General features: G+C 32.4%; 9 protein-coding genes, 2 long non-coding RNA genes, 3 other non-coding genes and 1 pseudogene across 23 annotated transcripts; 5 read left to right on the top strand and 10 right to left on the bottom strand.

Moving 5' to 3' along the window:
- Positions 1-18,850: 18,850 nt before the first annotated feature.
- Positions 18,851-26,800, top strand: LOC110669479 (transcription factor bHLH155). Of its 5 annotated transcripts, none has more exons than XM_021831168.2 (11): positions 18,855-19,940; positions 20,525-20,695; positions 20,952-21,036; positions 21,188-21,229; positions 21,657-21,716; positions 23,098-23,217; positions 23,353-24,579; positions 24,680-24,781; positions 25,135-25,257; positions 25,564-25,689; positions 26,542-26,800. In XM_021831168.2, the coding sequence occupies exons 1-11, from the start codon at positions 19,846-19,848 to the stop codon at positions 26,620-26,622; spliced, it is 2,232 nt and encodes a 743-aa protein (XP_021686860.2). In that variant the 5' UTR covers positions 18,855-19,845; the 3' UTR covers positions 26,623-26,800. The 5 variants fall into 5 exon arrangements, 3 of the variants coding, with proteins under 3 accessions (XP_058005745.1, XP_021686860.2, XP_021686859.2); XM_021831167.2 differs by having other exon boundaries at positions 18,856-19,940; positions 25,126-25,257; XR_002497713.2 differs by lacking the exon at positions 26,542-26,800 and having other exon boundaries at positions 18,852-19,940; positions 25,079-25,257; positions 25,564-25,586.
- Positions 26,452-28,678, bottom strand: LOC110669480 (uncharacterized). Its single transcript, XR_002497716.2, has 2 exons — positions 27,931-28,678; positions 26,452-27,107 (listed from the first exon to the last, which is right to left on the bottom strand). It is a non-coding gene; the product is annotated as an uncharacterized LOC110669480 (long non-coding RNA).
- Positions 28,679-29,767: 1,089 nt separating this feature from the next.
- Positions 29,768-33,779, bottom strand: LOC110669530 (uncharacterized). The gene is made up of 5 exons (XM_058149763.1): positions 33,539-33,779; positions 31,321-31,435; positions 30,454-30,543; positions 30,238-30,336; positions 29,768-30,138 (listed from the first exon to the last, which is right to left on the bottom strand). The coding sequence occupies exons 1-5, from the start codon at positions 33,604-33,606 to the stop codon at positions 30,037-30,039; spliced, it is 474 nt and encodes a 157-aa protein (XP_058005746.1). The 5' UTR covers positions 33,607-33,779; the 3' UTR covers positions 29,768-30,036.
- Positions 33,780-35,642: 1,863 nt separating this feature from the next.
- LOC131181479 (uncharacterized) lies at positions 35,643-37,641 on the bottom strand. 2 transcript variants are annotated; one of them, XR_009149990.1, is made up of 2 exons: positions 37,223-37,641; positions 35,643-35,842 (listed from the first exon to the last, which is right to left on the bottom strand). It is a non-coding gene; the product is annotated as an uncharacterized LOC131181479 (long non-coding RNA). The 2 variants fall into 2 exon arrangements; XR_009149991.1 differs by lacking the exon at positions 37,223-37,641 and adding an exon at positions 36,423-37,189.
- Positions 37,642-45,049: 7,408 nt separating this feature from the next.
- Positions 45,050-45,133, bottom strand: LOC131181917 (small nucleolar RNA Z102/R77). The gene has a single exon (XR_009150391.1). It is a non-coding gene; the product is annotated as a small nucleolar RNA Z102/R77 (small nucleolar RNA).
- Positions 45,134-45,231: 98 nt separating this feature from the next.
- LOC131181916 (small nucleolar RNA Z102/R77) lies at positions 45,232-45,321 on the bottom strand. Its single transcript, XR_009150390.1, has one exon. It is a non-coding gene; the product is annotated as a small nucleolar RNA Z102/R77 (small nucleolar RNA).
- Positions 45,322-45,393: 72 nt separating this feature from the next.
- LOC131181915 (small nucleolar RNA Z102/R77) lies at positions 45,394-45,482 on the bottom strand. Its single transcript, XR_009150389.1, has one exon. It is a non-coding gene; the product is annotated as a small nucleolar RNA Z102/R77 (small nucleolar RNA).
- Positions 45,483-45,916: 434 nt separating this feature from the next.
- LOC110669506 (uncharacterized) lies at positions 45,917-51,143 on the top strand. The gene is made up of 8 exons (XM_021831202.2): positions 45,917-46,167; positions 47,019-47,300; positions 47,711-47,910; positions 48,086-48,436; positions 48,588-48,788; positions 48,953-49,023; positions 50,286-50,425; positions 50,608-51,143. Exons 1-8 carry the CDS (start codon positions 46,128-46,130, stop codon positions 50,964-50,966), a joined length of 1,644 nt encoding a protein of 547 aa, XP_021686894.2. The 5' UTR covers positions 45,917-46,127; the 3' UTR covers positions 50,967-51,143.
- A 15,352-nt stretch (positions 51,144-66,495) lies between these two features.
- LOC110669531 (LOB domain-containing protein 29) lies at positions 66,496-69,132 on the top strand. Of its 2 annotated transcripts, XR_009149989.1 has the most exons (3): positions 66,496-66,962; positions 67,070-67,524; positions 68,904-69,132. XR_009149989.1 is itself a non-coding variant. In XM_021831235.2 (2 exons), the coding sequence occupies exons 1-2, from the start codon at positions 66,684-66,686 to the stop codon at positions 67,469-67,471; spliced, it is 681 nt and encodes a 226-aa protein (XP_021686927.2). In that variant the 5' UTR covers positions 66,496-66,683; the 3' UTR covers positions 67,472-67,836. The 2 variants fall into 2 exon arrangements, 1 of the variants encoding a protein (XP_021686927.2); XM_021831235.2 differs by lacking the exon at positions 68,904-69,132 and having other exon boundaries at positions 67,070-67,836.
- A 1,554-nt stretch (positions 69,133-70,686) lies between these two features.
- On the bottom strand, positions 70,687-77,160 carry LOC110669512 (potassium transporter 6). The gene is made up of 8 exons (XM_021831214.2): positions 76,648-77,160; positions 75,924-76,413; positions 75,757-75,810; positions 74,330-74,590; positions 74,197-74,249; positions 73,021-73,144; positions 72,676-72,930; positions 70,687-71,856 (listed from the first exon to the last, which is right to left on the bottom strand). Exons 1-8 carry the CDS (start codon positions 76,684-76,686, stop codon positions 70,796-70,798), a joined length of 2,337 nt encoding a protein of 778 aa, XP_021686906.2. The 5' UTR covers positions 76,687-77,160; the 3' UTR covers positions 70,687-70,795.
- Positions 77,161-92,509: 15,349 nt separating this feature from the next.
- Positions 92,510-94,275, bottom strand: LOC110669505 (putative potassium transporter 12; annotated as a pseudogene).
- LOC131181478 (putative potassium transporter 12) lies at positions 92,510-103,541 on the bottom strand. Its single transcript, XM_058149760.1, has 5 exons — positions 103,125-103,541; positions 101,795-102,000; positions 98,384-98,438; positions 94,344-94,459; positions 92,510-94,250 (listed from the first exon to the last, which is right to left on the bottom strand). The coding sequence occupies exons 1-4, from the start codon at positions 103,169-103,171 to the stop codon at positions 94,414-94,416; spliced, it is 354 nt and encodes a 117-aa protein (XP_058005743.1). The 5' UTR covers positions 103,172-103,541; the 3' UTR covers positions 92,510-94,250; positions 94,344-94,413.
- Positions 103,542-105,604: 2,063 nt separating this feature from the next.
- Positions 105,605-110,037, top strand: LOC110635349 (serine/arginine-rich splicing factor RSZ21A). Of its 4 annotated transcripts, XR_009149988.1 has the most exons (8): positions 105,605-105,729; positions 106,035-106,148; positions 106,816-106,904; positions 107,232-107,454; positions 107,589-107,615; positions 108,176-108,298; positions 108,629-109,345; positions 109,549-110,037. XR_009149988.1 is itself a non-coding variant. In XM_058149757.1 (7 exons), the coding sequence occupies exons 2-7, from the start codon at positions 106,060-106,062 to the stop codon at positions 108,633-108,635; spliced, it is 558 nt and encodes a 185-aa protein (XP_058005740.1). In that variant the 5' UTR covers positions 105,605-105,729; positions 106,035-106,059; the 3' UTR covers positions 108,636-110,037. The 4 variants fall into 4 exon arrangements, 3 of the variants coding, with proteins under 3 accessions (XP_058005740.1, XP_058005742.1, XP_058005741.1); XM_058149757.1 differs by having other exon boundaries at positions 108,629-110,037; XM_058149759.1 differs by lacking the exon at positions 107,589-107,615 and having other exon boundaries at positions 107,232-107,442; positions 108,629-110,037.
- Positions 110,038-123,521: 13,484 nt separating this feature from the next.
- On the top strand, positions 123,522-124,655 carry LOC110652030 (uncharacterized). The gene has a single exon (XM_058149756.1). It carries the CDS (start codon positions 123,605-123,607, stop codon positions 124,553-124,555), a length of 951 nt encoding a protein of 316 aa, XP_058005739.1. The 5' UTR covers positions 123,522-123,604; the 3' UTR covers positions 124,556-124,655.
- A 140-nt stretch (positions 124,656-124,795) lies between these two features.
- On the bottom strand, positions 124,796-129,176 carry LOC110652029 (spermidine synthase 2). The gene is made up of 9 exons (XM_021807519.2): positions 128,532-129,176; positions 127,135-127,211; positions 126,918-127,040; positions 126,343-126,447; positions 126,013-126,085; positions 125,850-125,921; positions 125,571-125,766; positions 125,207-125,330; positions 124,796-125,127 (listed from the first exon to the last, which is right to left on the bottom strand). The coding sequence occupies exons 1-9, from the start codon at positions 128,722-128,724 to the stop codon at positions 125,065-125,067; spliced, it is 1,026 nt and encodes a 341-aa protein (XP_021663211.2). The 5' UTR covers positions 128,725-129,176; the 3' UTR covers positions 124,796-125,064.
- Between the last annotated feature and the right edge of the window lie 11,131 nt (positions 129,177-140,307).

Here is a 140,307-nt window from a genome sequence, read left to right as displayed (position 1 = left end):
CCGATGAGCATATCCACTATTAATATAATCCAAATAACTCCTGAAATCCATAGAATAAATTTTAACTAAATTAACAGAGTAATTTTATGACTAGTCCCATGATAGGTGAGCTCATAATCACAAAAGTGTTTACCATAATCAGAATTTTTATGAACAACATGTTATGAACATAGTAACAATGTTACTACTCATAAATATGTTCTCAATATGGCTGGACATAATTAGTCCAACAAAACCAACAACTATTAATAAACACATAATATTATCATAATTAATAAACACATTACTAAATAGAATTGTAAATATTTTATACTCTTGACTTTTGTTAAATTAATTACATGTGACAGTATGTAGGTTTTATATGGGTTACGAAATTTAATCATAATCACTATACGAATATGTTATGTACTATTTCAAAAACCAACATATAACCATGCGAATTTTGAAATTCAATATATATATATATATATATTTAAGTATTTAACGAAAAAAATATTTACCAAATCATGAAATTAAATTCAATATTTATTTGTATAGACTAATATTCAAACATCCAATAACGAAATTAACAAGAAAAAAATATAATCTCTAACCATGGCTCTGATACCAATTGTTAGAAATAAATTAAATCATTATAGATTATATGATTAGAGAATATGTGTACCTGGAAATACGTTTATATTAATGATTTTCTGTGAACAATCAAGAACGGAAGCAAAAGGATAGGTTCACAACTCCCAATATCCACATGGCTAATAAAGAAAATGAGAATGGAAAATATTTTCTTGATTAAAAGAAAAATTAAATTATTTTGAAAAATATTTTCTTGATTAAAAGAAAAATTAAATCATTTTTGAGAAAAATAACTCTTTTTTGAAAAAAAAGAAGTTATTTTTTTAACTTTAATGATCTTATTAAAATGTGAAAATATTTACATATGTATAATTAAACAATATCAATAATTTCACACTGCAATCAAATAATATAAAATATTTTCATGAAAAAAATTTTCTACATATAAATTATTTTCCACGAAACAAACAAAGCCTAAATGGCCATGTAAATTATATGTAAATAAATAAAAATAATTCAATAAGCTCATATAGCATAGTACATAGAAGTTATAAATTATTTGAATGGGTTCAAATTATTATAGAATATAAATCATTTAGATTTAATCGGATCAAGACATTTTTAAATTGTGAGTTAATTAGAATTATTCAGTTAATTTTAAGTTCATCATTTAAATTATTAGATTGAATTTTAATTAAACTTTTTATTTATACAAAACATTTAAATTCAAATTATTTTAATGGAAATGGATATAATTGCTTTAAGCTATATGAATTAAATCAAATTAATGGATAGAATCAAATTAAAGGGCTTCCTCGATGCGAGTAGGATTAAGTCTAATTCAGTAAACTAAGAGATATCTGTGATTTACTAAAAAAAAATTGATCACCTTTAATAGGTTGTAGGTATGGTGCACACAATCTCAATGAATTATACCCCTAGAAAGCAAAATGTTTACAACATTCCCTTTTTTACAGTTTGCGGTATTACATAACTCTTACTTCATATGGATGAGACAATGGAATGGACTTTTTTTTTAATTGAGAAATTGAAAAAAAAAATTCTCTCATTTTCTTTTTACACTTTCCTTCTTCACTATTTCCTTAGGTTGATGGTAGTTTTCACCATTAATCTCCATCTCTCCTTCCTTTTCTCTTAAAATTTTTATAAATAAGTATTTTTTTACATAAATCTAAGCTTTATGGGAGTTTTTTTTTTTTCCCCTTTGTGAAGCTTTTCTTGGGTGCAATATTTTCCGTGGATTAACTTTGTCTTCCTTTTAAGGAGTAAGGCTGGAACTTACATGTCAGAAGAAAACCTCTTTGACAGGAAATCCGAGTCACAACTTATCAGTGTTGTAACACCCTTACATGCATAGTCCTGTGCAAATCACTATTCCAGTGACCAGTGTCGGTCAGGACAATTAAGAGGATTAGAATCATATTTAAGTCACCTAGAAAAGCTCTGAACAAAAATTAATAGTGATTACCAGAAGGATAAATACAGATCAGAAAAATAGAATATAAAAGGTTAAATGAGCCAAAGGTCACAGTGATGGGTGACCGCACCGAGAAGTGACTGCGAGATCAGTCAAAACCCTAATTTCGTACGGGGCATTGTGACACCACAGTCTTAGGAAAAATTGCGAAGCTAGGGGAAATGTGAAAATCACAGAAAAAGGTAGAGAACCAAATCAAATAATTAGGTCATGATTCTGGAAGAAATACTGAATTATTGGCAAACCGGATCAGATTGGCGAGGGGCAAATTGGTCAATTCACCCCTAGAGGTGACTCATGACCTAACTGTCCAATAAAATGTGAGAAATTAAAATTGTGAAATATATAATTAAATTAAAGAAGTGAGGAAAAAGAAAGAAAAAGAAAAGAAAAGAAAATAAGGATTATGACATCATCATAGTGACATCATGCATGACTTCATAATTAATTTTAATTTAATTACTTAATTTGACTAAGTCAAATCGAGAGATAAATACACATAAAAAGAAAATAAATTTGTTGTCTTCAACCTCTCATTAGTCGTCCACTCTCTCTCCTCTTTCTCTTTCATTTTTTTTCCTCTTCTTTCACCATGGAAGCTCACCCAAGCTTTTCAAAATCCTAAAATTAACCATCAATTTTAGACTTTCCTTAAATAAAAATTATCCTTGAGTCTTGATTTGAAGATTGAAAATGAAAAAGAAAAGGAAATTTGAAGAATTTGAGAAGATAGAAAAGCTTCATTTGAGGTAAGTAATCTAAGCTTTCTTTTGTTAAAAAGAGTGAATTAATGTTGAGTATGATGAATTATTATTGAAGAAACTTGAAAGAAATTGCATGATTAGGAAGAATGAAATTTCAGTCACCATTAGATCAATTAGGGTTTGATGGTGTTTATTTGAATTGAACATAAAATTGAGGCTATATGGAGTAGTAGACATGATTAATGAAGAGAAATTGCATGAATTGAAGAAATTGAGAAATTAGGGTTCTTAACCCTTAGGTAAATTGGAGGGGAAAATTAGGGCTTTTTGAAATTGAACTAAAGTGACCAAATTGAGACTCAAAATGGTCAAGTGGGACCAATTAGGGTGTGTTGGAATGGTGAGGAGTGAAACCAAATTCGGATTGGTAAGGGTCCAAATCTGGACAGCCTGACCTTGGTCCACTTCAAAGACCAAAACTGTAATTCTGCCACTCCAATTAGTGTGAGGTCAATTGGAGATGAAAGTAGACACATAATACCACAATTTTTGTATGGAAACCCTGCCCTGAAAATGACTATAAGTTAGTGAACAATTAGGTCAAACCCGAAATTGGCACACTGCCACTATACAAAAATAACCAAATGAATAATATTTGTTCATTTGGCCATAACTTGGTCTAGGAAGGTCCAAATTACCTGATTTTTGTGGCATTGAAAAGCTATGACATAGCACTATAACTTTCATGAAGAACACCAATCCAAATTCTGCTCATAACCAAGTCGAATTATCACTCAAATTTGGGTCACCAAAACTGTCAGAACCAAGAATTTGCCCAGAATTCTGGATTATAACCAATCTTGCCAGCCTTAGAAAAATGGGCATAACTTGAGCTAAAAAACTCCAAATGGAGTGATTCAAAAAGGAAATTAAAGCTAAGACAATAAGAAACAACTTTGATGAAGGATATTTAGCCAAATTCCTATAGTAACCAGACTAATAGAACAGTAGAAAACAATGACTCAAAACTAAAAATTTATAATGTCTCTTAGGAAGCTTAGAAATTGAAATGGCAATCAATGCCAACCAATTTGACACTCAAAATGTGATATGTGGGTGTCATTAGAATTAACATAACCCTTAAGTATGAAAAAGTTAATATTTTGACTTGAATAGTGCCACGAATAGTATCACCATACACAAAAATGTAAAGGACCGAATTTAAGAACCGTAATGAGTAGGATAAGTCTACAAAGAAATTATTGAAATTAATTATTAGAAATGGATTGAATGGATACTGAAGCACTTCAAACTTATGTATTTCAGTTAGAAGGGGATCTTCGAAGGAAAAATGAAAATTGGAGTAAATTGAGTCAACAAAAGAGATTTGTGCACAACTAGTTTTCCATTTATAATGTTTTACATATTTCCTTTGATGAAATGAGTTTATTTTCTTTATGCATTATGAATGAGTTTAGTTTTGGGAAATGGTTAAATTATGATTTTATTGTTATTATGGATTGAAAAGAATTTTGCTTTGGAAAATTATGATTGGAACATGATTACATGGGAAATGGATAAAATAAGTTTTGAATTGTGATGGGTATAAAAATTATTGGATATTGGAATTGATATTTGCACGGGTCACAGTAGTATAGTTTTAAAAATGATATCGATCCCACAGGGAATTGTGCTTAAATTAGAAATAAAAGTATAAGCTAATTAGAATGACAAAAATTAAAGATGTAAAATGAAATTTGGAATTAAAATTGGTATTTGAGGAATTAAAACTAAATCAAACAATTAACTAAAATTAATTAAACTAGATTACCAAAAATTAATTTGAAATTTCTATTTATAAATTTTGGAGGAATTAAATCTAAATTCAATAAAAATTAAAATGATTCTAGAGATTGGATTTTCAATATTGTTTGCATGTGGTTTATCCCTAATTTAGCCAAACACATGAGAATTGCAATTTTGAGGGAAATCAATTTTTAAATTTTTGAAACCTTTTTCAAGCATCTCAAAGTTGGTTTTCATTAAATCAAACCCTATTTTTACGGTATTTCAAACCTAACAAAAACCCAATTAAAGCTCTAATTGATTTTGGAAAGTTCCCCTTAATCCTCTTAGTTTATCTCTAACACCAAGAAAATAAAGTTTATTGCAAGATTATCTATCCCTAATATTCACTTTTCAGTCCATCTATTAAGGATTAAAGCTTAACTTAATGAGGGCCCATTCATCAAGCAAGGCAACAAGCTCACAAGCAATAAATCAAAATGTAACAATACTCATTTAAATGGCTAAATCAGTTCAAAACAACAATACAAAATAATATTTACAAACCCATCTCTAGAATCTCAAATAACTACTCACTAATCATAGTTTCAAGACAAACCCAAATGTATAAATAAAGAAATAATGGAAATGTAAGCTAAGGAGTAGAAAAACCCAGAAATATGCAGCAGAATCTGCTGCAGAAAAGTGCAGAAAACGGGTTCTGCAGCTGCTGGAAAAAAATGGAACCCGTGCTCCCTCTTTCTCTCTTTCTTTTCTTGCCAAAAATGCCTCCCTTGCTCCTTATGGAAAGAAAATGATAAAGGAGACTTTATATAGGTGAGGGGACTGCCCTAGAATGGGTAAAAGGGGGAAGGTTCCAGAGAAAGTGAGGTAAAAAGCCAGAGTAACGGAAATGCCACGTCAACTATTTCCAGTAAAAATGACATAAGCTGGATCGGTTATGTCGCGGGTTGTGTCGCGGGTTGTGTAGCTCTCGGCCTGAATATCTGACGATCGACACAACTTGCGACATAAGCTAACTTCGGTTGTCTTTGCAGTTGTGTCGCTCTACCATTTTACTCAACTTCAAAATTTTTGCAATTCAACTCTAATCTCCTCCAAATGGCTACTCTGATCAAAATACATCAAATTTCTCCAAATTTAACCTACAAAACAAATAAATTCCAAAAATTAAACTAAGAAATGTGAAAATTATAAAATTGGCTAAATATATGCTAATATCTATAATAATAGCTATGAACAAGGGTAAATTATATGCAAAAATTACATCTAAATGATGATCTAAAATGCATGCATCAAATTCCCCCATACTCAAACTCTTGCTTGTCCCCAAGCAAAATTTCATTAAAACTCATTTGGAAGGGAATAGACTCAGTCTTTGAAAACACAAAAATCACTAATCCAAACCACCAACTTACCCCTAGCCACCAACATTCCAATTTCCCACCAGCGAAACACAAAGAATGAAGCAATCACTCTCAACAATTACAAAATAGCTAAGAATTAACCAATCAACCCAAGCAACAAATACTAACCAGCTACAAGAGTCAATTGTGCCAAAACAAACCTAAATGAAATAGTTAGCCAATGTGTCTCAAATAGATGGTGAGTAATGTATGGAAGATTATATTGCCAAACCCATATGCAAGCATAAAAGATCTAACTCTACTAATGTAACAAGCATTTTTCAAAGAATCATTAGGTCTTTTTAAGGGTTGTAATGTAACGGTTTGGCCCACTAGTGATATTGTCCGCTCTGGGCCGAAGCCCTCACGGTTTTAAAACGCGTCAATAGGGGTTAGGAACCTCCATCTTATGAACCCAGCATCTCTCCCGTGTTTTGTCGATGTGGGATTTGCCTAGGGTGTTACAATCCACCCCCCTTATGGGACTCAGCGTCCTCACTGAGGTTTGCCCCACCATCGTTCAAGGTTGCACGCGAAGTAGCTCTGATACCACAAATGTAATGGCCCAGCCCACTAGTGATATTATCCGCTCTGGGCTGAAGCCCTCACGGTTTTCAAAAGCGTCAATATGGGTTACGAACTATCAACTTATAAACCCAGCATTTCTCCCGTGTTTTGTCGATGTGGGATTTGCCTAGGGTGTTACAATCCACCCCCCTTATGGGACTCAGCGTCCTCGCTGAGGTTTGCCCCACCATCATTCAAGATTGCACGCGGAGCGGCTCTGATACCATAAATGTAACGACCCGGCCCACTAGTGATATTGTCCGCTCTGGGCCGAAGCCCTCACGGTTTTAAAACGCGTCAATAGGGGTTACGAACTATCAACTTATGAACCCAGCATCTCTCCCGTGTTTTGTCGATGTGGGATTTGCCTAGGGTGTTACAATTCACCCCCCTTATGGGACTCAGCGTCCTCGCTGAGGTTTGCCCCACCATCGTTCAAGGTTGCACGCGGAGCGGCTCTGATACCACAAATGTAATGGCCCAGCCCACTAGTGATATTGTCCGCTCTGGCCTATCCCATACTAGGCCTCACGGTTTTATCCCATAGGTGGAATGGAGAACTTCCCAGGAGGTCACCCATCCTAGGATTTCTCTCAAACGAGCACGTTTAACCCTGGAGTTCTTCCAACTCTCCAGGCCATTCCACCAAAAGGCGCCTCTGGTGATTAGTTCCACCATCTTATATATCATTAAGCGAACAATACTAACTGGAGAAGGATCGGGCTGTTATAATTTGGTATCAGAGCTGGACTCCCTCTAGTACGGTGTGTGGTGCGAGGACGCACCAGGCGGAAGCTGGTGGGCTTGTCACGACCCAGGGATGGGGTTGGGACGTGCTTGTTCAACCAGCTACGCACTGGGGTGGAAACTTCGTGTCCCACATCGGAAACGGGAAGAAAAGATTTGGGCCATATATGTGGGAGTCTTCCTCACCTGGTCAGCGCGCTTTTGGGAATGAAACCTCCCAAGGGACAAATCCGTGAGGCCCATGGGCCAAAGCGGACAATACTAACTGGAGAAGGATCGGGCTGTTACATGTAATGGGGTCAAATAGAGTAAAATTGTGGTTAACAAAGAAAGAGAATAAGGTAAACAAAATATGAGAATAATATTAATCATGAAACTCAAAGTGCATCCATATATATATATATATATATATATATATATATATATATATATATATATATATATATTTTATCAAGAGGAAAGAAATTCACAATGAATCTCAAGTGCTATCACAATAAAGGGACTACTTTTATTTTTTTTATTTTGTATGCGTCCCTATTTCACGTCACACCCAAAATTACCTTCGGGATATTTTGGTGACCATTTTTTTTTATTTTTTTTATTTTTTATTTTTTTTATATCATTATTTTTTTTTTTTTTATGCACTTAATTGCTAAAATATTATTCTCATAATAGGTGGTAGTGTTTAGGTTTTATGGCTAGGTAAATGATTTGGGTTCCAAACACTACAAGAAAAGTTAAAAATAACTACGAAAATTACCGACTACAAAATTTCGTGGGTAATTTACCGACTAATTACCGACGCTTTACCGACGAAAAGAGAAATAAAATTTAAACTAATTTTTACCGACGAAATTACCGACTAATTACCGACTAAAACTTTACCGACGATGTAATTTCGTAGGTAAAAGTGGTGCCTAACATTAGCGGCAAAAGTAGCGACCAAATAATAAAAATAACGATCAAATGTTTCGTCGGTAATTACCAACGAAACGCTTTTTATAAGTAATAATAAGAAAAAAATAGAAAATAAAATTTTAAAAACAATACCTACGAAAAATTTTTCGTCGGTAATTACCAACGAAAAGTTTTTCGTAGGTAATATTAAGAAAAAAATAGAGAAGAAAATTTCTAAAAAGCTAAAAAATTTTACCTACGAATTTTTTTCGTCGGTAATTACCAACGAAATGTTTTTCGTAGGTAATATTAAGGAGAAAATAGAGAAGAAAAAATCTAAAAAGCTTGAAAAAATTTTAGCGACGAATTTTTTTCGTCGGTAATTACCAACGAAACGCTTTTCGTAGGTAATATTAAGGGGAAAATAAAAAATAATTTTTTTAAAAAAAATACCTACGAAAAATTTGTCGTCGGTAATTACCAACGAAAAATTTTTCGTAGGTAATATTAAGACAAAATAGAGAAGAAAATTTCTTAAAAACTAAAAAAAATACCTACGAAAAATTTTTCGTCGGTAATTATCAACGAAAAGCTTTTTGTAGGTAATATTAAGGAGAAAATAGAGGGAAAAAAATCTAAAAAACTAAAAAAATTTTACCTACGAAAAAATTTTAGTCGGTAATTACCAACGAAAAACTTTTCGTAGGTAATATTTAGAAGAAAATAGAGAAAAAAAATTCTAAAAAACTTAAAAAATTTTAGCTACGAATTGTTTTCGTCGGTAATTACCAACGAAATGATTTTCGTAGGTAATATTAAGGAGAAATTGAAAATAAAATTTTAAAAAAATACCTACGAAATATATTTAGTCGGTAATTCGTCGGTAAATCACAAAAAATATGAAATTCCCACATCGTTTGAGAATAGATTTGAGGGTAGTGAGTTTGTCTATAAAAGGAGAACTAACCTCCAACATAGAGCAATTGTGGCATAATCACATATATGGGGTCTACATTGGGCTCCACTAGTAATTTTTTTTAAGTCAATTAAATCTTAAAAAATTATAAATTAAAATAATTAATATTTAATATTTAATTTAAAAATTAAAAAATTAAAAAATTAATTTTAAATTAAATTAAATTAAAATTAAAATTTTATTTTAAATTAAATTAAATTTAAAAGTTAATTTAAATTAAAAAAATAAAAATTAAATTAAATTAAAAATTAATGATTAAATTAAAAAATATTAAATAAAAATTAGCTACGAAAATTTGTTTTCGTCGGTAATTACCAACGAAAAATTTTGTCGGTAAATAGTCGGTAATTTATAAGAGCAAAATCTCCTACGAAATTACCTACAAAAAAATTTAAATTTACCTACAAAATAATTTATCGGTAAATTTAGCGACAACATTTTTTTCGTCGGTAAAAATTACCTACGCTAGTATTTGTGGACGAAAAAATTTCGTCGGTAATTCGTTGGTAATCACTGATTACCTACGAAATTTCAGTATATTTGGTCGGTAATTTTTGTAGCTATTTTTTTAATTTCTTGTAGTGAAAGAAATTAGGGAATTAAGGTTCAAGGGGTTTTGCAAGGGTTGAAATGAAATTAAGGTAGGTTAAGGCTAAATGTGAGGTTTAAAATATGAAGGAATGCCTAAATCAAATTCTTATCAAATGCAAGTTAAAAATTTTGCTTTGAAAGATCTAGGATGCTTGTTCTAGGAATGGTGAGACGACAATGACCATTTTCTTCCTTAAAGGCTTATTCAGACACTCAAAACTCAAAATAACTAATCAGAATCTGCATACCTAGATGAATGTATTAATTTTCAGCTATATATTAAGTAAGAGAAAGAATAATGCTTAAAACTTTGTACCCAGCTGGAACTTTCATTCCACTAACGATCTAAAGGCAAGTTGGATTGCTTGAATAAGCAACTTATGGAATTCAAAGACTGGTTTAAAAATTCAAAAATTTTAAATGAATAAATGAAATGCATGAGTGTAAATGTATAGTCAACCTATATGTAACTAAGTATGCATAACTAAGTGTATGAAGCTATATGCAAGTGTATGTATGTGAATATGTACAAGTATGAAGTAATGAATGAGTATGTCACTATATGCAAGTAAAAAGGAAAAATAATTTTTGCAAAAAATTTACCCTCTCCCCCATACTCAGAATGAACATTGTCCTCAATGTTAAAAGATTGCAAGGAATGGGATAATTTGACGATATGTGCATAAAGAATTGTTACCCTGTTGCATAAGCGATAGCACAACTTGTGTTGAAAGTGACACAAGCTGAGATGAGAATTGTTACCTTATTGAAGCGCAGCCAATTTAATTAAGTAAAAGTTGGACAACTGCTGCACTCATTGCAAAAGAAATAGTGCAATGGAATCCATTAAATCAATTAATCTCAAAAAGTTGAAATAGGGAAGTTAAGCTCAAAAATATAACCATCAAGTGTAAATCCGAAGTAGCACATAAAAGCAAGTGAGCAATGTACTAAAGATATAAAAGAAAAATGTATTTTATGAGGAACTAAAAAAAACTGAATAAGTAAATGGTTCAAGTAAAGGAAAAACAACACAAGCAAAATATTAACTAAATAAGTTCAAAATACTAATTAATTAAGTAACGAAATTAAAGACATGAAATGTAAATGGAGAATAAAAGCTGGTCAATCAGGTATGAGAACTCCTTTGCCCTTGCCATCTTGTGGAGGTGGTGGTGCTTTTGGTGGTTGCTGTGGAGAGATGATGCTCAAAATCAGTGCCTGGTTTGTTTCGATCTGCTCCAGCTTAGCTCGCATGACTTTCAACTCGTCTTGCATTTCAGCACTTCTATCCAAATATATATCAGCTAAATCCCTTAATGTTTGAAAAGAGGCATCCGTCATTTGCCGAAAAGAATAGATCTCATCACTGAGATTCTCCATGTTTTCAATTGTCTCCTTTTGCTCAAATCTTTGTTGTTCTTCTTTTTCTGCTTCTTTTCTTCTTTTGTGTTCCTTTTTCTTGGCTCGACAGAATTTTTCAATTTCAGGATTGAACAACAATTCGGTATCACTTGTGCTTTTCGATCGTCTCATAAACAATTAAAGTACCTGAAAAACACAAGGAATAATAGTGAAAATAAAAGAAAATAAAAATTCTAATTAGCTTAAAACAATTAAAATCCAACTTAAAAACAAACAATTCCCCGGTAACGGCGCCAAAAACTTGATACGGTGTGTCTGCAAGTGCACGGGTCACAGTAGTATAGTTTTAAAAATGATATCGATCCCACAGGGAATTGTGCTTAAATTGGAAATAAAAGTATAAGCTAATTAGAATGACAAAAATTAAAGATGTAAAATGAAATTTGGAATTAAAATTGGTATTTGAGGAATTAAAACTAAATCAAACAATTAACTAAAATTAATTAAATTAGATTACCAAAAATTAATTTAAAATTTCTATTTATAAATTTTGGAGGAATTAAATCTAAATTCAATAAAAATTAAAATGATTCTAGAGATTGGATTTTCAATAGTGTTTGCATGTGGTTTATCCCTAATTTAGCCAAACACATGAGAATTTCAATTTTGAGGGAAATCAATTCTTAAATTTTTGAAACCTTTTTCAAGCATCTCAAAGTTGGTTTTCATTAAATCAAACCATATTTTCACGGTATTTCAAACCTAACAAAAACCCAATTAAAGCTCTAATTGATTTTGGAAAGTTCCCCTTAATCCTCTTAGCTTATCTCTAATACCAAGAAAATAAAGTTCATTGCAAGATTATCTATCCCTAATATTCACTTTTCAGTCCATCTATTAAGGATTAAAGCTTAACTTAATGAGGGCTCATTCATCAAGCAAGGCAACAAGCTCACAAGCAATAAATCAAAATGTAACAATACTCATTTAAATGGCTAAATCAGTTCAAAACCACAATACAAAATAAAATTTACAAACCCATCTCTAGAATCTCAAATAACTACTCACTAATTATAGTTTCAAGATAAACCCAAATGTATAAATGAATAAATAATGGAAATGTAAGCTAAGGAGTAGAAAAACCCAGAAATATGCAGCAGAATCTACTGCAGAAAAGTGTAGAAAATGAGTTCTGCAGCTGCTGGAAAAAAATGGAACCCGTGCTCCCTCTTTCTCTCTTTCTTTTCTTGCCAAAAATGCCTCCCTTGCTCCTTATGGAAAGAAAATGATAAAGGGGACTTTATATAGGTGAGGGGACTGCCTTAGAATGGGTAAAAGGGGGAAGGTTCCAGAGAAAGTGAGGTAAAAAGCCAGAGTAACGGAAATGCCACGTCAACTATTTCCAGTAAAAATGACATAAGCTGGATCGGTTATGTCGCGGGTTGTGTCGCTGGTTGTGTAGCTCTCGGCCTGAATATCTGACGATCGACACAACTTGCGACATAAGCTAACTCGGTTGTGCTGCAGGTTGTGTCGCTCTCGGCCATTTTTACTCAACTTCAAAAATTTTTGCAATTCAACTCTAATCTCCTCCAAATGGCTACTCTGATCAAAATACATCAAATTTCTCCAAATTTAACCTACAAAACAAATAAATTCCAAAAATTAAACTAAGAAATGTGAAAATTATAAAATTGACTAAATATATGCTAATATCTATAATAATAGCTATGAAAAAGGGTAAATTATATGCAAAAATTACATCTAAATGATGATCTAAAATGCATGCATCAATATTGAATTGTATTGTATTGTGAATTTTATGCTCACAAAAAGAATAATGAAATTTATGAGATTATTTTATATCTCACTATAGATACTTAACTTGGTTATTATCCATCCCTCATTTGTTGAGGAGACACTAGAGTTAACTTTATTTTGATTACAATGATACATGCACATGCTTAGATCCTCCTCTTATCAGAGATTAGATCTAAGTTTAACTTTGCCCTTTTCGAAAGTAATTTGTTATGTAGATGTAATGTGCACAACGATTTGATCTCCCCGACCATAGGAAGTTAGAATCACTTTGAAGATGGCTCTTACGGATTAGTCCTTCATAGTTAGTGAGATAAAGAATGGTTTTTGAATAGTAAGAAATGGTGATTTTAAAATGAGATTTGTGCATAATTGATTTTAGTGATATTAATATTTATTTCCATAAAGTGATGAAAATATTTTAAATGTCCAATTATAATTTGATAAATTGAATTTATTGATCAAAATCATTTAAATAAATGATTTATATTATTTGCAACGAATATTTTGATTTTTAGAATTTTGATGAATTTTCAAGATGTCCAAATTCTTTGCTATAATTTTGTCAATGCATAGTGTATTACGTTTTAAATTATAGTTGTGCACTACTGAGTTCACCACTCAGTGATAGCTTTGTATGCTGTCGCAGGTTAAAGGAATATAGAGCAGCTGAGTAAGATTCCTTGAAGACACATTGGGACTAGCTCCGGGTATATCATAAATATACTCTTGTACATTAGATTTTGATGTATTCATGTAATAATATATATATATATATATATATATATATATATATATATATATATATATATATATATATATAAATTATTTGAGCAGTTGTACAAAAACTCTTGTAAAATATTTTGATATGTAAATAAATACAAATTATTATAACGTAAATTTGAAATTTTATTTACCTGTATAGTTTGGCAATATTAATTTTATTACCTTAATGATTGTAATATTCAGAATTCTTTCTGATTTTGGTAATGAATGAATTGTTTCCTTTATGAAGAGTTTGACTTGAAAATTGAATTGAGTTGCTTGTATTGAATTGGGAGATGAAATTGAGTTTATTGGAGTTGTGGTTGAGAAAACATATTGGAAGTGTTTTTCTTTTCAGGTTTTGAAAGAACTGTTTTCTCAAAATACAGTCGGCACTCTGTTGAAATTTTGAAAAAAATTTTTATAACACCAGATTTTAATCGAGAATTTGATCCATGATTAAAATTTCAATTAAAGGCTTTTCAATAAATATTCAATGTTCCTACCACTATAAAAATGATCGGAAATTGTTTTTAAATCCCTTGTAATATATTTAATGAGTTATCGATAGGCAAAGTACGGTAATTCATTAGGGGTACTATCGAAAGCGTGTTATACCTTACGGAGGGGTAAGGTGTTACATGTGTTTCAAAAAGCGAGTTGAGATCTAGTGATATTATCCCTTCTGTGAGTATTTATGAGTAAAACTGTGTTCTGACTGAGTACTCTCCTATTTACATGTTATTGTTCTTTGAGTGTACTCACTTTCTAGCTTTGATTGAGTTGTTGTAATTTTGTATTTTTTTTTATTATTTTTAAATTTGAATTGTGTTTCATATTTATCTATTGTATTTGTTGTAATTTTCTTTAATATCAATGAAATTCTATCTAAATAAAAAGAAAAAGCAAAATTTTCATTAGAAAACAGGAAAAGAAATCATTCTTCTTTGTCCCTTAGCATTCATGATCCTACTCATTTCTTTCACTATTCTATATACATGGGAAAATGACTTATCATTTATATCACTAACTCTTGCTTATTCATGCACAATCTAGTTGACTTTATTCCCTAAGCATCTAAAATAGCATCACTGCCCATTAATCTCTTATTGAGATCAACCTTATTAATAATAATTAAACCAAAAAAAAAAAATTAATAACCGTCCAAAATATTTCAATCTTTTCACTATCAAATTAAAAAAGAAAATTGTCAAAAACTTATATAATGATCTTGATAAGTTGATGTTTTGACCTAACTATAAAATCTTACCTTTTTGATGATAACAATGAGGACAATTGAAGAACAAATTAACCCCATCTTTTTTACTAGGATTTTAAAAAAAAAATAAATATTAATTAATTGTAAGAAAAAAAATAGGGTTTTTTCATATTATGGTAAAACGATATCAAGATTTTTTTTTTGCAATTATATTAAATTTATCTTATTAATATGGTTAAAGATAAATTATCAATTTTTTTTTCAATTATTATATTTAGAAATCCAACAGCATCCTTTGAAATAAATCATATGCAAGAATGCAATTGAATTCCCAAGCAATCATATAATTTTTGGCTTGATTTCTATTTCTTTTAAAGTGAATTCTTTCACTTATTATCTTTCCAATTATGAGAATTGAAAAAAAAAATCAATTAAATTAAATTAAATTAATTAATTCTTTCAAATTTATAGTTTTCAAATAGACTGAAAAGGTGAAAAAAATAATAAAAAAAATCATTCAAAAAATAAATAAATCATGCCAATTATATAAAAATTGAATTAAATTATTCTCTTACAAATAATTTATTTTTTCTCAAATGGAGGCTTATATTATAATCTCAAAATTCAACTCTTTTATTTTGGCCTTTTTAATTTCACACTTAAGACAAATTTAAAGTTAATTACAACTAGCAGTTAAAAAAAATATATACACAATTGAGCAAATCATGATTATGCCTAATAGAATTTTGTAATGAAAGTAATTAAGGTTAACCCCATCTTGATTTACTTCCGACAAATTGAATCTTTCTGGACCAAAGCAAACATGTCCAATAGGTGGTTGTTTTCGAGGATTGATCATGTGATGGATCGTTTTCACTGTCTGCTTCTAACACCTTTTATTAATTTCTTATTTTTCTTGTCATGTTGTTCTTAATGATCAATAAAATCTAGCTTAATTAATTAATAGTATATCTAATTACTCTCTTAATAAAGGGATAAAATGATTAGAAATCAATGGTAATAATAATCACTCAAGATCGATCCCCACTGTTAAAACAAGAATCATGGGATTCGGACAATGATGCTGAGTTGGTGTGGTGCAAGAAACATTAGTCTATTAATATGTCATAAGATCATAATTCACATGTAAACCTGATTTGTTGGCAATTTGTCCTTTTATATAGCTTGAATTTTGAATATGTCTTCATATTTCAAACTGTGGTCAATTTAAAAATTTCACATTACGATTCGATTGAAATAAAAATGAGGTTAACAGTGATTGGACTGACTTTGATTAAAGTGGAATCAAAGGAAAATTGAATTTTCTTGAAACATTGAGTATGGTTTATATAATGATTAGAAGAGATAAAAATTTTAGTCTTTGAGTAATGTTTTAAATTATAAGTTATTTTTTGTTTTTTGATAAGAATTAATTTTTATTTTGAGATTTGAGTATGTTAATATAATAATTTAGTTAATTTTTTTTCACTCTCTTTTTCAATTTGAAACAGTTACATATCTTAAAATTTATTTTATTGACAAAATTGATTCTTTATTTAAATTTTATATTTAAGTATTTATTTATTTATTTTATATTTAAATAATTATATATTTTTAATATTATATTTTGTTATAATATATAATTACCTAAATATAACATGTTATTTAGATATTTAATTGCTATTTATAATATATAATTATTTATTAAAAAATATATTTATATAGTCATTTAATATATCTTTTATTAAATGAAAAATAATAATAATAATAATAATGCTTATTTATTAATTATATTAACAAATGTAAAATACCGATTTAATTGCAGTTTATATATTTATATAATTATAATAAAAATTAATTTAAAATATAATTTTGTGGAGAATATTTATAAATCATAAATAAATGATAACTTTAAAAGATATAATTATGCATTGTCAAAATAAATTGTATTAAATCACATAAAAAAATTGAATACACAGATACAATCACAATGTAGAGAATTGATATAAAATTTACTTGGTTCAACTATAAAACTCATATTAACAAATGAAATACGAAAAAAAAAAATTTATTATAATGAAAAAAAATATAATTACATAAAATTATTAAAATTATATTTCAGTGTATTTTTCAAAAATTTCATAATATTATCATAATAGATAAAAAAATATAATATTTATATTGATTCGAAATAATTTTATATTTAAAAGAAAAGAGAAAATTAAGATATAAGGAAGGATCTCTTATCCTGCATAATGCACTTTTAGACTTTAAATAAAGGGTTTAAAAGACAAATCCCTAAAGCTTAGGAGGCCAACGGGAACAATATCATCCGGTGGGCCTGTTCCATTACATTCCCTTTGGCAGAGACCTCGTCCCATAGCAAAAGCATCAAATATGACTGCTACCACCGCCATCTTTCATCATCCTTCCAAATGCTCCTATTTACAGCAACACAATTCTATCTTTTTTTTTTTTTTTTTTCTCCTTCGTTCTCAACCTTTCCCAACATACACTGATTTCAAGCTATTTACAACTTACTTGGCACTGAGTTTTAAAGGCTAAAACTGTTTTTTTTTTATAAAAATATTATTTTAAATATTATTAAAAAATAATTTAAAGAAAATTATTTTATTATTTTATTATTTTTATAATTAAAATTTATTAAATTTAATTTTTAATTTTTTTATTATTTTTTTATTAATATATTTAAAAAGGTAATTTTGTCAACAGTAATTTAATTAATGGAATACTATGTTTTTGACAAAACTTTTATATCAGATTGATTTCCGTAAGCATTTGAAGAATTCCTTTACTGTGTGGTGCAATGGGCAATTTTACAGAAGGGCTCAAAAGTGTTCTGATTATTTTTGACAATTTTTAGGTACTTGTGGTCCTCTTTATAGGGAATTTGCTTAGCTCACTTATACTTTAAAGATACTTCATTTGATCGTCGTATTATCTAAAAAAAATTTAGATTTTTAAGGGTGTTCTTCACAATCCATATTCACTTGGTTATAGTTACTAAGAAGGTGCTTAGATTACTTCAAATTTCAAGAACACGTCTGAATTTGATTCACTGAGAAACAGTAATAGGGAGAGGAGACAGAGAGAAGGGAGAGCAGAGTAAAGTATTGACAGAAGCAAAATTGATAAGACTTTTTTAATATGCTTTTTAAAATAAAAGGATAAAGAAGTTAATAATGTTAAAATACAAGAATTAAATAATAATTTCTCATTTTCATCCTATAAATATTTTTGTCTTGAGAAGTTTATAAATTTAATTATTATTTATGGTAAATATTTTTTTATTTTATATCATGTCAATAAAAGAAAAAAAAAATTCAAAATACAAGCCATGGGTTATGATAAAATGCTATTACCTATTTTTTTTCTTGCTAATTGGTAATTGCTAATATATGTCAATAGTTAAAAAAATGGATCTATATGTCTAAATTAATGGGAAGGAAGTAACCATACAAGGCACAATCATCGCTCTCAAATACCACTCAATGAGGCTAGTAGTGGGAAGAGGAAAAAAATAACAATAACAATAGCAATGTTTCGATTCTTCCCCTTTATTTTTCATAGAAATTTTGGCTATGTAGAGTGTGAATGGCAGCAAATTGGCAACGGAGGGTGTAGGTGTCACAACTTTTTTGGCAATAAAATGATTGTTGGAAAGGGCCATGAGAAGGGTAAATTCACTGGGTTAAAAAGGGTGATTAGAAATGCATGAAAAAAAAAAAAAGAGAGAAAGCAAGAAAGAAAGGAGATAATGAGAGGGGGAAAAGCAAAATATTGTGTATGGAGAGATAAGAAGCATTTTCTTCACTTGGTTATCATTTTGTTGGCCATAAAATGACACTTGTTGGAAAATGTACTCATAACCCATAAACCATGTTGGTGTTTCCATATGTATACATCCCCAAAAATCCAAAACCCCAAAACCCAACTCAAGAAGAAGATGCCCAAGGTGCCACTAGCACTTTTGTCAAAAAAGCTAAAATGAACAGGGTGCGCCAAGTAGCGGCTGTCTATAAAATGCCCCATTAATCAGTTAAACCGGAAATCTTCTCGTTGTTTGCTTGAGAAAAAACATTCCTCTTTCCCTTTCTCTTTCTCCTTCTGATAGCTCAGCCAAAAGCCACTGCAGCTTCTCTTTTTCCCTCTCTAAAACCAGTGAAGAAAAGCTCCCTTTCTTTCCTTTTTCTTTTCTTTGATTGAATTCTAAGTTATGGCAATGAATGAAGTTGAAAGCTTCAAACTTCACTTCAATTTTCGTTACTCTTAGTAAAAAGCTTTAATCTTTATTTTTTCTTTCTCCTTTTTGAAGAAGCTTTGTGATCTCTTGATCGCTTGTTTCTAGTGTTTCGGCTTCAATATCTCTGGTGACAAAATAACGAAATCTTTTTAACTTTTTGCGTTGATTTCTTTCTTTGCTGGCAAAATTGAGCTTAGAAATTGAGTGATACATGTCGTCCGATATAAGCTAGAGGCTTTACTGTAACTTTGTAGTTCTAAATTGGTTTTGCTGAGCAAAATTTTTTAACAAAATTCATGGCTAAATGCAGTACGTATTGGTGCTCTGGAATCTTTGTTATGGATCTTGCAAGTTTAATTTTTTATTTCAAATTGTGAGATTTGTGAGAGGTAGTAGAGTTTAGTGGAGCAGGGGTTTTATAGCCTGGTTGTTGGGGGTGGTGTGAGGAATGGGTAGGGATCGTCTGCTTTTGACTACAGTAGGACCACCGATAAAAGCACGCGCGGGGTTACTGAGAAAACAAGCAGGAAGAGGCTCTTACAGGGGAAGCTAGCTTGGGTGCATGAAATTAGGGTTTTGTTTTGGTGGAGGTTTTATTTAACTGACAAAGTTGGTTTTTGGGGGGGAAGTTAGGAATTTTTGAGGGAGGATGGGTACTGACTTGCATAATATACTGAGGAGCCTCTGCTTCAACACAGAGTGGAAGTACGCAGTGTTTTGGAAGCTCAAGCATCGAACTCGCATGTAAGTTATTAAAACTTGTTCATTGGTGTTTTTAATTATGAGCATATATAATTAATGATTTTGTAGCTCTTGTTCATGGATGTCTTGATGCTTATTGTTATAGTCAAATTTGGAATTTTAGAACGTAAAGGCATATGTAATGCATTTTAAGTGTCTGGGTCAATTTTGAGTTGATGATCAGGAGATTGGTTATCTTGTGGTCCAGTTTGTTTTAAAAGAATCATTTGGGGGGCTATGATGGTGTATAGCATGCTGGGTTTAACTTAGTTTGGGAGGGTTCGGAGCAAGCCATTCTACTATTTTACTGGTCCCAACCATTGAATTTTAGATGCTGATTTTTTTTTCCTATCAGCTTATTTTTTGGCTTTTATAACTAAGAGATTAAAACAAAATAGGAGGGTTTTACCAACTACTTACGTGTACTAATTTTGGAAATAATGTTTATGTCAAAATATTTTGTCTGAAACTGAGTAGCAGTTTACTACTGCCCTCGGTGAAGGCAGTACACCTTGTTGAGGTTTAAACACTGTGACATGTTCCTTCAACTCTATTCTAATTTTGTTTAATATTTTAATGTTCAACAGGGTGTTAACTTGGGAAGATGCTTACTGTGACAATTTTGAGCAACATAATCCTTTAGAGAATAAGTGCTTCAGGGAGACACTGGAAAACTTGTGTGGTGGGCCTTTTTCACATGATCCGCTTGGATTAGCTGTGGCAAAGATGTCATATCATGTATATTCTCTTGGGGAAGGGTATGGCTCTATTCATGAATGAATATGATACTTCTTTCCTTTTTCCCCCATCTATCATGCAATTCTGAGGGAACTGTAAAAAGGAGATGTTGAATTTTCAAGTGTGCCTTATATTCCTATTTGTTTAGGCCTAACATGTTTTTCCATTAATACATCAATTAAACATTTCTTTTGAATTTCAGAAACATATATCAGTCACTTTCAGAATTGTTATGCTGATTAGCATTTGAGGTCAGACTCTTCCTTTGTTTTACAGGATTGTTGGACAGGTGGCAGTTACTGGAAAACATCGATGGATCATTGCAGATAAGCTTGTAACCAGTTCCATCTCGTCATTTGAGGTGAGGGTTATTCTTGGAATGCAATAGTTTGAGATAAAATTTTTCACATTCCTAATGAAAAATGTTAAAAATAAATGAGTATTGAAATACTGTAGAAATTTTTGTTTTATTTCTCCCTAATCCTCGAATTTTCTTGGGGTTTATTTTTCAGTTCTCAGATGGCTGGCAAAGTCAGTTTTCAGCTGGGATCAGGGTATGCGCGCTTTCATTTTGATGTTAATATTATTTCACACAATTTCCTTGCAACCTTACTAGTATTTAATGTTCTTATTTTTAATTATCACTCTTGGATATAATGGTAAATGTACTGCTTTATATTGCTTTTAAAATTATGATTTTAAGATATTTACTTCTTTTTCGGTTATGGCTTTGTACTCCAAATATTATTTTAGCTTGTTTTCACTCTTTACTGTTATCTGGCTTGGTGCATCAAATTAGCTATAGGGTAGCCCACACAATCCATAATTGTCTCAAGTTCTGTACTGGTGAGATCTGAAATAAGAAAAAAAAAATTTCTTGCTTTGTGCTGAACTGCTGATGGTAGTTTACCTTCTCTTAGTTTATTTTTACTCATTGATGAGATATTATATGGATGAATATATCTTTTGTTTGTTTTTCAGACCATTGTTGTTGTAGCTGTTGTTCCATTTGGAGTTGTACAGCTCGGCTCTTTGAATAAAGTAAGCCAATTGCTAACTTAACTTTTTGGTGCCCTGTCAAATCCATGCTTGGTTATTGATCTTTGAACTCTAAAATGAGTTTTGCATTGTTCTCAAATCTCAACGGGATTCATTCAGAATGCATATGGTGCAATTTTGGTATTCCAATTGTCAATAAATTGGTTTGGCAGTATGGCACATTACAAGAAAAGTGGACTCTAAAAAATTAGGCTGCAAACACAAGAAGCTCTTAAAGGTTTTTTAACTTGACAAAGGGTAAGAGGAGTCTCAATAGTGCCTATTCCAGATAGTTATTCATTTTGGATCTATAAGTCATATTCCTCAATCTGAGACTGATGTCATACGCATACTCATCTCTATTCTAGGTGTCAAATTTGTCTTTGACACAGATATGAAATGTTAGGCTAAGGTAAAGAGTTTGGGTAACATTAGTTGATAATTGATATCTTACTGGTTTTTAAATTGTCTTTTACAAGGATAAGTTAGGTTAAAAGTGAGCAAAAATGTAAAATAGGTTGGGGCTACTATTTCGGCCCTATTTGGCATTGAGGTTCTGGGCCAGAAAAACGCTTTTTAGGAAAAAACAACAATTTAGATGCTGAATTGTCGTTGGAAAAAGTAGTTTGGAAAAAACTATTTTTTTATTTTGGAGTTGTAGTTCTTATGACCGTATCAAATTTAATTTTACATCAAATTTTAATACCCTCTGAATAACATATTTAAAAAGTGTTTTTCTTAGCAGCAGTTTTAACAGCAATACGAAATAGGCCCTTCATGTCTTTCCCTCTTTTGCTTTTTCTTCTCTCTCTCTCTCTCTCTCTCTCTCTCTCTCTCTCTTTTAAATCCTCATTTGTTATTTTTGATCCTTCCATCAAGTTGTGCCTTAAGAGCAGTAGATCATAACAGTGTGAAAAAACCCTGTGGAAGTGGTATTTTAACATAACAAAGAAGGGCAGCATGTATTCCCATGGAGCACTAGCAAACAGTGTAAACTTGAAATATCACTGAAATTTTTACCTATTGAGTCTCATGTTGTACATTAATGACCCTTGGACTCTTGGCCCAAGAGGTATATATATATATATATATATATATATATATATATATATATATATATATATATATATTATCATAATTTCATGTAACCTACAGTCCAAAATCTTTTGTGTTTCAGGTATCTAATTTTATAACAGTATCTTTTCTGATTTATTTGGGTTAATATCTCAATGTATTGAATCTCTGAGATTCAGTTTTTATCACAACAGATTTAGTGTATTGTTTGGGTTAGTTCCTAGCAAAACATGTGAAATACATTACATATCATAATCTATAAGTTATTAAATTATGGGTTTTATTTTCTGTTTACATTTGAGTGGACCAGGTTGCTGAGGATATGAAGCTGGTAACCCATATAAAAGATGTCTTTTTATCCCTTCAAGATTCCTCAGTTGGGCATGTTACTGGTCCACTGCAATATAGTATGAAGAATTCTTTGTATATGGTACCATCTTACCTCTTCTCATTCTTTCTGTGTAACTGCAAATGTGTGCGCTAAAAGTTTATTAATTTTCTGTTTATACAATGACATGGAAATGTGAGATATTGTGGTAATATTTGAGTGCCTTCCTCTTTTCAGCCAGATTTACCTACTAAAGGATTGGATTCAGAATCAGAGGTTATTCCTGGTAGTCTATGCAATCTAGATAAAGCTACAGACAAGGAAGGGCAGCCTATGTTTCCTTATTTACAGAAAAAATGCGATAATTCTTATTTTTGTTCCCTTCCTGGTATACATCAGAATACAACAGATGAAGTGGTAAATAAACCTGGAGGGCATGTACTATCCACACTGATGAATGATAAGAGTGTCAAATCACCTCAGCTTATATCTTATAATTCCTATTTGGAGCAGCAAAATCAAGTAGGAATAGATTTTGTAGATGACCACAAATGTGGAGGGGGGACTAGTGCTTGGAAAGATCCAGGCGAGCCATCAAAACTCGATGTAATTCCACATTTAAATAATTCTGTTAAGGATAATATAAGGTTATGTGATGTTATACTTCCTAATGAAAAGTTTGAAGCTGATCCTGTGAACTACCTGGTCAATCTCCTTGGCTCTACCGTTTGTGATCGATCTAAGTCAGATGGCATAGATGTTCATCTACATGGGATGTTGGGCATGCCTGAATTTTCAGATATGAGCATGAAAAATGAGTTGGAGAAGAAGCTAGAGTATCAAGCTGGGACAAGTCACTTAGACACCTCAAACACATTTTTAAAGTTCTCTGCTGGCTGTGAGCTACATGAAGCTCTAGGACCAGCTTTTTCAAAAGGGTATCTCTATTTTGATTGTGAAACAGAGAATACTGAAGCCAGGAACATTGTTGAGGTGCCAGAGGGGTTAAGTATTAGCCAGATGACATTTGACACAGGTCCAGATAATCTTCTAGAAGCAGTTGTAGGTAAAGTTTGCTATAGCAGCAGTGATGTGAAAAGTGAGAAATCAATCTGTAAATCTGTGCAATCTCAGTTAACAACTGAGAAAATTTCAGAGCCTTCTAGCCGGCCCAAACATATTATCCATTCAGCTGGTTATTCAATTAATCAGCAGTCTGTTGTTGAAGAGTATACACAGAATTGCTCAAGCTCAACAGGGGTCTGTGCTACAATGTCTCCTAGAGGATTTTCATCAACTTGTCCAAGTACCTGTAGTGAACATTTAGATAGGCGCTCAGTACCAGCTAAGAATAACAAAAAGAGGGCAAGACCTGGTGAAAACTGTAGGCCTAGGCCAAGGGATAGACAACTGATTCAAGATCGTATTAAGGAGCTGAGAGAGCTTGTGCCCAATGGTGCAAAGGTAACTTTCCTGTGGTCTAGTTGAATTTGGTAATGTGGTAGGTATAGTTCCTATTGTTGTAAATCCATGCAAGACTGAACATTTCAATAAAATTGCACAGTGCAGTATTGATTCCTTGCTGGAGCGCACGATCAAACACATGCTCTTTTTAGAAAGTATCACAAAGCATGCTGACAAGATCAATAAATGTGCTGAATCAAAGGTAAAAGCTATGATGCTTTTAAAGGACTTGTTTCTGTAAACAATGAATTCATTCAATCTCCATATGTTAAATAGAGGGAATTTAAATTTGTTGACATGATATGTGCATTATATTTATTTGCTTCTGGAGTTATGGTTTCTGCAAAGCCCCTACCCCTATTATTGCTGATTTGCTAATTCTTCTCGGTAAATTCATGCATACTACAAATACCTGTTTTACCAAGCTGCCATTGAATGACATGCGATGTTTTGAAGTCTCTGTTAACACACAATTTTTATGGAGTTAATGCTATTTCAGCTGTGATTGTTCTTCTGCCTGTGTACGTCCTATTGCTGAATTTGCAGATGTATCAGAAGCGAACAGACGCCTCTAACTATGAAAAGGGTTCAAGCTGGGCAGTGGAGGTGGGAGGCCACCTAAAAGTTTCTTCAATAGTAGTAGAGAACCTAAACAAAAATGGGCAGATGCTTGTAGAGGTAAGTTTCATGTCAAATATATAAATTTTGCTGTTTGTTTCATTATTTTATTGAAGCATGAGGTCTGAAAATGTAAAGTTAATCTGCTTCAGTATTTTTCTCACTCGTTATCTCTTTGTCACATTTAACAATTAATAAAAGAAAAACAAATAAACTGAGAAAGTTAAGAATGAAAGGCATCAAAAAAGCAGAAAGAAAAAGCAAGAGAAAAAAGAGGCACAGCAATCTAAGTGTCTCTTGGGATGATGTCCCTTGATTCTGTGCTTTAGTTCTTAATATTTTGAAATATTTTGGTTGACTATGCAGATGCTATGTGAGGAATGCAGTCATTTTCTTGAGATAGCAGAAGCTATCAGAAGCTTGGGTCTGACCATCTTGAAAGGGATTACAGAAGTGCATGGTGAGAAGTTATGGATATGTTTCATGGTTGAGGTAGGTTCAGAATTCTGCTGTATCAATTATCCAGCACAGTGGAGAATAAGAATTGCATTTTCTCTCTTCATCTATTTGAAGTTCATGGCTAATTTAAAACCTGTTTAATAATATTGTTTAAATGTCTTATATGTAAGCATATGCACAGGCATCTACAGAATTGTCTTCAATACTATTGTTAGAACATTTGCTGCTGTTACTCTATTTATTCCCTCATGTTGAATGATAGGAATCAGTGCTTAATTGCTTATTTTGTCCTGTTAATTGCATATGCTAATGGGAGAAGCACTAATTGTTTACCTAGAAGATTAAAATGTTGCATCTCTTTGTGTTTTAATACCATTGATGCGTAAGCCTATGATTTCTACCTAAACTCTCAATAAAGCACAGCTCTTCCACAGCCACCTGGCCTGGGGGTAGATTGCTTTACATAGAGATTTTGATCTACATGCAAAGTCATATTAATTTTTAGTTTTCAGTTGCAATTATCATTTGCTTGTTTATTGGATTGTGGGAGTTGCTTTAGTTGGGTTATGGTTAAAACATGACTCCCATCTTGCTAACAAAACAAGTTGAGATACAAACTGTATAAGCGTCCTCGACGTACATATTGCATAGAATGGAATATCAGAATATGCTAACAGTAAAATGTGTTAAGAGGACTTAAAAAGTATACCAGATACGATTTTGGCCTTTGTTGTATCTAGATTCTCAATGAAGATGAGTAGAAATATACATGATATGCAATTGCAAGATGTGAGCTGGAAAAATGTATGATATGCTACCATTCTTTATTTAACACTCTGGAATGCTGTTTACAGAATTTCTTAATTGTATCATGAAACATTTCAGGGTCAAAACAACAGAGTCATTCATAGAATGGATATCCTATGGTCACTCGTGCAGATATTGCAACCTAAGACTTTAAACTAGCAACAAAGACCAGTCAGCTCATGGAGATTGTCGTGTTGCTCCTCTGTAAAATAGTGAGTCATTCACTCATTTGTGATCTTTGATTGGCATTTTTTTTAGTCGTGATTCTTGTTTTGTATTCTCCTTTTCCTGAAATAAAAAGGAAATGAAAAGAAATGAAGACCAGCATTTATGTGAAGAGCTTCTTTATTTTTTACTTGACAATGTGCGATTTGCATCTCTTTTCCCTCAGATTTTTAAAACCCATATCCGTTTGAAAGTTTAATTATGAAATAATGTATCGAGCCATCATTCAATATTACAGTATCTTTCTTGCCTAATTTCAGCCTTCATTGGTCTCTTCGCTAATTAAAAGTTTGCTACTAGCTCTACATTGACAGTCATTTCTTCTTTCCAATGTACCAAAAAAATTTTCTTTCTTGCTTAATTTTGGCTCTCATTTGTTTCTTTGCATTGAAAATTACTGGTATCATGTTGTCTTGAAACTGCAAAAGAACAGAAGAATGTCTCAGGGAGTAAATAACTTTATTACAGATATGATTCGGACAGATTATTTTAGTTTCCAATAAAAGTTATTTCCACCAGAAATTGTGCACCAAGAACAAGGGTTCAGACTAGTTCAAAATGAGGGAGGTTTGAGTTACTATCAAATTCTCTAGACTTGAAGTAGGCCATAAACTCGCAACCTGTAGGTGGGTGGGTTGACAGATAGAAGTTCCCTACTTCCCTTGCTGCTCCGTAGTGTTTAAATTTATTTTTGCGTGCTTGGATAGAAAAAAGCATGCTACTGATGTCCTGGGTCCGACCCCTCGAACGGGTACTTTGCTCCACATTTCTGAACTTGTTATTAGTGATGAGTTACAGAAATGGAGAAATAGAAAAAAGATGGGAAAGTGTAGGTCATGATACCAGGAAATAATTTAATTTTGTTTTTTTATTACAATTTTTCAACGTTGACTCCTAATGTTAATGTGGATGGATAAGTTGGCGGTAGTACCCTATGATTATTTTACATTTCACGTGGCAGGTCTCATTTATGATTCAGTTGTGTCCAATTTCTCAGAAAATATATGCTCAATAAATCATAAGAAAATTTCGAAAGAATTATAATCCTGGCTGATTCGATTTTAAAACTTTAAAACATAAACATAAACATAATAATAATAATAATAATAATAATAATAATAATAATAATAATAATAATAATAAAAAGAAACGGAATGCGATTCTAATATGCTAAAAGAAAGTTAGTTAATTAAATTAATCAAAAGTAGCCATGTCATATAGTGATTAAAAATTGAAGTTTACCTGCATGAAGTCCCCTATGTTTACACGGGCATGAATTACCTGTTGAGGAGGCACATCAACGGTCAACCCACTGATTTTGATCAGCAACTTGAAGGCCACCTAAGTTGTCTTGCATCAGTATGGTCGGAAAAGAAGGGTCTGTTGTATGCTTGGTGCTGCCCAGCGTCAAGTCCGGGTCAGAGCAAATTGGTTAGTAGCGGCTCTTAAAGGTCCAGTACCCATTCATTTCAATGGAACAAGGCATTTCGAATCTCATTAACCACCATAACCCGCCGTCTACAAGCTTTCAATGCATTCCAAGTCTATCACTGGGACCTGCAGGAGGCTGCTGCTGATATCACTGGTTTCAGATGATGATCTCTGCAGGTTCTCTGTTGGGTGGACAAAAAACCTAGGGATCTTGGTCACACTAGAGTCGACTAATCCTTTTAACACCAGCTTTGGTCTCTTCACTTGCTCAGCTTTGTTGTATGTGGACCCATTATCTTGATCAGGAACTGAATCTGCAGCAGTGGAAATGATCACTTCCATGCCTTCAAATGATGGGCAGTGGTGTATGGGCGAGAGAGACCTGCGTCTAAATATAAAGCAATTAATGGTGGCCATTAATTCAAACATGAGGGAGAAAAAAAAAAAAAGAAATCGGATGCTAAGTTGAAATGTATATTAGATGCATGATCAATAAATTTTTAATAATATTTTGCACTTTTTACCAAAAAAAGGTGTTAAAAATAATAATTAAAATTAAAACTTGTAACTTATGGTATATTCTCACTTCTCCAAATAAAAAAAAAAAAAAAATTGCTATGTTGGATAAAATGGTATAACTTTATTTTTGCATTTATTTCAAAAAACATGAATTTGTTTAGCTTGATTCAAAAAATAAACAAGTTAATTTTAATCAATAAAATAATTTTTTAGTATAAAATTTCAATTAAAAATAAATATAAAATATTTATTATATAATAAATAAAAAATATTTAAATATAAAATTTAAATTAATAAATTATTTTATTAATTAAATAAAATTTTAAGAATAATATTGTATTTTATCATTAACTTTCTTAAATTTGATTTAGATATTTAAATATAATTATGACAAAATTTAAAAATTAGACTATAATAAAAAAAATTAAAAAATTAACTATAATTGTAAATTCGCGCAAACATTGAGGCACAAATAATGATAAAAAAATGATTTGTTTGGATGTACAATTGATCAGCAAAAGAGAGAGGAATTGTGCTATCCAATTTTGGGTTTTCTACAACCATTCCTTCAACTGTTTTGCCACTACAATGGCCCAAAGAGAGGTATTTTTCTTGAAATCTTGGCCTTGTTAGATCCCTAGTTGCAGACAAAAATAAGCCCAAAATTAGTTTGCCTTCCCTCTGAACAAGAAGCCCCAAATCTTTTTGAAGGATCATTGTGCTTCTTTCCTGTATGCAGGTACTGCATTTTTCAGGATCAAGAAAACGGCTAAATACCCGAGTCTTGAGACTTCTTCAGTTCTGCTTCAAAATTCTGATATGTTGTGACAAGTTCATTGAATAGCAGTTAGTTTTATCTCTTCTAGCAATGCATAAGGGCAGTTTGAGATGATGAGACCCTACTAAACGTAGAAATTTCTTATCCATGGCAGCTGCAAATTCCCCACGAGGAGTCGACCAAACCAAGCTCTTCACAAGTCTTTAGTAAGTTTATCATGTAAACTTTTCATAAAATTAACACTGATTAGTTAAAATTGAGTTGAGTTGGAAGATATTTCTTTGCTCAACGCTCATGTTTTTGTCATATGCCAGTGATACCATTGTTGCCAAACACTAACGCTCCAGCAAGTCAGCTAAATGTCCAAATCTTATATTAAGAAGACAAAAAACGGTTAAGATTCATAAATATGAATACATCCCCATTGAATACAAGCAATACACTAAATGAGGGTAATTTTTTTTTTTTTCGTGTAAAACGATAAATAAAAAAGCACTTATCCATACACATTGGATCCTAGAATATCATGAAAATAAGTTTCGAGAACCCCAAAAAAAGGACATCACCCCAAGAACCTCCTAATGAAGAAAGATCCCTACCAATTGATAGCCCTCTTTTTTCTAATAAGTTTTTGTTTTGGTAACCTTCTTTTTGTGCTGTCTCCTGGGAATTGAGTTCTTCATCCCCATGAAAAACAGTAGAGCCCCAAAAAGTGCCATATTCTGCATAGATTTTAATATTTCGTGTAAACAGTACAAAAGACAATGATCGAGGATATAATCCAACACAAAGAAACAACAAAGAGAAATAGGAACACTAACCTGTGTGAATTTGATAAAAAGTTGATTAAATTCTTTCTCTTCACTGTCATAATTGTAGAAATCATATAATATTGGAGTAGCAATTATCTGATGCAGAAGCTGTACCAAGAGAGGATGAATACATTAAACTGAATTCACATCTTAATACATCAATATTCATATACAATATTTATGAGAGGACCAAAGTCAACTACATAGCATAATCCCTATACTAACCAGGAGACAGGCTCCAAAAGAACTGCCAAAAATGAAAAGGATGCCTCCAATGCCCTTGACAACTATAGCTGTAGTGATTAACTGTTTGATCTGTGCATTATCAATCAAAATCATCATCGACAACAACAAAAAATAATACAATTTATGGTTTGCTTATGAATAAGATTCTTAGCTGTATGTGTGTGCATGCTCTGTCCACATAAGTTCAACCCTTAGTCTCCCATATATAAGATTTAGTCTAAGTATCAAATGTATATTTACTAGAGTGCAAATCAGCTCAACCCTCAAAATCCCAATTTAAAAAAGCAATTTAAGCTATTACAATTATTGTCTTGAACAAATAAAGTCAATTAAATACGTGCAGGGAAATAAACAGGAGGCATACCAAGACTTGATACATAGAAGAAGCATGCTAAGAATCCAACTTTTCAACACTTGAATATTTGATGTTCTGATAGTTGCTATTCAACTTTAGTTTTTAGTCACTGGTTTCATTATGTGCATTAGATCATCAGAACAATCTGATGGAGGCTGTAGAGTTTGTCCCATGGTGTGTCACATGATGATAAAGTCAGATTTGCGATACAGCTTAAACAGAACATTTCCACCTTCAAATTCTAGATGCAAAATGCCCTAAGGACATTGAAAGTAGAACGCTTTATGAAGGATGGAAAAACAATATCTAAACCACTAATTTTAATGGCAAATTTCAGCCTTCTGAGTTAAAAACCTTTTCACCTTTAAATTATCTTTTTCTGTTTTTAGTAAGATGAACTTTATGCTTCTCTCAATCATACAAAAATGTTTGTGTGTGTGTGTGTGTGTGTGTGTGTTTTGAGAGAGAAACAGAGAGAGAGAGATCCTCACTTCAATTTCTGGTACATGTACGCCCGCATGAGAGTGGACATGGCTTGTAAACACATCAAGCTTTGGTTTGAGAGTCTTCGCTGCTGGTCCCCCATCAACCCCAAATTCATTAAACCTAAAACAAAGGAAATAATATATAAAATGATGAAATATGAACAGGAGAGTCCATGGTGATTTCCTTATATGTCCCTCGCTTTGTCCATGTATTTCCAGTGTAGGATATTTCTTCTCAATCTAACATCTCAAGCTTGTAAGCAAGGATTAAAGAATGGATTTTAAAATCATTAATAGAATGCAATATAAAAATAGTAACTTTTTTTTTTTTGGTCACAATACACATGCAAAGCTTTTAGTTATTCTCTAGGCATCATTTCTATGGTATAGTAGTCTTATTTTTTGTGTTTACTGATGAGATGATAGTTTATGTGAATTTCATAGCATGGATTATGTTAAATCTATATAAAGATATAATATAGAGCCATTATGAACATAGCATAATTTTAATTTTCCTTATTCAGCATGTTTAGTTTGAGGGGAAAAAATACCAATACAAAAATAATACCATGTCTGCAATCTGGACAGTTGCTTTGAGTGGAATTGTATATTTCTATCCACTCAACATTTGAGAAATACATGTAAAAATATAAGAGGGTGAACCTTGGTGCAAAAATAAAGTTGCTCCATTGCAACATGGAGGTTACAAGTTCAAACTTCAAAACACAGAAAAAACCCCTTTTTCTGACCATTCCTAAAGCCCCAATTCAGCCTTCTGCATTCGAACACTGCCATTTCTTGTATCAATTATAGATTACCAATATTCTCAGATTTAATAGAACTATTATCCATCTGCAAAAATTTATACATTTTTTGTTCATCTTCTGAGATACACTCTTATATATCAATTTACAAACTATGAATATTATTATATATCTATCATTATCTACAAACTGTAGAGAGAATATAAACTTTTGTTCAGCCACTGTCAATTTATAGTACCAACAAACAAAAAAACCAAGTTAATCCAAACATTTTTTACCAAGCAAATAAAATAACAATGAGTAAGGCAGTGAGCCAAATAAATATCTTAAGCCCTCTACCCTAGACAACATCAACAATATGGTTTAGCTACATATCTTTCATCTTAGAATTTTGAAAGTAGAATTCATCTAATCTGAAAACAAAACTGGGCATAGCAATCCTCAACGGAAGCAAGTAGATAGATGTACCCCAAATTTGATGAACAACATAAGAAATGTCATGAGAATTTTTGTACCTAAATCCTTTCTGTAAAATGTTGCTACTTGAATGATTTGATGCCGAACCAACAGCACTTACATTGATTTTCCAAACTATTTATTCTCTCAAGAACAGTTGAATTAAGGGGTATGCTTATGTGCACAAAATACATTTCTAGTTTTATTTTTAGTTCATCTCTACAGAAAAATGTAGAACAAGTGTTTCAGTGCTGAAAATAGTAAACTGTCATCCAACTCTGAAGTTGCGAAGTTTCAAATTTTGTCAACTCAACTTGTTTTATATTAGTGGAAAGTGGAAACCTCTTAATGGTGAGTTTCCACATCAAACCGCATATGAGCTTCTCACGCAGCAATCTACCATACTAAAAACCTACTAAAGTTCCATATATGCCTTGTAAATAAAAAATAAGTTCTAAACCAAGTTAAGTTTTCTTCACTATCCTAACCTTCCCATCCATCGAACAACCTATAAAAGAGGTAGTAAGACTTGATCCCAGGTGTCTTGAAAGGACATCAAGTGTCACGCCCAACAAGTTTTCTTAATCCATCACATTGAGCCAGCATCCCCCATCCGCCCTCTCTCTCTCTCTCTCTCTCTCTCTCTCCTCTGAACTAAAAAAACGCTAAAAGCAAAGTGTTTATAGACACTGAGCATAAAGACTAACACTTTGACTAAATTATTAACAGAAATTAGTTAGCTTAACAACTACCAAAATGACAAAAAGTTTCAAGACTGTATTATCCATGTAATGCAGAAGTTTCCTGATGGACCAAAAAAGAATGTAAAATGTTGGATTATAAACCTGAAACGAAACAGATCGAGAAAATCCACAACGCATAAGAGACCAAACCCATAAAAGAAACAAAAAAGATTGTCCATAAACACAGGTAGAGAAAATGGTGAAAGGAACCAAAAGCTTACAGAGAAGCATATATAAATACAAATTACAACATGAACTTACTCTTGGTAAGCAGAAAGTATGAAAACTGAGGCAAAGAGGAGTCGCCCAAGAAACGAAGTAAAATCCATCGATGATTTCTCTTTCTAGTTTTAGACAGCAAGAGAGATAGAGAGAAAGAGGGGAGCGGGGGAGACGGGCACTGAATCCCTCCTTTGTTTGCTTCAGGACACGGACAGATCGCTGTTGAGGGTTTTACTAAGCGAAATTTATTTTTTAGTCCTTAGGTTATATTATAATTAACATTTGATTCCTATTTTTTCAAAAATTTTAATCTTTAATTATGTTAATAAATACTGCCTATCCATTTTAAAGGAACTAATTTTACTTGTAATTTCTCAATTTAAATTACTATGTAAGTTATATAAGTATAGTCTCTTAATTTTAATCTGTATTATAAAAATTTTTAAACTTAACTTTAATTGAAGTATTATTAAAACTCATATAACTTATTTATTGTTGATCTTTAGATTAACTTATGAGTAAGTTTTAATTCATTATTCATTAATTTAAATAAATTTATCATCATAGATATCCAACTTTATTGTCAATGTAAATTTATAAATCTTCATTTATTTGAAATAAAATCATATTTTTAATTCAACTTTAGATTAATATTTAAAATATTAATGTCTAATTTATTTTAATTTCTTTAATTTATTTTAGTGTAGAAAAAAAGTTCATAATTTATAATTATTTTACTTAATTAAGTATGAATATTGTTTTATATGGGTTGAATTGCATATATCCAAAAAAAAAAAATTGCATATAGCTATATTCAATCTTATTATTATTTAGTATATTTTATATTAAAATTATTTATATAAACTAACCCATTTTAAAGTCAATTTATTGTTAATTTAATGTAAAGGACTAAAATACCCTTTCAGGGCCATACGGTATTCACTGCCGTTGGATCCTTATCCCTAATCTGAGCTTCGCACAGAAGAAATTATAACACACATTATATACAATTTTTTTTTTTTTTTTGAGAACTACAATTTTTTTTTATTATTATTTGTAGGAGAGTGAAATCCATAAATTTATAGAGAGCATAGCTCTGTACACCGGGAGAAGCTGGCGGAACAACCTCAATTCAAAGGCGAAAATTGCAGCATACAAGATTTGTTGGTTGGAGTCTGGATCACTTTGATTCCAACATTCTTGTAGTTATGGATCAAGCCATTGCAACTCCTTATTTTTATTGAAGAAAAAATAGTAAAGAAAGTCCTCTCTAAAACTCCTAAACTCAATCCATCACTATCAACACCTTTACCCCAACTTCTGCAATCGATGAAGAATCCATGATAAAAACTCCACCATCAATAAACCAATAAAAAGAAAAGGCAATTGCTCTATTTTGCAATGTTTTCTTGATACCTCATATTAACGATTTACGCTTCCTTTGTTTGCAGCCCTTCCCTTTGATTTTTTTATTTAAAAAAAAAAAGAAGATTTTACAATTAAAAAAAAAATCTCTTTGATACCAACTTTATTGTGCGAGAAGGATGCCCAGATGACGGCGAGGAAGTGAAGCAATAAGTAAAGAATCTTCGGTAGCAAAATTTATTCTCCTCATTTCTTCTCCTTGTTTGCCGGTCTCGAATTTTATTAAATTTTTTCAACCCATTTGGATTGACCTCAACGTTATATCAGGCAAAAAGAACCGTCTAATCTTCTTCAATAAATAAATTTATATTCTACAATTAAAAAAAAAAAAAGAAATGTCTCAACAGGAAATCTGCCCTATCCTCTCTCTACGAAAAAGTTCCCGCCCCAATCCTGAACTGTTGTTGAGCAGGAACTAACCCCATTGCCATTCAGAATTGATGGAATATATTGAATGAAGAAATGGAATATATTGAATATATTGAACCAGGCAGCAACTTCAAAAGAAAAATGAAGAAATGGGCTAGATTAGGACCTTAGTTTGGGCTAAGTAGAAGTAAACATAACTATTCCTCAAATCCATAATCAGGCCCAATATACATATAAAATAATTTAAATTAAATTGTTCTAATTATATTTTGAGCCAACTTAACCCAGAAATTTTCAAAAATTAAGATTCGGGGGAGCCCAGCTCAACCCTGTTACCTCATTTATAAACTGTTTAAATACCATACAAATCTTTATTTATTAATTTCAAAAATTTAAATTAACACAATTTCCATCAAGGTCCACACTATTACTAACACATGCGGAGTTCTAGATTTTAAATTTTGAAAAGATAGTAAAATAATTAAATAATCTACGTTAAACCTGCGAGGAAGAAAACAGGTTGCTCTGTAAAATAACTCCTCCTGTGGCCTGGAAAAAATATTGAACAGGAGTGAGCGTTCGACTCAGAGAGTAAAATATCAATTTTAACCATAATCTCTATAACTATCTAAAACTAATACACCCTGTGGAGTGTGAAATGCAACATTAACAATATTTTCACATCATAACAGCAAAAAGGTAATTTGGAGCACTCACACACCCAGTAATATCAATAATAATATATGGGAGCTGATCCCTTGTACAGCTCTCTTAAATCCAACCTGGTGCCAGCGAAGAACTCAAGCCGGACTTTCGCTTAATAAACCAAATCGGGGGTCCCAGCGAAGAACTCAAGCAGTGACTACCCCCAAAGGATCGGGTCCTAGCGAAGAACTCAAGCCGTGACTACCCGTCCTATCCATAGTCCACACCACATCACACGCACGCCAACGCACGCACACTGCTCCAAATTACCACAACAACATCCATGGCACTTTTAACAGTTATGAATGCAATATAAATCGTGCCTAGAGTTTAACTATATAAATATATGCATATAAGTGATGCATGGGCATGCTTGGACATATAATAATATCGAAATTACAATTAAAATTAATATTTTACTCACAGTACACCGATGACTATTGTGGCTGTTGGATGCAGAAAAATAGCTGACCTCGATCACCTAATAATTAAATTATAAATTTATTAGTACTAAATTAAGATAAAACTCTAAAGAGGCAATAGACAGCCTAATTCATGCCGAAAATCCGACAGAGTTTTCCCTATACCTAGGGCCTACCCAACCTCCAAAAAGGCTCAAATAACACTTCTAAATTCTCAATTTCAACAATCACATCTCATCAATATCACATGGCCCCTCCTGGGCCCTCCAAATCAGACAATACTCAAAATCTTAAAAATTACGTTTTAGTCCCTATAATTGACATTTTTCAAAAATCCACTCAAACATGCTCTAAAAATTTTAAAATTTTGCCCCGCGGTCCTTAATAATATTATAAGGCTATTGCAAAATGAATTGAAATTTTCTAGTCACCCATGAATATTTTATTCAAGAATTTTACTCGATTCCATAAGTTTCCAACAGCTAACATATTTTTAATTCAACCCAATTCAATATTCACATACTTAGACCTCCATCCTCAAGCTTCAATCAATTATATAAAATTTAATTATCTTAATTTCAAATAATTTTATATGCTCATATGCTAAAAATCTAACTAAAATCCATCTATATTTTTCAAAAATATTCTACAATCACTTAAAAATTCAACAAACACCATAAAATATCTCCAAATAATTTTACTTTCATCATATATTTTTCTTAGAATTTTTCTCCAATTTTTCCTGTTTAAGAAACACTATATTTATACTCCACAGACAAAGAAATAATAGAAATTGTCTTACCCGAAGTTTATCTGTCTCAAAAATTCCAAAAATTTATGACGAAGCCTCTGGAAGTTGAATCACCTCCATAGCCCACCGGAGCCACCGCCGGTGACATTTGCCGGATCTGATCATACCACCATATTCCTCTCCTCTTCCTCAGTCCATAGGTGGTCTCGGATCGTCGATCCAACGGTCGGATCGTCGTAGATCTGACGAAAAAGCTTGAAAAACCCGAAACTTATCACCTCCATATCTCACTCATCCGATCTCCATTTGCTGCAAAATTGGTATCAAAAGAAAGCTCTCGGAACAAGCTTTCCAACGCCACCTGAATCGCCTCGATCGGACGTCGGATGAAACCGGAATCGCGCCGGAAAGCCGCTGCCCACTGTGCTCGCGTTTTCTCTCTCCTCTCCCTCTCTTGCCGCCGTTTCTGGTGTCTGAGGGTCGTCGACCTGGTGGGAAGCTGCTTGGGAGGTCGCCGGCCGGTCACCGGAGAAAGAAAGAAGAAGAAGAGAGGGAAGGAGAGGGAAAGAAGAGAAATGGGGGGGGGGGGGGTCCTCCCGTTTTTCTTTTGAATTTTTTTTTTTTTTTTTTTAATAAAAAGTTGGCAGTGTGACAGTGGAAATCCACTGTCACACGCCAAAGTCAATTCATTTTTTTTTTTTTTTGTGGTTGTTACATTCTTCCCCCCTTAAGAAAAATTCGTCCTCGAATTTTCGAATAACAAAGAAATAAGGAAAAGAAGATTATTAGAACAAGTGCAATCATTACTCCTTCAGCTATGCAGAGATTGGTAAAACATTTATTCTTCAAACTCTTCGTATATTATATATGATATTCTACCGCTCTCTGATTCTGCTATAGTATCCTATTTGTCATCATCTCTTTCTAGAGATGCTCTTATCTCTTGGCTATTCACTGATCACTCTTCTAACATCTCAGGTATTCATTATAACTCTATTACTCTCGACTTAATCTCTTATAACTTTAATTAACTTTGGCGCTTACCTCACTTTTATTACGCTCTATCGTGTCTCTTAGTGACTTTAGTCCTCATCCTTTTGTTTCAATAATCTCTGTTTCCCCAAAACATGACTTATGTTCATTATCTTAAGGCATCCTATGAGTAGCTTTCCTGTAGCACCTAATCTAGGCATCTTGTTCGAGATCTTCACTCTCCTTATGACCTCAGTGGTCAATACCTATAAATCTTCTCACTCCCATGATACTTCAAAATTTTTAATCTCTTTTGTGTCATTACTAAGGTACTTAGACCAACCTCTATCCATCTTATGTAACTAGTCAGGTAGAGTCTCCTCCAAGGGCCAAGTGTATCATTTATCAACATTGGAAAGTGAACTAGGTCTCTCCTTCTAAGTAACAAAGTGTTTATATTCCCTGACAACTCAATCCATGCAACTTTATCAATTCTCACTCCTCCTTTGGAATGAGAATATCTGGACTTCTTCCTAAAACTTCTTAGTATGTGACCTACTTCTGACACATTGGCACTTAGATCGAGGCTCTACTACTCCTTTAATCTATCACCTCATAATAACTTGTTTAAAACATCTCTTGGTGTGTTCCTAGCATACATATTCCTTCTTATCCTTATTATTATAACTAGCTTCACCGAGCTTTCTTCCTGTCCTTTGGATCTTATCCACTTCCTTTTCCTGTTTCTACTATTGTTGATATCTTTTCAACCTACTGTACTTATTCTTTAACCTTTGTTTTCTCTCATTCTTATACTTTATCCTTCAAGGATGTCCATCCCATCATCAACTTTAACTTTCATCTTATTTCTGAGTCTTATCTTGATTACTAGTTCTATTACTCCGAGAATTCTAACCTTACGATTTACTCCTACCAGCACATTCTTCACCTTATGTAACACTTGTAGTTAACCATAGAAAATTTTTCTTGTATCCCCTTTTTCCAACTTAACTATCAGAACATTATTATTCCCTACCAGCCTTAGTAGGAAATTGCTTATCCTGGATGAATAGGAGCCCCATAAACTATAAGTTCCATCTGAACTAATATGGCTGTGGGAAATATGTGTCATGCCTTAATTTCAAACAAGATACTTCACGTGTTCATTCTCCTTAATATAACCACATATACTGCTCATAGCTTTCTAAACTTCAACCTCAGCTTTTCTCATTAGAAACAATTTCATCTATTGAAACTCATCCATAAATAGTACTTCCTCTAGCTCATAATTTAAAACGGTTGCAAACCTTGGTAGCTAACTCCATTTAACTCCTGTCACTATTCTGATCGTCCTTTCATACTTAACACTAGGTACGTATTTACTGTCATTCTCATATCAGGAAATTATATATGAATTGGTGCCTACCAAACTCTCAAATAACTAGGTCTCCTTGACTCATTCTCTGTTCCTTATATAATCTTGTAGAACCAAAAGCACAAGCTAAACTTGAAAAAAAAGAAAAATATCCTCTTATATTCAACTACGCCGATTGTCCATATAATAACGTTTAACCTATGTTTTTTTGGTCTTTCTCTTCAAATTTCATCATTTCTTAGCATAATTATGCTCTACCTATAAGGTATCATCTGCATGAACCCTTTACCGTACCATTGTCCTTCCTGATATAATATTTTATAATTTATTAACTTTACTTATACTCGACCTATGATTCATATCTATCATCGTTTATATTGTGCCCTTAACTTTTGTTGATTCCTAAAAGATTTCTCTTACTAATAGATTTTTCCAACACTAATTCCACCCTTATCTATGATCATTAATTTGATCCTTGAACTTTATAGTGATTTATAACCACCCAGACTTGTCACTTCTCGTTCTACCGCTACTGTTGTTCTGTCGTTATTGCTTCATTGCAAAGTGATTCTGTTTGTCACACTAAATTTTTTTTTTTTGCCTATCATTCATAACGAACCCCTAACTACCTTCTCACTATCTCAAAGGTCTAACCTAAAGCCTATGTGTCATTGTCTATCATTCTTTTCCTCTCATAATACCTATTTGATCCCTTAGATTGACTTTTATTCAGCTTACTACTTACTAACTCTTTTGTCTCTGCCTAATTAGATAATCCGCAATACCACTGCACACATTCTAGCTTTTGCTCATTATTATTGTATTCATAGCCTAATCTTCTTGATACTGTTAACAAATTAAAAGAATCTTGCTCCATTGCTATCCACTTCACTTTAGAAAATAGGGAATAAATAAAGTATGATCCAATCATGTAACTCCAAGCTCTATGTTTTAACCCTTGTCACAATCTCAGCTACATTATGCTATGAGTATCACATTCCTAGATTCCATACCTCCATCACTATTCTCACTAATATGGTCCCATTTCGGGTTCTCCATCATTGTCATTTACCTTGACAAAAATAACACTTAGCCTACCTTATATCTTAACTTTGTTCCTTTTATTATGCGCCCTTCAGGTTGTCATTTCATTTATTTCCTTTGTCTTACCCAAAATAGAACTTGACTATTCTATTCCCGGTTCCATTCTTCTTCCTAACATGACAGCTGTACTTGCTAACTATATCTTTCAGGGTCTCTATCGCGTTATCATATGTCTGTGCCACTCAGATTTGGTCCTTTGACCACTCTAGCTAGTACTCCCACTGACATTTAGATTATATTGCATCTGCAATCAATTGTCCAGACTTTCATTCTGCACTTTCTTTATCCATTGGCCTTCTATGATTTATCTTTGCTAATTTATTACTCTTAATACTGTTATAATTAAATTATACTATTGTTTTGAACAATATGAAGTTAGAAAGGAATTTAGGAAATTACAGTCATACTTTTATTGTATGATTTCTATTCTTATCCTTTAGCTTACATAATACCCCTTACTACCTCAAAAACTGATTCTGCAGTAATTTTATTTATTTGTTGTTATTATTATTACTATTATTATTTTCCATGTTTACTCAATTAGCCAAAACTTAAGATTCCGGGTACCCAAACCCGTCATCCAATTCAAAGGATTTACATCCATCGTGATTTGATTATATATGATTTCTATAATGGAACTTGTATCCTCTCCAGAATACTCGAGCTAACTACTCTCTACCACACTCTACAGTCCCATTTAGGGCACTATTTTGTTGATCACCATTATTAGTAATAACTTTCGATCCCTTCTGAAAATATAGGACTATACCCTAACTTGCTGCAACAAAGGTACTACATTTACCACCTTGCCCAAAACCATGTCAAATTAATGTCTCTCTTATCATATTATAGCTCTGTAAATCATCAATTCATAGTTTCGACCTTCTCTAGGTAGTAGGGTTGTACTTTATTCTATACTGATACACACAAGGTATTCTATTCTCACTAAGTTCTAAGCAAAACGTCTATCGTTTTGCAAAAGCCATCCAAAATTCCATACCTAAGACTAGATGGTCTCACTCATTAGGTATCACCTTTACTTTGCAACTAGTCCAAAACCTCTGGTCTGATGGCAACTCTTACTGTAACTCTAGCTCATGCTAGGGTAACTGAGTCACTGACTCTAGTTACCACCCAACTGTGACCTTTCAATATTCTAACTCTAGACTCCTAACTAGAAGTTCCCAACTCCTCTGCAGATATAAAACTCTGTTCTGGCATAACTATACCAAAACAGAAGCCATCCGCAAACACCCTCATTATGGAGCACCACGGGGATGCACGCAGCTCTACACAATAATCTCATGTCGGTAGAATCTGCGACTACAGAGCAGACATCGAGAACATTGTATAGTTACTACGATACGTCCCGACAGACTAGGTCTCTCAATTTCTTATCTCTCTTGAATCTTCTATTATCAAAAACTTATTCTGACTGGGTTATCTACTGATGATTGCCAGCAGTGGTATCCTCATCCTTATCTAGGCCAACTGTACTTTCAAGACTCATTATTATGTACTCGTGCCTTGCACGAAATGGGCACACCATTTAAACCCATACAGACAAAAATATAGAATTTATTGGAGTACATATCCTCATAATAGACCTCAACATGTCTGCTAACTCTATTTCACCTTTCTATGTACTCCACGAAAATCAAGAACTAACTGAGGCACTTTTATAGTTCCCGAGGTATAACGTAGAATCTAGAAACAAGTAATTACAGAAAAAGACGAAACAGAATCCTATACTCCGCATGTAACATCCTAACAAGACTCCTTTTACACTCCCAATTATATTATTTCCCATGAATCTAGAGCCTAAGCTCTGATACCAAATTTGTCACGACCCAACCTATGGGCCGGACCGGTACTAGGACCTGAGCCAGCTTAAAGCCCCCGAGGCCCGTAGTAAGCCTAACTATTCCTCAAATCCATAATCAGGCCCAATATGTATATAAAATAATTTAAATTAAACTGTTCTAATTATATTTTGAGCCAACTTAACCCAGAAATTTTCAAAAACTAAGATTCAGGGGAGCCCAGCTCAACCCTGTTACCTCATTTACAAACTGTTTAAATACCATACAAATCTTTATTTATTAATTTCAAAAATTTAAATTAACACAATTTCTATCAAGGTCCACACTATTACTAACACATGCGGAGTTCTAGATTTTAAAATTTGAAAAGATAGTAAAATCATTAAATAATTTACGTTAAACCTGCGAGAAAGAAAACAGGTTGCTCTGTAAAATAACTCCTCCTGTGGCCTGAAAAAAATATTGAACAGGAGTAAGCGTTCGACTCAGAGAGTAAAATATCAATTTTAACCATAATCTCTATAACTATCTAAAACTAATGCACCCTGTGGAGTGAAATGCAACATCAACAATATTTTCATATCATAACAGCAAAAAGGTAATTTTGAGCACTCACACACCCAGTAATATCAATAATAATATATGGAAGCTGATCTCCTGTACAGCTCTCTTAAATCCAACCTGGTGCCAGTGAAGAACTCAAGCCGAACTTTCGCTTAATAAACCAAATCAGGGGTCCCAGCGAAGAACTCAAGCCGTGACTACTCCCGAAGGATCGGGTCCAGCGAAGAACTCAAGCCGTGACTACCCGTCCTATCCATAGTCCACACCATATCACACGCACGCCAACGCACGCACACTGCTCCAAATTACCACAACAACATCCATGATACTTTTAACAGTTATGAATGCAACATAAATCGTGCCTAGAGTTTAAATATATAAATATATGCATATAAGTGATGCATGGACATGCTTGGACATATAATAATATCGAAATTACAATTAAAATTAATATTTTACTCACAGTAGACCGATGACTATTGTGGCTGCTGGATGCAGAAAAATAGCTGATATCGATCACCTAATAATTAAATTATAAATTTATTAGTACTAAGTTAAGATAAAACTCTAATTTATGCCAAAAATCCGACAGAGTTTTCCCTATACCTAGGGCCTACCCAACCTGCAAAAAGGCTCAAATAACACTTTTAAATTCTCAATTTCCACAATCACATCTCATCAATATCACATGGCCCCTCCTGGGCCCTCCAAATCAGACAATACTCAAAATCTTAAAAATTACGTTTTAATCCCTATAATTGACATTTTTTAAAAATTCACTTAAACATGATCTAAAAATTCTAAAATTTTGCCACGCGATCCTTAATAATATTATAAAGCTATTGCAAAATGAATTGAAATTTTCTAGTCACCCATAAATATTTTATTCAAGAATTTTACTCGATTCCATAAGTTTCCAACAACTAACATATTTTTAATTCAACCCAATTCAATATTCACATATTTAGACCTCCATCCTCAAGCTTCAACCAATTATATAAAATTTAATTATCTTAATTTCAAATAATCTTATATGCCCATATACTAAAAATCTAACTAAAATCCATCTATATTTTTCAAAAATATTCTACAATCACTCAAAAATTCAACAAACACCATAGAATATCTCCAAATCATTTTACTATCTTTCGGAGTTAGTAATAATTTGGATCTTGATAGAAATTGTGTTAATTTAAATTTTTAAAATTAATAAATAAATATTTGTATGGTATTTAAACAATTTGTAAATGAAGTAACAGGGTTGAGCTAGACAACCCCGAATCTTAGTTTTTGAAAATTTTTAGGTTAAATTGACCCAAAATATAATTAGAACAATTTAATTTAAATTATTTTATATGCATATTGGGCCTAGTTATGGATATTTGAGGAATAGTTAGTCTTACTACAGGCACTGGGGACTTTAAACTGGCCCAGGTCCTAGTGCCGATCCGTGACATTTCTCCTCGCCAATGTTAACCGAACGCCAGAAAACCTTAACTGAGATTACTCGTTTTTCAAGTTAAAGCATTGCTTTAAGGTAAATTTTCTCTTCTAGATCCATTTGACTGTGTGGTGCCCATCAAAGCCTAGGAGCTAAATCGCAGCTCCTCAAGGACTCCTAAAGAAGACTAATAAGGAAAATTGGCTTGTGTACAGGAAGAGCCCCAGACATCCAAATGCTTGTAGCATTTAAACAAAGAATAATGGCAAGCACAAGCAAATCAAGGGAAATGAGGAAATAGTCAGATAGAACATAATCATTTAGAAAATTAAATCAAAAGGGGTCAGAAATCAGAATGCACTTAAAAACTATAAATGATCAAAACACCGTAAACATTTATAACAAAAACAATGACAGATAACAAAAAAAAAAAGTAAAAAAGATCTATAATATGTAAAATTCAAATCTGATTTCAAATAGCTTTGCCCCCATTTTATCAAAAAAGGAAGATGATACTCTAGCGTAGTTATGTAAAACCCACAAAACCACATCTTTGAAACAAATCTACAACCACCATTGCATACATACAACGGAAAGAAGATTGATCAGATAGAGCTAATATGTTTGCCATCATTGCGGCGATCAAACCAATAGGGAAACATATTATAATCATCATTTCACCCTCAATAATTAAAAACCAAAGATAACTAACATATAGTTCAGAACTCTCAAATCTAAGTCAAAAGTTTAAGCAGTCAAGGGATCAAGTCATAAAACAAGAGAATGATCAGATAGAGCTAATACATTGGAAGATGCCATCATCACGGCTATCAAACCAATAGGGAAACAAACATAAATCATCATCTCATTCTCACAAAATCTTGACAAATCAATGACATGACATGATTTAGGGTTTAAAACAAAGTTAGTATAATGTGAAATGGAATGATCAGATAGAGCTAATACAGAATCTTTGCCATCATTTCGGCAATCAAACCAATAGGGAAACATATCATAATCATCATCTCATTCTCATCACACATTTTCACTTTACAAAAAAAAAATGGTAACAATAATAAATAAAGAACTACTAGCAAAAGTTAATTAACCAGTTACGCAAAATTGATAATTAGACGTTGATAGTAAGCCAGTTGCCGGCCTAGAGCAGATGAACAACGGCGGAATTTATTGGGGAGAGTGACAACTTACAAAGTATCCTGAAAGTGAGAAATGAAAACCCTAGGTGAAGGTAAAGTTATTTATAGGGAAAAAAAGACTGAATATTGAAAAGAGATTCAAACGCCGTCGTTTCTGTCTGATCAATTTTGGATTTGTCGCCCTAGAAGATAAAGACCGCAAGCAATCCAAGCCCGATCACCCGAACCAATCTCGGCCCATTTGAGTAACTAACATGTTGAGTGACGGTAATGCCCTTTTATCTATAACATAATGTCGAAATTAGCCTTCTCTCCTTTACTTCTTCCTCCGCATCCTCTCTGCGCCTGCTACATCACCGCCACGGCAGCCGCCAATCACGATCGATAAGCCGAGACAAATAAACGCGCCTCGCGTCATTGTTCAGCCTATGTCGAGCTCTGACAACCGCCGCATATCGGTATCCTTATCGTCATCCAATAATATACGTAGTCCTTCGCGTCTGCCATTCTGTATCTCGAAATGGCTAATAGATTCATAAAGCGCCTCTTCCACGACTTATGTAAGTGTATTCTTTGGCGCTCTGTCTTCTATCTTCCTTGAGTTGAATTCAGTTGCAAATGTTCTTTGGTTACTTTCTTCTCGCTTAGATTCAGATTTTTTGAGCTTTGATCCTATGCTTCCATTTGGGAAAAAATTTCATAAAAATCTGTTCACTTTGATACTTACGTGGATATTCCCGCGCTTTGATGCTTTGCGTTCCAAGTAAAACAACCGGAGAGAAAGCAAACTAAGAAACCTGCTGCTCCTAGCAAAAATGGATAAATAATATGTAATGTTTTGTAATGGGATTTCATAAAGTTCAGTGATCGTCTTGAAAAGCAAGCAGCTTTTTTGTTTATGTTTGGAAGCATATTACTTGTTTTTGGCATTTGGAAATGTCTTATAAACATGCAATGGGTCTATCAGGCTAAGCAGAAAACAATCTCTTAGATTATAGATACTGAAAGGAAGGGCAAAAATGACATATGCTGGCTCCGATTTTACACTTTGGGTCATGAATAATGGACTAATTTGATGGCCATTTGTTGAGCAGAGCCTCAAAGGTGCAACAGTTGTAAGATAAATGTGTTTGTCTTTCTAAGTGAATAACGGACAGTATTTGTAGCTAGTGAGAAATACAATTAGTTTCATGAATGAAATCCATCAGAGAAGTAAAGTGTTATGATCTAACTATAAAATCTAATGCCAATATGATTTCCAGTGGATGGTGTGTTTTGACATTGAAGTAATATTTGGGGGATGTTCATGGATAATGAACGATTTTAGAGTTTTATTTGTTCATAACAGTTGGATATAATTGTTAATTTGTATGCTTATGTGGGATTTTTGTTTCTTTCTGTTGCTATCCAGATTACACAAATTTGATCAAGAGACAAGAAACATACAGAAGGTTTGTCTATGGATTTCTGAGTCGACGTCAATCACAAATATCAAAACCGGATATGGAAGAAGCAGATGCACTGAAAGAAACAAAAAATGCAGCCCAAGTTTCTTCAAAGCCTCAACTTAAGAAAAAGACGGACAGTAAGTCTGGACTTGGCAAATACTGTTCTAGTGATGATCTGAGTGATAATAAGTGGAGGTTAGAGCTTGCTTGGCTTACAAAAGCTCTTGAACCAGCTCTGCAATTGTGTAAGTGAGCTCTGCTGACTGGTTAGATGCTATGAAACTATGCTTCTCCAAAAATACAGCTCTTCTTTGCTACATGAGATGATTTTGACATGGTATCATTGTTGTAATGAACTTGGTCTTGTTTAAAAGTTGATAATCTTCATGTAAACATCTATGTCCCTGTTGACTTGTGTCATTGCTGAAGTTCTAATCCATATCATTTTGCATCAAATTATCTATCCTCCCTGCCATTTTACCTTTTTGATTCCACATGTGGCTGAAGTCTTTTTCTTATAAATAATTTGGTATTCCCTCTTTCAGCAATAATATCATTAGAGTGTTCCAATGTTTTCTAAAGTAAAACAATTCCTTATACAGTTTTCAAGTTTGCCTTGTGATCATGGAGGGTCATTTGATGTTCCGATTTGCAGGGAATGGACTTGGAAGCAAAACCCCTCCTAGTGGTCGATCTCTTACAGAGATCATCGCAAGCATTCAGCGGAGCAAGAGTGGGATTGAGGGTTGGAGCTTGAGTGATCTTACAATCGGCCTATTTCTTATTTATCTTCGACAGTCATCCTTAAGTCCAAATGAGGATTTTAAGGGTGTTCAAGTCTCTTCAGAATTAATAGTAATTACTTAATTTTTTTTAGTACTAATGAAACGAATTGCATCTTCATCTTGAAACACATTTTTTTTTAAATCTGTACCTTTTGTGTATATTAGCTGCTTATTGGGTAAATATTTTATTAGCTGCTTTATTCTAGAATGCAGAGCTTACATAAAATAATTACGTTCTGATTTAGGTCCAAGATCTCATTTACCACATTGAGTTAGCAAAAGGTTCTTATAAGGATGGTGCTTTTTGGCTTGCAAGGAACAGCATGCTTCGTGAAAGCAATATTCTTAAATTTGTAAAACATTCCAGTGTGATGAGGCCTGGTTATTACATAGGGATTGATCCTCGCAAGAAACTCATAATTCTGGGAATTCGTGGAACTCATACTGTCTATGACCTTATTACTGACATTGTTTCTACAAGTGATGGAGAAGTCACTTTTGAAGGCTATTCAACCCACTTTGGCACAGCCGAAGCTGCTCGTTGGTTTCTTAATCACGAGATAGGAACCATAAGGAAGTGCTTGGAGAAATATGAGGTAGTGAAGCACTTTATTCTCATCTCCCCTCTTTTATTTACTCTATTTGTATATCGGGCTTCTTTCTTTACCCTAGTGCTATCCTCTTCTTTTTATTTTTCTTAAATGTTTGTTTATGATAAAATTTTTAGTGAGCCTAATTCATCTACAGGGATTTAGATTAAGGTTAGTGGGTCACTCTCTTGGAGCTGCTATAGCTTCTTTGCTAGCGATCATGCTTCGGAAAAGGTCATATGAGGAACTTGGATTTAGCCCTGATATTGTTTCTGCCATTGGATTTGCAACTCCTCCGTGTGTCTCCAGAGAACTCGCTGAAAGCTGTGCTGATTTTGTTACAACTGTTGTAATGCAGGTGGGCAGATGTACTTGATTAACTAATGGTTGTGTTGGTTAGTGAAGCTTTTTTAACTCCCCTTCTTCAAATAGAAAGTGAAAATTTTCGCACTATATTTGTTCTTCCTCAGTTTGATTGTTGTCTCTTCTTTCTTAATGCCTATGGCTTTTTCATGTTTTTAGGATGATATTGTACCCAGGCTAAGTGTGGCTTCTCTAGCAAGGCTGAGGAATGAAATTCTTCAAACTGATTGGTGAGTGTGTAAATGCAAAGGCAATTTTACTCATTTTATGTTGACAACAAAGACCTGCTTGAACCAAACAAACAGGTTTGAGGACAAAGCATTTTAAATGCCAGATGAAATATGATCAACTGTTGTTGGTTTACAAGGTGTAACCCAAGCATAAAGTATGGTGTAAATTTGACACGTTTAGACTATCAATTCAGGGATATTGCAAACTTTAGAAGGGACTTCTCATGTTGTAGAAAAAATTCTGCTTCTTCTTCTTCTTTTCCCTCTCTGTCTCTCTATGGTGGATATATATGTGTATTGACACATGCATGCATGCACAATATGAGCTACTGTTTGCTCTTCTCATGGATTTGTAGAACTTCATTAGAAGCATGTTGTCCCTGTTTGCCTTTTTTCCCTCTTAAGGGAAAATCATTTATCTAATCATGATTTTGGGGGAAAAGATAAAAGGAAAAAAAGATTGAATGATTGCTTAAATTTTTACTTCACAGACTTATACAGGATTTATCATATGGGGACTGTTAATTATTGCCTGTGGAAGTGGAATCCAAAATCCCTACTTATGGAAGTTAATTCCTTTTGTACCCTACCAAAAATCCAATTCTTAGCAATGCTGAGAAATGAGAATATGAAATTGTTTGTCTAGATTCCGAATAATTGGAAGTATATTGCAAGACATGATCTTTTGAAGTTGATTTTACATGAACGCTCTAAATTGATGTTTCACAAAAACAGGAGTACAAATAAATCATAGCAGGCTTGGACATGTAGCCATAAGGATGCAGTTTTGAGTCTTCAAGGCTGCCATTTTAGTATAACACTGAAGGCTACAGCTGTGTCCAAATTTTCCTTCAAAGACTCCACTTTATAGGCCACAATTGGAGAATAATTTATTTTCCCCCTTTTTGTGGCCCATTTTCCTGGTTGGCAACTTGATATAATTTCTTAATTACTGTGCTTGTTGGCTTGTAATTGCATCTCAGCGTGAGAAGTATATTGCCTTACAGATGAGGGGATTCATATCTCTGCCTGCCTGCCCCCATTTTCTCCATATGATATGTCATTGAGTATTTTATTTAAAATTTGTAAATGATTCATTGAGGAGCTGTGTGGAAGAATGGGGACTTATATGAAGGCACCCTTTTTTAGTTTCTCATCAAGGACTTGTGGAGAACTATCTTTATCAATTGTTAAACATTGAAGCTAGTTTCCATTTTGGGCATCAATTTTTTCATCTTCATGATCCTTTGCTATCTGTACAGGATGAGTGTCATTGAGAAGGAAGACTGGAGAAGTGTCATAGGTTTGGTCACAAATGCAAAGCAGGTTGTATCTTCTGTACAAGATGTAGCTTGGAAACTCGCCGATTATGCGAAGTTCAGGAGCAACAAGAATTCTTCCGGTAAGTTCATCTTGCTGGGTCCCAGGTGTTTTGCCAAAATGTTATTTTCTTGAAGGTGTTCTAATGGAATGTCTATCTTCAGAGTATATTATGTATTACTCTTTACAGTTATTTTTTAAAAAACTAAATTGTCGAATTTTGCTTCTCTTTTGTTGCCAAATGCTGTTTTGGTCTTTTGACAGACGGTCCCATCTATAAGCAGTCACTAGCAGCTTCCGGAGCCAATTCAACTTCCAAAGCTACAATAGTCAATAATTCTGTCCTCAAAAAGGAAGGAGCTGCTTGTATGGTGTCAGAGGAGTTATTTGTTCCAGGTACTGTTTACTATCTAAAGAGGAACATCGACACTAATGCTTCCAGCAGAAATGGCAGAGAGGTAGAATTTTTCACACTATGGAAAAGGCATCCAGGTGAACATTTCCAGAGTATAGTACTCTCTAGCAACATAATCTCAGACCACAAGTGTGATGGCCATTACTACGCTCTACGAGATGTACTCAAAGCTTTGCCAGTGACCCGTGACGAAGACATCTTTAAATGATTAAAAACCAATAGTCACTCAATTTTCGCTATAATATGTGAAATGTTTATAAATTTCAATTTTGCTTGTACAATGTCAGTGTATAACTTGCAAGCAATTTGGTGAATTCTTGCTGAAACTTGTACAGTAGTTTGCTATTCGAAATTTTCTATGAGATCTTTTGTTGTTCACTGAAAATTGAATAAGCTAAAATTTTGATTTTAAGTATTCCGACCTGGGAAATGATATTTAAATAAAACCCTTTCAATAGTGATGATTGTATGACTGGAATCAGGATTTAAAGCTGACCTTGCAAGTAAAGTTTGTCTAATAATCAGCTCATGCCATTGATCTAATTGTTAACAGATTAATCCAAATTAAATTGAATCCAATCTATTCAATTTGATTTAATTTGAGTTTCAATTTGTTGGAATTATTTTAAACTTATTTTAGATTTAATTTTAATAATAATTCATTGAAAAATTATATCAAAACAAATTTCTTAAAATTAAAATTGAAGTAAATTAAAATTTTGAATTAAATCAATTGGACTAATTTTTTACTCATATCCTTTTCATTTTTTATTCATTCCTAAATTTAAAAGAAGGTTTTTTTTAATTTTTTAAACGATAAAAAAAATTAAATATTAAGTGTCAAATTATTATATTTAAAAATTATTTTTAATGTTATGAGAATTTTTTTTCTCATTTTAATAAAAAATGAAATTTAAATAGATAATTTATCCCTCAATAATATTTCTTTTCTCACTTCATAAAATTCCAAATGCACTTATCTTCTTCTTTCCTATCTCTCCTTCTAAACAAAGTGTAACACCCCTAATTTTTAAATTAATTATTTTATGAGTAGATATTAATATTTTATGTTATTTAAATTTAAGAAAAGTATTTGAAATTTTTTTTTATTTTAGAAATCGGATTCGATTTTCTAAAAATATAAAACTTTGATGATTTTTAAAAATTAATTTAAAGAGTACATGGCAAAACTAAAAATATATTTGAATTCTACGAATTTTTCTAAGTTTCATAGAATTTTTTAGGAATTTTTGGGCCTCGTTTTTTGTTCCAAAGCAGAGTAAAAATTCAATTTCGGATATCTTGAATCGAACTGACTGAATCGAATTGGACCGGATTGGACCGGTCAAATCGGACTTGCCCATTTTCTTTTTCTTCTTCTCCTTCGCGCGCCACCGACACCCTCCCTCTCTCTCTCATTTTCTCTCTCCTCTCTCCTCCTCTCGCCACCCCAGCTCGTCGGAACACCACCTCAGCCCTTCTCCCTCACCGGCCGCCGCTTGTAGCGCCAGAAAAACTCTCCCAATTTCATCTTCTCGGCCAAAATTCAGCCTATCCAGCCACCGATTGGACCAGGTCTTGTACCAAAACCCATTTACACCTCAAGAGCTTTTCATAGACATCAAGAATACAAAAATTCATCTAGTGGTTTATTCAATTTTTGCCTGGGAAGTAGGGGTGGCCATGGTCCGGTTTTGAACCGGAACCGGTTAGGTCAAAACCGGACTAAAATCGATCAAAACCGAACCGGCTTTGAGCCGAACCGAAATTGTCCTTCTGCGGTTTGGTTCAGGTTCATATTTTTTAAGAACTGTGAACCGGCTGTTCCGAACCGGATTGAACCGACTATTTCAAACCGAATTAAACCAGCGATTTAAATATAAAAAAATTCAATAAATATGTTACCTCACTCCTAATTCATTTATATATATCATTAATTCTCTACACAATTATTCTCTATATTTTCTTCAATTCTTACTATTTTTTCAAATTTTCTCAAATTCTCTAAATAATTATTTTCTACACTCATTTTAATTTCCAATACTCTCTTAATTTTCCTACTTTATTATTTTATATACTTACTAAAATTTTCAATACTATCTCAATTACTTTGTTATTACTTTAAATCCTTAATAAAATTTCCAATACCCTCTATTTTAATTTGTTTTCTCTTTTATACTTTTTAATTATCAATTATTATATAATTTTTAAAAAAAGGCAAGTGATAGAACTAGAAATTTTTATTTCTCTAAATCCTAAAGGGATATTTAGGCAAAATTAAGTTCATACACTTTGTGCTAATTTCTTAAAAAAAAATTAATTTCATCTCTAATTTTTTTAATCAGGTTCAAATCTTTATTTATTAAATTTTTCTTAAAGATAAATTATTTTCTTTCTTTTTTTTTCTTATTTTATTTTGATTGAAAGATTTCTAAGAAAAATTAAAATATTTTTACAAATATAACTTAAATTTTGAATTAATAAATTTTTTCTCTAATTTTTTTTGTCTAAGCTATCCTTAAACCACTTCCAAACCGTCCTCCAAACTGTCTTAAACCGTTCTTTTTCGAACCGCCCTTCAAACAGTTTTAAACCGGAGCTCAAACCGGAACCGGCTGTTTAGGAACCGTCTTCCAAACCATTCCCTGGCGGTTTGGTTCAGGTTCATGATTTCATTGAACCTAAACCGACGGTTCAGGAACCGTAACCGGTGGTTCCTGAACCGTGGCCACCCCTACTGGGAAGTTTTAGCCCATTTTGATTTTCGGGCTAGATTTCTCAAAAATCGTAACCCCCACCAAAAATCTGAGAGTACCGGAGTACTCCACTCATCGAGAGCTTCGCGACAATACCCATTTCAGATTTTTTCGACACCGTGCGTTTTTCGATGGGTCCCACGAGACTTCATAGTATTTTTTCCGAGCATTAAATGAGCTTAGAAAATTTCGTAAAAATTATATACTAACTCCCGTATTGTGGGCTTTGCGTAGGCACTTTCAATTCTTGAAAATTCAACAGTTGCTCAGGTCTGCAATTTTGGGCCGAGCAGACATGCTATCGAAAAAGTCTCCGAATTAGGTCAAGGCTATAGGCTACTCCACTATTTTCAGACGTCCCAGACGCGTCTTCAGGGTCGAAATTGGTATAGGTAAACCCGAACCCTCATTTTTCTTAATTATCTAGTGCTGGATTTCGATTAAAAATCTATAAAATATTTGTGGTAGGTTAGAAAAATATACTTTCTTTTGCGTTAGCTCTATAATATTTCTAAGGACCGCAGGGCAAAGTTTTAGAATTTTTAGAGCTCATTTGGATAGTTTTTGCAAAAGGGGTAAATGTAGGGACTAAATTGTAATTTTTTAAATTGTGGTTGTTGACTGTTTGGATGGGCCCAGGAGGGGCCATGTGATGTGATTGAGTTGTTGATGTGTGGCTTGTGAATATAGAAGTGCAATTTGAACCCTTTTTCAGGTTGGGTAGGTCCTAGGTATAGGGGAGACTCTGCCGGATTTTTGGCACGACCTAGGATGTCTTTAATCTTTTCCAAGCTTGTATCGAGTCAAATATATTAAATATTTATAATGAAATTTATCAGGTGAGCCGAGACAGCATTCCTCCTCCTCCCAGCCGCCGTAGTGACCACGGTTAAGTCTGTGAGTAAAATATTAATTTTAATTATAATTTCGATATTATTATATGTTCAAGCATACCTGTGCATCACTTATAAATATGTATCCATGTAGTTAAATACTAGGCACGTTTTATATTGCATTCATAATTGATGAAATGCCATGGATGTTGTTTGTGGTAATTTGGAGCAGTGTGCGTGTGTTGGCGTGTGTGTGGTATGGTATTGGATATGGACAGGACGGGTAGATACAGCTTGAGAGACACTCGCTGGGACCTGGTCTTTTAGGGATAAGTCAGGGTACACACGGCTTGAGAGACACTCGCTGGGACCCCGCACTTGGTTTATTAAGCGAAAGTCCGGCTTGAGAGACACTCGCTAGCAGAGGTTGGATTAAGAGAGCTGTATAGGAGATCAGCTCCCATATATGTACTGTTTGTACAGTGTTGGGTGGGTGAGTGCTCCAAATTATCTTTTTACTGCTATGATGTGGTTTGTATGAAAATTAATGTTGATGTTGCATTTTCACTCCTTATGATGCATTAGCTTTAGTTAGCTATAGAAATTGTGATTAAAATTACTATTTTACTCTCTGAGTCAAACGTTCACTTCTATTCATCTATTTTTTCAGGTTACAGGAGGATTATTTATTGTGGCTAACATGCTCTTCTTATTCGCAGGTCCATTAATAGTATTTAATGTATTTTATTCAATTGAGTTAAATTTTAGACTTCGCATGTGTTAGAAGTACTTATTTTTATTTTTGGGTCTATATTATAAAAGTTATGTCGGACCTATAAAATTATTAACTGTATGTATGACTAGATTGGATGAGGGAGCTGAGCTCCCATTGGATTTTTGATATTATAAGTATGTGAAGGGTGAGCTGAGCTCCCCAATTTATTTTATATTATATTTACAGGTCGAGCAAGTCAAAAACTCCCCGTTGAATGATCCATTTTATGGCCAGACTATGTCCAATTGAATTCTTGAAATTGAGCCCAAATGGGCCTTAGGATTGAGTTGAGGAATAGTTAGGCTTATTACGGGTCTCGGAGGTTTTAATCTGGCCTAGGTCCTAATGCCGGTCCGACCCATAGGTTGAGTCGTGACAAATGTGGTATCAGACCTTAGGCCCATAAGTTGGGTTGTGACAAACGTAAGATAAATTCTATTAAGTTATCTTATTTTTCATAATAAAGTAAAATATTTTATAATAAAACCAAATAATAGCAAAATATAAGAATTTTATGTGTAAATATTAAATTAAGCAATCCTTTCTCCAGTTATTTTTCTTAAGATTTATGAAGTGGGTGGCAATGGCACATGAAAACGACTACGTACCATCTTCCTAAAGTAATTTTCTTCCCCAGTTTTTCTAATTCATTCCTGAAATTTAAAGGAACTTTTGAATGGAATTATATTATTACTCTCTCTTCATATTAACCCTTTTATCTCTCATTCTAAATATAAATTTGATTAAAAATTAAATTAATTTTTGCCAATCCTGCAATCAAGCTTCTGAAGTTGAAAATTGCCATGTTCTAAATTTTAATTTTAATTTAATTTTAATTCTGAATTAAACTAATTTAATTCAATTCTGATAGTAACTCAACCATGACCTATCTCCTACCCTATCTTCTATAATGTGAACAAATTAAGGTGGAGCATTCCCCACCATTGCCTACCCATGAAATGGTGGGGTCTAAGTAAAATATTGGGCTAGTCCTAGGCCACCCTATGGCCTCATAGCATCCTAGATAAAAAGTAGAAGACCAAAGCTCTACACCCATATCTTTACTCACTTATAACGCTTAATCCAATAAATAATTTTTTGCTTTCCTCAATTTTTAATTTGCATTTTGATCCACTTATATCATATTTTCTTCCACCTAGTTTGAGTCTATATTTTTTCAATTTTTTAAAAAAATTACATATATGTCATATTTTGAAATAATTTTTTTTTTAGATTATATAAGTTGGTATGTGAGAAGTGAAGGTAAATTGGGCTGAAAATAGTTCAAGCAAGCCCAACATTAAAAGGCTTAATGCCTGTTTGCTATTAAAACTTAAGGATCACAAATTGACTTTTTAAATAAAAATATTACTTTAGATATTATTAAAAAAATAATTTAAAAAAAATTATTTCATTGTTTTAATATTTTTATTACTAAAATTTATCAAATTTAATTTTAAATTATTTTTTAATACTCTCTACTTAATATATTTAAAAAAATAATTTTTTTAATAATAATTCTAACAATAATACCAAATAAGCTTTTAATTTATTATTAAGATTGAAGGCAGAAAGAGCAGATTTAGGAAGATTTTGTTTAGGCCAAAGCTCCTGAAAAGAGGTAATGAAGATATAAGTTGAAGTGGTCACACATTAATCTTGAATAGAAAACAGGTGTAATGGGTCCTCACTTAATTAATGTATGACCTTCAACACACAATAACACATTTATGATGCACTGCACTACACAGCACATAATCCTTTTAAAGTTTATTTCACTCATTATCCTTTTGTTTTTAGGGTTATTTCAATGTTGTCCTTTAATTTTAATTTATATTATAAAAATTAAATCACCCAATTTCAATATGATATTATTCAAAATCCTTCTAATCCAATTTCATTAGGAGTCCCGGCCAAAAGTTGATCTAGAAATGTTACTTTATATTTTACAAATTGAAATTGAATAATGATGCTAAAAAAAATCTTATAAATTGAGGGACGATAAGTGAAATTAAACTAAACATTTTGGTGATATTATTTAGCATGTGCCTTGCACATGCTAGTTTTCTCAACTAATTAGAAAAATATGACAAAATATGTAAGAAGATAACATTATTATTACAGGTACAGGGTTATTCCTGTTGGTCAAATGAGTCCTAGAAAAATGAAGATAAATTGTGTCTGAAACTCTCTCATGGTTTCTCCAAGGTTGTCTCCACCATGTGATTTAGATTTCTTAGATATAAAGTTTTAATACAACTTGGTGCAATCCAAAGTCTTCTTCTGCTTCTACATAGAAAAACAAAAACCCATCTCATTATAACAAATTAATCTTCCATTGATTCAAATTGAAATGACAAGCTCAGTTGTCTTCAAAGTGCATTTCTAATACTCCATGCTTATATCATCCCCCCATATATTATGGTTTAGACTTTGAATTATTGCCCCCTATTCAAAATACATGCCAAATTTTATTTAATTATATCTCAATTTCTTGCAACATTTTAATATTTGATCTTGAAAATGAAGGTTTCTTCTCATGTTTCTCAATCATAAAGCAATGCCATTTTCATCATCATTTCTGTGTTGGCCTCTGAATTGATGTTTGAACGTCTCTCTCTCTCTCTCTCTTCAAGATGATATCAAATCATATTATAAAATTCAATTTAACTCAATAAGAAATTATATGTACATGTGTGCATTTGAAGAAGCCAATATCTGATCTCAAATCTCGTTTTAACTAAGAATTTATCAAATTAGTAGATTTGCTCTCTATTTTATTAATTAAGATTCACATTTTATGATTAAATCACATATTGAAAAGATATTTTTCTCATTTACCAATTATCTAATTTTAATATGATTTGGCTAAGGAGATAAATTTAATATGCTTTACAAAATCTCTAATTCTGACATGAATAATTGATCTTGTTTCTAGATTTTTCTTGCAAGTCTGATCTTGCAAGACAAGATAGAATATTAAGTGGGTTGACTTGACAATCTCTCCGATATTTAAATCAATTTGAGAGCTAAGTAAAATATAAAATTGATCAGAAAGAATATTTTAAAGAAATTTCATTTAGAGTGAAACTCGAAATTTGGATAATATGGGATGCTGAATTGTATTTGCTTTGTCACTAAGCCTAACAAATATCTCAATGTCCGAATCATGTGTTCAAATATTTTGGGATGATATTATATCAATAATATTGATGTTGCTGTGAGTTTCAAGGGTCCAGTTCTATTGCCACGTAAACCTGTAAAATAGAGAAAAGTGAGGTCAGTGACCTTCTAGTGAACCACTCCGATTAAAAAAACAGTAATATGGAAAAGAGAGATTAAAAGAATAATTCAGTATTGATTTTAGACAATAAATACGTACCTGATTCCTCCTTAATTCTAGTATTTATAGGTTATTTTAAAGAAAATAGTCGTTGCCTCAATCTCAAGAATTAGGTTGACATCCGAGATTGTCTCCTAAAAATCCAACTTGATTCGTGATTAGTGTTGCTATTACTAGGTATAGATTTTGCTCAGCTTATTGGGCGAGCGATAGCATTGTTCCTTATTTGCTCTATGATCTAGGCCTAGACCAACAATCTTTTGTTGGACTCGATCCTGTTCAAGTTAGGTGGTTGAGCAGCCTCTGGCTCGGTCTTTGACTCTCTCAATGAGTATTGTCATTTTGACTGCCACGTTAGATATTTTGTTTTTAGTGTTTAATATATCAAATACATAATTAGCTTAAGGAGATAAATCTAATACAAAGCGTAAAATTTAATTCATAATAAAGAAAAAGTTTCTCAAAATATATCTTGAAAGCAATGTTTCCTTCCCAAGGCAAAGAATGGAAGGAATATACAGAGTGAAAGAGCCCTAATTACAATAACTTAGTTATTTATCTTTTCTTATACGTTTATAACTCTTTTATTTTTATTTTTTTAATTTTTGTCCTTTTTCATTACTATGGAAGACGTTACAATTTTGATTAATACATATCTTAGTAAATTAATTGACACAAAACAATCAAAATTAATTTATTAATTAAAAATTATTCCTGACCGCGCTAACCCTTAATTAGATTAATTGGCACACGTATGTATTACCTCACTTGAATAAACATAGTTTAACAACAAAAATTTTGAAGCATATTATATGTTTTATGATGTTGAAGATGGATGAGATTAAGAGAATTGGGTGGTTCTTATAGATTGATCAAATAATTAAGAAAGGTTAATTAATTGATTAATATGATGAGTTGCAATTAATAATCCCACACACACGTGCAATGGACCCATATGAAACAATGGTGTCGGCTTGACTGGCCTTTAGAGAGGCAATAATATTAAAGCATGAATGTCCAGCTCCCATCGATCCATCTTTGTACATGAATTAAGATGTATATATATATATATATATATATATATATATATATATATATATATATATGTATGTATGCCAATTCCTTCATCACCTCTGCAAGCTGACAATTTATTATGTGTTTTTAATATCTTCAACACTTGTGGCTTCTCCACTCTCCTTCATTCCTTGTTTTGGATTTCTTTTGTTTTCTTGCTTGCTTATTCCATGCACCTACCTAGCTATTCCCTTGTTAATATAATTTTAAATAATATAAAAAAAAAATGTTAAAAAGTAGAGAAAGAATAAGACAATAATTTAAAGATTTATACTATTTTATTACGATAAAATAAGGTCTTGTTTGGTTTAATATTTATTTCTTGAAAAATACAATTACACGCAAATTATTTTTCAAGAAGTATGATCTGAATCTATTGATGTGTAAAATTCGTAAAAAATAATAATGAAATGGATATTTACGGTGAAAATGATATAAATATCCCTATTCTAAATATAAGCATAATAATTAAAATATTTCTTGAATAAAAATAGGATAAACCTGTCATCAATTCATATTATATGCTGCCCAACAATAAACTCACGTAATAATCAACATATTATCTTTTATGACATAATAATAAAAAAATATTATCATAAATTTAACATCCAAAACACATATAAGAAGTTGACTACTATTTCACCTGCACATTATCATAATTTTATTAGCATCCAAAATATACATAAATATAACTTCACTTGCGTATTATCATATTTAGGGGAAAAAAAAAATCTTACTTATATACAGAAAACTCAATAATATACTTACTGTATGATCAAGTAAGTAGAAATATTAACTTTTTGTGCAATTATGAATCAAATGACTTAAATTCTTACACTTTTCAGAAACTTAAAACTTTTCAACCAAACAAAGCCTAAACATATAATATAACACCCATAAATTAAGAATTTTGCATATGGTATACGTTGAATGTCTAGGGCCAGATCAAGCAATAATCATGAAAAGTTTTATAAGTTAATTTTATATTTAACATTAAATTAGTCAGCTACGAATTATGCTAATCAAATGACGTATAGAACCTTCCTATCCTATTGTTCAAGCCATATTCTTTTTTTTTTTTTTTAAGAAGGACATTGGTAAAGTAACATTTATGCAAATAAAGATTAATTTGACCATTATCTTGTAAGTATTTATGCAGTTTGTCAGTCCAAGAAAATAATAATAATAATAATAATAATAATAATAATAATAATAATAATAATAATAGTACCAAACTTTCGAGTTAATTGACCCTTAATTTATCGTATTGTTGACCTCTACCTGGTGATGGCGTGGCATTCGATTAAAGGTAGGGCCCGCATGCCAGTTTAAAGAGGGCACTCGTGCGGCGTGTCACATCAGGATCAAGCGTGACTGTGAGTGCCTTTTTTTTTTTATTGGCACGTGCACCGCAATCCGGAGGAATAATAACGATCTATTTTTTCTATTTTATATATATTAAAATTGATAATATTTTTTTAAAATTTTTTTCTCTTCTTACATATTTTTAATTTTTTTTTTCTTTATCTCACTTTTGTTTGTAAAAAAAAATAAATTTTTTTATCAGATATTGTTAATTCATGATTTAATCATCCACCATTCACATTATTAATTATCACATCATTTTCATTTATTATTAATTATCATTTTGAATATTTCAATCACATTTAATATTTAAAAAATTATTTACAATCAGTATAAAAGTGTTTACTTAAATCTAAAAATTTAAATTAATTGAAAAAAAAACTTAAAAATAAACAAAATTGAATATCATAATAAATCTTTTTATTTTGGTTATTGATTTTAGGATTTATTTATATTAATAATAAATTTGACAAAAATTTTTCTAAACTTTAATTATATGAATTCAATGTTTTGAATTATGAGTTTTATATATAATTATAAATATATGAGTTTATTTATTTTATATAATTCTCCTATATATATATATAATTATGATGAATCGAATCTATATATGAGTTTTTCATTTTTAAATGGCTAACATTAGTATGTAATTAAAATTAAAAAAATAAAATGAAATGAATAAAGCAAAACACAAAAATATTTAAATTAATTATTCCATTAATTAATTGATTACTTAATTAGTCTTTGTCCCAAAAATGTAAAACAGAAAAATCCATAAACCCAGATGTTGTGTTATCACTTTTTGAAAAATATATTAGCAATGGAGATGCTCTCAAATTATTATTAATTAATAATTATGTGAGCATACGATATAGATAACTTTGGTTAGTGCAAGACATGTTCTGTATATATACGTATATATACAGAACATGTCTTGCACTAACCAAAGTTATTCTTCCTAAACACCAAAACTTGTGGGCCCCCCATGCTTCTACTCATACAATTACAATAATATATATATATATATATATATATATATATATATATATATATATATATATATATATATATATATATAATTACAATAATTAATTATTTAATATTTAATTTCCTGTTAACAGCAAAAAAAAAATGTTTACCTAAAAATATGAAACACATCCTGCATAAGTCTAGATGACTGGAAAAATTTTTTTTTTTTCAACGTATTTGTAATTTTATTTAATTTGTTAATTTTATAATAATTTAAATAATTTGTACATATTTTTATTTAATTGAAAAATTATGTAAAAATTAATATTTATTGATAAAAAAAAAAATCCCTTTTTCTCACGATCCTCCCTTCTCTTCAACAACCAAATTTAATTAGTGAATAAGTTAACTCAGATTGATTTTAACAAATTGAGTAGATTTTTAAGAAAACGATGCAACAATAAAGGCTACGTTTGTTTAAAAAAAATAATTTATACATTTTAAAAAATATATTTTTTATAAAAGCATTTTTTTTATTATTTAATTGAAATATTAAATTAATTATATGTATTTATGTTTTATTTATATAAATATTTTTACATTTTAATAAAGTTGTTAAAGTCTAAAAAATGAATTTCTCTTTTAAAAAGACTATATTATTTTTTTTTAAAATGACTTAATTTTTTCTTTAATCATAAAAAATATTTTTCATTAACTCAGTTTCTGAATATCTTCAATGTTAGAAATTATAAAAAAATATTTCTTATGAAACAAATAAAACCTAAAATTAGCCGCTAGCAATTCCATCGTTTAAAACCAAAAATTAATGTTAGTGTTAAAATTTAATTAAACCATGGATTCATATATAGTGGATTTTCAAAATCATAAAAAGAAAAAAACATAAAAACAAGAGAAATGAGGTGTTAGGGTTTTGATGAAGGTCTTTGATAGGAAAGGATATTAATTAATGGTTAAAATATATGTTTGGAAGAGGAAGTATAAAATATTAATTCTTTCATATATTCTTTTGGGCTATAAGAGAGATTATATATAGAGGTGGAGGGAATTAGATTGAAGCACCATTAGATTAGATAGACCTATCTTAGTGGAAAAGCAAAAAGATCCTTCAGGAGTAGTGTTTGTTCTAATTTTATTTATTGTTTTAAAAAAACAAATTTTAATATCAAAGTCCAAACAAAGTAGCTTGTGTATACAAATAAGTTGATAGTGTGTGGTGCTTTTAAGACTAGTTGAACTTGAATACCTTCTGCAATTATCATCTAAAGGAGAGAAGATTAAGAATTTAATAAGGCTTGCTGTCTCCAAGATCACTCTTCTCCTTTTCATGCTCAAGTGGCCAACAAGTACACATGACTTAACAAAAGCCATTTCCTTTGGTGGGATTAATGGCTGCCAATGAGGTTGATGCCATGCACAAACCCTTTCTTAATACGTCCACCTGTGACTTCCCATAGTGGTCCATAGGATATAATATTATAATATATACCGATACCCTTATCATCTTTCTTTATAAATTTTCGGCTACAAATATTATGAGTTGGATTTTATATAAGGATGAAATTAATAGTTATTAATTAGATTAACTATTTATGTTGTGTATTTATTATATACACTTTAATTAATTTTGTATATATTTCAATATAAATATTTAATCAAACGGTTGCTAAATGTATTCTCATATAAAATTAGATTTTATATTTAATTTAATTTAAATTTTTTTCTTTGCAATTTAATTAGATAAGAAAATGAATATTTGTCTTAATTTATAAATTGGTCATACTAACTTATAAGCATTAAAAATAAGCTAATCTATTTATTTATAACAAATTTTTGAACTTATAAATTAAACTTATAAGCTAAAAAAAATAGATTGCGTGGATCTAACTTTTCAATTTAGTAATTATAAGTCTTGTACTGATAAACTGATTTGATCAAGTACTTTGCTATATTATCCTTATTTAATTTTTAAAATTTCATCATAAATCTTATTTGATATCCTTTTTTATCATTTTAATAATAAATGCACTTAAAAACTATTTTTTACCAAACACATCAACTATTTATCAGTCATTTATAAGTAATTTAACTAATTATATAACTATTAAAATTTTAAATGCTTATAAATTGATTCATCTAAGTATGAAGGGTTTTGTTTTCATTGTAGCTATCAAATCAATTAAGTAACTTAAAAGCCCATTTATTCAGACACAACAAGCGTACATTAAGATCATCTTGTAGAGCATTGACCAGCAACCAAACAAAATTGGAAGAAAGAAAAAGAAAAAGAGAAAAAGATGAATTATTTTATAAACTATTTCAATTGTTAGGTAGTTTAAAAAATATATATTATATACAAATCATGAGCCCAAATTTTAATTCTTATAATATTGTTAATTATATTAATTAAAATTTATTTATTTAAATGTTTAATTTGTACCCTATATAATATGATTGCTTGTTTATTTGGGATTTAAGCTCTAAAATGGAGTCTAAATATTAACTTGTGTGAGAGACAGTGTGGAAGGAGTAAGGATTAAGTTGGGGTGTCATTATTAGGATTGGAAGTGGAGCCTAAATGCACATTTGGCCAAGGTCTACATGTTGGTGCCTATGTGTGACAGAAGGAAGGGATTGAAAATGATTAATGATTTATATATAAGATTAGTTAATGATAATAATATTGTATTGCTCGACAAGTTGTTACCTGCAAGGATTAAACAAATCAAAGACTAGAAAGCAAGAGAAACCTCTCTCTCTCTCTCTCTCTCTCTGTGTGCTATTTGTGCTTCCCTTATAGTCAAGTGTTCTATTCCAGTGTCACTATCTTTTGGTTCTTTCATTTTTGGAATCTGCTTCTTTTTCTGCATTTCTTTAATACTGTTCCTTTATGGTCTGATTATCTGTACTTAGTCAGTGCTAAGAATCCCTTAATCACAATCCTCCAATTAATCAATGTTAAACATTAACATTTATTTGTCCCCTAATGAACCTTGAGAGATCTGAAACTAATGATCTGTAAAAATGAACTTTCCTTTATAATAAAATTAAAATCTTGATTGGAACCCTAATGAATTTGGGAGATCTTAAACTATGATTTGTCAAAAAATGAATGGTATATTAAAATGTTTATGTTTCTCATTTATCATTAATTAATTTTTCTGTATCATAAAATTAAAATCTTGATTGGAACCATAAACTTGTCGTATTATTGATAAGATTAATTAATTAATTTGTCTGTGAACTTTATTATCAAAAGGTGTCTTAATGCAAGAGACTTCCTATATTGAATGAATAAGAGTTGATTATACAAAAAAATTTAATAAATAATATGGGAGATGCCACTAATTAATTTACAGTTAATTTATGTAGTTTTTCATGTGTTATTTTAGCTAAAGAACTGTAACACTATAACAGAATCCACTTAAAGAGATGAATGATATATATAATAACCATTAGACAGTTTCATTACATGGAATATAACTGTCTGTCTGGCTAAAACTAAGGTTATGTGTCAGCTTTATATAGTATTAGTTTACTTTTTTTTTTTTTTTTTTTTTTTGGTTGGGGTGGGGGGAGAATATTGGAATATGAACTGTTAACTTGATCAATTCTATGTCATCTGATTTAAGGTCCCATATACTGATCAGCTACCTCAAACAACTCAACCTGATCATTATTTCTCCTGTCAAGATTTGCCACTTTTGGTTAACAATATCAGACACACATGCTGGGATATTTGCAAACTCAAAACAATATAAAATAGTGTTCTCACATGTTAGGAAGTTTCAGTTGCACTGCCACTGGTGTGGTTTGTACAATAATTAACTTGAATAAACTATAATTAACTATTAGTTTCCTCTTCTTAATTATCATGTTTTTATTCTTTTTCTTTTTTTTTTTTCTTTATGCCTCATTTCTATCATTCTGGAAAGAGAAGTTGTCTAGTATTTGATACTAGAAGGTGAAAGTTCTGCAAGAATTCTTAATTATAACTACAAGAAAGAAAAAGATTTTGTCCATCTAGTGGCACAATGCTACATTTTATGAAAAAAGAAAATGTATATGCATAATCTATTTTAGTCATCAATTTAGGTTTGAGTGATCTATAGATTTGGGGATAGGTCAAGTTAAACCATAAGAATGTCTAGTTACTTTCTTGCATAATCACATCCAATTCACTATCGATTCTGTGTTTCTCCATTTGACCCTATTGTCTCTATATTATAAGACAACATATAAAACAACATTTTTGGGGAAAAAAATTCTCTGCAATCAAAACCCATGTGTAGCCCAATAGACGCAGATTCTGTTCTTCACCATCAGCTAGAACTTGAAAAAATTTTTCACTCAAATCTAATAATTAATCCCCTGTTTTACCAGGGATATCCTACTAGTATATTAAACAGGAAAATGTGGTTGCAGTTATCACATACAAGGACCTAGAAAAGTAAAATTAAGCCATAATAAATCCAATCATGAAGCAAATAGAAATGGGTTTGGTTTATGCTAGCTCTTTTGTCGTTTAAGGATGTTAAAAGGAATCTCAATTAGAGGATATAAAAATTTGAGATGGAAGGGTGGAAGAGAGTTTTGTGAGGAATAGATTAAATAATCAAATATGTAGCCCATTAAGGGAACAAATTTTAATTAAGTATTCATTATAATATGATCCACCTCTCCCCTTCTCAAGTGTTTATAAGCATGGTGATAATGCTTACACGAAGCTGAGAAAACACCCACAAGAAAAACCAAAAACAGCAAGAAAAGCAAAAACCCACAAAAAATCAATATGACTGGTTCAGGTCCTCCTTGCGGTGCCTGCAAATTCTTGAGAAGGAAATGTGTGAGGGGTTGTGTTTTTGCACCTTATTTCTGCCATGAACAAGGTGCTACACATTTTGCAGCCATTCACAAGGTTTTCGGTGCAAGCAATGTGTCAAAGTTGCTTGCTCACCTCCCTGTGAGTGATCGATGTGAGGCTGCAGTTACAATTTCTTATGAAGCTCAAGCTAGGCTTCAAGATCCCATCTATGGCTGTGTTTCACACATTTTTGCTCTCCAACAGCAGGTTTGAGCACCCTTTTGAGCTTATAGTTGTAATTGATTCCAAACCCTAGTTATTTTGCTTCACTATAATTTGATAAATTTTCTTTTCCATCACTTCAAACCCTGCAGGTCATGAATCTGCAGGCGCAACTTGCTTCTCTCAAAGAACAAGCAGCTCAAAGCTTGCTCAATGGCTCTGCCGCAGCAAACCCTAATGAAAAGTACTATGGAAAACCAGCTTCTCTTCCACAAGATCTTCAAAGCTGGTTTCAGCCAGAGAATTCAAACATGGTGCCACAATTCAATCCAAGCCTCAGTACTGGAAACACAACATATGGCGAAAATGGGTTTATGGATCCATACTCCGTGGGAAGTTATGGAAATTCTTCAACAAGTACTTCATTTGATAGTTTTGAAGAGGCTTCTCAGTCCATTTCTTCCCTTGACATGCAAACAGACAACAAGCAATGGACTTGTCAAGATTCCGATGACCTTCGGTCGGTGGCCTTTGGGTATATTCAGCACTCGTGAAGGGAGAGAAAGAAAAAGAGAAAGAGAAGCCTTTTGCAGGAGATATACAACTGGTGAAGACAGATCATATACTGTCATTTTTTGAATTGCTGCTGCATACTTTGAAACATGCACTTTTGTCGCTACAAATAAAAAAGCTAGGAACCCTAGAAATTTTCAGGCAAATCAGAAACCCTAATTAAATTTCTTCTACCCCAACCACTCTCTATTATCCTTTTCTTTAGTCTAGTGCAATCTTGAATATTTGTAGAATATTAGCACTATTCTCTGAGAAAATCTAGTTCTTATGATTTTTAGTTAATTCCTTTGTTTATAGACCTAGCTAGGACCTAAAATTTTGACCTAATAATAAAGTTAGTTGCCTAGCCTGCTTTTTCAATAGTTTCCTTCAATTCCTTCACATAACCCAGTAAGTTTCACCAACACAAAATTTTCTGATATGGTTTCTCATGCTTTTGAATAACTCTTTCTTTCCTTGAGCAAGAAGTAAATCCATAAGATTTCCTCGGTGAGCGTTCAAGAATCAAGATTTAGTAATCTCAAAAGACTGTCTATGGTTACAAGAAAATAGCTGACATAATAATGTTAATAGGACTCCTGATATATATGTTTGGTTTTCTGGCGAAGAGAATGGTTAGAACACTCACCATTCTAATTACTCACATTGAATATGAACTTCTGGAGCATAACTCCAGCATTTGCTGAGATATGCTTGTTGACTAATAATCAAACATGATCTAGAATACAATTTAATTAATTGTCTTTAATAGCAGATAATTAAATTATGCAAATTGCCTCGATTTCGGAGTGCATCATTCTTATAAGAGTGTGTGTGTGTGTATATATTATGATCCCAATAAATTTAAAATATTCCCTGCACATACCATAGGCCACTGGGTTTAAACCTAATAATCTTGCCTTCATCCGTTGCTTGTTTCCTTTTCCATTGGTTTTATTTCCCATTGTTTGATGATTGCTTGGCAAATACATTTATAATTGGAATGCACATCTTTCAAAACGATATAGAATCTGCTATTACTATTGTTTATTTCTCTCATTTCATGTAGGATTTATCAAAATATATATATCTCCTCTTCACCATTGTTAATTAACAATTCATCAGCTCGATCTTCGAAACAGGAGCAATGATATTAGCTTTGTTAAATGTGATCCTCGGGATGCCTTTGATTTGAATTAAAAATATGCTAATGCTTTGTTTAAACATTTCTATGTACGCTTCCATTGGAACTTGCTCTGTGTTATTGTTTATTGTTTAGTGCAAAGACTACATGATTGAGCTACTCTCACCTAAACATTTTCATGCAGTGCCGTTGCTTATTACAATATTCTCCTTTTTTTTTTGGATAATGTAGAGACTAATTAATTACTTTGAGTATAAGTGATAATTAACCTCTGAATACTTATATTTCAGGTTAAAAAAATTCCAACAAATTTTGGAAGAATGAAGTTTGAAGGTTGATGAGAAGAGAAATCTCCAATGTTGTGAAAGCATTTGGAAAACTCTTTTGATGAATGAAGTGTAAAAGTGCATATTTCTTTATTGCTGCATGACTTACTAGTAGCTAGCTAGTGGTTTTGAATGCATGATTAGGATCCATTGTTTGATTCTCCTTGCTAAATGGAAATGCCTTTTGTTGCTATTTCTTGCTTAATGAATGAGAGCATATATATATATATATATATATATATAACCTTTTATTATAAGCTTTCTTGGGATGGCAAGGGTCATGATATATACCTTAATCCATGAACAGAGTTTGATGAAATTGGAGCAACCTATGAATAGTTAATTTTTTTTATTAATAGCTTAAAAGAGCAAAGCCTCTCTCTTTAACTTTCAACATAGCTAAAGCCTAAAGGTCTATTATATGTGATGGTTAGAAACATAAGACTTTGCTTTTAAGATTCACTTTATGATAGTTAAAAATTGAAATTTTATTTAGAAAAACCTTAAGTTTGAACTGCCTTGGTGAATGACTAATGAGTATCTCAAGTAAAAAGGAAGGTTTTCTTCTGTTTTATAGTCTAGGCCATTACCTTTCTGAACTTTGAGCGAATATGAACATCTATAAATTTCTTCTATAAATTTCGGATCCTTTCTATTAACTAGCTGGGCCTGATTTGATTTCAAAGCGAGGGAGGACATTCGTAAGAAAGAGAAGAAGGAAACGAGAGGTAATCGTTTTGAATCTTTTGACATATGTGATCGGTAGATTGCAATAGCTCTGCACCTCTTGTCAAGAATTCATAACTCTGCTGTCTGCCATTCCTAAAAGCTATTATTTCCGCCCATTTCAAGATGTGGGAATTTTGTCCCACCCATTAACATTGTACCCAAATGAAAGCCCATTCTGAATACTCCTGCATATTGTGAGCTCTTAAGTAGAATGAGAATGGACAAAGCCCAATTACCCATCATGCCAGATTCATCCTCACCCATCCACGTCCAACTTGTAATTGATGTCCAACCTTATCTTGACTAAATCAGTTGCGAAAATTTTATTCATCGTTTATATCTGTCTGAAGCATCCATTTGTTTAGTTTTGAATTCTACATGTATAAATGGTTTTCTTTAAAGTTTTGAATTTTAGCAGCTTCCATTGCAAACTCCATGCCTTCAATGGATAGTCATTTCTATATAGTAGAGACTCCCTTTCTCTACTGGTTATGCTTTTCCTCCTGTGACTCTTTTTCAGGTTCAGAACTCCACGTATTGAGCAGCATATATCCAAATACTTTCGGAAATAAATACAAGAAGTAAGAGACTTAACACCTAGACCCGGCCATGGCCAGTTTCGATTCATGAACCGACCTAGAATCAAGTTAAGGAGCACCAATCCCTATCCCCTCTCCTTGAAACTGAACCTAAATCAACCTGATTCACATTTTTTTTCAATTATGTTTAATCCCCTTAATTCTTCACATTAAAAACAGGCCAAACTGTGAAGCGGACAGAAATGAAACCGACATTATACCGAATCGTTTTAAACTGAAATCATTTCAAATTGGCAATTCTAGCGCGAAACCAGACCAGAACCGGCCCATGGCCAATTCTACTACTGCCTATCCCGTTTCTTTTCAGTTGGTTAGACTGCGAATTAACTAGGCGCCATAGCCCATAAACAAAGATGGCCCTCCAACTATCCCCTCCCACGAATCATAAAGAATGGTTAACTCCCAAGAAAAACATGCCATGACTAAACCACCGGATAGCTCTATAATCCACCTAAAAAATTGAGGTGATTGATCTATTTTACAACATTACAAAATGTACATGATCAACTATATCCTGTATAACCAAAACTAAACATGGTAGATCATTCCTACCTCTAGAGTTGATGCATGTGGCACACTTAGAGGATAGGCTGGTGCCCTACAGTTCCTCCTTAGGAATTCATACCCATAATTAATGACAAGCTTCTTCACCATGCTAGATCCTTGCTTGGCTCTCATATACGAGTGCCCTAGTATGTAAGCAATCCCAGCTTCCCTAGCTTCCATTAGTTTTTGCAATTCTTCTCTTGCGCCTCGATCAATCTTTGGGCTTTCTGGTACGATAAATCGCACTCTTTTCCTAGGGTGGATCACCGGTGGTGATCTTATTTCTCTCATCTCTGATGTGCTGGCTGACTCTATGATATCACCATCATCCTCACTCAGCTGGATTCCATCTGTATGGGTAGAACATGTCCCAACTACTGTCATTTTATTGTCTTCCTTCCCCACATCATCATTTGCACCATTGGTTTCCTTGATCCCTGACCGTATGTACTCTGCTATGCTACATACAAGATCCTTCTCAAATTCCATATCGTCCTTGTGGACATCTCGGTATCCATACCGTACAATGCACCTATAGAGCCTGTATTCTCTTGGTCCAATATGGCCGACAAGAAACCGCTCCTCTGGTTTAACACGTGGAACTGGGACAGATTTAATGCAGAGAAAGACTAGGACTTGGTGGAATGCTGGAAGGTTGGTGACAAAGTGGGAGAAGATTGCTGGGATTCCAGACACAAGCTCAGTGTGTACGAGGCCAATTCCACGGACACGCACAATACCAAGGCTGGGACCCAAGCTTAGTAGCCAGTTAATAGAGACCTTGTTTTGGACATCAAATTCATACTTTTTGAGCGTACCAAAGTGCCAGACACACATAATGATCAAGAAGATGAACGAAAGGGCAATAGGGACCCAGGCCCCTTCCAGGAACTTTATGAGGGAAGCAGTGAAGTAGAGGGCTTCAATTGTACCAAAAAAGAATATGAAGCATATTGCAAGAAAAACACTCTTTTGCCAGCATAAGACGATTACCAGAGACATTAGGCAGGTGGTAACCAGCATAACAGTTATAACTGCCAAACCTGTTCCACAAGAAGCGACTTGTTAAAGAACATTCATAGAAGTATAGAAAAATAAATGATAAAATTTCACACTTTGATTATATCAAAATTGCAGCGGCTCCTTTTGTGCACAGTGACATCCTTTTTTAGAAGCATTAGAAGAGAACCCAGAATTCCTCAACCTTAACAGTTAACTAAAACAGATCTATTAGCTCTTAAAAATTTTCAGTTGTTTCCAATTAGTTTTCAAGTAGATTCAGTTTTCTCCATTAAATTCTTATTTTAGTGCTGCAACAACAGTCCAAGTCCAGATTCTTGGGCACAGAAGCTGCACCTTTGGCTTGGGCTTTCATGTAGTGGCCCTACTGTTCTAGGATACAATAGCAATACAATAACATAGGCATGACTACATATTTGTAATTGGCACACATTTGCATACCTTAACATCACCAAATAAATAATAAATGGACCGGTGGAACATCTAATCACAGTAATATAAATAATTTGATTTGGAATATGTATTCCATCCAGTTGATAATATTCAGGGATTCTACAGAATATCATTTGAAGAAATAATCTGATTTCATCAAGATTTTATCACGGGCAGCCTCATAGAAGCCCGTTCAGCTGCTATTCCTGAACCATTGTGTACTGAACCTGTACATGATTATTTTAACGTGCTTCATTCTACACCTAAAATGCACCATACTCCACAAATTATATTTAATCAAACAAGTATGAGCACTTGCTTTATCATCCACAGAAACTATAAATACAGATATTAGATTGCTATATTTGTCACAAGATGGCATATAATTGGCACAGTTATTGTAATCATACCTGAGGCATTGCCCATTCGTTTAGTGTCTCTGAAACCAACAGTAACAGCCAAGCATAACAGCATCAAAGTCCAGTTAATCTCTGGGATGTAGATCTGACCATGGATTTTGGATGACGTGTGGACAATTTTTACTCTTGGGAAGCAACCCAAAGCAGAGCACTGTTTTATGATTGAGAAAGTTCCAGTGATGATAGCTTGGCTTCCAACTACTGCAGCAAGTATGGCTATGACAAGAACTGGCCATCTCAATTTATCTGCAAAAAATAATTGGGTATCTCTGTTTAGCTAAAACTTTCCTGCAATCCAAATCATATAAACTCAACAAAAACAACTCAAGGGCGTACCTGGTACAGATACATAAAATCCAATTCGGTAATCACTATCAACAACATGATGCTTGGACAAATAGGCAGCCTGCCCCATATATGCAAGAACCAAGGATGGATATACCAATGAGGTGAAAGCAATCTGGAGAAATATGAATGCCAATTAGACAAAGTTGTTGCTTTTAAAATGACAGTTGGCTGAAGAATAATGAGTGTTTTTTTTATGGTCCTTGGCCATTATAAACAATCCAAAAGCAAGGTAAAACTGGGTATAAATGATTTAATCTCCAAAGATCAATTTTCACCCCTAAAGCATATGAAGATCATAGATGTTAATTTATTAAGTTGAGAAGTAAATTTTGCATGTGAAATCTACAGTTTATAAAGGGCATCCCCAATCAACAAGGCTCCCCACTTTGTGAAGGCGAAGGAATGTAAAATAGCCTCACTCTAGCTTTTTACAAAGAGACTATTTCCACAACTTGAACTCATGACTTCCTGGCCATAAAGAAGTAAAATCTTAATATTGAATAACAACTTTCCTACTAAAATTTCAAGTTACTCAGATAATTTAAGTTGCACCTGTGGAATGAAGTTTTATAGCATAAAATTAGATATGAATGCATCATCTTTTAATTCAGTTCAATAGAAAGCAGTTAACACAGCCAACCAAATAATTTTCAAGAAGTAATTCAAGAGTCTTATATGAAGAAAAAGGGATGACCAACACAATATTAACTTGCACATAAATTTAGTACTTGTTAATGAGAGAAATGAAGACTGCTATGGTGAACCAGACAGGAGAGCATTTTTAGTAAACATAGATCAACAAAAGACAAGCTATATCAGACAAAATTTATGCAACCCACGGTCCCCCAAGAAAAGTGCAGGGAAAGGGATGGGGGAGGAGAAAAAGATTAAAAGAAAGAAGCGCTTCAAATTGTACTGAAATTCTTTAGTACTCTCATTTTCCATTGCTAGGGAATAATAGGTGCACATGCAAAACAGACAATTTGTTGAGCAGGATGCTTTTATAAAATAACCATAAGCTCTTAAATATCATGACACAAAAACCTTTTGCATTACTTCTAATTTGTCCTTAGTCTTTATGGTGTCAAAATACTGCAAAATTTATACATGGTTCAAAACTTCAAATTGCTTCATAAAGTGAATTTTTTATTTTAAAGTATATACCTTGATTGACGATTGAGAAAAGTGCCCCAGATCAGCAAACATAGCTTCAGAGCCTGAAAATGAAAGGGTTAATTAAAAAAAGGCATGACAATGTTGCTTGTAGACAGTGTACAAAAGTTAATCAAATACTTACCTGTTATGCATAACAAAATCCCACCCAAGGACATCCAACCTCCTCTTTGAGTTTTCCTCAAAAACTTGTACATATAATACGGTGATAACGCTTGATACACATGAGGATTCCAGTGCACAATATTATATATCCCAATGGCACTGATGCACAAAAGCCAAGTGAGAACCACTGGTGCGAACAAGAATCCAACCCTGTGGGTTCCATAATGTTGAAGGGCAAACAAGCCTATCAGTATGATGCATGCAACTGGAACTTCTACATCTGGAATTTTCAGGAGCAAATGTCACTTTAAAAGGCATGTCATTTATGGTATACAGTAGGGAAAAAAATCTAGAATCAATCTGCTCATGAGGGAATAAAATTAAACAAGGAGGCTAGCAGAAGCAGCAACAGCAATTAAGGCAGTGCAGATGATCACGGGATTAAGAACAGAATAATAAGCGGCAGTTGTTTTCCAGCAAGCTCTTGAACCTCAAAACTAATACCTAGTGAATCATAGAAGGCAGACACAATTTAAATCCTTATATGAATAATGAAGATAGTTCCACTAATTCTTTACAGAAAGAATAGGTACGCCGTTGTTTCTGTCATACAAAAAGTTTTCGCATTATCTGACTAATGTCATAACTATGGTAGATACCTGCAACTTTACTGATATTAGGAATGAACTACTAGCAAAAATACTTTTGGATTTGTCTTAAATTTTTAATCATAAAATTCTTTTTCCGTTCATCAAACCTATTGGACACATCGTTTTGGACAGATGGAATATTAAAAGAAAGGACAAAGTTTGCAACATGTCTGCACACATTAAATTAATGTAACTCATGTCCCATACGCTCTGAACCTCCAAAAAAGCCAGGATAGTTCAACTACTTGTACCCCACCCACACCAAACCAAGCCACTTGTAGAGATGACCTACCAGCCAACATAGAAATCAACCAACTTGTGCTCATGTGAATTCAAACCTGTTAGCTACCACAAGGGCCTAAGGTATTCAGCACTGGGAGATACAATTTAAAAGTGATGAATTTTACTAGTTTGAGCAGATATTAGAATTTATAATGAAAAATCTAAAACATGCCAGTTTATCATGCGAACTGACACTATTTTGCACAACTTGACAAAGTAACATCATGGACTTATAGTGCATCAATTATGAGTATAATGAAAGTTGAATTTGAACCAAAAGGATTATGAACCCGAAATTGCCTTCGGTTGGCATTACCATCCAACAATTCCAACCAAAAGTCACCCAGGTTAGAAATTATTAGCGAAAAGAAAGACAAGCTATAGAACTAATGCCCAAGCCTTGCCCCAGAAATAGTAAACCATGAACAATCTACTGCGACGAAGATATTGACAATCTACAAATATTGATAATTCAAATAAAATGGGGAAGAAAAAGAAAGGGAGAAATTTTTACATTTGTGATGCTCTTTTGACATCGAAAGCTCAAGCCCAGAAACCGCAGAAAATACTGTTTAAAAAATGATCAAACAATCAAACCAATTGGCGACAAGAACAACAAAATATAAGAATTTAGAACCACCCACCCCAAAGAAAAAAAGAAAAAAAAAAACTCTAGCTTACCAGAAATAGCAGGGGTTAGAACACCATCACCGATCACCATACATGTCCCAATCAAAGCCAACACAAGCAAAAACCTCTGCAACACCCTGTGTTTCTCCAAAGTAGATTTCAATCTCGCCCCAAAATTTGAATTTGTTGCCGACCCAATACTATCCTTCTTATACTCATATAGTTCCTCATCTGCAACCTGACAATTTGGCAGTGAGTTGACTCGGGCGTGTCGACACAATAACGAGTACAAAGCAAATGTCCCTCCTTCCCCATTATCATCAGCTCTTAGCACTATAAACACGTATTTTAACAAAGGAACCAAAGTGAGAGTCCAAAACACAAAAGAAAGAACCCCAAAAATCTCCTCGTTAGTCTCTGAGTGTCGAATATCTTCAGCAAACGTGCTCTTGTATACATACAATGGGGAAGTGCTTAAATCTCCATAGACAACTCCTAGACTTTGATAGGCCAAAGTTAATACTGTTTTCCATGATTCTTTCTGCACACAAAACACCAATTTGATCAAGAAACTGAAATGGGATTGACAGACAATTTGATACAAGTTTGAAAGAGTTCAGTAAAAATTTACAATTCAGGCATAATGAATTAATCATAAACCTGAAAATGGGCTTCTTTAAAAACAGAAAATTAAATAGTTATTACTCATTTTATTCCACAAACAAAGACAGCAAATTTGGCAAAAATGTATAATTTGTGAGTATACCCATCTCACCTTAACATGGTTTTGAAAAGGCCCAGTCTCCAGATCCATGATGGACGCCCTCAAAATAGAGAAAAATCCATTTTTGCAGAGAATTGGAGAGATTTAAAAATGACCTATTTGTCAAAATACTGCTCTCACCAGTAAATACTAAATACTTGTTTAAAAACCACAAAGATACACGGTACAGCCAAAGAAAAAATGAATTTTTATATGATAGTGAAGGATAAAGATTGTTCCTTTTTTCTCTTATTTACTCAGCAGTTGAACAACCATGAATGCCGACAGAAGAAAAACAAACACCCATCACTAAAAGGGCAAGCAGATAAAATGGTGGGTACTCAAATTTGGAATCAAATGCCCCAAAAGACTAGAATATAAATATTTTGCGTGCGTTTCTTGAAAGAAAAAGAATTTTAGACAGAGTGTGTGTAAGAGAGAGAGAGAGAGAGAGAGAGAGAGTTTTGTTTGTAGTTGGCAAGAGGTCTTTGTTTTTGGTTTTTTGTATTTTAGCGAGTTCTCTAACGGGACAAGGAAGCGCAGTGGCAACGTGCACAGCAATTGAGCAGGCAAAAATCGGAGCTTTCGGCATGTAATGCTAAGCTACGTGCTACTTGCCCTTTTCCTCTCTTATTCAGCCTTCACAGGCAACGATTTTTGTGTGACTCGGTTGATGATTAAGCGAGTTGTCTCAGAAAAAAAAAACTGCAAAGTTTTATTATATTATATTACATGGGTTTTCCAAACTCATAATTATTTAAATTAAAATATTATTTTTCAAAATATAATTAGCATACATAAAAGGAAACTTAAATCCCATATAAAATTTTCATAGATTAATTTAAATAATATTTCGTTGTTTAATACTTTAATAAGTACTTTAATACTATCAATTAAAATTTAGTAATTTAACATTTTTTAATCTAAAAAATAATACAGTTTTAAAAATGTATGTGTTAAAAATGAAGTATTTAAAATATTTCTATAAATAAAAATATAAAACTTTCTATAAATAATACTATAAAATGTAAATTTATATGTCAATGAGTTGATATACTTGCTAATAAGCTTTTTTTTTTTTTAATCTCAATTTATTTTCCATTTTTATTTTTAAGGATTATCTTAATATCAATATGAATAGAATAAAATTTATTAACTAAAAAAATATAAAACACACTAAGACTTTGTTTATTGTACGAAAAAAAATATATATTTTTTGTGTTTTTTCGTGTTTGAAATATTAAAAAATTTGATAACAAAAAATATTTTTTCTGATAAAAAAATTAAATAATTTTTTATTTTATAAATTTTAATAAAATATAAATACACTTATATATGTATAATATAAACACATATTATTAATTTAAAATTATAATTAAACATAAAAAATATTTTTATATTTTTCATAAAATATTTTCTATAAAAATTTTTCTTATATATAAATTATTTTTTGAAAAATAAACAGAACCTAAGTATATACTTTAATACAATGTACAAAAGTTGCAGAATATCACCTAACCATACACAAAAATAAATATCTTCATTCCCATTCAATTTGATATTTGGACCATATTATTAGAATATATAATACTATTTATTTGCCTCCCTTGTCTTCTTCTTTCTCCTATTTTATGTCAAAAGTGACTTGAATAATGATTATGCAAGACTAAATATATTTTGGCCTAATCAAAATATACCCATTTTTAATTAAATTTTTTTTTAGATTTTCAAAGTTAAAAAAAATTTTTTTATTTTTCCTTTCAAATTTTTTTTCTTCTTTTTTTTTTTTTTTTTTTTTTTTCTTATTTTTCTTGTTTTTTTCTTTTAATTTTCTTTTTGAGATTTCTTTTCTCTCTCTTTCATCTTTGATTTTTTTTTTTTGATTCGAATGATGATGATTTGAATGAAATTTGATTCAATGATCTTCTTTTTCTTTTTTTTCTTTCTGATTTTTTGATTTTTGGATTCTTTTTGATGTGATTTGGATGAAGAGAGATGATTTTTTTATTATCATTATGATTATGTTCGAGTTTGAAGCCATTTTATGAGTTATTACAGAGTTTGTTTTTGAAATTTTTAGAAGAGATTTTTTTTTTTGATTTTTTGTTTTTATTTTTTTTAATTTTTTTTTTTGATTTTTATTTTGTTATGGAGTGATTTATGAGATTTACATTGATAAATTTTTTGTTGATGGCTATTTTTATGCGTATTTGTTTTGTTTTATGGATATTTTTGAGCTGAGAGATGGATAGAATGGGTTATAAATGCGATTCTTTGGAGTGCAGTTAATGGAATGATGGCGATGATGATGATCGATGCGAGAATAGAATGCGATTTGATGGGATTTCGAGTGGAATGAAGGCTCATGGAAAAGAATGGTTGGGGTTGGGAAAATGTGGGATGAGTTGCATTGATGAAGATGGGTGATGGTGAATCTTGAATGAAATTTGAAGATCTTATTAAGGGTGAAGAATGGATGAGTGCAAAGGAGGCTGAGAGAAGTTGATGAAATCGGATGTATTGACTACATCAGAGAAGTTTGATGTGGTTTGTGAGAGAAATTTGGTGAACGAATCCAGGAGAAGTGCGTTAGTGTGGAATGGGTGTGTGGGATCCCGATTGGATGGATTTTGGGGGGGAAGTGTGGGTGGATGTGAGATGGGAGAAGATGAGGATGGTGGGTGGAATGGAAGGGAGGGTGGGTGGAGGGGGGTGAGGGAAGGTGGGGATGATGAGAGGATGGATGATGGAGATGGGGGATGGATGGAGGATGGGGGGATGGGGGGAGAGGAGAAATGAGGAGGATAGGAGAGAGGGAGAGATAAGGATGATAAGAAATAGAGAATGTGAAAATAAAGAGAGAATGAAGGGAAAAAAGAAAAAAAAATGGGGGAAAGTAAACAGGAGGGGAATCAAAAAGGATCAAAAATTTCAAAAAAGAAAAAAAATGTGACAAAAATCAAATGGGAAAAAATTGGGAATGAAAAAAAATGGGTTAAAAATGGAATGAAGAAGGCTGAGGCAAAAAAGTTGCTGAAATCAGAAAAAAAAAAAAAAAAAATTAAAAAAAAATTATTTTTTTTGGTTTTTTGAAAGGACATTTCTTTTTTTTTAAAAAACAAAAAAAAAAAAACTTTAAAAAAAAAAATAAATTGAAAAAATTTTTTTGTGTTTAAAAAGATTTTTTTTTTTCTTTTAAATTTTTAAAAAAAATTTTTTTTATTTGTTTCTTTTGTTTTCTTTGATAGTTTCTTTTTTGTTTAATATGTGTTGTGAATGTTGAGTGTTTGGATGATTGGGGTGAATGATGGGGATGAAAGGAATATGGGATAATAGCTTTAGGGGCTTCTAGTGTTGGCATAATCTTGGATTGGCTGGAGCTTGTAGGCTTCTCAATTCAATTTGTGGAGACTTTGAATCTTTTGAGAAATTTTAAATTAAACTTTTTTAATTTTTCTTTTTTTTATTCAGGACTTTTTTTTAGGCTTTGGTCAAATTGAATGGATGAGATCAAAATGGATTTAAGAATTTGATAATGATGATGATGATGAGATGATGGATGAATGATGATTGGAGGATTTGGATTATGATGACTGATGATGATTGGATGATTGTGATGATTTATCGAGCTCTGGATGATTGGGATCATGATCATCGATCATTCATTATTTTCATTCAAGCTTTCTTTTTTCATTCCATTATTTTATTGTTTTTCATTTTTTTTTCTTGGAAATGAGGAGTGAATTTGTTGAGAAATTTTTTTGGAAATTGTTTTTTTTGACTCTTGGGTGGGGTTTGTTTTGGAATTGTTACATTTTTTTTTTTGGATTTGTTGTGAGTCTGGAGGTTTTTATTGGAGAAGTTAAGGGAGAAGAGAAGACTGGGGGGTAATGGGTCTCTAAAGGGGAGAGGAGAGAGAAGAGAGAGAGAGATGAGCAAAAAAGAAATTAAGCTCAAAAGAGAAGGAATCTAGAAAAAAGAGAAAAAAAATTGGAAAAGAGAAAGATTTTTTAGGAAAGAAAGAAAAAAAATAAAAAAAAAAATTTGAAAAAAAAGGAAAAAAAGGAAAAAAAAAAAAAATTTTCAGATTATGAAATGAAAGAAATATAATGGAAAGTGATTAAAGGAAAATAATGGATTTGATAATTATCAATATTAAAAATTTTCAATGATTGGTTAATATAAATGATTATTATGATTAATGATCTTTTCTAATAATGATATCAATAATGTAATGAAATGTTGATGATGAATGAGAGATGATTGTATTGATGATCGTTTGAAATTTGATTGTTATAAGCATAGTTTTGATTCGATCAGGTGGTTTTTTATCATATGTTTTATTGATTATTTTTTTTATTTAATTTTTGATTTTTTATCATTATTTTATATCATAATTTAATTTTTCTAAATTATTGATGATCAGAATATCTAATAGAGAGAATCCTAAGAGAAAGTATGTCCTAATCTATCGCAGGATCTTGTAAGCATTCTTCTATAATCTTCTATAAAATGAATAGCTATTCTATGAAAAATAATCTTCTTCTTCCATCATTTCATTCTCAGTTCCTCCCTTTCTTTCAAGAAATATCAAGGAAAATTGCAAAGTTTCTACTTCTGAAATAAAATAGTTGAAAATGAAAAAGTAAAAGAGAAAAGAATTTATGCGAGAAAAAAAAAAAAAAACTAGAAGATTAAATAAAAAAAAAAAAATGGATATTTGATATTTAATGATTGATGAAGGTTGACTTTGATTGACTATGTTGTTGTTTTTTGCTTGTTTTGATTCTTCTTTCTTTCTTTCTTTTTCTTCTCTTGCTTTAGGATCTTGCTTTCTTCTCAATTTTTGGATGAAAGGATTTTTAGAGGCCTCTTCTATTTTTTTTTATTTCTTTTTTCTTTGCTTTTTTTTTTTTATATGCTATTTTTTTGGTTGTTCATCAATTATTTTGTTTTTGTCTTGGCCAGGTTTTGTTGTTTTTTTTTTTTTTTTTTTTTTGCTTTTTTTTTTTTTTTTTTTTTTTTTTTTTTTTTTTGTTTTTCTTTTTTGAGAGAGTTTTGCTTTTTTTTTGTTTTTTCAATTTGTTTTTTTTATTTTTGAGAAATTTTTTTTTTTTTTTTTGTTGTTGATTTTAATTGAATAATAATTGCAATATTTTATTTTATTTTTCTTGCAATTGCAACATGCTCTTAGGCTCTTTCTTAGGTCAATTACATCTGTGAAAACAATTGGTCAGTGAACAACAAATCTTCAAGACAGAAAAGCAAAATTACAAAGAAGATCAAAAGAACAAAAGAAGAGCAAAGTCTGAAAGAAAAATTTCTTAATTCAAAGTCTTTCAAGTCTAGCATCCCAAACTATTTCTTCTTTCTTTTCCTTTTCAAAACATGTTATGATATGATATGATCAAATTTTGGCTTGATTTTGGGGGGGGGGGAATGTTGATGGAGATGAAGTTTACAGTGTTGTGGTTTTGGGTTTGTTGACTTTGTTTTTTTTTTTTTTGTTTTTTTAAGAAAGAAGGAAGATTTAATAAAATTTAATATCGCTTGTTGGGATGTTACTTTATTATGTTGTCTAATTCTTTGGCTATCTTGAATACTTAAATTAAAATATTATTAAATATCTTCTTTCTCTTTCTTCTTCCTGGCTCTAAAAATAAATAATATATGTTGAAAGTTCAGAGAGAATCTCAAAGAAAGTTTAATGATTGATGGTCTGGATGGTGTGGTGGGATATGGATATATGATGCTATGCTGATATTGTAGTTATGATTGATGTCCCCCTGTTACTTTAACCTTTTTTTTTTTTTTTTTTTTTTGATTTTTATGGTTTTTGGTTGATTTTTGGTGGTGATGGTTTGATTTGTTGGTGAATGTGTTTGATGAATGAGGATGAGAAGAAAAAAAATCAATCCCTTTAAGAAGGAGCTCTAGCATTGATTGACTTTTTTGAAACATGATAGACAAGAGCGATTATTGAGATTATGACAATAAAATTTCTGTTAAAGGAAAGAAAAAAATAAATGTTAAAAAAAAAAGAGTGAAAAAAAAACAAAAAAAAAAAAAAAAATGAAAAAAATCTCAATCTCTCTTTTTCTTTTCTCTCTCAAGATCGTTCTCTCTAGGTTCTTCTTGTGAGTATTCAGACTTTGTTTTGTCCATATGTGTATGTGTGTTGATGATTGAATGATGTTTGTTTTTGTTGTTTTTGTTGAATTGTTTTTTTTGCATTTTCTCATCTCTCTTGGTCTTTGGTTTTTTTTCCTTTTTTTTTCCTTTCTTCATTCGTTTTCTCTTTAGCTCTCTTCAATCAAATGACATCTTTTGCACTTGGACTTGGCGTGTTTATATATGGGAGGATGAAATATATGGGTGGATGCGAAATCGCTCTGCTCACTCCGCTACCTCTGAGATTGAGAGGCTCAGCGCCTCAGAACGATGGGGCGCTCGATGCTAGTGTATATAGCTTATATTATGACCATGATGACATTTGCACCACGGGAATGGAAAAAAAAAAAAAAGGAGGAGTGAAAGCTCAATAAGCTCTACAATGTCCAATCAATGGATGGATGAACGATGGGGGAATGGAAAATGAAATGAAATAAAATTGGCTTTTTGCTTTTTGTTCGCGCGCATTGGTAGATTATTCTCATCCTACAATAAATGAAATTATGGGAGTACGAAGAGCTTTTTTTGGATAAGGACAACAATTGGCAAAAACGTTATTGTGAAATCGATAATTTGCGAGTTGTTAATGTTCTCAACTATGATGGGTGGTATTGTTTACGATTGGTGTGATTCTTTTTCTCATGTTTTTCCGTCTCGTGACAGGGTGGGCTCATGCCCCTGCTCAAGCTACGTTTTCCTTTCGATGCTATGGAGTGGACTCTTTGTATCTCTTCTTTTGCTTTAATGAAATCCCATTTATTATCAAAAAAAAAAATATACCCATTTTTTCAAGTTGATTTGATTTTGATTACAATTGAAATATAAAAATTTATAATAATAAAAAAACTTAACTATTAGCACAAGTGCAAGTTAACTCTTTACGTAAAGGTTGAAGTAATGTGAGTCGAAAATATCTAAGTAGGATGTTAACTCACGAGTTATCTCTATTCAATATCAATAAACCCCTGATACTTGTAAGAGATTTAAATTCATAACCTCAGTTTTAATATCAATTGTAGGATTTAGTACTTATCACCGTGTTAAAAACTTAATTTTTTAATAAAAACGCAATTCTAACACTTTAACGTAATAGATCAAGTTTCATGAACTGAACGAATCTGAGTAACATGCAGACCTATTGAACTATTCTTACTTACTGTCAATAAATTCAATGTTATTAAATCAAAATTTTTTAATATACGAAATAAATGGGCTTAAAATTCAACACAAAATATCTATTCTACAATTCCTCTAAATTTTTTTTTAAGCCATCATTTTTATTTAAGATTTAAAATACTTGTAATAGCAAAATTATCATATAGCAATGGGAAAATAAAAAAAAAAAAATACATAGAGAAATAAATTCACATGCTTTAGGGAAGAAAAAAGTGAAACGAAGGGTAGCACAAGGTTTGATAATTGATAAGAGAGTTGTCGGTTCATATAATTGAAGCTTTTTATAAAGCAATGGCCACAAAAGCAGCTTTAAAGATAATTAATAGTCAAAATTTTGCTTTGAATACCATCAACTTGACTATTGTGCTTTCTGTGATACCACATACCACTAAATTTTATAATTTAAAAAAAAAAAATCTTAAATTGGACCACTTCAGCACCTTTAAAAAACAATTTGGGTTATTATTATTATTATTATTATTATTATTATTATTATTATAGCTAAATTAAAATGATTAATTTATAAATCAATTTATGGGAAAATGGACATATTGACAAACACATGCTCACCTAACAAGAAAATAAGTGTATGCTATAATAAGGTTGAATTGAAGATCTCCTTTGAAAAAAAAAAGTGTTTTTTTAGCTTCCAATAAAAAGGTATTTCCCAAATGATGGGGATTTTAATTAAAATAATTAATGAAATTATTTATGATAATAATTTGGATTAAAATGCTATACTTTGAACATGGTAAAGCTTACATTTTTTGTTTGATTTCAAATTCTATTGGATGTTTATAAAATTTTTTCTAAAAAGTAAAACATACTCTTTTGACTTATTCACACACAATAAGTTTGACTTTTGTGAATTTAAGACCCATAATTAAATTAAATTAAATTAAATTAATAAGTCTTTGAGAATATTATTATAAATTCATATAAGTCAAAGTCTTTGAAAATTATATTATGGTTCAAGGATTCTAGATACTTGACACACAACCAACCTTAGAAACAATTATGTAATATTGATATTGTAAATTTGATTATATTTTTATTTCTTTTTTTTTTAAATTAACAAAATTTCTATTAAAATTAATGAAGTTTTAACATATAAATTATTGTATTATTAAACAATTTAATTGCTCAAAAGAAATATGATAATATAACAATAAAATTTTCTAATTTTATGATAATTCGTTTATTTTATAAAAAAAATAACTTATATATAAAAAATATTTTTTTATAAAAAAAAATTTAAAAATATTTTTCATACAAATATTTTTTATTATTTAATTATAATATTAAATAATAATATGTATTTATATCGTGCATGTATAAATATTTTCACATTTAAAAATTAAAAAATAATTTACTCTTTGCAAAAGATGGGGTTATTTTCTTAAAAAATAACTTAATTTTTTATTTTATGATGAAAATATTTTCTCTTTACATATTTTTTTAAGTGTTTCAAAAATTATAAAATATAAAAAATATTTTATAAAAAAAATATTTTCCGTAAAACAAATAAAATCTTAATTATTACTTATATTGAACATAAGTGTATAGCTGGTAAAACCTAATTAATATATTAATCTAAAATTTCATTCTCAAATTAATTTTGTTTTCTTAATAAATCATCATATTTTCTAAAACGCCCTCTTATAAATCTTAGACTACTCGAACTTAAGACATAATAATTTTAACATAAAGTATAATATCACTGAATTAAAATTTATTAATAAAAATTAAATGTTACTGGTAAAAGAGCATAACTAAAATTGATGAAATTGACTTACTTGTTTGACATGGAACTTAAATTAGAGGTGAGGTGGAGTTTATTGGATGGTGAAATGAAATCCAAGATTTGGGCATTGTGGATTTGATTTGAATTGCTAAAATCACTAGCACCACAAATTGGTGAAGTGGGACAACATGGGATCCCCTTCAAAACTTTCCCACTACCCCACCTACCTAACCTAAATTCTATGCTTAATTATTTGCTCACTTATTTTGCCTCCATTAATGAGATCACCTCTTTTCTATAATTTCTTTATCAATCTCCATAATATTAGCATTTTATTGAAATAATATAATTAATAATTGAGATATTAAATGTTTATTTTAATTATATGTATTTAATATAAATTCAATTTATTATAAAAATCAAATTGATAATTATTATTAAATTAAATATTCGTATCGATATGTATACAATTAATAATGATTAAATTCATTATCTATTTATAATAATCATAAATTACTATATAAAATATAAAAAATTTAAATTTTGGTGGTAATTTTTAAGTATATTTAAAATATAAGAACAAAATCTCTCCAATATATATAAAAAGTTAAGTAACATATAATTTCTCATTATACTAATGGTTCAAAATAATGATCTCATGATGTAGAAAATGAAGATTTAAATTTTTACTTTAAAAAAAAATTAAAATATACACCATTGATTAATTAAAATATATTAGAAAATATTAACATCAATTATAAATTAAATTTAATATATTTGACTATAAAAATATTAGAATAAGTTTTTAAATTTTGTTTGATATATTATTTTTATTTTCATTCACAAGGTATATCAAAATTAATAAATATCTCTTTATTTTTAAAAATCAATAATTTAGTTCATATATTTTAATTTCATCAATCTGAAAAGAAAATACGCCGTTTTTTAATATATATGGAGAAACTTTTAATTTGATATAATACAAAATATAAAGGTTACACCATTTATTTTTACAAAATTAGAGGACATATATATTAATTTTAGTGTGATTCAAAGGCGAAAAAGTAATTTAATTATATATATATATATATATATATATATATATATATATATATTAAAATGACAATGATAAAGAGATGATATTAATTACATCCAGAATTAATCAAGATTTTAAGCTTTCCATTGTGTTTGAATTGGAAGAAAGAAAATAATGGGAGAAAAATAAAAAAATTAATAATAATGAGGGAAAAATATATATTTTTCTTTTATATTTGGATAGTGAAAGAAAAATATAAGAGAAAAAGTTATTTTATAAATAGTAAAATTATAATTTTATCCATAAATTAAAAATAAAAATTTATATAATATAATGATATATTTATAATTTTATATATTTTTCGGCTACTTTCTCTCCATTTTGGAGAGAATGGAGAGAAAGTAGAAGTGGATAAAATAATTTTATTTTTCTTTCAAATTTATTTTTCTTATTTTTTCCCTGTCAAAACACAAAATAATAGAAAATAAAATTATTTTACTCTCAAATTTTCTTTCTTCTCTTTTTTTTTTCTCTATTCAAACATAGTGTTAGAGGATAGGAATGAAACATCTGGAAAAGTCCAAGGACTGAAAATTAAAGCATCGCTTTCATAACCTAAAAAAAGACTCGTGCAAACAACTAAAATCCAGAGGCTGCCGCTGCCCACACGTGCAGACCTCTCTTGATCCTTCATAACCATCTTATTTATTATTATTTTTTTCTATATAAATATATATACATTATTTTCGTGATTAATTTTGTTTTATACATGTGAGTATGAGATGAGTCAGCACATGATAAAAATGTGTTCAAGATAAAACTAATAAGAAAAATGTGTAAAATAAATAATATTTTTAATTTTTTTTCTTTTTAATAATTTTTAAATATATATATATTTAGAATAAATTTATGTTTATATATTCAGATATATTTTAATTGATAAATATTGAGTTTATTTACTCCCTCTTATGAGAATTTATTTTGTTTCCATTTTATGAAATTATAGAATATAATTTTTATTATTTTAATATATTATAAGGTGCTAATTTTATCTTTAATAGAATATTAAAATTTAGTAATTACTAAATTGGACTCATTTAAAAACTTATAGAATCGAAAAAATCATCACTAAACTTCTGTTTACTTTATGAAAAATATTTTATAAGCTACTCAAAAAAATAGGTTCAAAAAATAGTTTCTTTATTTTTATTTTTTAGATTTTGATAATTTTATTAAAATATAAAAATATTTATATATATATAATATAAATATATATTAATAATTTAATATTATAACACACTTTCATGAAAATATTTTTTTTAAATATTTTTATTTTTTCACAAAACAAAAATAGCTTAAATAAAACGTGCTTTTCATATATTGATCAAGTCTACTGCTTCATCATATATACATACATACATACATAACATGACAAAGGAATGGAGCATGCTTTTCATCTATTAAACAAGTCAGCTGTTTTCTTAACACAATCAATACCTTTCATAATAATTATTATTTTTTATGTAAGTAATTTATTTTTTTAAAAATATAATAATACTATAATTTTTTTTTTATTAAAAAAGAAATTAAATAGTATGTTAACTTCAATTAATTTACGCAACCTTTTAAATAAAAGTCTTTTCCCCACGAATTAATTTAAGATTTAAAAAATAAAATTCATTTGTTGAAGCTTTCAAGAATGCGAAACGTGTAATTTCATTATATAATGTCGTGGACACAACTGCCTGACTTCGATTTTTTTTTATTATTTTTAATTTATTCATGAATACAAAAAATATAATTATTAATTTTTTTAAAATAAAAAAAAAAATCTGATTTTATTGGTTTATTAATATAAAATTAGATGAGTTTCAAATTTTAATTTTTTTTTTCTCCACTGGGTAAGTTAAGGACAATTAAAGCCAAACATGAATAAATTAAATTTATTGTTTGTGGCGGTCAAGAAGTATCAGAGAGCTGGAATTGGTTAATTAAACATTTAGGAAATTATTCAATCAAGCAAGCAAGATATTTTGGACCGCCATTATTAATTGTTAATTAATTAATGATGGTCTCCCTAATACCCCATTAAACACCTAAGCTAATTACGTAAGTGTAAACTTAATTAAACTAATAATCTAATAATTGAAATTTGTTAATAACGAGGAGAGATTACATTTATTTCTAGTGATATATATAAATTAATCCATAGGGGGGTATGAATTGCCCATGTTTCTTATAAAAAATTGTATAGAAGAAACTTGCATTGCATGGTTGCCAACCTCACTTCGCACGACACACACACAAGATGCTAGCTTGTCACAGACTTGGTCTCACAAGCTCATTTAGAGGATGCCTTTATTTATTTATTTATTTATTTTCTGGTTTTAATTTAATAATATTAGAATTGTTGTTAAAAGCAGTGTCGAATGGTTGAATTTAATTAAAGATTAGAGTGTCCCCCCAGCAAGAAACATATCCCATTTATCCCAAATCCATAAGTGAAATGCTCCTCCAATTGGACCATTTTACTTATCTTGATAAATATTCAAATGAATTATGGCACTAGCATCATGGGAGAGGAGACTTCCCCATACCTCTTCCCATGGGCATATCCTGTCCCTCTCACAAGTGACATCAATTAATTTAATCTTCCAACTAATACTATAAAATTTCTGTCTTACAATGTAAACATATTAAACAAGTCAAAATTTAAATTATCTTAGTTATTAGAAGTTTAAAAATTAAGATTCTCTTATAAAATAATATATATTTTATATTATATAAATTTGATTTATAGAAAAATTGATGTGTACAAAGATAATGGTTAGCATGAGCTGAGTTTGTGAGATGTGAATGAGGCCTATATTATGAAATTGTAGACCCACTACCTCATAGTCCCATTCAATAATTCTCTGAACTTAAGGACCCCTTTTGATGCTTGGACTTCACCTAATAAAGTAATTGCCTTTCCTATGCCCATCCCATGGATTCTAATTTCAATGTTCCCTCTCTCTCTACTCAATATTATTATTTGAGTATATATATAATTTTAAATTAAATTTTTTTATTAAAATTTATATAATTAAAATTCATTTATTTTATAAAAAATAACTTATATATGAGAATTATTTTTCATTCATTGAGTGCAAAGTGTTTTTACATTTTAGGTTCCATTTATTTTATGAAAAATAATTTTTTTTTATAATATTTTCTACATATTACAAAACATATAATATTTTCACATATTTTAACATTTAGAATACCATTGAAAATTGATCAATAAAAAATATTTTTTCTAATTAAAAGAAAAACTAAATATTTTTAAGAAAAAAAGAAATAATAGAAATATTTTCATAAAAAATATTTTTTAGAAAACATTTTTCATGAAAAATATTTTTCATATATATGTCATTTTTTACTAAACAAACGGAACCTTAATAAGATTATAAAAGTCTAAAAAATTGAAAATTATTTACTATTTTTTTAGAAATGACTTATTTTTTTTTACCAAAAAATTATTTTCTGTTAATCCATTTTTCTGAATGCTCCAAATGGAAAATATTTTCTATGAAATAAATAAAGTCAAAATGTATATGTAATTGAAATAATAAATATACAAATTTTTATGTAAATATCAAATTTAAGAATTATTAGATTTATTTTTATATAAGGTTCACTATTTTTGTTTTTGTCAAATGCTAATATCATTTATTGATAATGTATGAAAATTGTAGTTTTAAAATTAATTTAAAACAAAGATTTCCAGCCTAATTTTAAATTTCAACTTAATTAAAACTCTGTTTGGTAATAGCTTTTAATGTGACATTTAATATTTTGAAGAGATTAAAATATTATCTCTCTTATTTATACTGTCATGTAACATAATATTTATACTAGTATTTAGAGATTAAAATAGTGATTCCTTTTAGTTTTTAAAAGTTGATGAAGTGTATTGATTAGAGTCAATAAGATTAATCGCCATTTTTATATTTAACAGCTAATTCAATAATTATTTTTAACATAGTTAACCATTAACAGCTAACGGTTAGTAAAATAACTGCCAACCACTAAAATAACTAATAACTACTAAAATAGCTAATATTATCCAACAAGTCTAAATGAAAATAGCAAATTCACCTTATTTGAAATCACTGTATTTTTCTTTTCATTTTAGCTATTTGAAACTCTTAAACTATAAATAATAGATTATATATTTATATTCAAAGTTAGATCCCATTTAAATATTCTTGAAATCACAAAATATACACAAAATTTATTTGAAAATAAAAAAAGCACTGAATTTCATTGAAATTGACAGTTTGCTTATTAGTAATTGGCAACTAATTCAGTAATTAATTGTATGGCTTATAATATAAGAGGGATCAGAAGTTCAAATCTTGAAAAAATATAAAACATTAAAAAAATAATTATTTTTTAATTTTAACAATAACTTAAAATTAGAGAGAAAATAAAGTAACAAAGGAATAAAATTGTATATCAATTGAAAAAAATTACATATTACTCTATTTTTTCATTTGAACTTTTTAAAATAATTTATAAAATTAAAAGTAAAATAATAATCTTAAAAGAAATAATATTATTTTTTTATACAAGAGAAAAATAACTTTTTTTTTCTTATTATTCTCAAATTAAAAAAATAAAAAATATTTTTCTTTCTTTTATTTTCTTCTCCCCCGTTAAAAGAGAGGCTTAGGCTTTGGCCTTTAGCCACTATCCAATAGACGAAAATAATTTTTTTTAAAAAAGACATTAAATAATTTTTTTTTAGACCGAAAATGTAATATATTAAAAAAAAAAAGTGCACTGCGGAGTGCCGACTGACGCTAGCTCAAGTCAGTGTCGTGACCTAAAAATTGACACTACGAAGGACGTGTATGAGTGGGTATTTATTTCACATCTCTTATCATGGATTATGCAGCCGTGCTTAACACGTGGCATATTTCGATGGACCCACCAATCATGTTGTCCCCATTTTATGATGCAAACCACTCAATCCCGCCCCCTATCTTTTGCTCTTCTTTAGTCTGTCATCCCCTCTTTAGGAAGAGTCCTAATTTCCAATTTTCTTGGTATTCGTCAATCGTCACCCGCATGTTACTTTAGCCAGCAAAGTAGCTTTACAACAAGTAAGAGATTCCAATGCTAAAAGATCAGAAATTCTAATAATCCTCTAAACGACAGGATGATCAACATTATTTAGAGCAATGGCATCAATAACTCCAAAACCCCTTTATTGATAGACTGTAACATCAAAGTTAGTTTTTATGAGAGGAGATATAAGAGGTCCAAGAAGCTTTGGCACTGGAGAGATGTATTGGAACATGAGCTTTTAATTTATAATTACTATTTTTAAAAATTTCTTATAAAGATTTATATTGTGCGCTTCTTATTTCATTAGTAATTCCATATCAAGTATCTATTAAATGTTCTTTTTTGAAATAATAATATCAATAATGATTTAAAAGAAATTATTTTATTTAATTAAAGGAAAAAAAATTCATAACAAAAGAAAATATCTCATTGTGAAATTAAAATTATTAATTATTATTGGAATCTTAATCAAGAAGCTGTAGAGAAGGGGTTAAACAAAATGCAAAATATTTCCAATAATATCAGTTGTTTTTATTCATCAAGGATTGAAGAATATATATATATATATATATTCATTTTCATTTATAAATTAGAAGACATTTTGTTTTAACCTATTAGGAGGACATCAAAGATGCTCAATAAAGAAATGATGACAAGCTTTAAAGATCTCTACATATGACATATTCTATAGCAAATGGTACCTGTTGATGCTGATACTTGAAAGAATCGAGTGCTTGAGGGATAAGAAAGCGAAATGGCATTGCTTTTCTTGCCTTCACTTTTCAAAGATCAGACAAGAACAAAAAAAAAAAAAGGAAAAAAAATTGACCCAATGCCTGAAACCCTTTTTTCTACCACAGATTTTGATATGGAGTCCAGAAATGTGCAAGGAAAGTAGAGTAAAAAAGGTACCAATTTCATCACCATTCACGAAAATGGATTTTCGGAGTCAAAAAGATGTGTCAAACTTTGCAGGGTTCAGGTTTAATTTAGCTATGCATCCAAGGCTGAGGAATGAAAGAAATACCTTTTCTTGAGGTCGCATTTGCACCATTAGCAGATTGCTCCATGATATTCCATTAGGAATTTTCCTTCAAGATGAAGGTGATTTAGTTATGGGTGACAACTGACAAGAAGAATATATTTGGAGGACAAATCCATCAAGAATTCCACACAAAAGCCGCAAAGGCAGAGATGCAAAAGTTCAATGATTTCTGATTTGCTTCCTAAAAGTTCATTCAGTTTTCACAGTGGCCGCAATAGGTGGCCAACAGCAACAAATTGCACAAAAAAAAATCCAATGAATTATACCATGCATGTCATCCCAACTTGCAAGATATTCATGTGAGGTACTCACGTTGTGGCTGCGCTGCCTCTACAATTCTTCCTTAAAGAATGAATGTAAGTAGCTAATGACCAATTTCTTGACGAAAAGGAATTTTTCTTTGCTCTCACATCCCCCATGTGCAAGCAAATAAGTAAATCCTGAATCCCTTGCTTCTTTAAGAGCTGCAAGCTCATACCCGCGTGCTCCAGACTTGGGTCCTCATCTGCTCACATGACACTAAAAGGCAATGCTAAGGAAGCTTCTCCTGAAATAGAAGTTCTGGTTTCTGCTGATCTTTGGTCCTGCACCAAAGGAATCTTTAGGTCCTCAATCCCATCACTGGCTGGGGCTCCAGAATCCTTTTGACATCACCGAAACACTATGCAAGTCCAACTCATTCAAATTGCTCTCCAAGGCTCTCCAAGGCAAAGATCTTAAGACTCCCTCGGCAAAAACTTTTCAAGGCTTTAAACTAAAAATTGCTAATGCATGATGATCTTCCTTCCTGACATCTTTGTAACCATGCTGGGCGACACAGCGGAACATATGGTAGTCTTTTGGACAGACTCTTTAGAAAAGAAACCTCTCCTCTTGATGAACCACCGGGACAGGAACATACTTGATGCAAACAAATACTAGTGGATTGCTGGAAGGCTCAGTAGGAACTGCCCCAAGATGAAGGAACACAATGGACAAGCTCATTGTACAAATCCAATTCCAGGAACTCTTAAACAGTTCCCAGGATGAAACCAAGCTAATGCATGAAGTCCATAGAAATCTACTCCCTTACCTCACTCTGGTATTTCAGCACACTCTCATAGATCTAAATGTACATCACACAAAAGAAATAACTAGCAAATACAAGTGGAAGCCATCCACCCTCTCTGATTTTTGATAGAACTGAAATATGAGCGAGAAACATAAAGCCAGAAACTAATTTGTCCGCCAGATTAGAAGAATTACAAGTGTCACTAAAGTGGTGCTCACAATCATCAGACCGACTGCAGCTATGCCAGCAAGTTGAACATGAATTGCAGTAGGAATACCTAAAATTAAAGCCGACAGGATTAGTTACTACTGTTCATTCAACTCCTCCCTTGTAAAAAACATTATGGCATTATATAGTATTTAAAACTCACTTGGTTGACCATATAGCATCAGAAAAGTTCTGAAATTGAAACTCATTTGTCACCAGCAAACACCATAATATCACAGGGCAATCACAGTACAGCGGAGAATATCAACAGGTCTTCCCCTGAAAAAGAAAGGGAATAGGATTCTTTCTTTTTTTGGTTGGGGGCAACTGGGAAGGAAGGTGATGCTTAAAGAAAAATAATTGAGAAAAGAGAAGCACACGTCCAGGGTAAAGAAAAATGTAGAATATGCTGTCAATTAGATGTATCAATCAAGCATATTTATAACACATACCAATATACAATTGCAAATTTGCAATAGGTCTTAATTCTTACACATGAATTTTCTCTAGAACTAATTATTAAAAAGTCTATTGTACCCTTAACATTTTATTTTTACTTACTACACCATTAAACTGTTATTTATTGTAATCAATAGGCAAGATTTGCCTCACTCATCAATGAATAATTGAATGTTCAAGTTGAAATAAATAAATATCCCACGGGGCCGCAAACGCACACAAATATAAAGTTAAGTAAATATCCCATTAATCATTGTTGGGCAAGGAAAATTGTGCCTATCAATTATAAAAATAAAAACTAAGGATGCAATAGGTTGATAATAAAAATTATAATGGCTGACACATTGAAATAAAAAGCCAGAGGTGCAATAGTATCTACCAATTAGTTCAGGGACAAGTTTATATATTTGGCTATTGCAACGTTACTTTTTTTTAAAAAATAACAACATAATGTCATGTGAGATAAATTAGGGTAAATAAATCAATAGAAAAACCTGCATGGTTTACGACTCTGTATAATTTCCTAGCATTTAATTCTAAATGCATAAAAAAGATTGCTTTCTAGGATGGAGGAAAGAAGAATATACTTAATTAGGGGTGAGCAATGAGTTAGTTCGGTTCAATTCCGAACTAAGCCAAACCGCAATAACTAAACATGTGAAGAAGAGAATTACATGAACCAAGCTACTACATAAGAAAACTAAATGGAACTGAACAGAAATTTTTGGTTTGGTTGATCGGTAATAAGGATCCAGAATTATAGAATGCAAAATTTTCATATCAAGTCCCCAATTGCAAACAACCCAACATGAATTCACATTAAAATCCTCCATTGAAAACAACAGTGCCACAAAGGATCACCATTTTCACTTAAATTTTCAATTATTTATAAATAAAAAAAAATAGATGAACAACATTGAATTAAATTAACCAATAGCGAGGGGAAAAAATATATTTCACCTCATTGTTTCACAGCCACCTCACAAATCAGAAATTAAATCAATCCAAATAGAACTCACTTTTAATCTCACTGTCGAGCACAATACCATTATCAAGTTCTTTGTGATTCAGCTTTGTGATTATGAACATGCATACCATTGCAAGGTTGAGACTGCTTTTGTTTCTCTTGAATCCTTTGAGTTTTGGATCCAATGAATCCTTCAAATTTTGTTTCACTTGAATCCTTCAAGTTTTGGATAATCGAAGCAGCAGTGGTTCGTGGATAGTATGATTCTGTGCCGGCATAGAATCTGCTACCGATGGCGTTGCTGTCGGCTGGAGAGGAGTTAGAGTTGATTTAAGGAAGGAGATTGAAGAGAGGAAGAGAAAGATAAAGTGAATTGAGAAAAGGAGGGAGAGTAAGGTCTTGAGAGTCTAAAGAGGATTAGAGGAAGTCGAGAAAACAAAGAGGCAGAGTGCAGCTAAAAGAAAATTAGGGCTTCATGCCTTCTAAATGGTGTAGCTTTATATATATAGGTTCAGTTTGGTATTTTACCTTAACAACCAAACTAAAAAATTGAATTCAATTGGTTCAGTTTAGTTAATTGGTTATACCTGATTATTGCTCTCCCCTACACTTGACCATATGCAATGGCAATATCTGCAGTGCTCCAAACGATTGAAACCACAACTATGCACATAATCATTAAAAAGTAATTTATTGACCCATCAGCCTCCTTGAGGTGTGAACTATTTTCGGCCTTGGGGAGCATCCAAGAACCAGAGACTGCTTAACACATGAAAATGTAGCAGATATCATTGCTTGGCTGGTAATCATGGCAGCAAGGGTAGCTATGGCAAAGACTGGCCAGAACAGACTATCTGCTTTTTCCCAAGATTCGGGAATTGAAAGTGCTAAAATGAGCTCTTGATGTGAAACATATTTATATACTATGACTTGAAAAATGTCAGGGATTAAACGATACCAGCATATAATATGAAGGAAAATATCACCTGGCACAGAATCATAGAAAATTCTACTTGAAGATTGTGTTTCATTAAATATAAAGCCTGGCCCATATAAAATACTACACAAGGCAATCTGTGGAAGCAGTGAAGAATAACTGAGGCATCCATGGGGCAATTCTTCAAGAAAGATATAAAATGAAGCTCTGGCTAAAGAAACCTGTATGGTTTTTACACAGAAATGCCCTAGATCAGCAAACATTGCTTCAGCTCCAGCAATGACAGATAAATATGTTTTATCATTTAACAGATGTCTTTTCTTTCTATGATTCTATAGGCTACCTTAAAGATGGAGATACAAAAAGTTATTTCTTATTTGGTATCAAATAAACAGAAGCACATGTCTTTTCAGTTACTATGTGCAACACCCAATTAACAGTAATTGAGCATAACAAAGCATCAAGTGAATTCAAGCAATGCTATAACGCATGACATAAACAAAAAAATTCTCCAAGTCACTAAGCATCTCCAAAACGCTCCCACATGAACGAGAAATGATAAGCTAAAAGCAAAGGAAAACTGGACAGTATGCTAAGGATCATGAAATTCCAATGTTAGAGCAAAACTGTTGACAACTTCAAACAAAATCAAATTAAAGTTTATATCAGCTTTACCCAGAGCCAGACTGTTAAGATGAATATTCCTATGGCTCCTTGGTGTTTAGATTAAATAGCAAGCCAGCTTTTTAACCCATAAAGACAAGTTAAAGAGATCTTTCTGGTAGCAAGGAGGCTTTCTAAGAAACTTTTGTCCAATGGGGAATCAACTTAATATTATTCATATGCAAGAAGAATTCATCAACCATAAGAGAATATATGTAGAATTAAGGTTCAGAAAAGTGTTTAATTTACCAAAAAAAATTATAGCCATCCTAACAAATAGAATCATAATGAATGATAAGTCATTAATAAGTAATGACAGTTCCCTACAAGATATGTGAGAAAACACACGCACACAAACAGATGAATTACTAAGGGAAGACATCTGTTAAGAAAGGGAAGCAAATGGATGATGAGAATATCAAAGTCAATTCAGCTAATCTACTGCTGATTGTTTAAGTCAATGTCTGAATAATGCACAGAAAGCAACCACCAAGAACCAACCATGGATCAAAGCTGCTCTTCTTGAAGAAGAGAGAGATATAAGCAGGACTGAATGCCATCAGGACAATAATATCATGCATCACTAGATTGTAATTCCAATAGAAGCCAAGAGAAGAACCACAAAGCGAATACAGGAGCAAACAGGAAACTCACTTTCCTATTCCCAAACCACTGTATGCTGAATGAAGCCACAAGGATGATGATTGAGACAAAAAAAAAAAAAAAAGATTATAGGCTTCTGGGGGCAAATTTTGATTATCAGTTTTGTTTGTATCACTATATAATTGCTAAAGGAAAAAAAAAACTAATTGATAGTTATGGCCCCAGAATAACATGGATCGGATATGTCTTGACAAGTCTTGCTAGTTAAAACTTAGAACACATTATGTTGCGGAATGAGGCATGTTTACTGTTGACAGATTAGCTTATTTAGGCAACCATGTGAATTCATAAACAAAAACTTTCTGACCAATACTAATGGCATCAGATTTGTCTATTAACTGTAACCGAAAATCCAAGGACCAACCAATATCCATTGATAGCTGCCCAACTGCCACAACTTTGAATGTAGATATTTCCTTGTATGAATGCTCCAAATTTTTAGTTCTTTTCTACAAGAACTCATCACAAATAAATCATTTATACATATTAAGCAGTTGAATGAAAAGAAATATACCTACTTGTGCCAAATCGAGGTGTTTCACCCTGCGCACCACTAATAGCAGACATCACTGCAACAAATAAATGTGATACTTAAGCATTAGTTACATCTCAGGTATTTTTTATTGATGCTATTCTTTTTTTTTATATCAAAATAATGTCGCACATTGTTGGAATACGTGGCAGTTAGCAATTGGACATTCGACTTTCAGAGACATTGATAGATACAGACAACCAAAAAAGAAGTTCAGAAAGCTTTTATCTGCTAACTACAGTAAAAAGAAAAGAAAAAAAAAAGATTCTAGTCAAATCAACAGGAAGAAGAAGAACACCACATGGTTTGTGCATTAGACTTTCAACTTGGAGGTTTCAAACTCAAATGCCATTTGGTATGGCGCAGAAAAGTTTGTGGGATGGGAGAGGACTATCTCCATTAGGTAGCTGAAGGCCCAGTAGATCTCCCAATGAACAACAAAAAACAACAGAAGAAAAAGAATATTTTGGAATGTATAAATATTCCTCACCATCAGTGGACATGCAAGTCAAATGAAGATAACTCTGTATAGAAGTGTCAATTATGATTACACAGCATTCCTGATTTATCCATTAGGTCACCTGGTTGGTTTGTTGCACATGTAAATATGCAAGAAGGAATCCTCAAACTCTTACACTGGATATAAAAATCATTCAGGCTTTTTCCTAAGAAGTAATAGCTTAAACATTTTGAGATCTTTGAAATATGTGCAAGAAACTGTAGACCTCTTTGGAAATCTCCTAGCTATTAGGGATTAACACCTAAATTCTTGAATAATCTAAAGTCCCAATTGGTAAATAGTCAGTCAAATTCAGGCAATTGTACTGCCACATATTATTATGACCATGGAACCATAGTTATTAAAGGCGCGCCTGAGGCACGTGTCACCCCATTTTTGTTGCCCCGAGAAGTCCAATGAGTTTTGTGCTTGAAGCTGCCCATTTGAAGCCCAATTGGTGCGCATGAAAATTGTCACCTTGCATGGGACATGCGTGGAAGGACTTCACGTGAAGCCTTGAGAGAATTGCTTTGCATAAGGGTTCCTTAAATGGGACGTGAATTGCTTGCATGGGGTTCCTTAAAAGGGGACGTGAAGCTTTGCATGGAGTCCTTGAAGTGGACGTGGACTTTGCATGGGATTTGATTCACGTGAGGTTTGTGCATGGCCTTGCATGGGTGTAGTTCACGTAAAGAGCATTTGCATGGTGGATTGTGGTAAGTGGAGTTTACCACGTGGGGGCCTAAATGGCCTAATTGCATGTGATGAGCACATGAGAAGCCATGCGGCTTGGAGCTAGATGACCCAAGTGGGCGGCACATGGGGTGTTAGTGGAGATGAACACTCACATGGGCTTAGTGGAGTACATGTGGCGTGGTGGCAAAATGGGCCAAGTGCAGCGCATAAATGGAGCCAAGTCCATTAGTGGGACATGTGGCGTGAAGAAATTGCAAGCCTACTTTCATGCATGAATTCCCAGAGTGACCATGCACATGGGACGGTGAAGGGGTCTCATGACCATCACATGCAGCCCATAAGTGGGACGTCCACTTTCCATTGTATTTGAGACATGCACAATGTGAAGATAGAAATTGGCATAGTGCGGCACATGGCCTTGACAAGTGGCCAAGCGCATGGGATTGCTAGGTGGCTTTGAGATGGCACGGCAAGTGGAGCTTGGGAGGCCAATTTGCATGGCTAGTTCAGCCCATGCAACGTGAATATTGTGGAGGGAAGAATCCCGCCCAATGAAAGGCCACTTGGTGGGGCCGGGGCATTTGAGCGCCCAAAACAATTCCCTTGCCATTTTGAAATTCTCCAAGCGGGAGATAGGTGTCCTATGGCAGCCGGTCCTCATGTCCTTCCATGTATATTTTATTCATGGTTTAAAATTGGCCACACATTGGCTCTTGGGAGAGGCAGCCGTAGCATGTAAATATAGAGGGTTTGTTCCCTCATTTGGGGTAGACGTAGAGTTTGAGTGAGTTGAGCGGGAACCACCATTTGTGAGAGCTTTGAGAGAAAGCTTTGTTTTTCCTTTAATGGCAATTGTATAGCTTTGTAAAGGAATAAGAGAAGTAGTTTCTACTTCGGTTAACTCTTGCTTTTCTACCTTTCTTGATGTATGTTTAATACGCATGGATTGTTGTCTTTGTGTTGATGCGGCTGGCCATTTGATGATGGTTGTTTGAGGCGCATTGTTGAGCTTTGCTTGCGTGAGATTGTTGCTTGCCTTGGGTGTCCTTACCGTGAGGTTAGTTCCTTGCATGAATGGTGACTTGTGGTAGCTTGTTGCGCATTGATGAGTTTTGAGCATTGTTATTGTGCGTGAGTATCATTTGTTGTTGCTTGCGTGATTTGCTTGTGATTGTGGTGATTCGGCCATTGTTGGGTTTGAGTGTAACCATATTGCCGTGTGACTCCTTGGGGTTGAGTTTGGTATTGTTGAGTGTTGCCGTGATCCTTGTTTAAGGTAGGCATTGCCACTTGTAGCCGTGAGGTTCTTTGGGTAACTTGGGAGATTGGTTGTCGTGAAGAACTTTGGGCGGCTTGAATCTTGGTGGTGAGAATTGTTTGCCGAGAGGTAGCACTTTGTGTTGATGGTAGCTCATTGTGTGTTTGGGTTGCCGTGAGCCATCCTTGGGACACTCGGAGTTGGGGTGACTGGTTTGCCGTGAGGTTCTTGAGTTGGGGTGACTTGAGTGACTCATTGTGGAGTTCGGGTTGTTGCCGTGTGAACCTCTTGGTATTGGGGGTCATTGCCGTGAACTTTGGGTGACTCGGGTTTGGTTGTAAACTTGGTGGCCGTGAGGTTCATTGGGTATCCTTGTTTGTTAAATTGTCACCGTGAACCTTTGGTGTGGGATTGGTTGCCGTGAGCCTTGGTGTAAGGTTGGTAGCCGTGTGATCCTTGGGACAATTTGAGAGGCTGACTTGTTGGAGGAACAAGTGCCGCACGAGTTTGGGAGGTTTTTGGATGCGAAAAATTTTCCCCCGTGACACACGCCTCAGGCTCAAGGCTCACCAGGCTAGAACCTCAGCGCCTTATGCGCCTAGGTGTGCGCCTTTGTTCCATGCACAAGGTTCTGGAAAGGCATGCCTTCTTTATTTCCATTTTTAGCGAGCACTTTCATTGGCAAAATGGATTACCACTTCAACTCAAACCAACAAACCTAATTCAAGATATATGCCAAAGGAAAAAAAAAAAAGCATCACATTTATTTGACTTTTATGAATTTTTAAAATTTTTCACTTTTGCGCCTCACCTCGCTCAAGAGCGCTCTTACGCATTGCGCCTTGCGCTTAGACTCCAAGACTCCTTGGTGCCTTAGTGTGCCTTAAGGCTTTAATAACTATGCATGGAACACATGCACAATTTGGTTCAATGTATAGACCTGATATAGCTGGAGTCAGAATACCATCTCCTATAACCATGGAAGTTCCCATGAGAATCAACAAGAAGAGAATTTTTTTCAAGGATGACTTCCTCTTCAAAGTGTCTTTTATGTTTAAGGTCCTTTCCATCTCTGCAGTGGGCAACTTAAGCCTAAGACTTGAGATATGTTCATCAGCTGGCTGATGATCTGACAGCATACTACCTCTGCATATCTACAAATCAGTGAGTACAGAAAAAAATGTTCGCCCTAATATTGATGTGTTAATAAATTTGTGAAAAAAAGATCTTCATATTTCTAAGAACTCTTACCTTCCCCATTATCATTTGCTTTAAGCGCTACAAATACATATTTTGCTAAAGGAATGAGAGCAATTGTGTACATTACTAGTGATAAGGCCCCCGAGATATCAACTTCTAACTCAATGGTCACCTTACTGAATACATCAGCAAAATCATATAAAGGGCTTGTGCCCAGGTCACTATACAACACTTCCAGTGTTTGAAAGGCAAATGCAAGAGTGGTCCAAGTGGAGAGTTCCTAAAGCATTAAAGAAATAGAGTTGTGAAAGACACCAAATTTCATTGAAACTAATTTTATCAATCGTAGTTTTGAATGCCAGCACACCCTTCTGAATGCCTTGTACTTATAATTGGGACTAATGCAACCTCTTCACATTTCAACTGTTTTTCAGCGAAGCACTATCAACATGGCTAATGCCATGTGCATAAATCACCTAAAATATTATCCACACCATAACATAAGACAACGAAATATTTAAGTTTCAAATTTTAACGTTGTTGCTTAACCTGTATACAATCTTCAACTACTGAAATTCCCAATGCCCAGTTGATGACACCACATCCTACCAAATGCTCGCTAAAATAAATGAAGAATTAAACCATGCCAAACTTTGTAGATTGCATAACATGGTCAAGACCTGCTAAGCAAAACCAGGCTAGTTTGAATGCTCTTTCCCACTTGTAAGTCTTTTACACGACGCATTCCAGCTACACTCAAATCATACAAAAGGATATCAAATTCGCAAAGAGTAGGTAACAGAGTTTATGTGAGTTCCAATTCTTTGTATCTCAATATACTAATGGAGGTTTTACCACCTTCACAATTTGTCAGAAAATTAGAAATACAGAATCTCAAAAGCAAATCTACTTGTCCATTTTTAATTATGAACTTCAATTTTCTAAAAAATTACCGTAACAACTCAATGAAATACATAAATTCAAGGTAAAAGATGATACGAAGTGTTCAATATGTCATAGAAATACAAAATCTAAAAGGAAAAAACGATGATTACTAATATAGGTATTACCTTAGAGGGGTGAACTTGAGCAGCAGCAATCTACATGGTTTCAACATCAAAAGAATCAGCTCTCTTGGGCTTCTTCACCATCCTCATCCTAATGGATCCATACCCATCGGTACTATCATTCTTATCAAGCAAAGACCGTGGAGGTGACTCTGGATCCACGTCATTCCCATCCACCCACCTGGACTCTGCTACTCCACCACCACTGTAATGACTAGCTAGCAATCTAACACTGTTCTCTTCAATTCGATCTGGCGATCTCCCTCCATCTTCCCATAAAACCCCCTCAAAACCCACTTCAGAAAAACTCAAATACGTGCCCACAGACACTATCTCTCTGTACCTAGAGTTTCATCTTATGCAGGGAAAATGAAGAGAAATTCATCAAGGAGAAATGAAGAGAAAAAGAAAGAAGCGAAATCAAATTTGTTTGGATAAATGAGGAATATAATTTTTTGGGTAAATTATTATAAGGTCCTTAACTTCTCAAAATTAATTATCCAGTCCTTAATTTTTTTTGAAATCAAAATTGTCTCCTGTCAATTTTCCATCTTTCGCTTTCTTAACTTTCAGTTTACTCCATTGATCAAAATCTTTCGGTTTAGGATGGTAATGGGTTGAATTTTTATGATTGTTTTATCTGATTGAATCATAATATAATGAATTTAAGTATTCTATAATCGGATTCGGAATGAATTTGGATTTAAAAAATAATACTGCGATGAGTGGGAGTCGAGTTTGAATTTTACATATTGGGTAGGGTTTACATGAATACTTAATTAAATATAAAATATATATTTTTATAATAATATTTATAAATTAGTATATATTTTATTTTATATAAAATGAAATTTAAATATTTTATGAAATTATTAGATTTTAAAATATAAATTATTAATTAAAATAATTTTTATACAAAATATTAATTAAAATATATAAAATTAAATGGGTTTGGATTTTTTTCGGGTAATAATAATTGAGTTTATGATATTTTGAACGGATTTAGAATGAGTTCTGGTTTTAATAATATTAATCAGATTTAAATAGAGTGATTTTCTCGGATATCCTACCCGTTATCATCTTTACTCTGTTTATCATTTCGGTGAAAACTAGGGTAGAAAACACGCTTATAGATAACAAAATATAATCAATTATGTAATTTTAGATGATGAAAAAATAATTTAAAAAATAATTACTTTCTCAAGTGAAATTAAAAAAAAAACTTAATAATTTTAAATTTTTATAATTAAAATATGTAAAAATTTAAATTAATTTTTGGGAAAAATTAATATTTAGTTCTTATATTTTAACAATATTAACTATGTAGTCCTTATGTTTTAAAAATTATATTTTTTAATCACTTATTTTGCTTCCATTAAACTATTTAATCTCTTCATCAAATTTTTCGTTATTCATATTATTCAAACTACTATTTAGTTGCTCTATTTTATGAAAATTAATTAGTTGATCTATATATTTTGAAAAATACTATTATTTTAGTTTATCTATTTTAGTGAAATTAATTAGTTAGTTCATGTATTTTAAAAAATATATTATTGGATAAAAACATAAAATTTTCTATATGGATATTAAATCTGATATTTTTTTAATTTTTAATTCTTTTGACATCATTTTTATGTTTTATCTACTTGAAAATAATTTAAATTGATTTACTTTTTTGTGTAGATGATTTGTACTATTTTAATCTATAGATGAAAGTAAAAGAGAGAATGAGGGGAAAAAGGGTGTGAGTACACAAGGAAAAAAATATGAATAGAGAATTATGGAAAGATAAGAAAGAAATAAGTGTAAGAGAATTATGATAATTTAGGTATAAAAAATAATTATGAAACTAAATAATTAATAAAGTTGAATTGAAGTGACTAATTAAATGTTTTTTTTTCAAAATATATAAAATATCTAATTAATATTACTAAAATAAAGAAATTAAATACTAAGTTGGTAAAAACTAACTAATGAAAAAATTGATGGAATGGCTAAATATTTAATAGAAGTAAAATATATAAATTAAATAATATACTTTTTAAAATATAAGAATAAAATAATTAATTTTGTTAAAATATAAAAATTAAATAATAATTTATCCTAATTTTTAATGTTATCAAAGATATTAAATCTTTTTAATAACAGCAGCACTAGCAATATTAAACTAACCTTATGCTGTATATTATAAGTCTTTTTATATTATTATTAGAGTTATTATTAAAAAAAACTTTAAAATTAATTTCTTAAATATATTAATTAAAAATTAAATTTATATATTTTAATAATAAAATATTAATAATAAAAAATAATTTTATTTACTTTTTTTAATAATGATCTTTTTCTAAATATCTTTTTTTTTTAACTTGTTCGAAATAACTAACCATAACATCTGGGCTCACAATTGGGCCCAATATGGGCCGATTCCAGCTAAGACCAGATTCACTGGCAAAGAAAAAGAATTTCAAGAATCCAAACAAAGCAACCCATATACAGAACACCGGCTTATTTTTAGGGTTTTGAGAGCTCTGCGATTCGCTGCAGAGCTAAATTTGATCTCTCTTTGGTCTATTCCTGTCCTTGAAGCCGAGGGAATCTGCTTGAGGTAAACTTAATCGTTATCCTTATTTACGCACACTTAATATTCTTGTTTGCTTTATCTGTTTGTTTGCCAGTTCTCTTTGCAAACCCTAATCGGTAAATCAAAACCGCTCGTCTCCAACACATTCTCTTTGTATTGTTATATTCTTCAAGAACAAAAAAGATTGTTATTTTGTGGGTTTTCTGTATTATAAAATTCGGATACATTTATTTCTTGATGGGTCTTATCTTTTTCCTTTTCCTCGAAATTATTTTCTCGAGCGAAATCAAGCGGAGTTTTTTTTTTTTTTTTGCGAATTACGTTGCTAGGTTGGTGCATATTTTGGATGTTATAATGGCTCGGGTTTACGTGGGGAATTTGGATCCGAGAGTCTCAGAAAGGGATCTCGAAGATGAATTCAGAATGTATGGTGTTCTTAGAAGGTAATTTACTAGGGCATTCTTTTATGGGTTAAATTTGCTGGTGCTAAATGCTTATTGTTGTCTCCTCTTAATTATTATTATTATTATTTTTTTTGGGTTAATGCTTATGTGTGTTTATGCCTGAATTCTCTTGATATCAGATTTATTAGCTTTTATTGTTTGGGGAAATTGTAGCATTTCAGACCCGAGACATAAAGGTGTAATATCCTTCGTATAAGTTGTTGTCAGTTGTGATTTAGCCATTTACGTTACCAAATTTGAAGATTGAAACAAATCATTTTTGGCAAAACTCTATGGCGTTAATTTTTGTAACAGGTATCTAATAGTATTGTTGAATGGGTTCGTTGTGCATGTTCATGTTTTTGTTAAATGCTGCAGAGCTACATCAGGCACCTGAATTATAGTTTTGATGCTGGTCATACTCTGTTTTGGATTTCCATTTTATTTCATGTTTTCACAATTGTTTTAGGTCAAAGACTTACAATGATAGGCATCGGTAACGTACTCCCGTCAAATTTATGTTTGGAAGTCAAAGACCTGCCTATATTCTCCCAACTGGGGGTCAAGGGCTGGGGATGTTTTGTGGTATCATGTTGTTCATGTTCAATTTCCTATACAGGATGATATTAACTGTTAATGGTTGTTAATTTGTAATAAAATTATGCAGTGTGTGGGTTGCACGAAGGCCACCAGGATATGCATTTGTTGAGTTCGATGATCGCAGGGATGCTGTGGATGCAATTCGTGCATTAGATGGTCAGTATAGGAAGATTTTTTGCTCTTTGTTATTTTTGTTGGTTTTTCTTTATGTTACTTTTTTTCTTTTGATAATTTTCTTCATTCTGTTCATTCCATCCTTTGTTTATTGTTAATTTTTCATGTACTTATTTCTCTTAAAGACATATGCTTCTTTTTTCCTGCTTTATGCTGGAAATCATTTTGATTTATGTGGTGAGAGTTTTAATTGCTTCTTTTTTTTTTCCCTTTTATGTTTCATGGTAGGCTGACAAATTTTATCAGAGGACGGACCTCTATGAAAATTTATTTTGGAAAATTCTGCTAAGATGCTAGTTTGTTTTACAGGAAAGAATGGGTGGCGTGTGGAGCTTTCTCATAATTCCAAGAGTGGAGGCCATGGTGGACGAGGACGTGGTGGTGACAACTTGAAATGTTATGAATGCGGTGAACCTGGTCATTTTGCTCGAGAGTGCCGCTTGCGCATTGGGTCACGAGGTTTGGAAAGTGGGCGTCGCAGAAGTCCCAGCCCACGACGACATAGGAGTCCAAGTTATGGGTATGGACGCAGGTTTGTCAAGCATCGCTTTTTCTTCTCTCCTGGCAACTACAAACTGCATGTGCTACAGCCATTTTATCACTTATAGTTTTGCTTTTTTTTTTGGTCCCCTTCTTCTTCTTGCTGTCTTCCCCTTCCCAATTCAGGAGTCCAAGTTATGGGTATGGGCGCAGGTGCGACAAATGCATCTATCTTTCCTTTTCTTTATTTTTGTGTTCCTCCCAGAGGCTCCAAACTGCTTCTGCTATGCCGTTATATCATTTTTTTTCTTTTTTCTTGCTTGCTTTTTGCATTTGTTTTTAAGAAGTCACAAATAAATGTTGATATCTTAAGTAAAGGGCTCATATGTTTTTATGATGAAAGGGAATTTATTTTATATGATTATGATGGAGGAAAAATTATGTGAAAGTTATGTCCTCTAAATATATGTTTACCATAAAGGAATAATTGGTAATTAGTATGCTAATGTTTAGGAGTAAATATTAATGCACCCAAATAAAACATCTAAAGCTTGCATGAAATAATCATGTAGTATATATGTTAAGGAGTCAAATCTCAGATCTTCTCGCTTTGAATTGGACTGACACAACTTGCCTTTATTGTGTTTATGCACTTTTTCTTATTTTAGCTCTTCTTTCTGCATCAGTTAATTTCCAGTTAGGGAAAGATACTTATGAGTAACAAGATTTGACTATTTACATTTGCTGCTTTTCAAAATTTCTCTGTGCTGCAGGAGTTATAGCCCCCATGGTAGAAGATCTCCAAGACGCCGCAGCCTATCACCTCACCGTGGTCGCAGTTACAGCAGATCCCCTCCATACCGTCATGGCCGTCGTGATTCACCTTATGCTAATGGGTATGTACTGCTTCAATTTATAGTTATTTGGTGCCATGTGTTATGCAGCATTGCAGCTTACTTTGTGATGCAGTTGTGTTGATGGTATTGTGAACTTGATACTTTTACCCTCCAAAAGTGAAGTTGAGACTTTTGATGTTCAATTAGTAATATGAAAAAAAAAAAAAGGTTGAAAGGGGAATCACAAAATTTTCATCACTCATGTCTGCCAATTGGTTTCAATTGTTGGTTCTAGACCTCTTGCACATTTTTATTGATTTTATGAAGAGTTGTAATTTGTGAGATACCATTACATATATTCAGCCATATGTGCTTGTGTTGTCTTTGCAGAGATTAGGGCTGGAAGCCGAACTGAAGCAAGAATGGAAGGACATTAAAGGAGGCAATATATGCTATATTGTAGTTCTAATAGGACCCGTTGATATTAGTTATGTTCTTGTCCTGACAATGAGGTTTGTTAGAAACTTGGTTTGGATGGCTTCATCGAAGTGTTTTGTGCCGCTAAAGAGTAGGACACTTGTTGTTGGCTGGCTTGCTGTCTCAGCTGCTTACTGAATCTTGGAGGTCTCTTTCATACTTTAAATTGCAACCTTATTGCTTTTTATAATGCTTAATCTTGACTTATTATGGTAGTATTAATCTGTATGGGGTATTTGTTTCTAAAAGATTTATGTGTTTGTTCTGAGGTGTGGTTTTCGGCTAAAACGGCATCGTTTCACCTCTTACCGCACATGGTTTTTCTCCGTCTCTGCTTCTCTGCACGTTATCTACTCATCGCCCCTGCATGTTATTGAGCTTGAATCACATGTTGAAATTACAAATGTTCAGAAACTTGGTTGTGTACGCCACTTTTACTGCATTCTTCTGCAACAGAGCTTGTGTTTTATTCTACCTCCGACCCTGCATATTATTCAGCTTGAAGCACATGTTGAAATAATGAACGTTCGAAAACTTGGTTGTGTATGACACCTTTTACTGCATTCTTCTGCAACAAAGCGCTTCTGTCCTACCTACAACCTTTGCATTTCCGCTAGCTGCTTCGAAAAGGTGAAGCTGTTTATTATTGTCCCCATATCTGCATATCTGCACTTCATTTCATAGTGTTGCTTATTTGAGTAGCATTGAACCTGCAATGCATCTGTCCTTGTATGGTTGGCATCAAAAGTGTCCTGATCTAGCATAGATCTCGAATCTTTATCGATGAGTTGAAGTGGTATGATGCCTTCTGGGTACTTATTTTTCAAGTACAGGTGAATGGCTTCAAGTATATATGGAAGAAATCCAAGAATGTTTTTCACCATTTTATAGTACAAGACAAATGGCTATATATGATGGGCAATCAGGGAATGGTTCTAAGATAATTCTGCCCAAAATTGTTTCAGTGGTAGTTCCTCCAGAAAATTTCGTTGCGATGGTTTGATAACTGAACTTGATTTTCAACATCCCCGCATGCTGTCATTGATTGTTCTCCTCATGAGTGTCACTAGATAGAAGCATAATGGTTGCTTTCCAAATGATGGTAAAAGCCAAAATTACTCGTCTGAGTGTTGGAGTTCATGGAATACCATTTGACCGTGTGGTTGCTAAGGACTTGGGGCTTTTTCTTTGTATATTTTTTTCTCGTCTGACTTGAATATTTATTATCCTCGAATCTGTTACTTTTCTTGTCATGTAACTCAACAATTCGCTTTTCTTTGGTTGATAAAACAAAGATGCGATGACAGTAGTTTTTGGTTTTTTGGTTTTGCTGTTGTGGTTTAGTTCATATTATGTGGTAATTGTGATTATGTGAAATAATGGTAGTTGGGATTGGACTGTGCAGTCCTTCCTCCGCTTTAATGGGAATAAAATCTTCTTTAGTGTCAAGGGATGCTCGTTTCCCGCGTTATTTTATTTTGTTTTATTTTTTAATTTCTAGTTTTTTTTTTTTTTTTTAACTTACTATCCTAAAATACGAATAAAAATAAAAATAATATGCTATTTATTGAAATATAAACACGAATTTTTTATATTAATTTTAGGTTTGCATTTGTTGGGTGGATGGGTCTACACGCGGTTACAGTCGGGAATATCCGCGGGGAGAGTGGTCTTGTTTGGATGGATTTAGTTTATGGGCTTGATCGTTTTAGAACTGGATGTAGGAAGCGAAGGGAATGACGATGAGAGGAGTGCCTTTGTTAACTAAAAATGAGACGTGTCGGACAGACAAGATCCCCTGGCACTAGGATCAGCCAAGGATTGGGTTGTCCTCGGCCGATACTGGGAGGCTTGGCTGGCCGGAAATAGAAGGGAGAAAGGGGGAGGGACGTAGGGGACGAAGGGGGGAAAAAGAAAGAGACGTGGGTCAAACTTGTTCAGCCGGCTAAGCAGTCTACTAAAACTCTCTATGCTACATAGTTATTAAGGTCTGTTTAGTTTAATTATTACTAATTATTAACTAATAGCTGTTATTGTTAATTGGTAATTAATAACTGATGTGTTAAGTATCTGATAAAATTATATTTAACTATTGCTGTTGATATACAAAATGACTAATAACGATATATATTATATAATTTATCGTGTTATTGAAATAAATATAAAATTATAAATTTATTATATTATATTATTTATTTTATTATTAAATTAAATATATAATTATTAAATTATATATTATGTCATTTATTATATTATAATAATAATAATAATAATAATAATAATAATAATAATAATAATAATAATAATATAGTTGATCCCAAATTTTTGGAATAAAGGCTTAGTTGAGTTGAGTTGAGTTGTATTATATTATTTATTTCATTATTGAAATAAGAAAATAATTAAATTTTTTAAAAAATAATTAAATAACTTTAAAAATATAGATAAAATAATAAAATAATTATTGTTGATAAAAAAAAAATTTATAATTAATTTTAAGTTTTTAGATGTAAATAAACATTTTATATTTTATGTTATTAATAAAAAATATTTTAACAAAGTTGAAATGCGTTAATTAAAATATTAAAATTATAAGTAAAAAATATAAAAGTATTAATACTGTTAATATTCGAGTTAAATAAAAAAGAATAATATGGTCAAAATAAAAAATTAAATTAAATCAGCTATAAGCTGATGAGAAACAGTTCTAAAAATAGAATTGATACAAACTGCAGTAAACTATCAGCTGTAACACTCCAAATTTTTAAATTTATTATTTTGTGGGTAAATATTAATATTTTATTTTATTTAAATTTTTGGGAAATTATTTGAAATTTTTCGGATTTTAGAAATCGGGTTCGATTTTTCAAAAATATAAAATTTTGATGATTTTTAAAAATTAATTTAAAGACCACGTGATAAAACCAAAAATATATTTGAACTCTACGAATTTTTTCTGAGTTTTCTAGAATTTTTTCGAAATTTTTGGGCCTCGTTTTCGGTCCCAAGGCAGAGTAAAAATTTAAAAATTTGTACCATGAATCGGACTGACTGAATCGAACCGGATCGGATCGGACCGATCGAATTGGACCGGCCTTTTCTTTTCTTCTTCCTTCCTTCCCCGCGCGTTCCCGTCCCTCTTCCTCTCTCTCCCGTTTTCTCTCTCCTCCCTCCTCCTCACGCCGCACCACAGACACCCCAGCCTCCCCACCTCGCCGACGCTCCAGGAGGCCGGAAACAACGCGCGAAGCTTCCCCTGCCCGTGCACACCATTTCGACTTCCCGGCCAAAATCCGACCGATCCGGCCACCATTTGGGCCGGGTCTTGTGTCTAAACTCATCTACACCTCGAGAGCTTTCCATAGACACCAAGAACACTAAAATCCATCGAGCGGTTTGCCTAATTTTTGTCCGAGAAGTTTTAGCTCATTTCGATTTTTGGGCTAGATTTCTCGCAAACCGTGAATCCCATGAGAAAATCGAGAGTACCGGAGCGAACCACTCATCTAGAACTTCACGGCAATATAAATTTCAAAATTTTTTGACACCGTTTTTCAATAGGTCCCACGAAACTTCGTAGTATTTTTCCGAACACTAAATGAGCTTAGAAAATTTTGTAAAAATTATGTACTAACCCCCATGTTGTGGGCTTCGTGTAGGTACCTTCAATTCACTGAAATTCGATGGTTGCCCAGGTCTGTGAATTTCCGACCAGACAGACAGGCTACCGAAAAAGTCTCGGAATTGGGTCGAGATTTTGGCTTCCCCGCCATTGTCAGATGTCCCGAGCGCGTTCCCGAGGTCGGAATCGGCATAGGTAAACCCGAACCTTACTTTTTCTTAATTGTCTAGTGCTTGAATTGGATTAAAAATCCATAAAATATTCATGGAAGCTCAGAAAAATATGATTCCCTTTGCATTAGCTTAGTAATGTTGCTAAGGACCGCGGGGCAAAGTTTTAGAATTTTTAGAGCTCATTTGGGTAGTTTTTGCAAAAGGGTCAATTATAAGGACTAAACTGTAATTTTACATATTGTGATTCATGACTGTTTGGATGGGCCCAGGAGGGGCTGTGTGATGTGATTGAGTTGTGGGTGTATGGTTTGTAGATATAGATATGCGTTTTAAACCCTTTTGCAGGTTGGGTAAGTCCTAGGTATAGGGGAGACTCTGCCGGATTTACGGCACGACTTAGGACATCTTTGATCTTTTTCTTAATTTGTGTTGAGTCAAATGTATTAAATAATTGTAATAAAATTGTCAGGTGAGCTGGGACAGCATTCCTCCTCCGCCCAGCCGCCACAGTGACTTTGGTTAAGTCTGTGAGTAAAATATTAATTTTAATTGTAATTTCAATATTATTATATGTTCAAGCATGCCCATGCATCACTTATATTTATATGTATATATATCTATGTAGTTAAACTCTAAGCACGTTTTATGTTGCATTCACAATTGTTAAAGTGCCATGGATGTTGCTTGTGGCAATTTGGAGCAGTGTGTGTGCGTTGGTGTGCGTGTGGTATGGTGTTGGATATGGACAGGACGGGTAGACACAGCTTGAGATCTTCGCTAGGACCCGATCCTTCGGGGTAGACACGGCTTGAGTTCTTCGCTGGGACCCCGTATTTGGTTTATTAAGCGAAAGTCCGGCTGAGATCTTCGCTGGCAGAGGTTGGATTAAGAGGGCTGTATAGGGGATCAGCTCCCATATATGTATTGTTTGATATTATCGTGTGTGTGAGTGCTCCAAATTGCCTTTTTGATGTGATTTGTATGAAATTTATGATAATGTTGCATTTCACTCCACATGGTGTATTAGCTTTAGATAACTATAGAGATTATGGTTAAAATTGATATTTTACTCATTGAGTCGAATGCTCACTCCTGTTCATTTATTTTTCCAAGCTACAGGAGGATTATTGTTGTGGTTAACCTGCTTTTCTTCTTTGCAAGTCATCTATTAATGTTTGTATAATTCTGTTAACTCCTAGAATTCCGCATGTGTTAGAAATATTTATTTGATTTGGGTCTGTAATATATTTGCCATATTGGACCTGTTAACTTATTAAATGTATGTATGTTGGACTGGATGAGGGAGCTGAGCTCCCATTGGACTTTATGATATTATGAGTATGTGCAGGGTGAGCTGAGCTCCCCAATTTATAATATATTGTGTTTACAGGTCGGGTGAATCAAAAACTCCCCGTTAAATGGTCCATTTTATGGCCGGACTCTGTCCGGTTGAATTCTTAAAATTGGGCCCAAATGGGCCTTAGAGTTGGGTTGAGAAATAGTTAGGCTTACTACAGGCCTCGGAGGCTTTAGGCTGGCCCAGGTCCTAGTGCCGGTCCGGCCCATAGGTTTGGTCGTGACAAATGTGGTATCAGAGCTTAGGCTTTAGATTCATAGGGAAAATTTGTCTAAAGTGTTGGCAAGAGTCTAATAGGAGTCACATGCGGAATATAGGGTCCACATTCGTCTTGCATTGTCATCTTTGCTTCTAGTTTCTGCTTTATATAATTGTGTGTAGATATGAGTCTATAGAGCTGTATAACATACAGTTTTGAATTTTGTGGGCTAATGCTGCTGAATTTCAGGAAAATGCGTAGAAGTAGGAGAGCTGCCACTACAATAGAACAAGATGTGCCTGATGAGGTGTCGGCACAGGATGAGGAGCCTGCCTTGAGGAGGCGGGGTAGGAGGCCTAGAGCTGCTCAAGTAGAGGAGCAGCCACCACCAGTTCAGGATCAGTCTTTTATGGCTCAGGGTCCCATGGACCCAATTGCAACTACTCTAGCTGGTTTGCAGAGAACCATCGATATGATGGCACAGTATATGGTTCACTCTCCCCAACAGCAGCAGTCCTGGACCCAATTGCAACTACTCTAGCTGGTTTGCAGAGAACCATCGATATGATGGCACAGTATATGGTTCACTCTCCCCAACAGCAGCAGTCCACAGCACCAAGAGGGGAACCTTATAAACAAATAATTAATTTCAAAAAGTTGGTGCCTGGTACTTATGATGTGTCAGACGATGCCTATCGGTTTTTGGATTCCTGCAAACAGGCAGGGATGGAGTTGCAGTTGACTGATAGGAGACTTATAGAGTGTGTGCGGCATGTCATGGGGCCTATGCCTAGACAATGGAGGAATGACTACATATTATCTCGGATGGAAAGTTTGTCACCCAGTTTGTGGAACTGTTTATCAACAGGTTTGTGCCAGAAAGTTTCAGGGATCAAAAGCAGTGGGCCTTTGAGGCCTTAAGGCAGAATGGCAGGTCTGTAGATGAATATGCTACAGAATTTCTGAAACTGAGCAGATATGCCCCTACATCAGTGGCTACAGAAAGTATGAAGGTAAAAAGATTCCTAAAAGGGCTGGATAGGAGGTATGCAAACTTTGCCATGATGTCTGATCAGTCTTTCGATGTGGTTGTTGATCGAGCCCAACAGATTGAGATTAGCTATACTGGAGATGACAGTGAAAGGGCAAAGAAAAATAGAGCAGAGGTTTCTTTAGGTGTTCCCCACACGGGTACTATGGATAGCGGAGGCCAAGGTCATTTCAGAGGAAGAAGTAGGAACAAGAAGAGTGGTTTTAGACACAAATCTCGAGGATTCAGACCAGGGTACGGATCCAGCAATGGTCACAGTTCGGGATACAACAATTTTGGGTCTGGTTCAGGATCCTCCTTGGCACCCTGCGCACAGTGTGGAAGAGGACATTCAGGACCTTGTATGATTGGTTCAGGAGTATGTTTCCGATGTGGCCAACTGGGTCACTTTGTTAAAGAATGTCCAGTGTTCAGTGAGCCACAGATGGGGTCACAAGGTTCTGTTGCAAATGTTCCTCGACAGTTGTATCCTGGTACTTTCAGCATGGCAGGCAGTCAGTTCAGTGGCCAACAGGGCCGAGGACAAGGAGGACATGGATTTGGAGGCAGATCAGGAGGTAGAAGTTAGTATCAGGGTTCTGCAACACAGGGTATGGGTCAAGCTCGGGTTTTCACCCTGACTCACCAGGATGCTCAGGCTTCCAATGCAGTTGTGGCAGGTATTCTTCTATCTGTTGCTATGAGGCTCGTGTTTTGATAGATCCAGGTGCTACACACTCATTTGTCTCCCCAGTGTTTGCCATGAGATTGGGTAAGAACCCTATAACTTTAGAATGCCCTTTGTCTGTAGCTACCCTACTTACTGACAATATAGATATAGACATGGTTTTTCCAGGTAGCCCAGTAGTAGTGGATGGAAGAATCCTCCAAGCAGACTTGGTTCCTTTACCAGTAATGGATTTCGATGCAATTTTGGAAATGGATTGGTTGGCAACTCATTATGCCACTTTAGACTGCAAGAACAAAAAGGTGTATTTTCACATACCTAGTGTGGAAGAATTTAGCTTTGATGGTGACAGGAGTGTGGCTCCATATAATTTGGTGTTAGCAATTAGTGCTAGAAAAATGTTGAGGTGTGGATGTCAAGGGTATTTGGCATTGGTGAGAGATACATCTGTAAAAGGTGTCAACATAGAAAATGTTCCCGTTGTCAGAGAATTCATGGATGTCTTCCCTGAGGAGCTTCTGGGATTGCCACCAGGAAGGGAAATAGAGTTCTGCATTAATGTTGTACCGGGTACAAACCCCATATCAATGCCACCTTACAGGATGGCACCAGCAGAATTGAAAGAGTTAAAGGAGCAACTACAGGAGCTTTTGGACAATGGTTTCATACATCCGAGCACTTCACCTTGGGGTGCTCCTGTTCTATTCGTGAGAAAGAAAGATGGGTCCTTGAGGTTGTGTATTGATTATAGACTGCTGAACAAGGTGACTGTGAAGAACAAGTATCCACTTTCTCGGATCAATGATCTATTTGATCAGCTCCAAGGGGCTAGATTCTTTTCCAAGATAGACCTACGATCAGGCTACCATCAGTTGAGAATCAGGAATGAGGATGTGTCCAAAACAGCATTCAGGACAAGATATGGTTATTATGAGTTCTTGGTGATGTCTTTTGGACTCACTAATGCACCAGCAGCCTTCATGGACTTGATGAACAGGGTGTTCAGGCCATTCCTGGACCATTTTGTCATCGTATTCATAGATGACATTTTGGTATACTCTCGAACCAAGAAAGAACACGTGTGGCATTTAAGGATGGTATTGCATACTTTGAGGGAGCACCAGCTATATGCCAAATTTTCAAAATGTGAATTTTGGCTAGAAAGCATCTCATTCTTGGGACACGTGGTTTCTAGTGAAGGCATTCAAGTGAATCCCAAGAAAATTGAGGTTGTAACTGATTGGCTTAGGCCTACAACAGTCACTGAGGTGCGAAGTTTTTTGGGCCTAGCTGGCTACTATAGGCATTTTATGTAGGATTTTTCCAGGATAGCAGCTCCCCTAACTAAGTTAACTCGGAAGAATGTTCCATTCATTTAGACAGATGATCGTGAAGAGAGTTTCCAGAAGCTTAAGGAGTGTCTAACCACCGCTCCTGTGTTGACATTACCGATGAGTGGTGAAGGATATACCGTGTACTGTGATGCCTTTAAAGTTGGCGTTGGGTGTGTTTTGATGCAGAATGGAAAAGTAGTGGCTTATGCTTCAAGGTAGCTAAAGAGGCATGAGCAGAACTAACTCACCCATGATTTGGAAATGGCGACTGTAGTCTTTGCACTAAAGATTTGGAGACATTACCTGTATGGTGAAGTGTGCGAGATATACACCGACCACAAGAGTTTAAAGTATATCTTTCAACAGACAGATTTAAATTTGAGACAGAGGAGATGGATGGAGCTTCTGAAGGACTATGATTGTACCATCCAGTACCACCCTGGGAAGGCCAATGTAGTAGCAGATGCTTTGAGTATAAAATCTTCTGGCAGCTCGGCGCACATATCAGCGAAGAAGAGACTGTTGATTCAAGAAGTACATGAGTTGATGGATCAAGGTCTAATCTTAGATCTTTCAGATGAGGGGCTATTGTTGGCCCATTTTTCAGTGAGGTCAGACTTGCGAGATAGAGTCAGAGTTTCCCAGCACAGAGACTAACAATTGATGAAGGTCATAGAAAGAGTACAGCAGGATGAAGGTGGTGAGTTTAGATTTGCCAATGATAGCGCCCTTATGCAAGGTTCCAGGATATGTGTGCCCGACGTGGACAATCTCAGAAATGAAATCATGCGAGAGGCACACTATACATTGTACAATGTCCACCCAGGCTCCACCAAGATGTACCATGATGTGAAAGATAGCTACTGGTGAAATGGCATGAAGAGAGACATAGCTGACTTTGTGTCTAAGTGCTTGACTTGTTAGAAAGTGAAGTTTGAACACCAGAGGCCGTCAGGGAAGCTGCAAGAGCTCCCTATCCCAGAATGGAAGTGGGAAATGATTACTATGGATTTTGTGACTGGGTTGCCTCGTACCACATGGGGATATGATTCGATATGGGTAATTGTAGACCGTCTGACTAAATCAGCTCATTTTTTGCCTGTGAAGACCACATATTTGTTGCACAATACGCCTGGCTCTATATTCGAGAAATAGTCAGATTGCATGGAGTTCCTACTTCCATAATATATGACAGAGGGCCCTAGTTCGCTTCTCGGTTTTAGAGAAAGTTGCAAGAAGCACTTGGCATACAGTTGAACTTTAGTACCGCCTTCCACCCTCAGACAGATGGGCAGTCCGAAAGGACAATCCAAATACTGGAAGACATGCTTCGCATGTGTGTTTTGGATTTTGGAGGTCAATGGGATGATCAGCTACCCTTGGTGGAGTTTGCCTACAACAACAGTTATCATTCCAGCATAGGGATGGCATCCTATGAGGCATTATATGGCAGAAAGTGTAGGTCTCCTCTGTGTTGGATAGAAATGTGAGAAGCGAAGGTGCATGATGTAGACCTAGTGTAGTACACTTCAGAGATAGTTCCTTTAATCAGGGAACGATTGAAAACAGTTTTCAGTAGGCAGAAAAGTTATGCAGATCCCAGACGGAGGGATGTGGAGTTTACAGTAGGCGATTACGTATTCCTAAAGGTTTCTCTGATGAAGGGAGTCATGAGATTTGGAAAGAAGGGCAAGTTGGCACCTCGGTATATTGGACCTTTTGAGGTTACTGATAGAGTTGGAGCGGTTGCCTATCGGTTGGAATTACCACCCAACCTTTCTCATGTTCATCCTATATTCCACATCTCCATGCTCAGGAAATACATACCTGATCCTTCTCATGTGCTACAGCCGGATGTAGTAGAGCTGAAAGAAAACTTAAAGTTTGAGGAGCAACCTGTAGCCATAGTGGACTACCAAGTGAGGCAGCTAAGATCAAAACAGATCCCTATGGTTAAGGTTTTGTGGAGGAGCTAGTCGGTGGAAAAGTGCACCTAGGAGTCAGAGCTGGACATGCGTAGCAAGTACCCTTATCTATTCAATGTGTAATTCTGTACTTTATTCTGCCTTGTGTAAAATTCGAGGACGAATTTTCTGTAAGGGGAAAGAATGTAACATCCCAAATTTTTAAATTTATTATTTTGTGAGTAAATATTAATATTTTATTTTATTTAAATTTTTGAAAAATTATTTGAAATTTTTCGAATTTTAGAAATTGGGTTTGATTTTTCAAAAATATAAAACTTTGATGATTTTTAAAAATTAATTTAAAGACCACGTGGCAAAACCAAAAATATATTTGAACTCTACGAATTTTTCTGAGTTTTCTAGAATTTTTTCAAAATTTTTGGGTCTCGTTTTCGATCCCAAGGCAGAGTAAAAATTCAAAATTTTGTACCCTAACTGGACCGGATCGGACCTATCGAATCGGACTTGCCTTTTCTTTTCTTCTTCCTTCCTTCCCTAAGTGTTCCTCTTCCTCTCTCTCCCATTTTCTCTCTCCTCCCTCGTCCCCACACCACGCCGCCCCAGCTCTTCCTTGCAACCGGCCGACGCTCCAGGCGGCCTGAAACGACATGCGAAGCTCCCCCTGCGTACGCCTGCCGTTTCGACTTCCCGGCCAAAATCCGGTCAATCCGACCACCGTTTGGGCAGGGTCTTGTATCTAAACTCATCTATACCTCGAGAACTTTCCATAAACACCAAGAACACCAAAATCCATCGAGCGATTTGCCCAATTTTTATCCGGGAACTTTTAGCCCATTTCGACTTTTGGGCTCGATTTCTCACAAACCGTGAACCCCACGAGAAAACCGAGAGTACCGGAGCGCTCTACTCGTCGAGAGCTTCGCGGCAATATAAATTTCAAAATTTTCTGACACTGTTTTTTGGTGGATCCCACGAAATTTCGTAGTATTTTTTTGAGTACTAAATGAGCTTAGAAAATTCCGTAAAAATTATGTACTGACCCCCGTGTTGTGGGCTTCATGTAGGTACCTTCAATTCGCGAAAATTCGATGGTTGCTCGGGTCTGTGAATTTCCGGCCAGACAGACAGGCTACCGAAAAAGTCTCAGAATTGGGTCAAGATTTTGGCTACCCACCATTGTCAGATGTCCCGAGCGCATTCCCCAGGTCAGAATCAACATAAGTAAACCCGAACCTTACTTTTTCTTAATTGTCTAGTGCTTGAATTGGATTAAAAATCCATAAAATATTCATGATAGCTCAGAAAAATATGATTCCTTTTGCATTAGCTTAGTAATGTTGCTAAGGACCGCGGGGCAAAGTTTTAGAATTTTTAGAGCTCATTTGGGTAGTTTTTGCAAAAGGGTCAATTATAAGGACTAAACTGTAATTTTACATATTATGACTGATGACTGTTTGGATGTGCCCAGGAGGGGCTGTGTGATGTGATTGAGTTATGGGTGTATGGTTTGTGGATATAGAAGTGCATTTTAAACCCTTTTGTAGGTTGGGTAGGTCCTAGGTATAGGGGAGACTCTGCTGGATTTTCGGCACGACTTAGGACATCTTTGATCTTTTTCTTAATTTGTGTTGAGTCAAATGTATTAAATAATTGTAATAAAATTGTCAGGTGAGCCGGGACAGCCTTCCTCCTCCGCCCAGCTGCCACAGTGACTTCGGTTAAGTCTGTGAGTAAAATACAACTCAACTCAACTCAACTAAGCCTTTATCTCAAAAATTTGGGGTCGGCTATATGGATTCGCTTTCTCCACTCTAAACGATTTTGGGTTAAGTCCTCAGAAATGTGTAATGCTTCTAGGTCATGTTGTACTACTCTCCTCCAAGTCAATTTAGGTCTACCCCTTTTTTTCTTTCTATCCTCTAACCTAATGTGCTTTACTTGTATAACTGGAGCCTCCGTATTTCTACGCTTCACATGACCAAACCACCTCAATCTCCCTTCTCTCAACTTATCTTCAATTGGCACCACTCCTACCTTTTCTCTAATACTCTCATTACGGACTTTATCTAGTATAGTATGGCCACTCATCCACCTTAACATTCTCATCTCTGCAACTCTTATCTTAGACGCATACGACTCTTTCAGTGCCCAACACTCACTACCATATAACATAGCCGGTCGTATGGCTGTACGGTAAAATTTTCCTTTCAACTTATTGGGAATCTTACGATCACATAAAACTCCCGTGGCACGTCTCCACTTCAACCATTCGGCTTTAATCCTATGACTAACATCTTCCTCACATCCCCCATCTACTTGAAGGACTGAGCTAAAATATTAATTTTAATTGTAATTTTGATATTATTATATGTTCAAGCATGCCCATGCATCACTTATATGTATATATCTATGTAGTTAAACTCTAGGCATGTTTTATGTTGCATTCACAACTGTTAAAGTGCCATGGATGTTGTTTGTGGTAATTTGGAGCAGTGTGCGTGTGTTGGTGTGTGTGTGGTGTGGTGTTGGATATGGACAGGACGGGTAGACACAGCTTGAGATCTTCACTGGGACCTAATCCTTCGGAGTAGACACAGCTTGAGTTCTTCGTTGGGACCCCGTATTTGATTTATTAAGCGAAAGTCCGGCTGAAATATTCGCTGGCAGAGGTTAGATTAAGAGGGGCTGTATAGGGGATCAGCTCCCATATATATATTGTTTAACATTATCGGGTGTGTGAGTGCTCCAAATTTCCTTTTTGATGTGATTTGTATGAAATTTATGACGATGTTGCATTTCACTCCACAGGGTGCATTAGCTTTAGATAGCTATAGAGATTATGGTTAAAATTGATATTTTACTCTCTGAGTCGAACGCTCACTCCTATTCATTTATTTTCCAGGCTACAGGAGGATTATTGTTGTGGTTAACCTGCTTTTCTTCTTCGCAGGTCGTCTATTAATGTTTGTATAATTTTTTTAACTCCTAGAATTCCTTATGTGTTAGAAATATTTATTTGATTTGGATTTGTAATATATTTGTCATGTTGGACCTGTAAACTTATTAAATACATGTATGTTGGACTGGATGAGGGAGCTGAGCTCCCATTGGGCTTTATGATATTATGAGTATATGGAGGCTGAGCTGAGCTCCCCAATTTATAATATATTGTGTTTAAAGGTCGGGTGAGTCAAAAACTCCCCGTTAAATGGTCCATTTTATGGTTGGATTCTGTCCGGTTGAATTCTTGAAATTGGGCCCAAATGGGCCTTAGAGTTGGGTTGAGGAATAGTTAGGCTTACTACTGGCCTCAGGGTCTTTAGGCTGGCCCAGGTCCTGGTGCCGGTCCGGCCCACAGGTTGGGTTGTGATATCAGCTTTATTTTTTGAAACTTACTAAACACTCTAGTTTACCTGTTTCGGTGTCTATCAGCTATCAGCTGCACTCAATAGGTGAATCAAACACCCCATAAATTAGACTGAATAGGTTGATTGAATTAATGAATCGGCCTTTAAATTAGTTTAGGTCTTTAAATGAATAAGGTAAGGAAGCGACCTGACGTAATTTAATCAATCTGATAGTTAAATCTATTAGTGTGATCTGGTTAATTTGGTTGGTTTAATTTTTTTAATAAAATTTCTCTTTTTTTTGGTGTTGGTACATAGAATTAGATTCAAAATATTAGTTTTTAAAATCAAAATCACTTGGTAATTATATATTTTTTATTTCAATATATTTATTTTTTAATATATACTTAAATTTCATAAATATTAAAAAAATTAAATCTTTCTAGAAATTTTTATGCGTAATATTAATCAATACTTTTATATAAAATTTAAAGACACTATTAAAATTTATTAAATATTATATTTTAAATAATTAAAAATTAGTTAATTATATTTATTTATTTATATTAATAGGTGTTATATATAATTAATTTTTAATTAATTTACATATAATAATTAATTTTTAATTATTCTATTAATTGAATTACTAACTCATTTACACGATCTTTTCATTAAGTTAATCTCCGAATTAGGTTTAATAACACTACTCTGCCAACTCTTAAGCTTAGCTCCTTCTACTATTTACCAATTTCTTCATTAAATATATCTATTTATATTTCAAATTTTAAATACTGAATCAGGCTAATAGGCCACTCATGTTTGAGTATTATAATGCTTGAACTTGATTTGATTATTACTAAAATTCAAGCTTAATTCAATTAAAATTTCATTTCTTAAGACTCCATTTGGTTTATACAGTTTGATAGTAAAAAGCAAATATTTTAAATAGAAAAGTAAAATAAAATTTTTTATATAGTCCTTTAAGAATAAAAAAGAAAATTACCAAAGGATCCTAGTTTTTTTAAGTCAATGGTGAAGGTGGTTGTGGTCCCTGGCTGAAGACATCTTTCCATTCCACAGTAAAATGCAATTAATTGCAATTACCAAAGAAAAAATAAAAGTCAAGTCCACCCCACCCACCACCAAAGAAAACTTTTGATTTCTTTAACAAGAATCCTCCAATTGCTCAGTGTTTAAGCTTGCAAGTGAGAGGCATGGAGATGGAGGATAACCATATCACACACTATCAGCAGTTGGAGGTCTTTGATATTCTCAAAGAAGCTCTAAAAATCACTGGCAAAAACATCAGCTTCTTAATCATCACCTTGTTTGCATCTCTTCCTCTGTTCTTCTTCTCAGTTTACTATGAAATTTTGCTCCAAACAACTCTGGTTGAAGCCATAAAGATTCTAACACCACCTCCAGGCTACTACAACTACAATTGGCCAATCCCAGCATACATAACCAAACAACTGCACAATAGCTTTTCCTATAAATTGATTCAGCTACTTCTCCTTTCTATTGTCCCCCTTCATCTCCTTAAGGTGAGCACTGTGTTTCTGATTCTTGATTTGGCATCAAAGATATATACAGAAAAAAGATCAATGACCCTCAAAGAGATGGTGAACAGACCAATTCGAAAAGGAAAGTTGAGAAGTGCTTTCATTACATCAACGTATGTTTTCTGCTTGGCAACTTGCACTGAACTTGGATTGACATGGTTAGTAACAAACTACTATGTCATATGGAGGAACACTGTTTATGGTGCATTTTTTGCAGTAATTTATGGGTTGGCTTTCGTACTGCTACTAACAAAATACTTAGAATGGAGTGCTTTATGGAATGTCAGTATTGTGATATCAATTTTGGAGGACAAAGTACAAGGGGCTGAAGCATTTGCTCTATCAGCACTTCTAATCAGGGGCAATAAGCAACAGGGTCGTCTCTTGATGCTTCTTGTCTTTGCTTGGGGGCTAGTTGTAAGGTTGCCATGCCTGTGTGTTGGATGCGATCAAGGCGGGAATGGAATTTTAGTTCAAATGAGCTTGTATTGCATTGGGAATGTGACAAACTGGTTGGCCTGCTTAGTTTATTTCTATGATTGCAAAAGGCAGAAGCTGGAGAAGAAAGATGATCAAGAAACAGGAAAATTAGGTGAGAAATGATGCTGCAATGTTGTTCATTACCAGGTTACTTTGTTTACTTCCATATCATATCTCCACAAGTATGCAGTGATTAGTGAATTATCAATAACTACTAAACCAAGTAGAGCCATGCTCTCCCCTCCTTTCTCTTTTTATCTTTACACTTTCGCTCCTCTCCCCTTTCTTACTTTCCAACCAAAGCTTCCACACATAACTACACAAGTATTTGAATCCTTTAAAGCAGGGCAAGTAACAGTACGGTAAGAAAATTTTTTAAGGTCTTTGAATTGCTTTTAAAAAAATTTGCATACTTTCAATACTAATTATGGAATGGAAAAATAGAATGATCTTTTAAACTCCAACATTAAAAGTACGAGGCTTCCTGCTAAAACAAACTCAGCAAATAACTTGAAACCCCAACTTATTCCATGGCTCATTGCCAGATGGACTATTTTAGTGAGGATGAAGACTGGTCACTCTACAACAAACTTTTACTCCTGCTCCCTTCAGTGTTCTCCGAAATTCCTTCATTAGGCTTTTGAATCAATCACCTTCTTTGCAAAAGATGGCAAGCAAAAGGCAGCTGTATGAATCTGGAATTAAGAGCAGAAGTTTCAGAACAGAACATTACAATCATAAGCTTCACTTGAAAAAATGTGGACTATGTAGTACCTCTGAATTGTAAAATTTCAAAGGTCCCATTGATTTGCCGTCATTAACATCTATGGGATTCACTGGATGCTTGAAGTCAACTGAAGGTCCCTCAGTAGAGCAAAGCATGAAACCTATCACCCCGCTGAAACAGAATAAAAGCCATCCAACATCAGCTACAAATAATACCATGAATACCACATGCATCCATGTAATTCTGAAGATGGAAAAACAGGCCAGAAAGTTTTGTTTAGGGTAAAACATAAGGACTTTTCCAATCCTGAGGGTGAGACATCTGCTGCTAGTCAAGCACATATAAATGCAAAGAGTTAGGGGACAAGATGAACAGAAGGGAGTGCACAGATGGCAGGGGATGAATACAAACCTAGGATAAGTCGGAACAGTAGTCCAGGCATAGTTGACAGAGCCTTTGAAGACTTGACGGCAGTTCTCTACAATACCCTCAATGATGTGCATATGAAGCCATATACTTTCTGCCTGAGTACACACAACTCCTCCTGGACGAAGAGCCTTTGCTACGGACTCAAAAAAGGGCTTCTTAAAAAGCTCTTGTGCAGGACCTGAGCAATCAACACAGACTTGCAACTGAAATAAAATTCTCGAGGCCCCAATATAAAAATGCAGTAGGCTACAGCGATATTACCGATTGGGTCAGAAGAATCTACTATAATTGCATCATATGTTTCTGCAGGAACATCCTTTAAAAACGCGACTCCTGCACAATTTGACAAAAATTCCACCATTAATAAGTTTGTGAGAAAGAGAGGAAGAAAGAAGGGATAAAATAAGGAAGTAGCAGTTTGTACCATCACCGACATGGAGTGTTACACGAGCATCCTCATACCCAACTGCTATATCAGGGAAAAATTCTTTAGAAACCTGTAAGATACAAACAGGGGCACACAGATTATAATATAGAGACCATGTTCAAGGATAAAGTGATTAGGTACAGAGTTGGAGCTTATCTAAGATGAAGCAAGACAATAATTTTCCACAGCAAGGAACAAAATCCACTTTTTTATGGAAACAAATCTCAGAGCATAAATATTTAAACATTAAAAATCCAGAAGACACCCAGGAAGAGGAAAGAAAGAAAGAAAGAAAGAAAAAAAGAAATCTTCAAACATCTTACTCACATCAACAACCATCTTATCTATTTCACATATGTCAATCTGTTCAACAGATGAATGCCGAGCCACTTCCCGCAGGACCCCACCATCTCCTCCACCAATAACCAAAACCTAAATGACAAACAATTTGGTGAGAACTGAAAAAGGGAGGAAAGAAAAGATAAATGTAGTCATCATACATTAAATATCGAGATTACTGCTTTAAAGAAACATGATAGCATAAAACTTCAATATAGTATTTCTTTTCTATCAAATATTTGATTAAACTATAATTTAATGCTTTTCTTTTTGGTGCCTTGGAATGACCAAAATTTAGCACTGAAAAAAGCATTTGTACATATAGTTTTCAAGAAAATGAAATACCAGATCTAGAATTCACTTACATGCTCATAAAAGCAAGGCAAAGACAATCACAGCACATGCAACTATTATAGTTTCTTTAATGTCTCATCAATAATTATCTCCTTCACATTACCATATATGAATAAGTATTCAATGCACGAAATACACACTATATTTAACGAAATTCAATATTGATGCATTTCCAGTTGATTCTTTGGTTCTTCAAAGAACATAGGTACCTTCTTTGGGTTTGGAATTGAGCAGAGTGGGAGGTGGGTAATCATTTCTTGATATGCACATTCATCCCTCTCTGTGAGTTGAATCACTCCATCCAAAACAAGAACCTTTCCATATGTTGATGACTGTAAAAGGATTACAAAAATACGTAACTTAGAATCAGTAATATTTACACGTGAGAAGGACAAACAATTAAAATGTCCCTAGAGCATCAACCACCTGAAAGACCATGACATTCTGGTAGTCAGACTTCCCTTGAAATAAGATCTTTTCCATTTTTAAGGAGTGTGCCTCTCCTGCAGATTTCATAATGAATATTTAAAAAAAAAAAACACAAAAGTCAAAAGTAGCAATCAGACACACTACCACAGCAAGCAGGGAAAAATATATTTGGCAGAGATAGCCAGCCTTCAACTTCAAAACTTTACATAAAGAAAAGCACCCACAGAAAAAGGCAGGACAGGAGAGGGTGAAAATTTTTAGCAGGTTAAGCTTCAATATATTGCCGGCCGCCTAAGATCCACCAATAGACAAGACAACAATTAAATTAAACCACATAAAGTGAATGGCATAAGGATTGCAGCCAACGAAAAAAACATGAAGAGTTGTGCTCCTAATATAGTCAGAAACAGCTGGAAAATGCTACAGCTGACATGATTTTGAAAAATTCAACTTCCTCAGAACGAAATCAAGAAGGCTGAGATTTACAAAAATAATTAATTAACACAATAGCTCTGAAACAGTCACTTGAACAGTCAAAAAAAATTTAACAAGGTATGCGACTCAAATGAAGAAGAAGAAAGCAAGACCAAGGAGGGAATTAAACCAATGAAAGTTGGTCAATGTTAAATAGATCTAGTTTTTGACACGTAATTTTTAAAATTTTGAGAAGCATTCAAAGTAGAGAGAAAGCAGTTAAAAGGCCCACATATCTATTCCAAGTTTACTGGAATTGCACAAAACTTGTAATTAAGATGACTAGGTAATGCAGTAAGGGAAAAAGGCCAGCAGTAAAACGCATTTGCGAACATCTGATGGGAAATATATATATATATATATATATATATATATATATATATAACCTAAAATTTTTGAATTAGAAACAGAGCAACATGAGATTCAAAGGTTGTCATTTACATGAATGGAAAGCGCTTGCATTCTTTTATTATCAATTTATCATCATCATTAGCAACCCAATATTCAGTTCTGGCTCATTCTGCGATGTATGGTTTTCCTAGTCGAGGGCCACGCACTTGATATACATCGCTCCAGCGAAAACAACTAAGAAGCGTGCGCGGAGCAAATATTGAGTAGAGATTGAAACCCAATCATAGAAATGAAAACAAAAACAAGTAGTAGTAGATAAATAAAACAGAAACACAGCAGCCAAGCCATGGATATTAACTTAAATTAAAAAATAAATATAAAAATCACGAACACATTATATGCATATATATATCTATCCATATACAGAAAAAAGACCATGCAATTGACATGCGAACTACCCACATGCTAAAAACCTTTGTATATCCATAAATACAATTGAAACACACACCCAGGAATCCAACAGATCACAAGCTACACATAAGAAAGACAGGAATTAGCGAGGAACATACCAGGCCACATTGGGCTAATCTCAGAAAACCAGCCAGGTATAACAGAGGATTTATAATCATTATTATTACTGTTTTTGTCGGTGTTACCCTCCATCTCCATAGCGACAGTGTTAGCAGAGACCCCATTCTCTTCATCTTCTCTAGGTCTCTTGACAGGCAAATCATTGGACACAGCAAGACCATCTTCAGCCATAAAGACTCTGTTTTTGTAACCGCCACTAAAGAGAACCAAAAAGGCCAAAACCCCCTAAAAACCTAAAGAGGATTAAGCGAAGGGAGGCCACACAATCAGAGTTGGGTGTCGCTTTATATAGAGGAAAGAATGAGAGATGATAATAATAGTATGACGCAGAAAGAATCTGCTCGGTAAAGACGCGTCTTTCGTGGTTGCGTCTTCTGCTTTTTCTGTGTTTGTTCTTTTTCCCCACAGAGAGATATAGAGGAAGAAGAAGAATAAATATCTAATATCCCTAGCTCTAACTGCAGCTCAAGAGGAGAGAAGGAGTTTATTGTTTGCTAGGACAGTGGCTGTGTTTAGAGAGAGAGAGAGAGAGAGAGAGGAAAAAAAAAAAAAAAAGTTCGGAGGTAGAATGATAGGGTTCTCAATTAGGGTTGGCAACTTTGGGATAAGAGATTTTTTTTTCTTATTTATTTTTTTTATATTTATTATTTCTGAAGCAGATTTTTTTTTTTTCTTAGGGTTGAATTTTATCAGAGCTTTTCGGTTCTGTTCATCATGTGAACACTTAAAAAAAAAGCATCACGTGATTTTACCCTTTTAGCATTAAGAATCAGGACTTTTGGTTTCATGTTTTTAACATTTAAGGGATAAAATGGACAATATATTTTAAATGGGAGTCTTTCTTATATGGTGATAAGTTTATTTTGAGGTGGTAATATGGATCCCACAATTTGAAAAATAAAAAATAAATAAAACACTATTTCACTAAAATCACATGTTATATAAGTATTAAAAATTTTATGGTGGAAAACGCTAGTCCAAGCTGGAAAACATGTTGCCATTACACTTGATGTTGAGTGATACACATTGCAACATTATAGATTTTGGATGTCAATAGGTTTGCGCAACTCTTGCTTCTCTTTTACAGTGAATTGCCAAATGATGTTGTTAGGTTGAAGAAGATTATCATGGATTACCGTTAAAATTATGATAATTTTAGTAGAATTTTTATTCTTATATAACCTATACTCACACACTCTTCATAACTAATGAGAGATCCCAAATTATGAGATTTATCTATAATTTTATTAATTATAATTTAAATTTTATTTTTCAATTGCTAATATTTTGAATTTTTGTAATGTGAAAAGAGATTAAAAGTGTGATTTAAAGAATTAAATATCTTTATATGAATAATAATTTACCCAATGAAATCAATTGCACAAGGTAATCTACAAATTAATTTACATTAAATTCAACAATTTATAACATGCATATTATTTAATTCAATTAAAGAAATAATAAATTAATATAATGCATATTTTTAAAGTGCACGTCATTATGTTTTTAGTCTTTTTAATTAGTAAAGAATCACCTGGTTGCCTATGAATGTGGTAGACAGACGAAATGGACAATATTTTACGGGCAATAATAAGATTATGGCTATGATTGAAAACAAAAATCTAGGAGGCTGAGAGAGATTGATATGTTGGGTCAACCATCACAATATTTTAAAACAAAATCTTCTTTTCCATTTTTTTTCCTTTTCAAAATAGTGATAAAAATAAATTATTATTATTATTAAAATTATAATAATTTACACTTACCTCATTATATTTTTTAATTTAATATTTATTATTAATTTTATTTAAAATCAATTAAATTATAAAAATATTGATTGATTTATAAATGATAAAATACAAGTCCTAGCATAAAATTAATTAATTTTTATATAAATTTTATATAATAAATATACATTTAAGTTAAATACATCTTTCAATAAAATTCAATCATTTTATAAGTTTTTTAATGAAGTTATATTCTAATTTATAAAAATAATAAAACTCTCATTTTTTCATAAAATTTTATTTTTTTTTTTAATAAAATTTGTAAAGAGTGAAAATTCAAGTTTAAATTTATCAAGTTAGATAAGTAATATTAAATATAAATAATATTATTTAAAATAAAAATATTTAAATTCTAAAGAATTTCATTTTTGTAATGAAAAAATGGAATAACAATTAATATTCACATCACAATAAATATTGATTTTGATTCCAAAACAATAATAAAAAAGGGATGGGATGGTGATAATAATGACATGACACTTGTTTTTACTTTTCAAAGATAATGGCTTTTAATAAAGCAAATCTCATTCTATGTTTCCCTTATTGTGGGGAATCTCATTCCATTTTGAAAAAGAGAATCATTCATTCCATTTTTAAATTAATTTCAGTTTATTTTATATCTGAAATTAAGTATTTAAAAATAAGAAATCTTAATTTCTTTGCATAATTTTTTTTAATTAAGTTCTAACTAAATCTCTGCCTTAAAACTTGAGTATTTTCAACTTAAATGAAAATTTTAAATTATTTTAATAAAATTAAAAATTAATTATATATTTTTTGAAATTAATAAAAAATTTAATTATATTATATTATATTATGGTGTATTGAATATAGGATTAAGTAAATAATTGTCATATATGTGTGAATGAAAAGTTATAAGTGACGTCCATGAAAATAAAAAGAAAAGAAAAGAAAGAGCCACCAATGGCAGCGATGATGACAACAAACACACACCCGATGGGCGGTGACATTGACTTAGAAATCACAATTATTTCGTTGTAGAAACATTGGTAATTGGTTGCCTCTTGCACTTCTTATGATATGAGTGTGCATCCCATGCACTGCATGGTGGACTTCAACACCTGTTCACGCTATTCCGACTTCCCCTTTTCTCATTTGCTAAGTCCGCAAGTGCGTGGCCCATCCTTAACACCTGATCGGAGTCGGGATTTCTGCATCGCGTTCTATTAAGGAGCCGAGAATTTTCAAATGATATTTTAAATATAAAATTAATTTGAATGATATTTAAATAGTAGATTCATCACTATTTTATTTTATTTTTATAAAAAATTATAAATTTATGAAATTTTTAAATTTTATTTTTTATCAAAATAATAATTTCATCAAAAATTATATTAAGAAAGAACAATGAATTGAATAATTTATATTTAATAAGAAATCATATAAATAATATTATTTATTATTAACTTAAAATTTATTTTATTATATATATTTATTAGTTTTATTATTTTATGTTAATTTTATATTTTCATGAAATAATGGTTTTTATAAAAGATAAAATATTATTTTACTTAAAATTTATGAAATATAAATATATATAAATTTTACAAAATTTATTTTTTAAACTTATTTTATTTTATTTTAAACAAAATTAAAATAAAATTAATGAGCTTTTATTGGCATCATGAATATAAACATGATGTTCGCTTCTGCTATTTTCGTTAGGTTGAACTAGTCTCTACTTTAGCAAGTCTCAAAGTTGTGGGGACTTTAGCAAGTCTCAAAGTTGTGAGCCTAGTGGGCCAATAGTAGCCCAAAAGAGAAACAAATTTCAAACCTAACTGATGTTGTTTTTATTATTATTATTATTATTATTATTATTATTATTATTATTATTATTATTATATATGGGTCTGCACTCACTTATATTAATAATGATTTTAAACTTTTAATTCCTGATATTATGGGTAAAATTTGACAAATGATATAGTTTATCTCACTTATCTTATTAATATTAAATTTTTTTAATAAATTAAAAAAATTGTTAAAAGTATATATCCATTAACATTTTTTTAATAATTAACAATTAATTTCAATTTAATAAGTTATTAACAGTAAGACAATTACTGATCCAGGGCTAGCCCTTTACAATCAATTATTGTAAAATTGTTTAGTAACTCAATTGCTAAAGTTATATTTATTTTATAAATTTGTGAATAAAAAAACATAAATTTAATAAATAAATTTTTCTAACAATATAATTTAATTAGCTTAAATAATTTTTAGATCCTAAATTAATTTAAACCCAAAATAGTTAACTCTAGTTACTTTTTAATAGTTGATGTGGGACGTCACAATTTTTCTCTCTTAATTTTGTTACATTAATACTATCTATAATGATGTTGTGCTAATTTTGCTGTATCATGCAAGATATAATTGTGAAGTAAAGACCAGTTCCTTTAATATTATGATTTGCTGATGTTTTAGGGCTTCACTTTTATTTCTAGTCATGGGTAATCCTCTTCTATTAGCCAAGTACAATTTTTTAAATCAAGGTGACTCTTATATTAATTATAATAATTTAATTTAATTAATCCAAATAAATTTTAGGCCCTAAATTAATGGACCCAGAATAGTTAGACTCAATTATTTCCTACCGTCAGACTTAACTATATAAATACTTTTATCATGTTATTTACCAATCAACATGGGACGTATTTTTTTATATGAAATCATATTTATGTATAAATTAATCTCATTATAATTTTATTTTTAAAAGTAAATTTAATAAATATAAAAGTTATTATTTAATATAAATATAATATAATTATAAAGTAAATAGATTTTATTTATTATAAGTGCTAAACTAATAAATTTTCATTCAAATAAAATATATTTATTTATAAATTTCTATTAATTATAATAATATTTAGTTGTTACACATATTGAAAGCATATTTTTATATAATTATGGTAAATTTTTTATAATTAAATTAAATATTTTATATAATAATTTATTATTTGAATTTGAATATTAATTTTTTTAGTGTTTAAAGATAAATGATAGTCTAAATGTATTTTTTTTAAGTGTTTATGATCAAGCATTGAAGCACTATTTTCAAAAAATTAATTTATTAAATACTTCAAATCTAATAATTGAAATTTTAACCATTAAATAATAATCTCAATTGTTAAATGAAATACGACCTTAATTTAAATATAATTTTGTTTATATACAAAATATTAAATTTAATATGTATATAAAGAATGCCCATTTTTTACTAATGTTGCTACGTGATAATTTTCATAAAGTGATTAACTTGCCAATTAATAATTATAAATTTAATTTTTTTTATATTATTATTATTATGATCTAATAGCTTAAAAAAGTTAAATCTTTTTGCTTTTGTCCTAATGTTTTAAGTTTTGATCAAATAACCAAAATTTCAAAATTATAATAATTTTATTCAAAAATAATTTTGAGGGAATGTAATAAATTGTTTATTTTTAAATCCCTAATTTCCAAAGAACAAGACTAAATCATCCAAGAATGCAACTCGGAGATGATCCAAACGGACCCAAAATTTTGAAAATCAACATCATCACCAATGACATAGACAAGAGCAAGAAATTAGAGAACAACATAAAAAGAAGCTTAATTTTGGTAAATTTAGTAACATTGTGTCATGGGCTAAGTCTGAACCCATGAATTCAATCTTTGAAACATGTTTTTAAGGGACAAATGGAATAATGAGTAACAACAAAATCAACGAAACGCTGTGAAGAAGCAAAAGATCTCATGTAATTAGGGTAGCAACAACTCTTGCTTGCTAGAAGTTATTAAAAATAGAATAAATGTTGAATTTAATAGATTTATCCAAATTTCTAATTTCAAAATCTTAGTTAAATAATTAATTAGGGTTAATTACATTTTTTTTTTTGTTTAACTATATCTGTTATGTGAGTTCCACTCATTTAGAATAAAAACTGCTACATATAGTGCTGGTTAGTATTAGACACAGTCTCTAAATTTAATTTCAATTTTGGATAAAATTTCTATTAATTTTAAAATTTTAGACAATTTTACCAAAATTGGAAGTATTGTGTTATATTGCTAAAGAGTAAAAATGTATGTTATATTGCTCTCTTATTATTTGATTTTTTGTTCAGATGAAAAGATGACGAAAGTCATTGTAAGAAACGGACATCCTCAATCATGTGTGCTCACGTGATTATTTTTATCTAATTTAAAATAATTTTAGAGTTATATGATTATTTTAAATAGTAGAGAAGTTTAATTGAACTTATGTAATCATTGAACTAAACTTTTAGAGCCTAATAAATCTGTATAATAATATATAAATATATGAAAGAGGGAAATATTGAAATTGATTAAATTATCCCTAGCAATTTAATATGATTACAATGAAGAATTAAATTTAATTGGCTATTATAATTTTTTATTAATATTTTTTAACAATTATAATTCTAATACAATTATAATTCTAGATTATAATAAATAAATATATATATAATTATAATAAAAAAATCATGAGTTCAATTTCTATTTACAACAACATACATATATAGCTAAGCATAGAAAAATATTAAACTTTAATTTACTTTGTGTCATTTTTTTTCTACCATTAATTATCCTAAAGATAATTGATTATTCATAATAATTATTATTATATTTATTTGTTATTTAATATTAATTGTTTATAATAATTATTATTATATTTATTTGCCCAAATTGACTTGACTTGTTATTGAAAATTATGTCAGAAAATTATCAATGTCAAAATATTTATATATAAAATAATAATTCTATCAATTATAGTTTTAATTCTAACATAATTATAATTTAAATTTTAAAAGCTTAGAATTTAATATAACACATTGATGATAACAAAAATTAAATAAATAATGCATATATTACAAAACTAAATTGGTGTAAAATTATAGTAATGTTAGAATTCTTATTTCAATTTGATAATTTCTCTATATTGAGATTACATTATTATAATTGGTATTTTTATTTATTTGTTACATAACAATAATTAAATTTAATTATAACAAATAACTTTCCATAAAAATTAATCTAATTATAAATATAACAAATTTTAATTTAAAAGATATCTTATAATTTTTAATTAATAAATATTTTTATTTGTAAAATTCATTAAATTAACACTAATATTATTATTTGAAGTTAAATAATAAAATTTAATATTTATATATAAATTATAAAGAGAATAACTGTGTAGAGAAAAATTATTATTGTTATTATTATGTGATAGAGCTTTTAGCTAAAAATTGGTTTTAATTTTTTTATAAAATTTAATATTTTAAAGTATTATAATTTTAAAAATTTTTATATTTAATAAACTATTTATTTTTTAATTAGGTGATATTAATTTAATATAATATATTAAAAATTATTAAAAAATTTACATATAAACAAAATTAAATTACAAATACTTCTAACAAGTATCAATAGTGTGCATACGTTAAATTAAAAAAAAAAAAAACTAGCAATTTAAATATATGTATTAATAAGTTGATTAGCATTCCACCAATCATATATTAAAATCAAAGTAAACTATAATTTAACCCTTAAAATTTAATAAAACCTACAACTTAATTTCTATATTTTCAAAATCAAGTAATTTAGTTCTTAAAATTTAACAAAATATATAGTTTAATATATGCCTTTAGAATTTTAATTAAGTTACTATTACCTATAGCGACCACGATAGAGATGCTGGACACCTCCAACAATATCTCCCTTAGCACACTACTGAGATTTGAACACGCACCCCAACAATACCTCCCTTAGTACACTGCTGAGATTCGAACACGCGACCTGCTCTTATATTAATTGTGGGATTGAGCGCTTACCATCATGCCAAAAGTTTAAGCTGTTAGCAAAGGTGCAACCCAATTTACTCATTGCATAGTAGCCAGCACCACATTTCGAATGTTACTCAGCCCACCTTACCTTCGCCACAGTAGAGATGCTGGACACCCCATAAGCTACAATGAGCTTAATTTTGATGATAACAAAACTTAATGAAAGATAGTTTAACTCTTTGTGCATAGTATTTGAAATGATTTTATAGGTCATGATGTGCAAAGACATTGATTGAATGACTATTCTATTGAAATGACTGATATAAAAGAAGATTAATATCTTATATGATACAAGATGAATCAAAGTCCATGAAGAAATATGATAGAAATTAAGTTTTTAGATCTATTATACAAGATTAGAGAGATTATGCAATTTAAGACCTAAAATCAATTTTGTTTTGAGATTCAAATGTTTGAAAAGTGTTTTTACATCATTTCTAAGGTTTTTGAATGGTCAAAATAATTTTTACAACTTTCCTTAAAAAACTCAAATTTTTAAAATTCAAGTCAGACAGTAGCTAAATTAATTAACTAATTCTGTTGGTTAAATTTTATATCTTACGAAACTAGTTAACTTGTAAAAATTTTAATTAACTATTTTTATACTATAACCTAATACAACTTTGCTGCATGACTTTTAATGAACTAATCGCTAGTTTTTTGAAATTTAAAAAGCCATTAAACACACTCTCTAGTAGACATTTTTTGCCATAAAAAGTACCTACAAATGGCCTCATTTACTATAATTTTACCTAGTGAAAGTGCTTTTATTCATTGAGAATTTATTGTGCTAATTTTATAAAGCTTTTATTCAATACTCTTGAGCTTGAGTGGCAGATATTCTCTCTCAATCTTTTAGTATTTATTTTTGTATTTGAGAGTTATTGAGAGTGATTTCATTTATACCAAAATCTATTTAAGGTTGTGTAAGTGTGAGGGCACACTTGTGAAAGGTTTTCAAGTACCTAGTGAAGCAAGTAGTCATTTGTGGGAAGCAAAGACATTGTGAAAGGTTTTAAAGTACCTAGTGAAGCTTGTAGTCATTTGTGGAAAGTAAAGATATTGTAAAGGTTTTAAGCACCTAGAAAGCTTGCTGAGATTGTAAAGGCTTTGAATATTGCCTGTTGAAAAAGATCAAATAATAGAGTGACTCTCAAAGTGGGACTTTGGGAAGAGTGGATGTAGGTCAATAAAGCCGAACCACTATAAATATTGTGTTTGATATTCTTCTTTCCTTAAATCTTTAATTTTCAGCATTTTATTACTCTGTTATATATTGAATATGTTGAGAATTTGTTTTATTGAGTTAATATTGAGTTTGAACAATCAGACATGCATATTTTAAACTATATGTGAATAGAAATACTTGATATTAAGTTATCATCTTGTGATTCAACTGTTGTTTGTGCATAGCTTGTTAGGTCACTTATATTACACTTTGAAAACAGAGTTATTCACGTGCTTAGAAGTGCTTAGCTGCAATTTTTTACTATGTCCTGAGCAAGGAATGAAAAATTACCTAAAGTGTCAAATTCACCGCCCTCTTGATTACTTTCTTTGGGACAACATGTCTGTAACACCCCAAAATTTTAAATTTTATCATTTTATGAGCATTTTTTGTATTTTAATTTTATTTAAATTTTAGAAATTTTTTTTGAGATTTTTCGGATTTTAAAAATCGGGTTCGATTTTCCGAAAATATAAACTTTGATGATTTTTAAAAATTAATTTAAAGACCACGTGGCAAAACTAAAAATATATTTGGAGTCTACGTATTTTTCTGAGTTTTCTGAAATTTTTTCGAAATTTTTGGACCTCGTTTTCGGTCCCGAGGCAGAGTAAAAATTCAAAATTTTGTATCCTGAATCGGACCGGCCGAATCGAACCGGACCGAATTAGAACGGTCGAATCGGATCGGCCTTTTCTTTTTCTTCCTTCTTCCTCCCGCGCGCGTCTGACCCCTCTCCCTTCTCTCTCTCTTTTCTCTCTCCTCCCTCCTCCCCTTGCCGCGCCGCCGCCTCCCCTGCCTTCCCACCTCGCCGGCGCCCCACCTCGGTCCTCCCCCATTGCTGGTCGCCACCGGCAGCCGGAAACGGCCTCAAAAGGGCCTTGCGCGCGACGCCTGGACTTCCCGGCCAAAATCCGGCCGATCCGGCCACCAATTGGACCGGGTCTTGTGTCTAAAATCATCTACTCGGCGAGAGCTTTCCATAGACACCAAGAACACCGAAATCCATCGAGCGGTTTGTCCAATTTTTGCCCGGGAAGTTTTAGCCCATTTTGACTTTCGGGCTAGATTTCTCACAAACCGTGAATCCCACGAGAAAACCGAGAGTACCAGAGCGCTCCACTCGTCGAGAGCTTCGCGGCGACATAAATTTTGAATTTTTCCGACACCGTTTTTCAGTGGGTCCCACGGAACTTCGCAGTATTTTTCAGAGCATTAAATGAGCTTAGAAAATTCTGAAAAATTTATGTACTAACCCCCGTATTGTGGGCTTCGTGTAGGTATCCTCAATTCGCAGAAATTCGACAGTTGACCAGGTTTGCAAATCTCCGGCCAGACAGACCCGTTACCGGAAAAGTCTCCGAATTGGACCAAGGTTTTGGCTACCCCCCATTGTCAGACATCCCGAGCGCGTTCCTAAAGTCGGAATCGGCAAAGGTAAACCCGAACCTTGCTTTTTCGTAATTTTCTAGTACTTAAATAGGATTAAAAATCCATAAAATATTCGTGGTAGCTTAGAAAATTATGATTCTTTTTGCAGTAGCCTAGTAATATTGCTAAGGACCGCGGGGCAAAGTTTTAGAATTTTTAGAGCTTATTTGGGCAGTTTTTGCAAAAATGATCAATTATAAGGACTAAATTGTAATTTTACATATTGTGATGAATGACTGATTTGATGGGCCCAGGAGGGGCTGTGTGATGTGATTGAACTGTGGATATATGAGTTGCGAATATAGAAGTGTGATTTGAGCCTTTTTGCAGGTTGGGTAGGTCCTAGGTATAGGGGAGACTCTGCCGGATTTTCGGCACGACTTAGGACGTACTTGGTCTTTTCTTGATTTGTATTGAGTCATTTGTATTAAATAATTGTAATGTAATTGTCAGGTGAGCCGGGACAGCCTTCTTCCTCCGCCCAGCCGCCACAGTGATCGTTGTCAAGTCTGTGAGTAAAATATTAATTTTAATTGTAATTTCACTATTATTATATGTTCAAGCATGCCCATGCATCACTTATATGCATATATCTATGTAGATAAACTTTAGGCACGATTTATGTTGCATTCATAACTGTGAAAGTGCCATGTATGTTGTTGTGGTAATTTGGAGCAGTGTGTGTGCGTTGGCGTGCGTGTGATGTGGTGTGGACTATGGATAGGATGGGTAGACACGACTTGAGATCTTCGCTGGGACCCGGTCCTTCGGGATAGACACGGCTGTAGTTCTTTGCTGGGACCCCGATTTGGTTATTAAGTGGAAGTCCGAGCTGAGTTCTTCGCTGGCACAGTTGGAATTAAGAGAGCTGTATAGGGGATCAACTCCCATATATATTATGATTGATGTTACTGGGTGTGTGAGTGCTCCAAATTACCTTTTTGATGTTATGATGTGAAGATGTGGTTGATGTTGCATTTCACTCTACAGGGTGCATTAGTCTTAGATAGTTATAGAGATTATGGTTAAAATTGATATTTTACTCTCTGAGTCGAACGCTCACTCCTGTTCAATATTTTTCCAGGCCACAGGAGGATATTTTTGAGGTTAACCTGCTTTCTCCCTCGCAGGTCGATTATTAATGTTTGTATAAACTTGTTAAATCTTAGAATTTCCGCATGTGTTAGAAATGTTTATTTGATTTGGGTCTGTAAACTAAATTATTATTTTGGACCTGTAAACTTAATATTCTATGCATGTTTGATGGATTGGATGAGGGAGCTGAGCTCCCATTTATTTTTATGCTGATGAGTATGTGGAGGGTGAGCTGAGCTCCCCAATTGAGTATTTACTGTGTTTACAGGTCGGGTGAGTCATAAACTCCCCGTTGGTAGGTCCATTTTATGGCCAGATTTTGTCCGGTTGATTTCTTGAA

The sequence above is a fragment of the Hevea brasiliensis genome, chromosome 7 (genome assembly GCF_030052815.1).
Source record: "Hevea brasiliensis isolate MT/VB/25A 57/8 chromosome 7, ASM3005281v1, whole genome shotgun sequence".
Taxonomy (NCBI): Eukaryota; Viridiplantae; Streptophyta; class Magnoliopsida; order Malpighiales; family Euphorbiaceae; genus Hevea; species Hevea brasiliensis.
This window is presented reverse-complemented; position numbering and strand designations above follow the sequence as displayed.

Excerpts from the sequence above, each read along its gene's own strand:
- LOC110669479 (XM_021831167.2), top strand. The coding sequence starts at position 19,846 with ATGGGTACTGACTTGCATAATATACTGAGGAGCCTCTGCTTCAACACA. Across the intron at positions 21,717-23,097 it reads AGCTCGGCTCTTTGAATAAA|GTTGCTGAGGATATGAAGCT; the intron begins GTAAGCCAATTG and ends TGAGTGGACCAG. Across the intron at positions 25,258-25,563 it reads ATGGGCAGATGCTTGTAGAG|ATGCTATGTGAGGAATGCAG; the intron begins GTAAGTTTCATG and ends TTGACTATGCAG.
- LOC110669530 (XM_058149763.1), bottom strand. The coding sequence starts at position 33,606 with ATGGATTTTACTTCGTTTCTTGGGCGACTCCTCTTTGCCTCAGTTTTC. Across the intron at positions 31,436-33,538 it reads ATACTTTCTGCTTACCAAGA|GTTTAATGAATTTGGGGTTG; the intron begins GTAAGTTCATGT and ends CCTTTGTTTTAG. Across the intron at positions 30,337-30,453 it reads CTTTTGGAGCCTGTCTCCTG|CTTCTGCATCAGATAATTGC; the intron begins GTTAGTATAGGG and ends CTCTTGGTACAG.
- LOC110669506 (XM_021831202.2), top strand. The coding sequence starts at position 46,128 with ATGGCTAATAGATTCATAAAGCGCCTCTTCCACGACTTAT. Across the intron at positions 47,911-48,085 it reads AAGTCTCTTCAGAATTAATA|GTCCAAGATCTCATTTACCA; the intron begins GTAATTACTTAA and ends GTTCTGATTTAG. Across the intron at positions 50,426-50,607 it reads GAGCAACAAGAATTCTTCCG|ACGGTCCCATCTATAAGCAG; the intron begins GTAAGTTCATCT and ends GTCTTTTGACAG.
- LOC110669531 (XM_021831235.2), top strand. The coding sequence starts at position 66,684 with ATGACTGGTTCAGGTCCTCCTTGCGGTGCCTGCAAATTCTTGAGAAGG. Across the intron at positions 66,963-67,069 it reads TTTTTGCTCTCCAACAGCAG|GTCATGAATCTGCAGGCGCA; the intron begins GTTTGAGCACCC and ends CAAACCCTGCAG.
- LOC110669512 (XM_021831214.2), bottom strand. The coding sequence starts at position 76,686 with ATGGATCTGGAGACTGGGCCTTTTCAAAACCATGTTAAG. Across the intron at positions 74,591-75,756 it reads GTCAAAAGAGCATCACAAAT|ATGTAGAAGTTCCAGTTGCA; the intron begins GTAAAAATTTCT and ends TGAAAATTCCAG. Across the intron at positions 74,250-74,329 it reads GATTTTGTTATGCATAACAG|GCTCTGAAGCTATGTTTGCT; the intron begins GTAAGTATTTGA and ends TTTCATTTTCAG.
- LOC131181478 (XM_058149760.1), bottom strand. The coding sequence starts at position 103,171 with ATGTTGAAACCATGTAGATTGCTGCTGCTCAAGTTCACCCCTCTAAG. Across the intron at positions 98,439-101,794 it reads TCTGACTCCAGCTATATCAG|TGATGTCTGCTATTAGTGGT; the intron begins GTCTATACATTG and ends TATTTGTTGCAG. Across the intron at positions 94,460-98,383 it reads CCTCGATTTGGCACAAGTAG|GGGAAGACCTGTTGATATTC; the intron begins GTATATTTCTTT and ends TTTCTTTTTCAG.
- LOC110635349 (XM_058149757.1), top strand. The coding sequence starts at position 106,060 with ATGGCTCGGGTTTACGTGGGGAATTTGGATCCGAGAGTCTCAGAAAGG. Across the intron at positions 106,905-107,231 it reads TGCAATTCGTGCATTAGATG|GAAAGAATGGGTGGCGTGTG; the intron begins GTCAGTATAGGA and ends TTTGTTTTACAG. Across the intron at positions 107,616-108,175 it reads AGTTATGGGTATGGGCGCAG|GAGTTATAGCCCCCATGGTA; the intron begins GTGCGACAAATG and ends TCTGTGCTGCAG.
- LOC110652030 (XM_058149756.1), top strand. The coding sequence starts at position 123,605 with ATGGAGATGGAGGATAACCATATCACACACTATCAGCAGTTGGAGGTC.
- LOC110652029 (XM_021807519.2), bottom strand. The coding sequence starts at position 128,724 with ATGGCTGAAGATGGTCTTGCTGTGTCCAATGATTTGCCTGTCAAGAGA. Across the intron at positions 127,041-127,134 it reads AGAATGTCATGGTCTTTCAG|TCATCAACATATGGAAAGGT; the intron begins GTGGTTGATGCT and ends ATCCTTTTACAG. Across the intron at positions 126,086-126,342 it reads TAGATAAGATGGTTGTTGAT|GTTTCTAAAGAATTTTTCCC; the intron begins GTGAGTAAGATG and ends TGTATCTTACAG.